General features: G+C 34.6%; 1 protein-coding gene across 1 annotated transcript; it reads left to right on the top strand.

Annotated features, from left to right (window-relative positions):
* The first annotated feature begins 31,283 nt into the window (after positions 1–31,283).
* Positions 31,284–92,179, top strand: LOC129230542 (A disintegrin and metalloproteinase with thrombospondin motifs like). Its single transcript, XM_054864946.1, has 14 exons — positions 31,284–31,295; positions 31,534–31,597; positions 51,599–51,816; positions 61,011–61,097; positions 66,003–66,222; positions 67,491–67,681; positions 70,685–70,756; positions 75,080–75,287; positions 77,748–77,874; positions 79,851–80,015; positions 82,009–82,135; positions 82,852–82,956; positions 87,578–87,842; positions 89,584–92,179. Exons 1-14 carry the CDS (start codon positions 31,284–31,286, stop codon positions 89,724–89,726), a joined length of 2,004 nt encoding a protein of 667 aa, XP_054720921.1. The 3' UTR covers positions 89,727–92,179.
* The last annotated feature ends 52,000 nt before the right edge of the window (positions 92,180–144,179 follow it).

The following is a 144,179-nucleotide window of genomic DNA, read 5'->3' as shown; positions in this document are numbered from 1 at the left end:
TAAAGTTAACTTGGTAAATTAAAAGAATGTCAAATTAGCAATTATTGAGTGACAATAAAAATTGTGCGTATAAAAATACGGAGAATGTGCTATAAATATTTAAGAACAGGGTTACAATTGAAGCTTTTAAAATTATTGAAACGTGTTGCAGTTGTCAGACGTGTCAGCTATTTTTGTAAGTAATGTTTTGGCTGTTTTTAAAACTTTTTATCCGACAACCATGATATGAGGGATAAAAATAAAATACACGAAGTGTCTAAGTTCTCGGATTAGAATTTCTTGCCACAGCGAACCCTTAATCCGAACTCTATTAAACCGGACTTCGCTTGATCCGGATCCAATTAAATGTACTACGTACTGTATAAATCAAAAGGCGAGTTAACAATGCAATAATGTATTAGTAATAAATATAATACACATAAAAGATTGTATGTTTGTAAGACGTATGCTTTATTTTTGTAATGTAATTTTGTAATTTTCTCTTGTGCAATTTTATACTTAATAGTGTTATATCATAATCCGTTGAATTTAAAATTTCCTGCTTCCAAAAGTTTGTTCATGTACATTGGCTCAATTTATGTTTTTTTCCCCCCTTTTTGACAAAATTTATGAGACAAGAAATTTAATTTTAGCTTCGTTAAATTAAGTGGCTATAAAAGTTTCTCAGTAGCTTCAATCTAAATTCTTTATGCTACATTCTCAATTCTGACGATTTCTTTTCTTCCCTTCTTTGATTCTTCTTTATAAAAAAAATTAATTCATTCTTAAAATAGAATTGTCAATGCTATTATATTTGCTCCAATGGAAAATGGCGAACTCAAAAACTACAGTCTGAAATAATCTTCATATATAATCTAGGTAATTCTAATGCAAATGATGTACTTTGTGGAATTTTTATCTCTTATTTTAAATACGAAAATGTTTTGTTGACGATATTTTTAGATTTTATCTTTAAATTTCGTCTATAATAATAGTTCTATGTTTTCTAATGATAAGGAAACGCGTAATAATGACTTTTTCTATTTTTTATGGGCATAATCAGAGTTATTAATTTTTATGGGGTATCACATATTATACACACAAAAGAAATAACAATTCCTGGATAAAAGCAGGAAGTAGTGACCTTACGGCTAACATATAATTCTTTTGATACTTCAAGACCCTGAAAGTTTGTAATCAAAAAATCTAGAATTTGATTATTCTGAAGCTTCAAAAGTTTTCCAAATTACGTTCAAGTAACATCTTTTTTGGAGGTATCCACAGCTCTTGGTTTAAATACTCCTCGCGCGGATTGTTAGCAATCAGAAATTGGCTCAACGCTCTTTTGTGAGAAGGGAGAAAGTCGTTCTATTATGTATAGTACGGTAAAGTGGGACTACTTGGACCCGAAATTTTATACAGTTGCGAGTTTTACACTGGATGTTCTGTTAAACCCATAATGTGAACTGATAACCTTGTTTTTACCACTTTTCAGACGTTCTGCTACCATCTAAAACCTTTTTTGAACAACAATTTTAACTCTTTATGTATATATTTTTCTATTTTTAAAAATTGGGTTCAAATAGCCCCGCGCTGAGGCTACTTGGTCTCACTCAGCAAATCCATTGGAAAAAGCTATAAAACAGGTGGTGGTATCAAGAAGGACCAATTATTTTGAAAAATAAACTCAAAACGTACATTCTAGTGAGCAAACTATTTATATAAATTACAAATTATTTATATAAATTACAAATTATTTATATAAATTACAAATTATTTATATAAATTAATATAAAATCAATGTAATACATAAAAACATATTTTTAGGCAAACCTAATTTCTCAAGTAGAAATAAAATCTAGCTAGAGCTAAAACCATTTGAAATGCTCATTATTTAAACATTAAAAAGAATGAAAACTTCTAAATTTAATGGCTTGAGTGGATTTATTTTCTCTGATATTATTTAATACCTGCTCTTCCTAGCTACTAAATACTACAGGATGCCCAGGCTTGTTTTGTGAACGATCTTTTAATTTCCTTTTTATGGTGGATGTACTTAAGTCAAAATGGGCTGATGCCACTCTCTAAGACATTTCTCCGGAATTAGTTGAATCTGGACACAATTGTAATTTTTCCTCTTTAATAATGCGCATATTTCCTACTTCAAAGGGTTCCCTTTTACTTTCGGACCCTTTTCATCCCCAGATCTGAAAGTTATCGGATATAAATAGTAACTAACCTCTTTATTTTAAAAGATGACAAACCTTACTTACCATAATTTAGTGCTGAAATGTGGTTTGGGGCTGTTTGAACGCTGGGTTCAAGTAGCCCCATTTTAAGGCAACCAGTGCACTTTTATTAACTTATATTGATTACTGTGTTAATTATACAGCTATGACCTTAAAACACTGTTATTTTACTAAGAAATAGAACCGTAAACATAAAACTATCTTGACCTTGATGATATCAGATGTTTCCATGAACTTACATGTGAAAGTTTGCAGACACAAAAAACAACTGTTTAGAGAACTTGCAATCATAACCTCAATCAGAAAAAGGTTGGAATAGCAGAAACTTTGTTTCATGCTCCAACCTCTACTTAGTACTGATACCTGTCATGGAGAAAGTATTTTAAGTCTATACATTGAATTATATAGGACCAGGACGGATTTTAAACACATTTTTCTCATAGGTGCAAGTAACCCCACTTTACGGTACACTTTATCTTAAAAATATTTAATAAAGATATTGTTTTCAACAAAGCCTAAAGCTAAAGAATTTCAAAAAAAAAAAATCCAAATAACCCAAAATCTATTTTGCAAACTCAAGATTTTGGGTAGAGGGAAAACCCCAAGATCTGGTAGCTCTTGTTTTAAATATCCCTCGCGTGGATTGTTAGCAATCAGAAATTGGCTCTTTTGTTAGAAAATCGGTCACTTATGCATTTTTAAAATTGTTAATGTGCGTATCATTTTTATCAGTACCCAAAACCAAACAATTTCAAAAAAATTCCAGAGATCAAAGACTTTGTATTGAAAATCCAAGCTCTTTATAAAAAAACACCCAAGCTCTGATAGCTCTTGGTTTAAATACCCGTCGCGCGGATTGTTAGCAATCAGAAATTGACTCTTTTTCGCAACGCTCTTTTGTGAAAAAATCAGTCACTCATATTATACGTTTTATACTTAAAATATTTCATAAATATATCATTTTTACCAACTTCCAAAATCCAAGAATGTCAAACAAAATCCCAGAAATCAAATTCTTCTAATAAAAACCCAAGCTCTTGGGGGAAATAACTCAAGCTCTGACAACTCTTGGCTTAAATACCCCTCGCACAGATTGTTAGCAATCAGAAATTGGCTGTTTTTCGCAACGCTCTTTTGTAAGAAAATCAGTCACTCATGTTATACGTTTTATCTTCAAAATATTTATTAAACATATCATTTCCATCAATTTCCATCAACCCCGAAAATCTAAGATCTTCTAGCAAAATACCAGAAATCAATGTCTTCTATTGAAAACCCAAGTTCTTGGAGGAAATAACTGAAGCTCTGGCAGTTCTTGGTTTAAATACCCCTCGCGCGGATTGTTAGCAATCAGAAATTGGCTCTTTTTCGCAACGCTTTGTGAGAAAATCGGTCACTCATTTTATAAGTTTTGTCTTCAAAATATTTATTAAACATATCATTTCCGTCGACTCCCAAAATCCAAGATCTTCAAGCAAAATGCTAGAAATCAATGTCTTCTATTGAAAACCCAAGTTCTTGGAGGAAATAACTGAAGCCCTGGCAGCTCTTGGTTTAAATACCCCTCACGCGTATTGTTAGCAATCAGTAATTGGCTCTTTTTCGCAACACTCTTTTGTGAGAAAATCAGGCACTCATATTATTACGTTTTATCTTCAAAATATTTATTAAACACATCATTTCCATCAACCCCCAAAATCCAAGATCTTCAAACAAAATCCCAGAAATCAATGTCTTCTATCGAAAACCCAAGTTCTTGGAGGAAATAACTCAAGCTCTGGCAGCTCTTGGTTTAAATACCCCTCGCACGGATTGTTAGCGATCAGAAATTGGCTCTCTTTCGCAACGCTCTTTTGTGAGAAAATCAGTCACTCATTTTATACGTTTTATCTTCAAAGTATTTATTAAACATAACATTTCCATCAACCCCCAAAATCCAAGATCTTCGAACAAAATCCCAGAAATCAATGTCTTCTAGCGAAAACCCCTAGTTCCCTAAGTTCTTGGAGGAAATAACTCAAGCTCTGGCAGCTCTTGGTTTAAATACTCCTCGCGCGTATTGTTAGCAATCAGAAATTGGCTCTTTTTCGCAACGCTCTTTTGTGAATGCGGAGAAAGTCGGTCAGTCATGTAATAATGCCCTCGCCGGCCGATAAAGAGAGAAAAGTTGGGCCACTTTCGTCGTACCCCTGTGTCGGCATTACCTATTTCTCGGTTCGGCTCCGATGGTTTTCCTTTCCTTCGGATTTGTGCTTTCAACCGGTTCACAGAGTGTGTGAGTGAATACTACGAACAGAGAGAGCGACATTCGGACTACTTTACTCACATTCTGAGGATGGGATCTAATAAGAAGAAATTCAGCGGTGATTGATCTGTGATTTGCCAAATGGAGTTACTCCCGAGGATTAATAAGAGGTAATGTTTCAAGTCAGTGATATTTTTAACGCCCCTATAACCGTATTTTCACTCTTTTTTTTTTTTTTTTTGAATAAATTCATTATTGCGGATTCATTATTGCCCATTGATGGCGGAACCGAATTTTAAAAATATAAACTTTTTTTTTTCTTTTACTTTTTGTCACAGGTTAAAAGGTTAAATTAAAACAAAATCAAAATGGTCACATGTTTTCTTTTTCTTCCATCCTCCATCTACTCCTTCAAAATTAATTTTTTATGAATATGAACACTATTATGATCTTCGCTAATTTCATATATTTTACTCTTCCAAAACACACTTAACTCCTCTAAAACATGTCAAGGAGTATTTTCATCGTACTCCCGAGAATTCATAGGAGGTAATGTTTCTCGTCGGAAAATGAGGGGATGGGGGAGCCGAATTTTAAAATATTGCGTACCTCTTTTTTTTTTTTTTTTACTTTTTTGTCACACAATTAAAAGGTTAAACAAAAACAATCAAAATGGTCACATATTCCTTTTCTTCCATCCTCCATCTAATCCTATAAAACTAATTTTTTATGGATTTGAGCACTATTATGATCGTTGATAATTTCATATATTTTACTCTTCCAAAACACAATTAACTCCTCTAAAACATGACAAGGAGTATTTTCATCGTACTCCCGAGAATTCATAGGAGGTCTCTTGTCAGTGATATTTTAACACCCCGTGCTAGCGTATTTTCACTTTTTTTTTTGAATAAAAATTCATCATTGCTCAAAAGGGGGGGGGGATGGGGGAACCGAAATTTTAAAATATTGCGTTTTTTTTTTTAACTTTTTTTCACACAATAAAAGGTTAAATAAAAACAAAATCAAAATGGTCACATATTTTCTTTCTCTTCCATCCTTCATCTAATCCTTTTAAAAAAAATTTTTATGAATTTGAGCACTATTATGACCTTTGCTAATTTCATATATTTTATTACTCTTTCAAAACACACTTAACTCCTCTAAAACATGACAAAGAGTATTTTCATCGTACTCCCAAGAATTTATAGGAGGTAGTGTTTCTTGATACTTTAACACCCCGTGCTAGCGTAATTTCACTCTTGTTTTTTTTTTTTTTTTTTTTTTTTTTTTTTTTTTTTTAATAATAATAATTCACTGTTATAGAAAATGAGGAGGGGGTCGAATTTTGAAGATATTGCATGTGAATGTTTTCTTTTTAGTCAAACAAAGGTTAGATAAAATCAAAATAGTACACATATTTTCTTTCCCTTCCATCCTCCATCTAATACTTTAAAAGCTAGATTTTTACGGAATAGAGCACTATTAATTATGATCCTTACCGATTTCAAATATTTTACTTCTTTCAAAAAAATTTCACTTCTCTAAAAAAACAACGAGGAGTCTTTGCACGATATTCAAACGGAATTACTCCCAAGAATTAATGAGAGCAAAGTTCCAGTTAACATTTTCAGACGAAACATTTAAATTAAACCGTGATTTTGTTACGTTTGAAAAAGCAAAACTTATCCGCATATATATAATAGCTAATAATTGAGTAACCTACGAGTTTCAACAATGAAATTCGCGCTACTTCATGATAATTTGATAATATGCTTTGGGGGGACTTTATCGTGACAAGGCTGAACTCGATCCGGTAACTTAACTGTTTTATTGGTAAGACTGTCATTTTAGGGGAATAAAGAAACGAAAAAATGGTCAACAATGAACGCTTTCTACTGGAATTTAGGGTTCATCCACTGGAGTTAATGTTACAATTTCAACTATCAAAGTATCACTAAACAGGCAGTGACTTTGTTCAAATGTAGAAGCAATTTTCATTCGTCATACCTTGACGGGCGACTTTCTAGTTTATAATATTGATAATCAACCATAAAAAAAATTTAAACGTGTGTCGAACGAAAGTATTTATATTCAGTAAGTTACCGCCCTATACACAGGGCTAAGGCAGAAATACATGAAATACACCTCCAGCTCAGTCAATTCCAGCCAAGGACTGCAATTTCGTGCTTATTAGCACTCATCAGCCCGGCATATGAATGACTGAGCTGGAGGTGGAAAACCAATTAAGGAAGCCAAGAGTACCAAACCCCAGTCACTCCTATGCCGGGATGAGTGCTAATAAGCACGAAACTGCAGTCCTCGGCTGGAATTGACTGAGCTGGCGGTGTATTTCAAGAAAGTATTTATGTTATCGACCCTCAATAATTCAAAAGTAGATTTCTTTTCCGAAAATACTGTCAAAAATTAATATAACTAATGTTTTTTTTTTCTAAACCTTCAAGTAAGGATAATAATACTGAACAGCAATGTTAAATAATTTTATGAATGTCACAAATTAAAACGCTTTTGTTTTTGAACATCTAAAAATATTATAAGTAAGTAAAATTAACAACATAAACCGGTAACATGAAATATTTTGTTGATCTTGTGAACTTAAAATTCATACTGAATACTGACGAAAAAGAATTGGTTTCAATCATCTTACAAAAATACTCAATAAAACCATTTATAGCAACTAGTATTTTTAATGATGTTACATAAAATAAAACAAGAATAATATCGATTTAAAACAATGAATACTTTTCTGATATTACAAAGAAAAACGAGCTGATGTGTGCATCACATGACTTCCATTTACTCCAATTTAAGGGGGTCCGGGACACATTTTGAAATTTTTTTTATTATATACTTTTGAGTTTTGAAATTTTTTGCACTGATTCACCATTTATTTAATAAGCAAAATCATAACATAAATATGAAAAAAAATTTTATTTAAATTTAATTCGTTTTTTTTTTAAAAAGAGAAATGGGGTTGCTTTAAATTGCTATAACTCAAAATATTCTTGATCAATTTTCAATTTTTTTAAAATAAATTACGCACAAATATCTAAGCTTTAATTTTTATTCGGCGATTTTAAAAATATTGATTCAATAAAAAATAAAAAATATTTCAAGAAAAATTTCGAAAAATTCGAAGATACTTTTTTTTTTTACAAAATCATAATTTTTGCAGTAAACGTTTTTTTCAAATTCGCCGAATAAAATTTAAAGTAAACTGTTTGAAAAAGATATGCTCCAAGTTTCATTACTTTATCTTTATCGGTTCCTGACTTATAAGAGTTTGAATGCAAGAAATCGGGAAAAATTGCATCATGGAGAAAAACGCGTTTCAAGTTTTAAAGTTAAGTACACATTAGTTAGGTGCATGCAACAAAAATGATCATATCTTTCGTTCTATTTAAGATAGAAACAAGATTCAAACGTCCTTTTAATCAGAAAAAAACAGAGTAATTTCTCACATGATAAAAAAAAATTGCAAAATTTGACGATTTTTGTGTCCCGGACCCCCTTAATGTCATTCCCCATTAGTGGCAATTTTAATGTGATTCAATAGTCCTCTCTAAATACACCAACAGTGGTAAAATTGAAACTAAATTTAAAAAAAAAAAAATTTGCCAAATTTGTCGCCAATTTGGCGACAAACTTGGCGACCAAAACACTGGCGATATATCGCCAAGTGTCCGACAAATTGTAACACAACTTGTATTTACATCGAAATTAACAATGGTTTCCCCCCAAAAAGAGACCAAAGACCCCCTTAGGAAGATCCGAATGCAACCAAAGGGGAAGGTGCACAACTAGACTCCACTAGGAGTCTACGTGCCAAATTTCAACTTTCTAGGACATACCGTTTTTGAGTTATGCGAGATACATACACACTACGCACATACATACGTACATACGGACGTCACGAGAAAATTCGTTGTAATTAACTCGGGGGTCGTCAAAATGGATATTTCGGGTGTCTGTACGTTCCTAGGCATATATGCACGTCTGGTCGAGTCCAAAAAGGAAACTCAATATTCATTCGGGGGTGAGTAAAATGGAAATTAAGGTCGATTTTTCAGTGAAAATATTTTCGCGAATACAATACTTCCTTTTTTGTAAAAGGAAGTAAAAAACTGATAATATCAACAGGCAACAGTTAATATTTTAAGCTGACCTTAAGCACAAAATAGTAGTGCTGATAAATAGCGTTCAATATTTCTGTGTCTTATAGGAGAAAACTACTGATACAATGAACCGGTATGAATTAATGCTTTGCTAAACACTAAATTACTAATCCTACACAGAATGACCAGTGTTTTGCACAGCTTCAGGATAATGATACTATCCTAAAGGGTTAACATAAAAGAATATCCCAGTTTTAAAATATTTTATTTCATAAACTATTACACTTAGCACTATAAATGATACATAAAGATAAAGATAAACTGTGGAAGTTTTTTTTCATTCACAAATGTTGAATGTGTGCGCCTTTTGTAACGCGAACACATTTATAACATACATTTTGAAGTGTTACTCTGTCAAAATGTAATGCTACACACATGCGATCGTTTAGTTCTTGCAATGTTATAGGCAATGGTGGTGTATAAACAGTCTTTGACGAAACCAAGAATTTTTTTTTTAAACAAAACAAGAAAAAAAATTAAAAATTAATTTGAATTTTGACATTTGGAATTAAAATTATGTTTTTCGCAATCATGAGTGCGTGTGTCTGTATGTAGGCGTGTGTGTTTGTGTCTGTGTGTGTCTGTGTGCAGGCATGATTGCGTGTATATGTGTAGAGGTATGTGTATGTATGCGTGTGTGTGCGTGCGTGTGTCTGTGTGTAGTTGTGTATGTGTGTGTGTAGGTGTGTATGTAGGTATGTGTATGTATGTGTGTGTATGTTGATTATGGACGCAACCTTAAGACGGTTTTCGCTAGAGGAGCAGCATCGTAAGGCCGGTCGACGATGGTGCTGCAGAAAGAGGCGGGGGGGGGGGGGAATTAAATCATAGGATCATCAAAACCATCAAGTGATAACAATAAGCAATGTGATTGCTCAAAAAACACACATATGGTTAGGTTTTGGGATCTGGCCGGTATCGCAGAAAGGGTAAATCACCATCACCTGTAAGGCCAATCCAGCGTTGCGGAACGTCAGTGGCACAGCAAAGTGTGTCCCCCCCCCCCCCCGAGATCTTGGTTTTTACGTTGTTGCCAATCCTAATACAGCAGTTAATACACGTGTAAGGACTGTTGTGACCAAAAAACCCTTACGGAAGGAATTTCTGGCGGAACGTGCACGTTTAAGTAGTTACGTACGTTCAAAAAAACTTTGACAGTTTATCTTTATTTTTATGTATCATGTAATGTGGTAAGTGTAATAGTTTATGAAATAAAAATTTTTAAAACCGGGATATTCTTTTATACTAACTCTGTATTATAAATACAATTTGAAAGTACAGTTATTTTTATTTGCAACCACTGCTACAATGAATCGCATGTAAAAAAGACCAAACCCGTTTACAATATTTTGCAAAACAACCTCTACCAATCGTGGAAACAGTTGTAATAATATTTGCATGTTAAAGGAATTAAAACTAGTGCTCGTATTTTCTATGTAAATTAAGTAAAATATTCCTCGGTGATAGTTCATCAACAGATATCAATATGTGTTGTTGAAATATGTCGCTTTGAATTTGATAAAATGTATGGGAAAAACCGAAGCATTATATTGGATAGGAACCTCATTTAGACATGCAAAACGCTTCTGAAATTTAGTTTAGAAATTCAGGAATATGTATAAGCAAGTGCTTTCAGAATTTTTCGCAAAATATGGTGCTAAAGACCTGTTAAAGGTACATCTAATTTTGCTTTAGCCCTAGCTTCGGGGAGTTAACTTACTGTTCAATGCCAACTCATTGCTTGAATTCCATTACAATGAAATTCCCGCCACAACCAACAAAATTTGCTGTTTCTTGAACTTCATTGTAACGGAATTTCATTCTTCATTCCTTTTTATGCATTTTTAAAGAAAACTAAGTCTAGAAAATCTCAAAAACTACCACACAACGCTTAAATTTAAAAAAGCGAAAAATTTTTGTGTCTGAAGTATTGAAAAGTTCCAGATGAAAAACTTATCATCAATTTGACATGTACAGTCTGACCACCGATGAGATGGAAAGGCAAACATCCGGTTTACAGTTGGAAACGGACGCGTCTATAAGTTTTAAGCGATTCCAGCTTTTACAGATGTATGTTAGCATATGTATTACGTAGAGTCACTTTGAAATTAACTGAGCACGCGCATCAAATTTGTACTTTTCCTCCTCATTCAGATAGACTCGTCTTAACTGGGCGCTTGCCAATTCCATATCATCCGTGGACAGACTGTACCACCTTATGATAATTCCTCCTTAGTTTTAACAGTTATAATCAAAATATTAATGTACCTTTAAGAAATCGTGGATTAATACAAATACAAATGCAAAAGTGACGACCAGCAACAGGCTCTGGGCCCAGTTAGGCTGGTCCCAGTCAATTAACAATCCCCAGTGAAGATCAATGGCCCTCTTAAAACTATCTACTCCCTTGCTCATTACCACCTCTTCCGATAAGCTGTTCCAAGGTTCCACTACCAGGGGCGGCAAATAGGGGGGGCAAGAGGGGGTGGTTGCGCCCTCAAATTTTTCTGTAAGAAAAATTAAAAAAATGATTAAATTCAATTTAGATAACTTAGAAAATCATTTGCCTGCATTTTCAGAACAGAAAAAACTGATGGAGAATAATTGTTTGCCTTAACTAAAAAGAAATCTCTTCATATAGGTTAAATATTTCAAAATTGTGTACTCTACGTAATGATGGTGCATCTTGTATGAGATTCCCATACAGTGTTGAAACTGCGCAATTTTTACGCGTAAACTCCATGTCAATTTCCATAAATTTTCTTGCTCATATTATAACTCAATGTTTAGCTAGTAAGTGTTCATTGATCCCTTGTATTAGAAACACGTTTTAGCTATTCGATGTATTATATGCTTTCTTAGAAACTCTTTGTAAATAGTATATACTCTTTTCGAAGAACATCCAACATCAAAAAGTACTTTCATATCAACAAATATATCTTGAGGCTCATTACTTGACAATCTCTGAGTGACACACGATGGAATTCAAAAGGAATTACTGGAGAATTACTGGAAAGCGACCTGTGTTTGCATTTTTGTTCACTTTATTTAAGCTGCGGAGCGTGTTTTGAATAATGCTGCACTCTATCACAAAAGTTTCAATCCGCTAATCTTAATTTTTGGATTGACAATTGAAACTCTTGGTAATTTTTGCACTAATGCATGCTTGAACCAAGGGTGAAACTTTGTGACAGAGCTTTCCATAAGTTTTTACTGTATGCCAATGTAAAATAGGTGACAAAAGTTAAATGAAGTTTTAGTCGAAATATTAAATCAATATTTTAAATAAAATGATCAATTCAGTTTCGCAAGAAATTGAGGCAGGATTTGATGAGATACATTTATCATTGTTCTTCAGCTCAATATTATGTAAATCAGTTATAGAAAACGAAAAAGAAAATATCACACTTATAAGAAAAATTTATAGCATGAGGGAAGAGGAATTGTTTTGCGAATTGCAACTATACTTTTTAATGACGCAAAATAAATACTATCCCCATTTTAAAAGTTTTCCTGGTCATTTTAAAGAGAGAAATTTGAAGGAAATGTGTTTTTTAACAATTTCTTGCTCCCAATCAAGGACGCCCATATGGGTGGGGAGTGGGAGCTCAAGCCCTCCTTCCCCTTGAAATTAGAACTTCCTTGCTTTTAGTAAATTTTTTAGTACTCGACCCCCCAAACGAAATGCTGAAATGCCGCCCCGTCCACTACCCTGCTAAAATAATAATTTTTCCTAATATCCATGTCAGCCTGAGATTTAAATAACTTTAAACAATGACCCCTTGTCCTGTTTTCGGTGCTAAAGTTCAGCCCCGTAACATCTTTCATTTTAATAAATTTAAACAACTGAATCATGTCCCCTCGGTCCCTTCTTTGAACAAGACTGTACATTTTTAGTACTAAGCAATCGACACACCACATCCTATTCCCACGATGGGAAATATAAATACCTTTCATCGGATTAAGTAATCTTAATCGAAATGTATTCCATCAATTTATGTTTGTGTTTCATTCCCGTCCCTCTGGGCAAGATACAGTAAGGAAAGGAATCACTGTCGCTTGTTCTTACAACTTTCCTCGTCAATTTGCCGACCTTCCAGTCTAGCTGTGAGCGCTGCATGGTCAGTCGAGGTAATCGCTCTGTAACAATCACTTGTCGAAAATACAACAAGCTATTTTGGAAAATGTAAAAAGGTGTCGCACTTTGAGAAGCTCTTTCTACATCGCAGGTTACTGACCGCCTAACAAGCTTGTTTCTATTGTTTGAGATGTAAAATTTTTAAGGGTTGGAGGGAGTAAGAGTCGTCTTGCTGCGGGTGTTTCAAAATTTCTCAAATGCTGAGAAAATGAATCTGTGTCTTTATTAAGGACTATTTTTTTTTTTACTTTCTCCGTCATTAATCCCTGCGCTTTACTTCCGGGTTTTAATGAGGACGTTTCCAAAATTTTAAAAGTATTTTTCTTCTGAAAGAGCATGCTTAAAAAACATAGGATCTGACCATTTTTTGATAAATTTGTTTGCTTTTAATATTTTTAAAAAATTACTTAAATCGGTGCGCTTTCATTGTTTCCGGCTTCTGCCGATGACATCCCAAATGATGAAATGCCATTCAGTATTGCCATTCATAGTGCAAAATATTTAATTCGCATCTTTACTCACGTGTATTGGCAACGATATGATTGATAGCAAGAGCAGAGCGCAATATTTAATTCGCGGCTTGATTATCATAACGTGGAAACGTAGTAGAAAGATGCGGCAAAGTGCATCATTTGTGACGTCATCAAGACCACGCCTTGTTTGAAAAATCGGATATTTTAAAAAATTAATCAAAAAAAAAAAACTGTTGGGAAAATAAAAGTATTTTCTGGGTCCATTGTTTTCTTTTTTTTCTCATTCTATTCATTTCAATGACTAAAAGAAGTACTTTTGACTGAAGGGAACCACCCTATTGTTATCAATAGCAATGAAAAGTAATATTAATTTTAAAGTTGTCATACTTCTGCTTTTTGATTGTTTCTAAAAAAAATCCCTAAAAATAAAACAGAGAATATATATGTGTATATATGTGAGTGTGTATGTATGTATGTTCCCTATAAAAATCCACAGTTTACGTCGAATCTCGACAAAATTTGGCAGGGAGGGCACCCGAGAAGAACGTGCGGGAGGTTTTCGAGCGCCAAAAAAGTACCGAACCGATCGAATTTATATTTTAGGACCCGAAAGTGGCATTAAATGGTTCTTTCTACCCGGTATACGTAACCGATTCGCTTGATTCAAGTCCCATTCGAAAGCCCACGAAAAATACCCCTAATGTTGATTTTCTGCCTTCGAATTAAAAAAAACAAAAAACATTCTGTAAAATCACCGGGGGAATAAGTATAAAGCATTTTTAAGCCTACTGGAACAACAAAATCCAATCGGAAATTTATCGTTTGCCAACAAGTTTAATTTAAATTAGCGTGAATAAACACATTGAGAAGAAAGGTCTGTTGAGATTTTTCTATGATTTAAGCTTAATTGTTGAACACGCGTCACTTGACATAACTTTTATTTTCGAGGTTAACCGTTCGAAGCCGGGCAACGCAGCTAATTATTAATAAATTTGACAAATTAATTTCGTGTCTGAACTTAAGCAAGCATATATTTGTGGGCGTTTTTAAAAGCTTTTTTTTTCTCCATACTTGTTCAAAAATGAGTTTAAATTCGAGCATACAAATCAGCAACATTGAAAAAAGGTTAACTGTAAATATGAAGTTAACACCTTTTTTTTTTTTCAAAACGGAATAAATAGCAAGCAAATATGTTTCAAATTAAATTTCAAAAAGTCACATCTCAAATAAATTTCAAAACGCAAAAACTTTACAGTAAAATATGAAAAATATTTTTTAAATATAAATACTGTTTCTATAACACTAAAATTCGCACTAAAAAATATGAAATAAAATAGGTAAATGATTTCTTGATTAAAACAATAAAAATTGCATTTGATCTTAATATCTTTATGTTTAGGGTAATTCTAAATCAGTCAATAAAACTTAAAATTTGCGAGAAAAAGAAGTAGACGTTATACAGTTTTTTACGGATAACTTTTACTATACCGAATCTATTTTTTCCCTGAATTTTTAATTTAAAATTGAGAAGCTGCTTTAGAATTAACCTGAACGTGGAAACATTAAGATGAACTACAATGTTTTAGTGTTTTAGTCAAGAAATTATATACTTAATTTACTTTTTAGTGCAAATCAAGTATATAGAAAAAAATCTGTATACAGTGGACGCTGGTTAATTGAATCAACAGCTTTAATGAATCAAATTGTCAAAAACAGAACAAAATCCAGCTGTATTGAAGTAGCCGCTTTATTGTATCAGTCTCTTTATGGAATCAAAACTGTTTACAACAAACGTGATTCGTGTAGCGGCGGCCACTATTAAAAAAATTACGGTTTTTTTTTTTTTTTTTTTTTTTTTTTTTTTTTTTTTTTTTAACTGAAGCTTAAAGAGTATTACATGAATGTTAAATAAATTGACACCGTACTATTTGCTAAAAATGTTTTTCAAAAATACTTTGCTCCACTGAATTCCTCCTTTCTGAATGTGGTCCATTAGCAAGAACGCCCACATAGGGGGGCAAGGGGGCTCAAGACCCCCCTTAGAAATTAGATTTTCCTTGCTTTTAGTACTTTTTTCTTTGCAAAAATAAGAACATTTCTTCTCCAGCCATTAATGAATGATTTATTAAAAATGTCAAACTTTAATAACTCTAATCTACTGAAATCGGTGTCCATGGGGAAAATATCCTGCTAAACCATAGGGAAAGTATTTGAACCCACCTTAAAATTTTTCATATGGGCGCCCATGTCCATTATGCGGTCTTTTTATTCAACAAAATGTTAAGGGGCACGGGAGAACAGAGAACAAGGGTTTCGGGTTAACCCTTGTTTTCAGGACAAACTTTCCATATTGATATGTTAACATATAATCTGCGTTAAAGAGGTCTAAATTTGCTAGCAACTTAGTTTAACCGCTTGACCTGGTCTCATATCCAATGGGAATTGTCTTAAATCCAGAATTTTGTCCAGATCCGTGACCCTCAAGGTCATGCTGTTTGGTAGTAAGAGGAATTGAGTTCAAAAACAAAAACTCTCTTAAAGAAAAATAACTTTTGGTCTTTCCCCTAATGCGACGTGAAGTGAAAAGAACTCTATCGACCTATTACTGAAATTAATGAATCGGCAGAAACAAAACAACTCAAATTCACTTTCGTCAAAAGAAAATATAATTTGTCTTAACGGCATCTATTGTTTCATTTTATATTACTTTATTGTTTTAAATGGAGTTTTTTCAATCTAAAGTAATTTAAAATACATTGAAAGAAAATAAAGTACTAGATTGAATGATTTAAGAGGCAATTGTTTCAATGATGACTTATTTCCGTTTCGAAAAAATAAACTGATGCAAAGAGAAATAAGCCCTAAAAGTTCTTGATGAAAGTAATGATAAACTCTCAAAATAAATTGTTATGGCTGAGTACTACTCTGCCTTGGGCAGGTACAGGGCACTATAACTGCAATTTTTTTCATTTTTCATTTTTAAATGCATTTTTGCTATCTATTTCATGTTAGTTTTACTGTACACTAGTGGTACCCGCACGGATTTGCCCGTAATAGAAAAATTAAAAGATCCTTTGGTTCACCTGTATCTTTACAAATAATTTATGGTGAATTTTCTCGCCAATTGGTTTGTACCCATGTTACGGTTCCACGTTATGATAATTTCGTATCTCGCCAATTGACTTGTGCCCATGTTACGGTTCCTTGTTATGATAATTTCGTAATTTACTCGTCCATCTTACGATAATTTTGCTCTTAAAATTGTAATAGAGAAAGAACCACATCGAATTTTCGCAAAATCGCTTCGAGGTGCACTTCCGCATGCTACAAACAAACTTTGTGCCAAATTTCATGAAAATCGGCTGAACGGTCTTGGCGCTATGCGTGTCACAGAGATCCTGACAGACAGACAGAGATCCGACAGAGATCCTGACATACAGAGAGACTTTTAGCTTTATTATTAGTAAAGAAAAGATTTCATGAAAATCGGCCGAACGGTCTAGGCGCTATGCTTGTCACAGAAATCCTGACATACAGACAGAAATCCGGACAGAGATCCCGACTGACAGAGAGACTTTCAGCTTTATTATTAGTAAAGATAAAGATAAAGAAGCTCGCTTATTTGGTTTCCGCTGAATAAAACGTCTCATTCCAACATTTCCCTTTTGTTAGTATTGAAAACAAAACGCGTTTCATCAAATGACTCGAAAACTCATTTCTCCAGATACTGCTTACGAAGGTACAACTAGGTAACTAAAAATTTGGCAAAATGGAATATTTCACTTTTGTTGAAACTTTTTGTTTGAAATAAGACATAAAAAGTTCTAATTGAGTAAAATTTAGAAATAATAATTTAGTAACATAAGACTGAAGAGAACATTTTTGAGTTATTTGTAACAAATCAATTCATTCCCTGGGTCCTTTTCTTTGTAAAACGTTGACGTATATAGTTAACTATTCATGATTCATAAATATTCTTAATTGTTGTAATAACAAGCGCGAATTATTTATTTGTGCCCAAACAAAATTTCACCGAATGGAAGATTTTGTAAAAGAACGTAAAAGAATGGTAAAAATAAATTTGGATTTGAAATGAAGTCTGCAACCATTTATCTAGAAACGTTTCTATCTAATATTTTTCTTATTTGAACAGATTTGCAATATAAATCATTTCGAGTCTTTTATAATTTGAAATAATTGCCTTCCAATGGCTTTGCAGTTTGAAAACTGAAATACTTACCGATTTCAGGTAAAGTCTTCTGGACTGACGATCATGTTCTATGTTTACTACATCACATAGTTTCAATTTTGCATGAGCTACGCTACCTCGTTATTTCATGGAATAACTGATCGTGTCCGTTAAAGTGTAAAACTATCTTGTATTTATGTATATTTACATATATATATATATATATATATATACATATATATATATATATATATATATATATATATATATATATATATATATATATATATATATATATATATATATATATATATATATATGTATATATATAAGCTCGATTGTTGTTGAACACGCGTCATTTGACATAACTTCTATTTTCGAGGTAGACCGTGCAAATCCGGACGACGCTGCTAGTATCATAATATTCACTTCAGACAATTATTCATCGCCTGCTTTTAAGTAGGAAGTCTAATTTTTTTCTCGTGGTAGCACAGTTCTTGATAGGATGTCATGTGAAGCGTGAAGTCTTATCTGTCAAGCAAACAATTAAATGAATGTGTAATCCTACAGAAACTCTAAAGATCGAGTTTGACTTTCACGGTCAAGAACTGGGGACAAAACCTGTCAGAACAACAGAAAAAGGAAAAATATTCGTTATACAACAGAAAGGATCTTGAGTTTCCGTATGTCCTACAAATTTCGAATGGGACATTTTCACTAACCGATATTGAAAATTTGTTATATATTGCGAACATAATATACATAGAAAACTCCAACTATCAGTGGAATAATCCAAAAAGTGACAAAACTAACAGAAAAATAAGTTTAAATCTATTTTATTAATTTTGATACTTGCAACTTCAATAGCAGTGTTTTTTTTTAAGTTGCTGTTTCTGTATATAAAGCTTATTTGTATGAACTATTTATTTTTTTTTTCAAATTAAGTAATTATTTTAAGACTTTTTTTTCGTTTTAAATGCTTTTTTGTTATTTATAACAGTTTTTAACTAACCATCTTTACTTTAAAAAAAATCTTTTAAATGTAAAGCCCATCGTCATCTTTTTCAACACTATTTCAATGTAATTTTCTTTTCTTCAAATGTCCATCAGTCCATTTCGTTGGCTAAACCTTTCGTAAATGATACATGAGGTGCTTGAGAAGAACAAGACTAAATAATTTAAGAGAAAAAAAACAGGAACAAAAACAGATTAACTTTTTATCATTTTTCTCCAAAGTTTTTCAATTGTTTCTGCAATTTATAGGTTTTTGTTCAATGTTCTTCAAGGCTTGTGTCAATTTTTATAGTTTTTCTTTTTTCTTTTCTTTCTTTCTTTTTTTTTTTTTTTTTTTTTTTTGATAACTAGCAAAGTCTGCAAAACAAAACTTTTAACATTTTTTTTATCTTCAAAATTTTGATCTAACAGATAGATCTTCATATTTTCAAAGGTAAATTCAATTGAGTTTCTGAATTTACATGTGAATTTGTAAGTCCCCTTTACTGCCCTTATATCGTAAGGGCCCCAGGCAGTTTGTGACATGGTAAATGGTTTGCAACTGTCTATTGTAGTTATCTCCATAGAATAACTATTTCCCACTTTTTGGCTTTTAAAGCCTAAACATGTGTATTTATTTTCATTGCAAATTTGATCTAAATAACTTTCTATTCTACAATTTGTCCAAAGATTTCCGGTCCAATTTAAACTGATGATAGTACACAAAAAGTTCGAAAAAATAGGAGAACAGAAATTTCTCTTATCAAAGAGGCAGAAGACGCGCTATAAGCCATCATAGAGCTAAGAAGTAAAATAATAGCTCATCATATATTTATGTTCTTTCAGCTAAAATTGTTGCGAAAAAAATCTGTTCGTTTTTGTTTTCATTCGAACGAAAGCCTATAAACATTTAAAAACATGTCAAAACTATAATTTAGCAAATTTTCAATAGTAGCCGCTCTTATTGTCTTCATGTGTTTCTTTTTAATAGCTACTTTATGTTCAACAAAAAATATAATTATTTTAAAGACCAGCATTGCAATTTTTTACTATTCCTTTAACGCCATTTTTAGCCTACTTTCCCAGTAAAAGTCAGAGAAAGAAGAAAAAAGCATGAAAGAAGGCTTAATGCATCTTAAAAATATCGCGAAAAACAAAAAAAAAAGTCAAAAATAAATAAAATAATTAAATAAATATCGAAAATTTAAAAATTGGAAAGTAGGGTATTGAGATGGGGAAAATGTCTGTCGGTCTGTCTGTCTGTCGGTCTGTCTGTCTGTCGGTCTGTCTGTCGGTCTGTCTGTCTGTCCCCCCCCCCCCCTAATAACTTTTGAATGAATAGTCCGATTCGAACAAACCTTTTTTTGTTCGAAAGATCTCGGCGAGGACACCTCATTCCCATATTTCACTTTTTGATTTGAACTATTTTTTGTTCAATTTTGAACAGTTCAAAAAAACTTAACATTAGCGCCTACGGGGAAATTCAAGGCAATTGCGAACTGTGAGGCGAATTTGCTTCAAACAAACTTTGTAGGAGAAATCTTCTGATGAAAAACTTGGATAAAAAATATCTTTTTGATTTGAACAATTTTCCGTTCAATTTTGAACAGTTCAAATCCCTTAACATTAGCGCCTACGGGGAAACTGAAAGTCAATGTAGACTCCGTACTTGAAAGCGGATTTACTTAAATCAAATTTTGTTGGTAATAGCTCTTGACGCCAAACTCCAGACTTCGACTCCGAAAATTTGGGGGCACTTGACTCCGACTCCGACTCCTGTGCCCGACAATTAATTGGACTCCGACTCTGACTTCGTAGCTTTGGCAAAAATTTATACACGGAGGACAAATGACTGACTCCGATTCTTAGATATTCGACTCCGACTCCTTTACCCTAAAAATGAGATTGACTCCGACTCCGACTCCGCCACTATGGTTTTGACTCTGAAATTATTGTTGATCTGACTTTTTTTTTATTTTTACGCTAAAGTTTTAATTTATGTATTACTTTTCGGCGAATAGACTCGAAGTCATTAATGTTTCTACACAAAGATTGCAGCGCAGACGATTTTTTTTTTTTTTGACAATGAAAATTATTTTTTTAAGTTGACATTTTATTGTTTTTATTTATTTTGGTAATTGCATTAATTCATTTAAAAAATTGTTTTTGGCAACAGGGGAAAAAAGAAACGATTTTTTTTTTTTTTTTGATATGATGTATTTATTTTAATAAACTTATTAATTTTAATTATTATTTTTTCGTTTTGAAAGCTGTTAAAGAATTTCTTTAATGGAAAAAAGTGTATAAGCTGCTTTGTTTAAAAGGTGCTGCTATTTTTTTTTTTTTTTTAAGATGATTGAGGAATATTTTATTCCTAGAAATCAGCTTAAAATATTAAAAAAATATTTTTGAAACAATTTGCGATTTCAGCAAGAAGTAGTATGGGTATATGGGAAAGTAGGCTCGTTTAGTTCTAGACAGAACTTCTTGTTCACTTCCTACAAAGCTGTATTATTCCAGAAGAAATGAAAAATGCGAATGATTCTTTTTGAATCCGCCTGAAGCACACCTGTATGATTTGATTGGCATAGCTTAGAAGAGCAAGTGCACTAGAAATTCCAAGGACTACTTGAATGTGTCTCGTACTTCTATCCCAGTGTTCATCAAGCTATTCTTCAAACTTAGAAGTCATGCAGTTGTTATTTTTAAAATCTCTTGACCCGTTTAAAATCAGGCCAAGTTCACAAAATTAGAGAACAATAGAAACGACTCTGATTTTTCGAGAAGCACCAACTTTTTTATTCAGACTATGCTTTTGTTAAGGAGCCTGAGATGCCACCAATAGCAACTCTATTGGAAAAAACCAAGTTAAAATTGAATTGCAAAAACCGATGAGTCAAATATAAGTGTTGCACCAGATGATTCTCCTCTATGTCTCCCAGACTATCGTTTGCAATGCAAGGATTTGAACTCGGTGGTTTACAACTACAAATCTCATCGTTACATCAGTGTTACTGATTTGGAATTCTCTAAAATTCTTCAGTAGTCTTTTAGTCAATAGACACTCTGTCTCATTTTCGTCCACACTTCAGTTGAGATAGTTCGTTGAATTATAATGCCTTGATTTTTCTAATTCCTACTTTTCAGGCTTCGTTGGCCAGTCAGTAGGACCAGCCCATTTAGTTTTTCCAGCTTTGGGGGTGGGTATTTTTCGTGTTTAGTTTTGTTAACACAAATAAGTGGCCACATAGTGTAAAAAAAATCGTTTTAATGCGCCAACGTACTGTTGTGGTACAAATCCTATATATTGTTAAGCAAAAGTTGCTGGTACCGTGACAGCCATCTACCATTGCTTTAAATTTCACAAGGTGCTGTTTCTAACAGTGCTGTGAATATAATAGCTCAGGGGCTCCCAAAATGGGTGACGCAAGGAGAGGCGAGGGGTTCTTCAAGGTGTCAACGGCATCAATATATATACTGCCGTGGGAAGGAAAACGGCAGTATCTGCAGAAATGAATTTTAAGATATTTGAAGAAAAGCGTTTTGGATTCAGTACTAACGAAGTACTAACGATAGGGAAATATTGGAATTTTTTCACGCTTTTGTTTCGCGCTGGCGGAAACCAAATAAACAATTGGTATAATAATGCTGACGTACAATAGATGATAAAAATGCAACAAAAAATTGAAATGAAAAAAATTACTGACCTTTTCCTGCCCACGGCAGTGTAACATAATAGAGATATGATGCCATGAGAGAATTCTAATTCTTGAAAGAGTGCTACAAATTGAAACATTTTGGGAACCTCTGTATAACACATTGCTGTGCATTAACCATAAAAAAAAGCTCTAACTGTCGCTTCCGTTACATAAGGCAATATCAATATTGTTGAGACATAAACTCGTTAAATAATTAATACAGAACATCCCTGATTTTGACATCTTCTTTAACTGCTGTTCGAAGCATTTAGTCTGAACATAAAGTAATATTTCTTTTATAAAATGGACTGTAATTTTACTTTTCCCAGAAACTTACCTCTCGAATTAATAAAATAAATGGATGTGTCAGCTAAAAGTATAAATTCTGCTTCCATACAAAAAGACACACCCTGTATTTCAAGAGTTATGACCAAAAAAACTAGTGCTCTTTTTACTTCCGAAACGAGCTGATGTGTGCCTCACATGACTTCCTTTTACTCCAATTTAATGTCATTTCCCCATTATTGGAAATTTTAATATTCAATTGTTTACTCTCTAAATATCACCAACAGTGGCCAAATTGAAAAGACTGGCGATATATCGCCAAGTGTCCGACAAATTATAACACCACTTGAGTTTAAATCAAAATTAACAATGATTCCCCCCCCCCCCAAAAAAAAGCGGCAAAAGAGCCCCTTAGGAACATTCGAATGCAACCAAAACGGAAGGTGGATAACTAGGCCTCACTAGGAGTCTTCGTACCAAATTTCAACTTTCTAGGACCTACCGTTTTTGAGTTATGCGAGATACATACACACATACGCAAACACGCACATACAGACGTCACGAGAATATTCGTTGTAATTAACTCGGGGGCCGCCAAAACGGATGTTTCGGGTGTCTGTAGGTTCCTAGGCATATATCCACCTGTGGTCGGGTCAAAAAAAAAAAACTCAACATTCATTCGGGGGTGAGAAAAATGGAAATTAAGGCCAATTTTTGAGTGAATTTTTTTTCTTTGCGAATACAATACTTCCCTTTTTTGTAAAAGGAAGTAAAAAAACTTTCAACCATCAACGCATTGGGAGAAAAAACAACAAAATAGTCAACACAGTAAATATTTGAAACACCCCAACTTTTTCAAGTTTCCTGGTGGTGGACGCCCTTTAGCAGTTAGTTGACTTTCATGGTCAAAGAGAGCTGCTCGCTTTTCCTCCGTTCAAGAGAAGAAGAGGACCTTGGCCGGAAAGGGGACGAGGCCACTTCCGCAACCCATTATCTTATTGATGGAGAAGCAGCCAATTTGGATATTAATGGACAAACAGGTGGTCGTCTGAATTAACGCCTGTCAGCGCGGTTTCTGGCAAAACTGTAATTCTTAATCACACTAATATTGTTTTTATTGAGTTAAGAAGAAGAAAAAATGGACGGTGATTAACAATTGTCAATCCTCAGATTCATAGTTAATTTCATTGCAACAAAAAATTGGGAGGAACCTTTTTGTAAATTACAGTGCGACCTTTTCTTTTTTTTCTATACTTAATGACTTTTAGTAACTTTCATTAACTGAGACTTAAAATCTAGTGAAGCAGATATTTTCTGAGGTAGTGAGTGGAAAAGTTGGGCATTACAATTAGTCTCCATAGCGCATTCTAATTTGTTGTTGTAAATATTTACATGCCTAAAACAAATATATGTCACCAAGCATACTTCAACAAGATCAAAGACCAAAAAACCACTAAACATATTGAATATATACAAACTGATCCCTCCAAAGACGCAGAAATTTTATTTCTTTTAGAGTAAGTCGAGGTATGACGCCCAATTTAAACATAAACCTTTTTTATTTTTATGTTAACGAAAAATAAAAGATAATACCTTTTGCCTCTATTAATGTACATCCAGATACTGTGAAAAATCTACAAATTAAAAAAATAAATAAATAAAAATAAAATTTAATATTCCAAATTAAAAAAGAAACAAAGTTTCAGCTTTGAGGCACATTACCTTGGTAGTTGGCAATTCGCCCCGCTCCATCAGGTTAAATGACCCACTTGAAGTAACACAACCAAACTTGTTATAATTTGCAAAAAATATCTAAAATTAACTAAATTAGTACAAATCAATACAAATAATAACATGAGACACAAAATGAAAAATCAAAATCATTTTTATTCTAGCGGAATAAAAATATAAAAGGTTTCAAACTGGGTTAAAAAGTCCCACTCTTACCTTTCACTTAGCTATAAAGCTGTAATTGACTCTAAAAATTCGCTTAAAATGGCTTTAGTGTATGCGTAAACATTTTTATACACAAATAATCTTGAAAAAGTAGACACAGGCGCACTCTCTTGTTGAAATTGTGAAATACAGTTACTGAGACGCTTTACCTGGCTGGGCGGAATACCTCGACTTTACCGTTTATTGATGGCATTTCTTGGTTAAGATGTTGATCTCATTGTGTGTGGGGGAGGGGGGGTTCATTTCCTCTTGTTATTTCCTGACATACACACCAAAGTATGCACTTATTTATTTATTCAACTTTAGTTTATACTTAAATTTTTAAATGTTACTACCATTAACGCCTTGAATATCTAATCAATTCTTCATTTATTTTTATTTATTTTTTATTTATTTATTTATTTATTTTTATTTATTTTTTATTTTTTAAAATTTTTTTTTATAATTTTTTTTTTAATTTATTTATTTATTTTTTTTTTTCAATTCAGGAGTATTTTATGAACAGCAATCTTAGTCTCATGATACACGATCGGTTTCAAAAATTTTTTCAAAAAAAAAAAAACAATTTCAACCAAATACATATTTTCAACGGAAAAGGCTAAGAAAAAATGTTGATTAGTTTATTTCCCGTCGTTACTTCCTGGCATACACACAAAGTATACATTTTTTTGTTTATTTATTTAACTTTAATGTGTATGTACTTAAGTTAACTTTCTAAAATTTACTACCATTAGCGCATTGAATATCTGTTAAATTCTTCGGGGTTTTTTTTCCAATTCAGAAAAATTTTATAAACAGCGATCTTGGTCTCATGACGCACGTGCGGTTTGAACAATTTATTTCAAAACGATAATCGATTTCAACCAAATAGATCTTCTCAGCAGGAAAGGCTGGGCAAGTGGCGACCTTTTGATCCAACATACTACTCGGAAGTGAAGCCACCAGCCCAGCTCTTAACACATTTTCCCTCTGGAAGATCAACTAGTGACTGCTGCATTATGCAACTTCAGTTGTGGGTTAACGGGACAGAAGGGCTTTATTTTCATTACATTTTACAATGTTTCCTATTCCTCGGCTAACTGCAGCAAGAGGACGTGATAAATAACATCCAACAGGTGCTGTCAGGCTTCAAAGCTTCCAGAATATTTTCATTCTTTGTAATGAGAAGTGAAAGTTATTTTTATTGCTTTTTGAGAGGCAATGGCTGTTGTAGCTAAGAACTTGACTTTTTCAATTAAAAGAGCTCATAAATCTTTCGGGAAATAATTCAATATACATCACATTTCCTTCCTTCCACGCATGTTTTATGTTGAGTATATTGTCATACTCTACAGTAGATAATGACATTCAGTGTGGAATTGAGTTTGCGGAAATAACTGTATTTCATTTTTCCGAGCATGGCATTGTTTTCGGAGCGTTTATCGATGCGAAAAGGCTGATGAGATTAAATGTTACTGAAAACGTTTTGAAATACAAATGATTTTGAATCGTTTCACACCTTGAGTTGTTGTCCAAAGTAACACATATTTCTTTTCTTTTCTTCTCTTTTTTTTTGAAGTGAAGTGAAGTGAAACTGTTTTTGCGAAGTTCTTAAAATTCTGATTGGCAACCTTTTTGTGTGACGGAAGTAACGTCGTTGTTTTTTGATTGCCGCCAAAAACGATGAAAAATAATGGTAATTATAAAGCTAGTTTTGTTAATAAATTTAAGAAATTAATTTCAAAAATGAAGCATAAATTTGGATTTTGGGCAGTTTAAGCTTTTCAAATAGGAGAGAGTGTTGTACCTTGGGACCCTTTTCATTTTATAATTTTTAACGTCAAGTATTTGAATCAAATTTAAAATCTAAATGTCACATTAAAAATACCGCAACATATTTCTATGCAATGTTTTTTTTTAATTTAGACATTTTAAAAATAAAATGCTGCCAGCTATTTAAAGTAAGAGTTTCAAGTTGTGCCAAGGTGCAACATCAAATTGTACCTTGGGACACATCCTGTTGCACTATGGGATAGTCTTCATGATTAAGGAAACAGCCATATATTTAAATCAATTTTGCACCAAAAAAGAAAAAGTAATTTTTTTTCATGGTAATGAATTAAATTATGAATAATGAATGATGAATCAATAAATTATTATCTAACATTAAGTGTGTTTAAAAACCTAAGTAAGATTAGAGTATTGTTCCATGTTCCTCAAAATATCTTAGTTATTGAGAACCATGCATATGTCCTAAGGTACAATATGTTAAGCTGTCTCAAGGTACAACCACCACAGGATTTAAGAAAAACCAAAATGGTGGTCAATCTAGATGCACTATCATTATTTTCTCATAACCAAAATATTTAAAGTACTTCTCTTTTATTACAAAATAAAATTCAGTTTATTAGTTTTGCAAATACAAATACAAAAAATTAAGTAAAAATGAAGAAAATATTTACTTTGGAGTCATTAAATTTTTTTCTTCTTCACAAAATCGTCAGTTTTTCTCATGCGATGCTGATTTTTACTATGGCACCCTTTAGTGGTGACTATTAGAGGTCACAAAAACACGGCTGCTAAAAATAGACTCTTAGAAATTCTCAGTGTCCCAAGGTACAACACTGTCCACTAATGCAGGTTTTCCGAGATTTCTTTCATCCAAGTCGAGTCAGTTTGAAAGCATAATCCACGTTGCTAAATTTCAACCTTGAAATTAGTTCTTTATTTTTTTTAATAAAATTAACTTTCAATTATTTTTAGTTGTTTTAAGCAACAAAAAAAGACGGCTATAATTAAAATATACAATTCTTTTGCGAATATGCCGAAACTCCAAAAGAACAAGTGGGTGGCGTGAGAAAAAACGCGCTGGTGAAATGACAGTCCAGAATATATAAAAAAAAAGAAAAGCTGAAATTTTCACTTTTGCCGTATCTTTAACAACACTTTTTTTTTTCATGTAGTGTAAATGAAAGGAGAAACCATTCTACAAACGGTACGTGTAGCAATTTCAGACTCATTTCAATATTCGTTGAAAACTAAATACGTATATCAACACTGCAAACTCCGAGCTAGCGTGAGCTAGAGATTTTATTTTCAACTCTGTACACATTAATATTTCGAAATTTATGTGGCCGAGCGCAAAATTGTTGAAATGACAGAAAACTTCCGTAGATAAAATTTTATATTAATTTTATGTAGCAAACTATTTTCAACGGATGTGTTCTGTACTTTCCATGACTTTGAACAACCAGCATTTTTTTTCCATATTTTTTTCGCAAAACATTTTTTCCCTCAGTATTTTTTTGGCTTTTTTTTGTGCGCGTGTGTGTGTGTGTGTGTGTTTAAGTTCCGTATTTTTTATAACTTAACACAATAAATCCAGCTGCAATATTCTTTCTGAATTCTGAGGCAGTGAGTATTGTTTTGTGATCTCTTGGCTGTTATATCACATTTTTTACAATGATTACAGGAGCTGTTTAAAGAAAGATGTCGCTAATTCATTTTAAAAAATATCTTTCGATCTTTAATGTATCTTAATTTTTTTTTATTTTATGTATTTATTTATTTATTTACAGTTGTAATTTTTTTTTTTCAGATTTTTACTTTAAGTAGAGTATTTTTTATTGTAATTTTTTTTATCTTTTTAAAAGTTTGTAAAAAAGTTATGAATCATTTGAAACACTTTTTGTTCAAGCTCAAGGAGGCAGATGAAAGACCATTTTCGGTTAAAATATGGTCACCGAAATGTCGCGGGACATAGTGTCGCGGCCAAAATATCGCCGGTCCAAAATGTCGCCCATCTAAACTGTCGCTGGTCCGACATTTTGTCCGTATCCTGAAAGAATACCTGAAGTGATAGAGAACAAAGAGTATGAAATTCAAAGAGCGCGGTTGTGTAGATTTAAAAAGAAAAAGTAAAGCTATGGGGTCGTTTCCAAAATTTTAAAAGTATTTTTTTCTGAAAGAACATGCTTAAAAATATAGGATCAGACCATTTTTTTAATAATTTGTTTATGTTTAATATTTTTAAAACATTACTTTAACCGGTGCGTTTTCATTGTTTACGCTCTTGCAGATGACATCACAAATGATGAAATGCCATTCACTGCTGCCATTCACAGAGCAAAATATTCGATCCGCATCTTTACTCAAGTGTATTGGCAACGATATGGTTGATTGCAAGTGTAGAGCGCAATATTTAATTCGCTGCTTGATTATTATAACGTGGAAACGCGGTAGAAAGATGCGCCAAAGTGCATCGTTTGTGACGGCATAAAGACCAGCCTTGTTTGAAAAATCGGACATTTAAAAAAAAAATAATTAAAAAATAACCGTTGGAAAAATTAACGTTTTTTCTGGCTCCATTTTTTTTCTGTTAATTCTATCAATTTCAGTTACTAAAAGTAGCACTTTTGACTAAAGGAAACAACCCCATTGCATACTAATAAAGAAAGTGACAGTGACACAGAAAAAGAGAAGTTGGGGATGACCCTCCCCCCCCCAGGCGTTTATGCATATGAAAAGCGCTGTAATGATCCAAAAAAACCCTTTAAAAAGGCATTTTTGATCAAAAAATCCACTTCAGAATGCATTTTAGGTCAAAAAAAAAAAAAAAACTCTAGAAGGTATTTTTGATCTAAAAACCCCCTCCAGAAGGTATTTCTGGCTGCGCTAGTGGAAAGTGATATCGACATGCGAAACTCTTTTCATAGTGACGAAAATAAAGCATATTTAACGACATAAAGAAGTTATCTAACAAGCAAAGCAATAATTTACTTATTTAAAGTTGGAAAGAAGGGCAATATGTGATTATTAATGACATTATTGCTGACATTTGAGTGTTAGCTCCTTAAGTTTATACTTTTTGATTTATATGCCTTTTTTTTTCCTTACCACTTTCAAATACACTAAACATAAATAATAATGCTTTTCACTTTGAAAAGAAATTTAATGTTTTTGTTGGCGTCTGACTAATTTGCAATAACACTGCAACACCAATATTTTAATTACTAATAACACTAACGAAATGTAATTGTTAAAGAAATATAACTACTATATAAAATTGCCTTAGAATCAATAGAGAACATTTTTAAAACGACATTTCAGTTCACTGACAACAATTGCAAGAAAGACAGTTTTACAGCAATAGTTAACTAAAATCTCGCCAGTTGTTTGTTGCTTATACACGAAGTGTCGCCAAGTCACCTAACTGACACAGGATTTGACATCTTATTTTGGATCCTAATTTGACGATGTATCTATCACCAGGCTGTTGCCAATTTAAGACGTCACCGTTGGTTCCATTCGTTTCATTACTTTCGTTTTACCTTCATCGAGCACAAAAAGAAAAAAAGAAAAAAAAGAGGTTAACTTCAGAAATGAATTGTGTTACTTTATAGATTCTTTTGCTATAAAAATTTTCTATCCATTAATGAGACGTCAAAAATGAGGAACTACGAGGAGTGAAATTCACAAGTTTTAATCTTCAGAAATTTTAATCTGCTTCGTTAGAAAGTCTGTTTTGTGCAAAATAACATTGCTTTCTGATTTTTTTTTCATATATCATTAAATTATTTTTCTCTTACAGGCATCACAGCTGGCCTATAGTGAACTACATTCCTGGAGTCTACCTCCAACAACGAGCTGAAGATGTGGAAAATATTCTTCTTCTGCTGCACCCACCTTTTTGTAAACAACTACTATGTCCAGGCTAGACTCCAAAAACAACATCCTCCAGTAAGAATTCCATTTAGTTTCTTACATTAAATTTATGTGTACAACCTACTTGAGTTGCTTTAATGTCCAACAACAGTGGAAAATCTCTATCAAGCTGGGAAGTTGTCATAATTCAAAAAGCTGGGAAGTGTCAAAGCATATTTTGACTGACCTATTTTGTTCAAACATCAAAACGGGGAAATTTCTCTAATCGCCATTGGCAAGTAAAGACAAATTTATTATTCGTCAATATTTTTTTATTGCCACATTTGTTTAAACCTTATAAAGTAATTGAACAACAAATTAGCTTTTAAATAGCTACTATAGCACAAAAATCATCCCAGACAAAAAGGATGGCCTGGACCTAAATTTTTGAAGGAGAAGGCAGGTGATTCTCAATTTACTAAATAAAACTCCAAATCTTACCTAATGATAAAGTAAAACCACAGTTCACAAGTCTCTACATCTATTCAAAAGTTACATTGGCAGCTTGAAAAAGAAGAGGGTAAGGGGCATCAATATTGCCATACTGTCCCCGAAGTTGCCAAAACGTCACACAATATTTGCCGAATAAAATAAGATTATAAGAGGGCACAGTGACCTTTATCCTAGTGATGTCTTATAGGGTCTCCCTTTATGGTGGGAACATTTGTATCGTATGGAATAGAAGATCAAAGCCTTTTACCATCGTCTACAACGTTTTTGGATCTCAAATTCTGAACCTTTCAATTGCTGATAGGGAGAGTGGGGACCGGATAGGCGAACGATAATAACATTGTTAGTCTCCACTTTTTTTATTTAGTACTCATATGGCGAGTGCTATCTTTATCTTTAATTTTATTCATTCCTAAAAAACTAATGAATGAACATTGACATGGTTTAATGACATTCGGTCTGAGTTTCAATTCCAAGTATCTAACATTAAATACTACTCCACTTTTCAACCCCTTAGAATACAACATCTAAAAGCTACCACTTATTTTTGTAGGAAATGTTGCTTACTGTTGAAGTGAAGATTTTTAAGGAACAATTCTAATCATGCCTAACATAGCTTAGGCAGTTTTCTGAAGTGTAGTGATGCAAAACGCTTTGCATTCCTGTCAAATCGCGATGTGAAAATCTAAGCAGTATTTGTTACCATCATGAATGAACGGAGTATATATAAGGATAATATTCATATCAAAAATGGATACTTTTGTATTTACCTCATGCAATCGCCAAACAAGTCGCCAAAGATCTCAAGTTACATGTCAGCACTTAATCACCAAGCTATTACAGACTTAAAAGTCCATAAGAAGAACAAATCTGCAGTCTCTGGATGTCATAAACGGACTGTCGGTGTATTGCAAGCAGTATATTAATACTTTATTTGTTACTTACGTTTTTTCAGTTCCAGCAAAAAACTGTCCTGAAAATTATTCCTTTTTTGTTTCAGATCCATAAACGCATGGACTCCACTCTCTTAAAACAGACATTCCATGTCGAGTCACATGATCAAGGTGAGTTATTTCATATTTTCACCATCACTAATTTTTAATAAAACATGTTTAACTTAGTGTGGTGCGGCATTTGAATAAAAGGAAAGCACTTTTATGCGTCACTATACGCTAGAGTCAAAATATTTGCATATTTTTAAACTAGGGGAATGTGGGGAAAAGTGAAATAGCAGGGTAAAATAAAAAGGTAAAATATTTTCAGATTACAGCATCAACTATCTAACAATATTTCAACTCTTAAACATATCATCGGCACTACGCTGAAATAACGAATGTGAAAATTGGCACTTTTCAGGAGAGCCAATACCAAATATATTTTCCACCTGACTCGTTATTTTTTTCAAAATGTTTTCCTTTTTATAGATAACTTTAAGAGTTAAAAAAAATATCGTTTGAAGTAGTTTCAACCAGTAGCCCTTTTTGAATACTACGGCAAACATCGAATTTGAAAAACCGGATTTTTCACATTCGTTAGTTCAGCATGGTGCCAACGATAAAGTAGAATACAGTCAAAAATGAATAGCCCTAAAGACAAAGGCCTACAATTGTATAATAAAGTCATTTTGAAAATTTGATATACATATTTTAATATTTTGTGATTTTTTAAAATTATTTTTTATAATAAAATGATACTGCTTTCGTAATTAACATTAAAAGAATGAATTGAGATCTACTGGTGTCCAGAACACTTATTTAATTAAATTTAAGCATGTTTTGTTTTAATTGTTTAATACAATTTGTTAAATACAAGCGGAGCAAATTGAAATAATTTATTACGTTTACTTATTCACTAGTTTATTCAATCACTTATGTATTCATCAGTAAATAATTGATTTGCTTTCCTTCATTTGTTAATTCATTTATTTACTTATTCATTTTTATTTCCGTATTTACTCACTCTTTTATTCAATCTTTTTTTTTCTCCTATAGTAGCCAATTTATTTATTTGTTTATTCATTTGTTGTTTCATTATTTATTCATTTATTCATTCATTCTTTTATTTACTCATTCATTTGATCGAAAATATTTTTCAGTATTCAAATAGAAAATATTTATTAGAAAAATATTTTGTTTTTCACTTTGACCCATGAAGTGAAAAATTGCCCTTTTTTTAAAGTACAAATTTACTGCCAAAAGAGAAAAATAATGTTTCAATGCAAGTTTGATTTTAAAACACATTGTTCTTTCTTTGTACACAGTAATGTGCAAAACAAATTTCCAATTTGTTCATTTTTAAAAAGGTAAATGATGCTAACCACAATCGAACCCGCTTAATGGAATAGCCATTTTGCCACGAAAAAATATTCTAATGAGCGGGATATTCCATTAACCGGGATCAAAATAACGCATTACATTGGTTTGGTACATTGAAAATGTATTACAATAAGCGGGATATTCTATTAACCGATATTCTAATAAGCGGGCTCGACTGTATTTTTCTTTGCCCCACTTATGCTTTTCGATACTCTGGATTATGTTACATTTCGGAAACTGCTCTAGAGTGAGAAGAAAAAGGATGTAAGTGGACATTTTCAAGTTTTGAGTAAAACGCGTTCAAAGATAAGGTCCTAGGTAGACTTTTATTGATTTTTTTTCTAATTCATGCTACACAGCAGCACCTACCAGAGTTACTAGTACTATCTCTAGCCCCAGAGGAGAGGTTCTCCTACTATTAGTACTGGTTATCTCTAAATTTTTAATTTTCCACTCACATCCCCTTGCTTCTCACTGCCTCAAATGATATCACACTTTTGTCAACAAATTTGGGCACCTTTGTCATCAAGTGTCCCACTTCAACTCACTTCTTCCAATCCCTTTGTCACACTTTTCTCCCCTCCCCTCCCTCATTCTATTGTCACATGTCACACTATTTTTTTTTTATAAATATATGGCTATAGAACAACGTGTTATGGCACACTTCTTGTTAGCCCTCCCTCCTCCTTGTCACAAATTGTCGCAATTTCTCGATCTCCCCCCCCCCCCCCCCATCTTTCATCGAAACGTGAGAGCACTTGCGGACGTCCCCTAAACACATTGCTAATGTGATTTTCGTCTGAGCCGAAGCAAGAGCAGAATATACATATATTAAAATGCGTGTTTCTTTTTCTGGTCACGTGGCTAGAAACTTATAAACAGGAAGAAAGGTCAAAAAAATCCTCAGTTATACATAAATGCAATATCCATCTTAACTTTTACCTCATACTTGCGATGATTTGTCACTATACGTTCCTAAAATTATCCCTCCAAGATGCATGCGATCTTTTTTTCCAACTATTAACTCTCTTCGCCGATCAAAACTTCTTCAAAAACAAATAAATCATTAATATATTTTACTATCAATTCACCTTCACTTGGTTCCTCACTTACATAGCTCTTAAATGGGTTAATTTATGATCCCTGAATCACGATTTTTCTCAACTTATATGGAGCTAAGGACGTCACAGCTATAAATCAAACAAATCTGGCGTTTAACAAGACAATATCTAACACCGAGTTCTTACGTTTCCGTAGCTTGAAAGGATTAATTTCGTTCCTGACCAAGGACAGTAAAATACGAACTGCTAGGAGGATATTGTACGGAAAACATTCGTATTAGGCTCGTAAATGTAGTAATGCTAGGTAATGAAAGTTAGTAAATGGATAAATTGGGCTTACATGATAGCCGATATGGGATGGATAGCCTTGGAGAATGGATGCCTATCATCAACAGCTGCGGTTTATGTTATATTGAAAAAGAAAAACGCACTTGCAGTGAAACAAGCTATATTTATTATCTAATCTGCCTGTATTATATTTCCATTTGTCAATAAATTATCTTTATCGATCTTGCATTAAAATATGTATTATTTTCCCGGATATATTTATTACTATCCTTGAAACTCGCAAACGTTTTCGAAGTTTTCGGTTGTTTTTCAATTCTTATGTCCAATTGCAGATGTGTGTTTGATTTCATTCAGAAATCAAAACATTTTTGCAATTTGCTGAAATGGGTCTTTGACTCCTGCCAAACATTTGGCGTACGAGCTTCCAAACCGAATCATTCTCAACTTATTTTTAGTTTGAACACTCAATTGTGGCTCGAATTTCACTAAGAAAACTCATGCACTTTGTAAACAATACAAGTAGTTATTTTTTTAAAAGACTGTATCATACTGCCGTGGGCAGGTGAGTTGCAGTCACTGCATAAATGAGTTTTCGAGTTATTTGATGAAACGCGTTTTGGATTCCATACTGACAATAGAGAAATGTCGTATTTAGACTTTTTCTCGCTTTTTTTCTCAGCGGAAACCAAATAAGAAAGCTTATACAATACATCAAACGTACAATAGATGACAAAAATGCAAACAGATGCAAAATTTGAAGTTACTGCTCTTTACTTGCCCAAGGCAGAGCAATTTTCCTTGCTTAATATTACGATTAAGCACAGAAAAGATGAACTTGCTTTTACTGCATTATTTTCATTTTTATTGCATCTTATGGATTAAATCATAATAGTGTAAATGGAAGGGTTCTCCATCCTACGGCCCGCGCGCCACATCCAGCCCCTGAGCATATTTCTCCCGGCCCAAGGGAAGCTTAGAAACTGAAAACACATTTTTTTTTTTTTTTTTTGAGCAATCACGATTGTTTATTGTTCTCACTTGATGGTTTTGATGTTCTATGATTTTATTTTCCCCCTGCCTCCCTCTGCAGCCCCACCGTCGCGTTGACCGGCCTCACGATGCTACTCCTCTAGCGAAAACAGTCTCCAGGTTGAGTCACTTACTTGCCTACACTTACACATACACCTACACACTCAAACACATACACCTACACAAACATACACCTACACACACGCATACATACAGACACACAAAAACATACACACACCTACACATACACACATCTAGCACGCATACACCCCCCCCCACAAAAACACACATACACACAACTACCCCCCACACACAAATACACATACCCTCCACGCACAAACAAACATACCCCACATACAAACACACACGCCTACATACACGCACACACACACTCGTCATTGCGAAAAAACATAATTTGAGTTCCAGATGTCAAAGTTTTTTTTTTTTTTAATTTTATGATGTATTTCTATTTAAGAACGAAAACTTTTGAAAGGAAACTAAACCAAGAAAATCTCAAAAATCACTACTACGCATGATCGTAGCCAGAGGGGTTAAGAAAGGGGCAACTGCCTCTCCCTAGAAGAGAGTCTTAACTTTTTCTTTCCTCTCTAAATCGCCAAAAATAATTTAAAATTGCATTTTTGAGACTTCCATTTCAAAAAAATTCTGGAGGATAGCCGTTTTTTCCTTCATTTGATCGAAAATATCCTTAAATGGTGTTTTGGTGAGTTTAGTTTCAAACGATTTCCGGGTAGAGAGTCCGAGATAACCCTTTCCAAACGTCTCAACATATAGAGCTTTTAACTTCATTACATTTACTTTAACTAACATTTTTAAACTTCAATATCAAAAAATTTTCTGGAACAGGTCCTGAATTCTGAACATTCATCTAACATCATCAAAGATGTCCTGAAATGTGTTTCCAGGACTTCATTCCCAAAAAGTTTTAGGCGAGAGGATATGAGACTTCCATATTTCCTTAACATCACAAATCACCAAAGATAATCTAAAATTGCGTTTTCAAAACTAATTTTCAAGGAAGAAAAACTTTTGACTTTACTAAAGATAACCTAAACTTGACTTTATTTATGAAAAATAATTTGGGGGAGATAATTGTAACCTCTCTTTCCCTTAATTTGACTGCAATTGCCTGAAAATGCGAATTTTAATGTGAATTTTGAACATTTCTCCTGAAATGGATGCTAAACCTTGTCTTCGATTATTTATAACACCACCAGAAATTGATTAAAACTGCGCTTTCCAGACTTCAATTTAGAAACACTTCCGAGGGATATGGCTCGATCCTTTCAACTACCTCCTTCATCTTATTCAAAGACAGCATAAAACGTTTTAGGACTTATAACTTATGGTATCGATATTTTCTTCAAAGCAAATATATTTTAGAAGTTCACTCATTTCTTTTTTTTTAACAAACTTTAGTAAAGGAAATTGAAGCAAGATGGGTAAGGGCGGTAGCAGCAAGTTATTGCCCATTCTCGAAAACTGGCCCTGTGCGAAGGGGCAGCTAAAACCACCATCTTTTTGTACCTTGGCTTGCCTGTCCCTAACGTGAATCCTGAAATGTTTTTTGTTTAGTGTATGAAACTGCAAATTTATCAGAGATCAAATCTCATTGCCATCGGTTCGATCCATATCGGTTCGGTATCCATATCGAACTCATTGGTTCGATATGGATACCTTTCATAGCATTATGCAATCGAATGGTCATTTTTCTGTTGTGAAAGGGGCCATATCGAACCTTTCACAATAATATTTGATCTCTATCCAGTAAGCACTTTCATACACCAATTTAAAATACATTTGACTACAGCACTCTCTGGATTTTCAAACTAGTATTTTTGAAAACCGGTGCATAAAATATTCCAGAGCACTGGTGCAACAGACAGCTTGTGTTCACTTTTCTACAAGTAGTTATCAAAATAATGGAAACATTCTATGACAAGTGCGTTGGGAATCGCTACTCTGCCATAAATGTTCAGTTGATAAAGGTGCCTTCTGACTCTAATCACTCACACTGGTGAATCCAGATGGTGATTGAGTTCTCTGGTCATTTTTGCTGATATTGTTCGTTCACTTTTTAGACATTACAATCCTCTTCAATACCGTCGGTTTCTTTTACTAAGTTTCTCTTTCCGTCTACTATTTTGCTTTTGCCGAATTTGTCTTACCACGCTGAGTGTATGCTGTCATGACTTTAGATACTGTACCTCTAAAAACACCAAAAAGTTGAAATGTTTCAGTTACACTTGCTCCAGCTAGATGCGCTCCAACAATTTGGCCTCTTTTAAAATTTGAGAGGTCCGATATTTCACACGCTTGAAAAAAATTCAAGACGTCCAGAACTTCAGTTAATCCACCATATACTACAAAAATATGTACATTGCTATTTATACTTTTTAAAAAAAAGAAAAGAAAAATTAATTTGAATTTTGACATCTTGAATTCAAATTATGTTTTTCGCAATCACGAGTGTGTGTATGTAGGCGTGTGTGTTTGTGTATGGGGGTATGTGTGTTTGTGTCTGTGTGCTGGCATAAGTGTGTGGGTAGTTGTGTGTATGAATGTGTGTGTGGGGGGGTATGTGCATGTGTGTGTAGGCATATGTGTTTGTGTCTGTGTGCAGGCATGAATGTGTGGGTAGTTGTGTGTATGTGTGTGTGCATGTTGTGGTGTGTGTATGTGTAGGTGTCTGTATGTATGGATGAATGTGTGAATAGATGTGTGTATGTATGTGTGTATGTTTTTGTGTGTGTATGTGTAGGTGTCTGTATATATACGTGTGTGTATGTGTATGTGTGCGTAGGTGTAAGTGTGTAGGTGTATGTGTGTGTATGTGTTTGTGTGTGTGTAGTTGTGTATGTATGCGCGTGTGTGTAGGACATGGACGTAACCTGGAGACGGGTTTCGCTATAGGAGCAGCATCGTGAGGACCCGGTCGACGGTGATGCTGCAGAGGGTGGCGGTGGGAAAATAAAATCAAAGGACATCAAAACAGTCAAGTGAGAACAATAAGCAATCGTGATTGCTCAAAAAAAACAAAAAAAAACAGATATCTAGTTTTATTCTTTATTACGTACGAAGTACATTCAAAAATGTCACTTTTATTCACAGGTGTTTCCATTATTTTTATAACTACCTGTATCTCGCACGGTTTTGCTGTTGTGTCATTTCAAGGGGAGTATTTCTCAAACACCCTGTATTTGAACTAGTTGGAATGCACTTGAAGAAACTTTCTCCCATCATAAATTGGTCTGTTAAGTAGTCGTGATGAATGAGCTGTAGTTGGGACAAACCTAACCTGGCAGCGTCGTAACGCTGTGATTAGAATCTGCGTAGCCTTCATATTCCTCCGGGTAAAATTTGCCCCTACTATATAGTAAAACCATCCACATTAGTAATTGTTTAGAAATATAAATCTATTTGTATAGTGGTTTTGATGAGTGAAACCATTAACAGCAATAAATGCTAAGAAAAGGAAATGTATCTGTTTAGTGGTCATGATTAATGAGTTAGTGAAATCATAATGAGCATAAAATGTAAAGAGAAGTAAATTTATTTGTTTAATGGTTTTGATCACTGAACTATTGAAACCATTAACAGCAGTAAATGATAAGAAAAGAGAATATATCTGCTTAGAGGTCAAGATGAATGGGTTACTGGAATCATAATGTGCATAAAATATTAAGAGAAGTAAATTTATTTGTTTAGTGGTTATGTTGACTGAATTAGTGAAACCATTAACAGCAGTAAATGTTAAGAACAGAAAATATATCTGTTTGATGGTCATGATGAATGAGTTAGTGAAACCATAATGAGCATAAAATGTTTTGAGAAATAAATTCATTTATTTAATGGTTGTGATGACTGAACTAGTAAAACTATTAACAGCAATAAATGTTGTTAAAAGGGAATATATCTGCTTAGAGGTCATGATGAATGGGTTGGTGAAATCATAATGAGCATAAAATGTTAAGAGAATTGGATTAATCTGTTTACTAATATTCATTATGAGTATTAAAGAATTAGTGAAACCATCAAGAGTAGTAAATGTTAGGAGAAGTATATTTATCGGTGTCGTGGTCATGATAAATTGTGTAGTGAGTATTAATGATTTGACATTAGTGTAACATAAACATAACAAGATCAGCAAATGCTAAGAGAAGTAGATTTATTTCTTTAGTTATGGTTATGATAAATGAGCTGGTGAAACGCTTCTCAGCAGTAAGTATTAAAAGAAATTAATTTATCTGTTATTGGTCATGATAAATGAGCTAGTGAAACCATCAAGTTTAGTAATTGTTAAGAAATGAAGATTTATGTTTGTAGGTTGTAATAAATGAGCTAGTGAAACGATTAATAGGAGTAAATATCAAAAGAAGTAACTTAAAGTTTTGTGGATATGATGAATGAGTTCATTTAAGAGAAGTGCATTTATATTTTTAAGAAAAGTACATTTATTTAATGAGTGGTCATGATAAATTAGCTAGTAAAGCCATCAAGATCAATAATTGTCAAGATGTGTAGGTTTATTTGTTTATTGTTAGGATAAATGAGCAAGTGAATGATAAAGAGCGGTGTTAAAAAAAAGTAAATTTATATGTTTAGTAGTCTTTACAGTGGTTATGATAAATGAACTAGTGAAACTATTAATAGTAGCAAATGTTTAACAAAAGTAGTTTTATCTGTTAAGTTGACAATGAGAGAGCCAGTGATGCCATCAAGAGCGGTATAAATTTTAAAAGAAGTAGATTTATCAGTTCATTGGTTGTGATAATGGAACTAGTAAAACCATCAAGAGCAGAAATTGTTAATTGTAATTGTAATTCATAAGTTAGTTTATCTGTTTAGTCGTTAAGATGAACTAGTAAAATCAATAACACCAGTAAAGTAAATTACCAGTAACACCAGTAGTAAGAGAAGTAGATTTTGTCTGCTTAAAGGTCATGATGAATACGTTAGCGAAACCGTGAAGAGCAATAAATAATAAGAGAAGAAATTACAATAATTTAAGTCAAAGAATAAGAATTACAATAATCAGTTATTATTTTCGACATTATAAAATATATCCAAGTATCTGAAATTACTAAAGAGTTTAAATAAATATATGATTTTAATTTTGTTAATTTTTAACAAGATGCTGTACAGTACAAGTTTCAACGAACGCCCAAAACGTTTAGTTCTTTTACTTATTTTTCATCCAAATATCCTCATTAAATGAAGCATCTTCTTTCTAAATCGTAATTAAATTAAAGTTTTTTTTTTAATGATTGCCCTACACCGCCTTGTTTCAACACTTAATCGCAACGCTTCGTTGAAACAATAAATATTAGCTTCAGCGGCCTAAAATCATCGAACCGTGGTTAATGAGTCGAACATGGGGAAAACACTCTCTTTTGTGATGTGATAAAGATTTAACTAAGAGATAAAAGGTTTTGGAATTAAGTTCGTGTGTTTATGCGATATTACGTGTATAATTGAAAGAAAGAAAAAAATCTGTACTATAAATGCTCCATGTTTTACAACTTCCAGTTTAACGACCCTATACTGGGCTATGCAACTAGAGAAGATGGGTTCCTTTAAACAATAAGATTTCATAGACAACTCCTGTTGTCGATCAATCTTTTGCTAACAGGAGCCCTTCGTCAACAAATTCTAACTGATTGACCGATTCTTCAACACTTAGTCTGTGAGACATCATTTCAGCGACAAATATTTTGTCGATTGTTGAAAACTGAGTCATAATCAGATTGCAGACTTTCGGCTCAAAGAATAATAATTACCTAGTCCATCTATAATCAGGGCCGCAGAGAGCCAAGGCGGGCCCGTTGTCAGTTGCCCTCTTCGGGTCCCTCCCGCCTCCTAGAAAAAGAAAGGAAAGAAAAGAAAAGAAGGGAAAAAGAAGAAAAAGGGGGGTGAAAAGAAAAAATCAAACCAGGATTAATAGAAAACAATTAATTCTATTTGAAGTGCCATAGAGTAAAATTTTCTTAATCTTTACGTTTTCTCTTATTCGGAGTTTTTCTCCCCTTTCTCTTTCTTCTTTTTTTTTCTTTCCTTCTTTTCTTTCTATTTTTTGTCAGTGTCGCCCTCCCCCCCCCCAACGCCCGGACCCCTAGTTTCCAACTGGGCTGACATAGCCTCTCGTCGGGCCAGTCTATTGATGATACTTGAAAGATGACGTAGTGTGCAGGGACTCCCCGAACTTAAATTTGTGGAAGGTCAGAAATTCTGAATTTGCAGAATGGAACTCCAAGTTTTACCGAATCGAGCTCCAATTTCGCCGAATAATGATAATTTTGCCGAATAGAAATCAAATTTTTCCGAATCGTCAGACAAAATTTGCCGAGTAAGAAAAACATTGGAAGGTCACAGTCACCTCCAGTAACCTTCCATCTGGGTGCCCCTGGTAGTGCGTGGGACAGATATATACCTCAATTACACGCCCATAGCGACTTCGTCACTTTATGCTTAGTTGACTGTTAATTTCACGAGCAATGTATTTAGTCACTAGATCCTTTTACCATCAGGCATACTTGAAGGATTAATTACATAATCGGCATAAATCTTAGGTTATTAAATTTACAGGCGGATATAAGTTTGGCCAAAGAATAATACCAGCTGGAAGTAATATGAGCAAGATTTTACTCTTTTAACTAATAGTTTAATTTTGTGCACAGATAATTCTGTCCAGAATAACATCATTTTGGCATCGGGTGATTTCATTTACGTATACTGAAAAAAATTATGCGAACATATTGTAACGGATTCGGTGCGACTTCCACTTTCTTGAAATGAAGACACAGTTCTTGATAAAAACACAGGAAATTTATTTACACTATATACAGGAAAGATCTTCAACAACTGCTAAATTATTCATCAGCAATAAAGCAATTATCACACAACACCGTAAACTCAACGTTTACACACGTATTTACTTCCAAATACGAAAACAACACAGCGAAATGCCTCGCTATAAACAGAGCAAAGAAATGCTCTCAGTTCGAAATATCAATCGAAACTCAACTGTTTATCCATCGCTAACGGCTTAAATACACCGAAAAGAAATTTCTCAAATATTCCACACGCTTCTGTAAAGTAGTAGACCGTTATCAATGAAAAGAAAGAAAATAGGGGTCGTATACTTTAGCCGAATGAAAAAGGGGTTGTATATTCATTACGGGAAACTATTTACAGGTTACGTTCCTACAATAATTACTATTTACAGGATTTGTAACAATATGTTCATTCTTACAAATGATTAATAAATCAGTTCTGAAAATAAATGTGTCGACATCCATTTAAGTAGTCATTGTATTTGAGCAGATAACTTGAAATTGCTTGTATTTATCAGAAATATAATGCTTTAAGGGTTATCCGCATGCAGAAGCAATAGCCGTTCTAGTTGGCTAAGTTAAAGCTAATTCTCTTTTAGGCTAAGTTAAAGCTAAGTAAAGAAATGCTTGCAGAAAATGTCTAAAATTGAACTATGGTGAAAAGACAAAAAAATGAAAAAGTTTTGCGAGGGAAATGGTGTCTAATGTTTTATCAACCTCTCTTGATTAGAAGCCTTCAGAACTTTCAATTTTTTCTGTCCTTGAGGAAATAGGGACTTTAACTTTATCAACAGTTTTTCGTGGGCAACCATACCAAGCCAGTCGTTTCGGCGATCCCTCCGTGTATTTAAGAAACATAATGAAATTAGGAATTTTTGCACGAATTTTGTTGTTTTTTTCCTTATAAAAAACATTGAACACAGCCCTTAGATCCCAGGCCCCTCTGGAAATTTTTGAAATGACGAGCATGCCTCCTACCTAGAGCTAGTTCTAAAATATGTTACACGGTTCGATAGTTACATTTCAGAAATTCTAAAGACAGTGAATCAGATGATAAAATCTTCTCTAAAGCGTTCTAAATCTTCAAACAAAAGCAAAATGTATAAAAGATCAGATTAAAAATTTACCTAATAGTGAGAAATTTTGCAATGAATGGAATATTCTCTTAATAGTGATTTTTTAAACAAGAAATCACTTGAAACACGTTTTTGATCACTGACTAAAATACTCATTTTGATAAGGTTCACAATACACATGATTATTATGATATCAATAAGGTGCTAAAATACACATTTTCATTCCTACTTTCATTAAGTAAAAACGACAACTTGCTTTTATGGGATCCAGGGTCGCGGCCATTTATTGTCCTGTCATGTACCCCATTCTTTTATTTCGCTGACATAGACCCCCTGAAGACTAGAATGGACACCTGAAGGCCCTTGGCGACCACTTTGAGAACCACTGTGTTGCACGTGAAATACACCGCCAGCTCAGTCATTTCCAGCCGAGGAATGCAGTTTCGTGCTTATTAGCACTCATCAGCCCGGCATAGGAAAGTGACTGTGCTGGAGATGGAAAACCTCTTAAGGAAGCCAAGAGCGCGAAACAAAACTGGTAGCTAATATATAATTAGCAGACCAGACGAGTGACCGAAGCAATGGTTCGGTTCATCTCGAAAATTGAAAGCGAGGCAAGGTTTATTCAGTAAGTTACCGCCCATTAGGGTAGCATAAGCACGAAACTGCAGTACTCGGCTGGAAATGACTGAGCTGGCGGTGTATTTCACGTATTTTTGCTTTAGCCCTAGCTAATGGGCGGTAACTTACTGAATATACCTTGCCTCGCGTTCAATTTTCGAGTTGAACCGAACCACTGCTTCGGTCACTCGTCTGGTCTGCTAATTATATATTAGCTACCAGTTTGTTTCGCACTCTTGGCTTCCTTAAGAGGTTTTCCATCTCCAGCTCAGTCACTTTCCTATGCCGGGCTGATGAGTGCTAATAAGCACGAAACTGCAGTCCTCGGCTGGAAATGACTGAGCTGGTGGTGTATTTCACGTATTTTTGCTTTAGCCTTGGCTAATGGGCGGTAACTTACTGAATACACTGGGTTGTAGCTAAATTGCTAATATTAAACTGACCGTACTACTTGTCTGCTAATATGCTGAAGTTAATACAAAACCCTTCCAATTTATTCATCATTTGAGGCAGTGAGAAGTAAAGGCATGTAAGTGCAAGAATAAAATGTTTACAGATAACCATTGCAATTAATAGGAGAATATCTGTTTTGTTTTGTGGCAAGATATAGTACTAGAACCCCTGGTAGGAAGCTGAAATACAGCATTAGTTTGAGAAAAAAAATGCCTGCCTAAGATCTAAACTTTAAACACGTTTCACTCAAAACTTTAAAACTTCCTCTTACATCTCTTTGCTTCTAACTGCATCATTTATGGTCAAAATCCACTCACACCCTTCACCTCTTTCAAAAACTGTACTTCACTTAATTTTCCCGTTTAAAGGGAACTTTCACTTTCGTTCCTGAAGTTCGTTCGTCTCGGAACACTTCTTTCCGTTTAATTCCACCCACTCGTGCTTATCCTTCGCTTTCCCCTTTAAAAAAGCTCGTCACGAGTTGTCGCTCATTCAGGCGGTTAGACGGTTCCACAACAACCATTAACGAACAAGAAAATGTGAACCAGAGCGAGAGAGGAACTCATTGGAAATTGTGGGCATTAATTAAAAAGTGACTTATTTGCTTTAAATGGAGGTAGAATAAGTGAGGGGAGGGTAATGACTCAGAAAACATGTATTATGTCCACGTTTATGCTTAATAAGTAAACAAATGCAGTTTAACTGAAATAATGCTGCAAACATGTAGATTAGGATATCGTTCTGCTGATAGCATTTGATCATTGAGTATTTTCAGAATGAAAGATACTAAAAGTAAGTTTTTTTGCACGACATGTAATATACCAGACAGCCCAGTTATCACCTCCCGAGATTGCAACTTCGTTCTTATTAGAACTCATCAGTCAGAATCAATGGATAACTGGGCTGGAGGCAGATGTTATCTCATTGAAGCAGAGGGTGCCAACAAACTCGTAGATGAAGTTAAATTCATCTCCCCAGCGAGTATCCGCATCATGGTATGGTTTGACTTGTGAATTGAAAGCAAGCTTGGGTATAAAGCAGTAAGTTCCCACCCCTAAGCCAGGGCTAAGGCAGAACTGCAATCGAACTGCATCATGCTGCGGACACTCGCTGGTTGGATAAATTTACTTTATCCGCCTCCAGCTCGGTTATTCATTAATTTAGACTGATGGGTTCTAATAAGGACGAAACTGCAGTTTATGGATGTGATAACCGGTCTTTCTGGTATATTGCATGTAGTTCTGGCTGAGGGACGGTAACTTACAGATAAGTTGCACGAATTGAAAAACTTCAATTATAAGTTCTTTTTTTCAAACAGAAGAATTATACACATTAGTTTTTGTTTTTTTTAATTAAAGCAATAGCTCTGAGACATGAATTCATTGGTCAATGTATGCCATAAAAACATAACAAAAGAAAATTAAAAAGATCGCATATTGGCCCTTGTTGCAATACAAAGTCAACGATAACAAGAATCATCTTGTCTATTGACTCTCATCAGAACTCTGATATACTAGTACCTGCATCAGATTGGCTAATATCTATTGGTTCTCATCAGATCTCTGGCATACTAGTAGTACCTGCTAGAACACAATACAGTTTCCAGACAATGTGAGGCACAGTAGTAGCGTTTTTTATCCAATAAAACTTCCTCAGCACATATAATGCCGTTGTGATTATCAAGGGTACCAACTCTTAAAGATGTTCAAACACTTATGACCTGTAGCAAGCTTAAAGGCAGAAACACCTGTTCTTCTTTGAGTTGCACTGAATGAATCTCGGAAAAAATTCCGCCATTGGATGATTGGATCTATAGTTGCCACAGCGGAAATGTGCAAAAAAAAAAAAAAAATACGCCAAAAATTCCTGCTTCTACTGTAGATCATTAAGTCAAACCGGGGCACACCGCGCGGAGGCGCCATATTTTACGTCGCATCTAGTTGACAACGCAAAAATTTCAGACAGTACTAAAAAATTCTGTAAAAAAAGAACTCTCTTTCAACTTTCTTCATGTACCCGATGCAAACTATTTATTAATTCTAAACAGATCTCGGTACATACCTGTCAAGGAGAAATTATTATCTTAATATAATGCAGAATGTTTGAAAAAGTTGCGTCAATGTTTAAAAATTTTTTACATAATGCATTATCTCAATGAAACTACTTCAATAGAAGAACTATCGTAAACGCCCGTCAAAACAAACTACCAATTTTACCGCAAACGCCTTGAGAAATTCCTTGAACAAGAAGATGAGTCGCCATAAACACCAACTAATTTCGTCGCAAGAAGATACAACATGTGATTATAAACACCCAGCAATTGAAAACAAATTCGCGGTCAATTCTCCGCATCTGTTATTATAAAAAGGGGAAGTGAAGGAAGCTGACAACTCATCTTATGAATAAACAAGATTTCTCCACCCAGTGATTAGCATACAGCCACTGAATAAGATTCCTTAACCCGAAAGCCAAGGTCCCAAGACTTGCCATTTGTTCTCTTGCGGAGGTCAAGGGCTAAAAAGAGGCGTTACAGCCAATAAAAGATTTAAATTGTTGCTTGCTTTTTCCGGTATATGTGTCTTCCTCGCATCCAAATGATAGCAGGTTGAAAAAATGATGGAAGGCTTTGATCTGTGGTGAAGTCTTACATGCTCAATTTAGGTCATGTAGATTCAACGTTGGGTGAAATATTATCATCGAGGAGGAAATATTTTGCATTTTTGAGGGAATGGTTTAGCATTTTTTGTTTGGTTCTGTCAATCACAAAATCGCATTGTTTGTTTTTAGCATATGCCATAAGATACATGTGTGCTGATCATTTAAAAAAAAAATGAAGGCTTTTACGCCTACGCACGGGGTCGCGGTGTAGCATAGCTAGCTGAGTTTTTAATAGGAGAGGAAGAACAATCAAATGTGTTCTAAAATCGGTATTGTCTGCACATTTGATAAACAATTAACAATTGAAATTAAATTTTTATTTTTACAGGCTGTTTCAACACCAGGTTCACACACAGCCAAACTTCTAGGCGTGTTTAAAGGGCAGAAATAACATGAAAGAGGGAGAGGTTTCCTGAGTGTGTGAAATTTTTTTCTACGGTGATTAATTCTATTGTTATATGAATTACTTCATCTTTCAAAATTTCGAGCCCCAAGTAACACATTTCGAGCGTTTGAGACCTGCCGAGAATATTTGGGAGTATCCCATTGGTGTTGAGAGCGGCTGCGACAACGAATGTGACCTTGAAATGATATATCCGGTTAAATATAGGATGATACTAAACTGCTAAGAAAACGGCATTCAATAAAGAAGAATTTCGAAACTCACTCTGAAATAAACATGCAGTTCGGGCGTTTATGTGGAAAACTGTATTTGGTAACAATGGATCTCTGATAATCTATCGAAATGAAATATGCTTTCCAGTAAGCAGATTTATAAAATCCAACAATTATTAAAACAGCAGACAGCAGAATGACAGCTTCTGAAAATAAGTACTAATTCATGTAGTATCACTGAACATTTTCTGACTTATTTAAAAATCACCTCATGGAAAGACATAGGCAATATTGAATCGATGTACGGGATGATCATTATGTAATTTTCGATTTCAAAACGCTTTGCTTTTAGAACGGCTGGATAATGACTTGATATCTCACTAGAACAATCGTGAGACCCTGAGAATTTGTTAGGTGTAGAAAAATAGTTCCACAATTCATCGATAGACACGGAAATGTCGTTGGCCAAAAAGATACAATAGATTCCAAGCGTTTTCTACCACTTCAATGAAAAAAGCGAAGACAGTTAAAAGAGTGTAGCTTGATGTAACAAGTAATGCTTTATAGAGCAAGAGCCTGTTAGCGTCAGACCTACGTCATAGTGTAAAGGCCCAAATATTTCTGCATAAGCACATCACAGAAGGTAAGAAAGGTTCGCTATAATTTAAGCTGAGTGGCGCAGGCTATGGCAGGAAACAGCTAACAAATGTGCGTCAAAAACTAAACATGATTGAGTCATTCCATGTCAAATGACCAGGTCGTTTCCACCCGAGCATCTCCGACTTGAATGAAATTTTATAGAGGTGCAGACATGCCTTTGAAAATAACCTATACAAATTTTAAGAGACGAGGGGTCACTCAGGACCTCGAGCGAGTTCTCCCGGGTTAAGTCATTCAGTCCAGTAGTTTTTAAAGCAGAACGTTTTGGAATTGAAACTTTGATAATAAACACCCTGCATCTATACATATAATAAAATAAGATGTCTGTGTGTGTGTGTGTGTGTGTGTGGCGCGCATCCCGGGAAAACGGTAAGGCCTAGGAGGATGAAATTTGGTATACAGGTGTAGTTTTTGCTGAAGTTGTGCACCTCGGGCTTCGATTTTTGATATTTTAATTAGAAAAAAAGTTATTTAATGTTTTATGTGATTTTTAGCACTTTTTAGTACTTTTAACCTCACAGACCCCGAACCAATCGCGCCAGACAAATATTTTTGGTACTATAGTGTCGGAAATTTAATTTTAAATATGATGAACAAAAAAATTTTGAAGATAGAGCAATTTTTGTATTTTTTATGAATTTTTGAAAAAACCTTTAATTTGCATGTTTTTCTGGGTTTTATTTTTTTCTAATATCATCCTGCGAGAAGTATCAAAGCCTCATTTCTGAAATTTAAGTTGGTAATAGTAAAAACATTTCGCCCTCTTCAGAAGAAAAAAGTTCTTAAAAATACGCAATAGGTTTTTTTTACCATTTTTTTAATGCTGAACACATTATGTCCTTTCACGCATCAGTCGAAAAAAGCGTTCTTCAATCTTTTATGCCTGTGACGTCACTACTTGGGTTTCGATTCGATATTTACGATGGAATCTTAATCGCAAGCAATGTTAATATTTTTTTTTTTTTACTATATAGCTTACTTCTACATTTTCTGACGTGATGACCACGTGTTTTTTCGGCAGCGCTTGCTTTTTTTCTTTCCTTTTTTTTTTTTTGTTTTATTTAGGGATTGCATTTATTTCTTTTTCCATCCCCTCCCCCCAAGCTGAACCTTCCGCTGTATCTATATTACGTTACATTTCATAGTTGTGCGCATTAATTCAATAAAAAGAGCGAGATTTTTTTTATCTTTGTCAAACGCTACTTTTTGCACACTACGGGGAATTTGAGCTTTTTTTTTTTTTTTTTTGCTCTACTTAAATAAAAAAAGCGTTTTTTTTGAGTGTTCTTTGTTTTTATTAGGAAATGGGTGAGGAGGTCAAAATAAATAGAGATGGATAAGAAATTGTAGAGATAGATTGTAAAGGTAGATAGCCGCCAAAGGCGGCAATCTTGGCGTAAAAATGTGAATGGCACAAAAAAAGATAGAGATGGATTGATTAATACTGCTGCCAAATTTATTTAAACAACCGCCGAAGGCGGCAAACTTGAAGTAAAAAGGTAAATGACAAGTTAGCCAAACAGCCGCCGTAGGTGGCTGCTTGCACATTGGATGTCAATGCCCCCCTCCCTCCCCCACATACACCATGACTTTGAAAAAACAATGCTTTCACATAAAAGTGGAAGTGCATTTTGTTATTTTTCGACCAAATTTGCATGAAGAGTACGTCGTTTGTGTCTCCCCTCCCCCTCCTTTAGAAATATTCCAAACGACGAAACTGGAGACAGATCTAGAAAATATTTTATTCAAATTATTAATGATATGGATAGATATAGATTGATTGACACCGCCACGAAATTTATTTAAGCAGCCGCCGAAGGCGGCTCCCCTGGCGTAAAAAGGCGAATGGCGTAAAAAGGCGGACCAGCTGGTCGCCGCAGGCGGCTAGTATTCAATAAAGTAACTACAAAATTAAAGTTTTAAAGTGAATTTTAGTGACATGAGACTATACAAACTGAAGTGGAATAAGTAACACATGATAATATTTCAATTCCCTGAAATGTACTAAAGCTTCAGCTAATTAGTAACAAAACTTTCTATTGTGACTTTAAATTGGTGCAAGGGCTTGCCCTACTTTTTATGGAGCAGATTTTCTTTTAGTAAACTAGTGTTCTGTAAGTGAGTTATAATTTTGTAGAAAAATATACGCATTCGCTAGATTATTTGGAAGATTTTTAATCCAGCTTGAAATTGAATGCTTCTAATGTAGAACAAATTTTGCATACCTGTTATTGTAGGTTTGACCTTCAGCAGTAATTAATATGAAATGAAACAATTAAAAGGTAACGGTACGGTTTAAAAGGTACAAAAGGTACGGTTACCGAAATATTTTTAGTCATTCCGATCACAATCAATGCATCTACCACCAATTTTGTCATCACATTCTCTCCAAGTAAATCGCCCAATCCATTTCCATTGTGAATAGTTTCTTCATTTCTGCCGGTCAGTTTCTTAACAATTGTTTTCCCTTTGTTTTACTTGCACCTTGTCATTGCTCTGGATTCCTAAAGGATTTCTAAATAAGACTTCATGTCTCCAATATAGCTGTGCATTCTTTTGTTTCTTCAGTGGAAACTAATCTACTACTTATCACCATTTGAAAAATTCACTTTTTTAGTAGATGAATTTCGTTTTCTCCGTAAGATCATTTTTTTATTTTACGAAGAAAGTTGTTCTTAGGTATTTGCAATATACGAATTTGCAGTATACCGATTTGCAATATACCATTTGCAATATACTAGCTCGATTTTAAAAACTAATCGTCAAGGAATCATGTCCGTCTAATCAGAAACTAGAGACCTGGCTCTTGGGGGAGGGGGGGACGGCTCGGAGTAGATGTTTGGTTTTAAATATTTGATGGGGTTATGGAGTAGAGTGGGCCTGGTGACAAACTGACAAAATGCCCTCCTAGTGCTCTCACCGCTTATTTTTTGGGAAAAAGCACATTAATGGAATTTCTAACTAAAGTTGAGTCAAATGCGTGTGTTTCGAGGCAAAAACTTTAAGTTTCAAAATAAAAATTAAACTAATATAGCTCAAGGGCCTCAACGAGTTAACGTGCACCAGAAGTTACCTCGTGATGTTTCAAGGGGTGCAGGGGACTTCGGATGTAAATCTACTTTTACAGATACCTTCTAAAAGTAATGCACCCTTCATGTCAACCCGTTCACGTTCCCATTACAAATCGATCCCTACTGAAAGGGATGGAGCTGAGCTTTGCCGGCTCTCTGTCTGGACTAAAAAAACTGAGCAGTCTTCAGGCCCCACCAAAACTTAAAACCACTTTTATGGTAGCCAAAGAAGACTCTTGGTTATCTAGAACAAATTACCTGGTATTGAATTTGTTTTATGATGTTATACATCGAGCAATTTAGTTTTCTTGATAAGCATAAGCCGCAATATTCCTTAATTAATCAAACTTCACTTTTTTTCCAGTGCCACAATATGAACTAATACATGTGAGAACACTAACGAAGCGCAGTGCTCCAACAGACGAAGAAGTGCGGCACGTGCACCTTTCTGCCTTTGGGAGGGATGTCCAGCTTCATCTGCAGCGCAATGACGAGTTTGACGACAGACTAAAGTCTATGAAGATGTATTTGGCTGAAAGCACTAGGAATGGAATCCAGTACAAAGAGATGCCGCAGCAGGAGGTAAGACTTAAAGGCTCATGTTTTGAAGATCACTGAACTCATGTGACAATTTTAGATATGATGGCGCAGAAATTTCGGACTGCGCAAGAGGCAAGATGATAATACTTACGTATATTTTCAGTTGCAACTGACTTGTATTCAGTCCTGAAACATGTCATTATATAGCTATTAGTACGATTCATCTGAATAAAACTTTCAGTGGGATCTGTGGGTGTTGTGTATTCGCTAATAGTAGAATATAATCAAACAGAAAACGAAATAAACTTATCAAAATTACGAAATGGTTTACTTGAAATGGAAAACTTACCTGTGACTAAAATTAACTCCGTTGGTAAAATTTTATTCATCCTTGAAACGTGTCATTCTGTAGCTGTTATTTAATTTCATCTGAATAAATATTTCTATGAGTATCTAAGAGTATAATGTTTTCGCTAACAGTATAAAAGAATCAAACAGATAACAAAATAAACAAAACTGAAATTACAGAATGTCTTACTTAAAATGAAACCTTACCTGAGATTCAAATTAATTGAAGGGCTACGGGGAAGAACGATCAAAGTCCATTTTTCTATTAAAAAAACTCTGGTTAACCTATGGGAACACATAGATTATTACAGACAGTATTCAAGACAAATATTATTCAGGAAAGAATCATCATTGTGAGTGAGTTTTAACAGGAGGAATGAGGCTAATTTGGAAACGATTCGAGATTTCAAGTTCAAAAACGTTATGAGAGAAATTTGAGCATGGTGGACTATGATCATCCTTCTCCGTGGCCTTTCAATCGCACTGGTTAAATTTTATTCAGCCGTAAAACCTATAGCTGTTATATACGATTGATCTGAACAAAATTTTCTGTGGTGTCTATGAGTGTAATGTCTCTCTAACAGATGCAAAAAGAAAAAAGAAAAAAAATTAAATTTATTGAAATGACACAAGGGTTTACTTGAAAAGGAACCCTTTTACCTTTAGTACGAATTGATTACGTTGGTTAAATTTTATGCACTTGTTGTCACCTGGCTTTATGACACCTCCTTTTCCTGTATAATATTCACAACAGATTGGAATGTATGGAATTACATAGAAATTCTCAATTACCATTGATGAGTTCCAAATCGTCTTGCGCGAGCATTGAAATATAACAAGACCGACACTTTCGTTCTCAAATTAGTAGACAAGGAGTAGTACACTGAAAACCAAACTCAACATAATTTTCAATTATGATGACACATAATTTAAAACTTCAAAGACACGGTAAATGCAGAAATGTAACGCTTACTATTTAAGGGCGCTTTAAGACACGGTTTCAACCCTTTAAGACACGGAGCTGTATTGTAATATTTCGTGAAAATCAAAGTTTTTTCAAGTGAGGGTATTTATGCGAATTGTTTCTCTCTCCACCAAACACGTAGTTTGTCCGATTTTACCCTTAATACAATCTTTGGGAGAATGTTTGGTCTTAATAAGTGGATTGTGAAAGATCCGATCACTGAGTTGTGTTAGCATTTTTTTTTTTTTTTTTTTTAGAATTTTAGTTTCGAAAAATTATTGAAGGAAAGTCACTGAGCGGATTTCTTTCCTTAACTACCTGAAAAGCTTACAATAGCGTCAAAGGATTGATATTTCGCAAAATACCTGGCAGAAGGCCCCCAAATCTTTTCGCCTAACATCATCAAAGATCTAAAATAGCCTTTTTTGAAACCTCAATTCCGAAAAAGTTTCTAGGAGAGAGATTAGAACTCCATTTTTTCCCCCTTATTGGCGTCAAAGATGGTCTACAGTTCCGTTTTAGAACTTCAATTTGGAAAAATTGCCGATGCAGGGTCCCTCAAGGGGGGAATGGGGCGATCACCCCGCCCTTGTATCCGTCCTTACTGCACCTTGTCTGTGCATAGATTTGCTATGGTATTGTGCCGTGTCTGAAGGGTACACGTCTGAAGGGGATAATACAAAATGAACTTCAGTCTGCAGACATTCATTCCACATGGCTAAGGGGGCTCGAATGCGAAATGAAGATATGGATGCCTTAGTTGCCATATCTATTAACTGATGATTTTTTAAAAAATCATCATTTCTGCTTTAATAGTGCTTAATCAATGCTTAGCATGTGAATTTATATTAAAATTTTGGTTCAGTATATTTCTGACCATGTGATGGCAGAAAATGTAACTCGAGGTACTATTAACTCCTATGGATAACACCATCTTTTTCATCACTTTTCTCTACTTTTTTGTTTTGTGGAGTTAATCGATTTGGCAAGTGAAGCATCCATATATCATGTTAGACGATGAGCAAGTAACTCTCAGAGATTTTTTACTTCAACAGACATTCTTAATTACATTGTCTTGTAACTTATTCACCATTATTTCATTCTTCCCCGTTGTAGCAAACATGTCAGCAAAATCATTAACCGTCTGCAAAGTCGTCATTTGACTAATGCAAACGACAGTGAAACTCTGCTCAGCGACAGGCAAACTAACCTGGAGTCATCGATCGTTTACGGTTCGCGTAATCGAATCTAGAAAACCTATTGGATGCCAATTCAGCATGACCTCCACTTGCTGTCTGAACTTATCTGTCCTTGTGTTGTGATATTAATCATTATCATTTGGAAGGTTGTGCTTTCTTGCAATTTGCATTGGATAAAATGAGTTGAATGGCACTAGGAGATATAGCTACATCTGGCAATTTTTGGAAAAGCTTATTGTTGTTCCTTTACAGTTTGCTATCACAGTGGTTCCAAAGGAATAGCCACGCACTCAAGAATTTTGAACAAGGTGATTTACGACTGTCTCTCTTTCCCACGCCACAATCCTCTCCTCCCCATTGAGATTTCATTGCTTAGGTAAACCATGATCCTTCCTAAAAAGCTCCAACGGTACCTCGTGTGCAAACTTTACTTCTATGGAAGAAATTTGTGAAACTGTCCTTAAAGTTCTATTAAACTGGTAAACCACAAAGTGATAGATACTCAAAACTCTGGGGCGATATTGATATTGCATACTTCATTTTATTTTTCTAGAACAACAAGAATGATAAACGTGATCACCCGTGCTAAATGCAAAAGTCGTACCTGCAACTGAGTTCAAAATGAGAAATTGCCGTTTAAAGTTGTGTATTTGATACAGATGCAACTTTTTCAGAATTTTTGCCCAAATGTTTCCCCATTCACAAACCACCATAAAACATTCTATTTAGGTAAAATATGTGACAAAGGATCACCTGGTGACCGTAAATCAATTTTGATAAAAAGTGCAGATACATCTTTTGTGCTTAGCATGGCAGAAATAGCTTGTCTTCATAAATATTTTTTTTTCTTATTCCTATCTATTTGACTAAAATACAAGAGTTAAATCCGAACATTTTTTGGTGAATTTCGGATCAACCCAATGGCAAGTTGAAATACGCAATACTATGTCAAATCAAAGTCACTGCAAATTTTCAGTTACTTTTTGAACACGTGCTCTTTTCCCCTTTTTTAGATCACTTTGAAGAACACGTTTTGGAGTCGTTTTCGAAACATTTCTGAGAACACTATTCAGAAAACTTATTCGGTTCAGCACACTTTTTAAACTCTTTTGGGGGTTCCTTTGGGAATATTTTTTGAGAACTGAACACATTTCTCCTCTTTGTAGTACACTTACAGTACACTTTTTTCAGCACTTATAGAACACTCCTTCAGGGGTGCCCATCCCCCCCAAGCTCAATGGCGCAAGTTCCCCCCCCAAAAATTTTCTCGCTTTCGAATCGGGTTAAATATAGCAGTTTTTGGAGTGTTTAATTTCCAGTTAAACCAGGGGGGGAGGGGGGGTAGCGCTAACAAATAGCATTTAAACTGAAATATTGTTGGATTGTTGACCTGCCTTGCCTTCCAAATTTTACAACGTGCACCGTGAGTAAACAAGTTTTGGGTACCCCTGAATTTTGCTACACTTTTTTTTTTTTTCAAACGTATGAACAATTACAGGAAGAGTGGATTCAATTTTCTTGCTTGTGATGGAGTCATTCCTAGATGTATACAATATGAATCTATAAAATATGAATCTTATTTTATCGTCACTTTGATAAGGGGTTCGGGTGTTTCTCCTCTGGAAAAGTTTCAATATAGTAGTTTTAAAGCCACAGTTTTAGACGATCTCTGGTGATGTTTGGGGGATAAAAGGTTTGGTGTGCCCTTCCCGGTAATTTTTCAGTATTGAAACTTTTAAAGCGCAATTGTAGATAGTATAATGTTGTGTGAAAGTGGGCTTTTCCTTTGTTTTCAAAATTGTAGTTCTAAAAACACAGTTTTAGACTATCTGTGGTAATGTTAGGGAAAGAAGAGATCCTAGGGCTTGCCCCAGGAAAATTTTCAAAATTAAAGTCTTAAAAACGCTACCTATGGTTGGGGGAAAAGCAGTTTTCTGAAATTGAAGCTCTAAAATCGCAATTGTAGCCGACCTTTGTGACGTTAAGAAAACGAGTTTTCGGAAGCTCTCCCGGAATTTTCTCGAAATTGAAGCCCTGAAAACCAAATTTAACACAATTTTTTAATAATGTTGACGAGAGTGGGGGGGGGGGGGAGGGAGAGAGGCGCTCCTCTTAAATTTTCGAACTTGTAGCTTTAAGAACGCAGTTTTGATAGATCTGGATAATGTTAGTGGAAGGTGAATTTCGGCACCATTCTCTCGGCAATTTTTTGAAATTGATACTCCAATAACGCAATTCTAGGCTTGTCTTTGATCATGTTTAGGAAAGAGGAGGCAATTCAGGGGCTCCCCCAACCCAAAACTTTCAGTGATGTTGGTTTTTGCTGATGGAGGTAGAACAGTCTACTCTTAAGGTGTTTAAATTATGTTTCGTAACTCATATTTACTTTCTTCTATATCTGATATGTGTAGAAGAATATTTGATTCATTAAAATTCTCGAGTTCTGATTTTCGATGTGTGCTAAATAGCTGAATCAATTTTTAAGGATTTCCGAAACATATCTGTCACGGTGTGTCTGATCCATCTTTTTTGGATATGCAACTTTAATTTTGGAAAACTTCCAGGAGAGCGCCCCACACTGTAGCGCCAGAATAACACCCTCTTTATCATCAAGAGTCATCTAAAACTGCGTTTGTCGAACTGCAATTTTGAAAAATTTATAGGAGGGAGCCCCCCTCCTATAAATTTTTCAAAATTGCAGTTCGACAAACGCAGTTTTAGATGACTCTTGATGATAAAGAGGGTGTTATTCTGGCGCTACAGTGTGGGGCGCTCTCCTGGAAGTTTTCCAAAATTAAAGTTGCATATCCAAAAAAGATGGATCAGACACACCGTGACAGATATGTTTCGGAAATCCTTAAAAATTGATTCAGCTATTTAGCACACATCGAAAATCAGAACTCGAGAATTTTAATGAATCAAATATTCTTCTACACATATCAGATATAGAAGAAAGTAAATATGAGTTACGAAACATAATTTAAACACCTTAAGAGTAGACTGTTCTACCTCCATCAGCAAAAACCAACATCACTGAAAGTTTTAATAAAAATCATCTACTGATAAATTGAAACAATGAGTTTAAAAATGGTAGAGAAGAAGGGAGTAAAGTGAAATGAGAAAAATTCTTCAAGCTTAAGCTCTTTAACGAAGAAAATATATTGTCAAATTGGAGGGATAAAAAATATGTTATTCGCAAACTTCAAAACTAATTCTTAACGATTGTCGAGGTGCAAATGAATTAATGGAAGACTAGAGCATACTGGTCTGAATTGTTACAAACAATTAAACATTTTTAACCTCTCTCTCTCTCATCATTTTTACACACGCATTCATCATGCAGAATTGAGCTACTTCTGGAAAATTTATAAAAAACTGAAAAGAAATCAAATTGTCTGATCCAGCTTTGAAACGGACACTAACTCCATGGCGTCTATGATGTTCCCTTCATTGAAAAAGAGACACGGTCATTAAATTTTGGAAAGAGTACCAGAGCCGTCGCTAGGTCAAAAAAAAAACTGGGAGGGGAGGGAGGTAGGGTTTTGGCGGCCCGTTAATTGTTTCAAACGCATGTTCCAATATGCAGAGAGAGAAGATTTAGCTTCTGGTTTAGCAGGGATAGTTATATTACTAGAATTTAGTACTAGCAATATAAATTTAACCGTAAGGATAATATTCAGTCAGAATTAGGAGGTGTCGGAGGGCTACCTTCTTGCATTATTTCGAAATTGAAGACATAAAAACGCAGTTTTAGACTATATTTTAAGTTTGGGAGGAAGGGGGAGGGAAGGTCCAGGATAGCCTCTCCCGATAATGTTTCCAAATTTAAATTCTCAACACAATCGTACGTTATATTTAATTATGTTCAGAAGAGGGGGTCTGGGGCTCACCCCCGGGAATTTTCGAGATTGTTAGTTGAAAAACAGTTTTAGACGACCTATGGTGATGTTAAGGGAGGAGGAGACTCGGTCATCGTTCTATGATTTTTCAAAATGCAAACTTCAAGCACGCATTCCCAATTGTGAACTATTTGTGATTGTGATATGTAAAGAGGGGTCTGGGGGCTCTCCCCCGGGAAAAATCTGAAAATTTTCGTTTGAAAAATGTGGTTTGAGATGATCTATGGTGATATTAAGGGGAAGAGTAATGCTCCCCCCCCCCCCCGAAATTTTTTGAAATTTTGAAGCCTGAAAAACGCGATTGTAGACTTTTTTTTTTTTTTTTTGTTAAAATTTAGTGCACCGCCAGTTTCTTGAAATTAAAGCTCCGAAAACGTAATTTAAGCCAACCTTCGATGAAAGGGGGAAGGGGGAGTTTTGAAGGGGCTCGAGACCAGAAATGTTTCGTAATTGAAGCACTTAAAGCGAGATTTAAGACATTTTTCGATGATGTTGGCGAGAGATAGAGAGGGGAGGGGGCATTCTCTCGAAAAACTTTCGATCTGTTGAAACCGCAGTTTTAGAAGAGTTGGAGGAGTAGAAGGTTTTGGAGATCTCCCCCGAAAATTTCTCTGAATTGAAGCCTTAACAATGAAATTTTTGAGGATCTTCGATAATATTTGGAGAACGACAGTTTCGGGACACCTCAGGGAGTTTTTTTAAAATTGAAGTCCAAAAGACGAAATTTATTCGACCTTGAATGATGATGAATGATTAATTGAGAGGGCGTTTCTCGGAAGTTACGTTTGGAGCACTCTCACAGCTTTTTGAAATTGCAGTCCTAAATACTTAGGTGTAGGCCATCTTTAATGACTTTAGGGTAAGGGATGGGGTTTGAGAACATTTTCCCGGGATTTTTTCAAAACCTAAGTTTTAAAAACTCACTCTCCAACATATTGTAGTAATATTTTTTTTCTCCAATTTTCCTTTGCCAAAGACGATTATTTGCTTGGATTTTCCATAATAAAGTTTTCAATTTCCCGCACAATATTTTTGTTTTCTTGCAATACAAGCATTTGCGGCCTTAGAAAAAGGACTTAACATTTTGAACGGATGTGGTAATTTTCTGCTCTACACCACTTCATTTTATTTTAAATCTGCCACCTGCATCTCTTGATCAAACTTTGATTTACTTACGATTTTTACATTCAAACATTTAGAACTTGTGGTATGAGTATTCATTATACTGAAATAATTTGAATCTCTCTTTGCATTTAACTGTTATTTTTTTCACTATCTCTCTATTTCAAATTTATTTCGGCGACCAATACATTTTTCTCCACTTAGCAATGATTTTCAGGACAACATTTTTCATCAAAAAAAAAAAAAAAAAGAAAAAAAAAAGGTTATACATATGGGAATGTTTCGGCGACCCCTATCCTATGGGCTGTCCTATTTATTTATGTATTTTTTTTTAAACTGCAGAACCATGGTTTTGTATAACCAGGGCCGCCGAGAGACAAGGCGTGCAACATGTTAATTTGTTCGTCTGTCCTCCCTCCCATCATTCAAATTTTACTCTATACACAATGTTTTTAATTCGAGCCGAGTCCATAGTTTCCGACTTGGCAGACATACGCACTCTGCGGCCTAGTGAAGAGTGTACTGTACTGAATACTTTTTTTTTTTGTGTTAATAAAAATGTTTGAAGTGTACATTTCCGCGGCCCTTACTTAGATACTCTTGATAAAAGAGAATCATTGATGTTCCTAAATTGTATTTTAAGATTACATTTTCAACTCAAATTTGAAAGAAAAAATACTCTTTGTCACTATTATTTCACTTGTTCATTTATAATTACTATTTTTATTTTTTAAAACAACGAAGAGTTTTCCTTTTTCTTCGTTAGTTGCATTGCTAAAATGAAATTGGCGGCCACACTTCTGAAAAATGGGGAGGGGGGGGCTTGCTACGGCAACGGCCCTGAAAAATACCCGGAAAAAGTATTATTAATGCTTTTATTTCTTGTTGAATGAGTTTAAATATTTTTTCTTTCCAAAATTCAAAATTTTCATGTTCTAAATAAAAAAAACCTTATGGAAAAAAATCCCCCCCAAAAATTTTGATGGCGCAACTTGCGCCATAGTCCCCCCCTGTGGGCACCCCTGCACTCCTTTGATTATACCAGTAGTTTTTTTGCTGTTAATTTTACAGAAATCTCGCGGAGAAGCTGTCAACCATCATCAGTCAACGATCAGTCTTCGATCAGAGCAGGCTATCCATTTTGACGGCAATCGTGGCACCAACCAACAGTGACTCATTGCAAAAAAAATTCTATTAATATCATACATAGAGATTTTTTAACGGAGCATATTCAAAACACATTTTTAATGCACAATCTCAGCATAATGACGCAGTCAAGTTAGGTTTGTCCTAAATAGAGCCGCTATATAGATAGGCCGGCGCATCAGCTTAAGTTTAGCCATTTTGAATCGGATTTTTCATTGTTGCGGAGCTAGGATTACCAGAGAAAAGTTTCGCGTTTTGTCAAATTCACCAAAAAAAAAAAAAACATTTTATTTAATAAATAATTCACACGCCGCTAATAATTGTTCTCAGTGAAAACTCAACAAACGCGAAAACTTGCCAGAAAAGACAACCACTCAAACACGCGCTCCGATCCAAAATGGCTGAACTTAAGCTGATGCGTCGGCTCGTATATATAGGGGCCTTAGTCCTAACTATAGGTGGATTATTTCTCATTCCTGAAACATTAACCAAGAAAACTCTTTGATTGGTGTAAAAGATTTTTAGCCTACTGTTATTGAGATTTGCTTTCTTCCACAGGATGATGATCCAGGAACAACATACCATGACCTGGAGCAAATGGCAGCTGTGACGATACGCCATGGAGCTGATGGAAAATTACAAATGGCAAGTTGGCTGTAGATTTTGGTTAAATTGAATATTATTATTATTTGCTACAATATATCCTTCTAGTCAAATACAGGAGACAAGGTGGAGCACAAATGATGGATCTCATTTTAAAAAACTATATTTTCGAAGTTATGTACTGCACGTATTAGGGCCATTCCACGAAAATGTCAACCCTTTGTCCCGCACGTGATAGTTCACATATTTCATTAACAAGAAGTTTTGTCTAGAACTAGACGAGCCTACTTTCCCGTATACCCATACTACTTTCTAGTACCTGATCAATGTTCTCAAAAATAGCTAAAATCGCATATTGTTTCAAACATATTTTTCCAATATTTTAAGCTACTTTCTAGGAATAAAATATTCCTCACTCATCTAAAAAAATTAGATGCGTAAAAAAAGAAAGAAAAAACAAAAAACGAACAAATAAAATAGCAGCACCTTTTAAACAAAGTAGCTAATACACTTTTTTCCATTTAAAAAAAATTCTTCAACAGCTTTCAAAACGAAAAAATAATAATTAAAATTAATAAGCTCATTAAAATAAATACATAAAAAAAATCGTTTTTTTCCCCCTGTTGCCAAAAATAATTTTTTTAATGAATTAATGCACTTACCAAGATAAATAAAAACAATAAAATGTCAACGTAAAGAAATACTTTTCATTGTCAAAAAAAAAAAAGAAAGAAAAATCGTCTGCGCATATTTTTATGTAGAAACATAAATGATTTCGAGTTTATTCACCGAAAACTGAATACCTAAATAAAATCTTTAGCGTTAAAATAAAAACAAATCACATCAACAATAATTATTTCACAGTTAAAACCATAGCATCGGAGTCGGAGTGAATCTCATTTTGGGATAAAGGAGTCGGCGACGAATATCCAAGAATCGGAGTCAGTCATTTGTCCGTGTATAAATTTTTGCCAAAGTTACGAAGTCATAGTCGAAGTCGAGGAGTCGGAGTCCGATTAATTGTCGGGCACAGGAGTCGGATTTGGAGTCAGGTGCCCCTAAATTCTCGGAGTCGGAGTCTGGAGTTTGGCGTCAAGAGCTATTTCCAACAAAATATGTTTGAAGTAAATCCGCCTTCAAGTACGAAATCTACATTGACTTTCAGTTTCCCCGTAGGCGCTAATGTTAAGGGATTTGAACTGTTCAAAATTGAACAGGAAATTGTTCAAATCAAAAATATATTTTATATACAAGTTTTTCATCAAAAGCTTTTTCCTACAAAGTTTGTTTGAAGCAAATTCGCCTCACAGTTCGGAATTGTCTTGAATTTCCCCGTAGGAGCTAATGTTAAGTTTTTTTGAACTGTTCAAAATTGAACAAAAAATAATTCAAATCAAAAAGTCAAACATGGGAATGAGGTGTCTTTGCCGAGATCTTTCGAACAAAAAAAAGTTTGTTCGGATCGGACTATTCATTCAAAAGTTATTAGGGGGGACAGACAGACAGACCGACAGACATTTTCCCCCATCTCAATACCCTACTTTCCAATTTTTAAATTTTCGATATTTATTTAATTATTTTATTTATTTTTGACTTTTTTTTGTTTTTCGGGATATTTTTAAGATGCATTAAGCCTTTTTTCATGCTTTTTTTTTCTTTTTCTGACTTTTTCTGGGAAAGTAGGCTAAAAAGTAATAATTTTTAAAGGTAAAGTTAATAACTAAATTTTTTGAAAAAGAAATCACATAAAAATTAGTACGTTGTTAAGCATAAAAAATTTGCTCATTAATATTTTACAGTATTATTTTTAATGAAATATAAGAGGCGTCATGTGTGGGACAAACAGACCGTTTTCCGTGAAATGACCCATTACAAAAAGTGATAAATGAATGTAAAGAGAAATATACCAACGCTTTTTTTAAGTTGCAAATGATCGATGTGTGACCCTTTTGTTACGCAACAAGCGTCTAATATGTTGCCGAGTTCGTTCCACATTCCATGCGATTTCTTTTTGGGGGCTATGTCAAAGACACTACTTATCCACTCCCGATGCCGGAAACACTACAAAGATTTAAAGAATGCATTTGCTCAGTATTACGAACCATTGGCAGTGTGATGTTCTGAAATGTGTGGAATGAACTGGATTACAGGTTAGATGTTGTTGTGTAACAAATGGCTCCGTCATTGAGCCTTTGTAAGTGAACATTTTGCACAATGTGCTCACACATTTCACATTCGTGTAGTTGAACTTAATTCAGAAAAAATGGTATATTTATCTTTAAATTCATGCATCATTTATTGCAATATGTGCAATAGTTTTATAGATACGTTTTTTTTTTTTAATCAGGTCCATCATTTTTGCTCACCCTGCGCCAGGGGTGCCCACCTGGGTGGGGGTCATGGCGCAGACTGCGCCATTGAAACTTTTAGGGGGTTGTTTTGAGGGGTATTTTTTACTTTGGGGGGGGGCTCATGATTTGGAGGGAGGTCTTTACAACATTTAGGGGGTGGGCACCCCTGCTCTCCACCCCAAATTGAGGTCCTAAAACCGCAGTTATACGCCACCTCTTTTTACGTTAGAGAAAGGAATGAGTTTTTGAAGCCTTTGTACTGGAATTCAGGATACGTTGTGAGGGGAAAGTACTAAAAATCAATCATTCTTCCCCTTAAAAATGTCTGGTCCTCCCTTGGTACACAACTGTGGAAATCAGGCATAAAACCGCTTACTCTGTTCTACAAATTCTACTAAAGGGTGGGAAGTTCAAAAAGAGTTTAAACACAAAAATTTAAAAGTGAACTGAAGTTGGAATTTTTTTAGTCAGTTGAAAACAACATTATAAAAGAGTTTGCAACGACAAAAAAAAAAAAAAAATCGCGTAAAAATCGCTGAGAGAAAATAACAGGTTTGTTGGGAAAAAAAGGTTTTCTCTATTTCAGTTTTGTGAAAAAAGGAAGTATTCTTCAGTAGGCTAATCACAATGCTACTTTCTGTCTCTCATGATTCTATGCAGCAGACCATGCCTACATGTCCGTCATTCAGGAAATCAAGGTGTGTCAATTGATATCTCCCCCCCCCCCCCACCGGTTGGGAAAAAGGAAAATTTTACTAAATTTTCGAAGTGGGCTTGGTTTTGTTGTTTTCTAATAAAATTTTATACAGCATCACCCTTCCCCACCCCCCACCCCTGGAAAAATTCGAAATGATGGGAACGGCATGCATGATGTAATTTTTTCACTTAATTTTTTTTTTTTTTTTCACTTTCAACACTTTTCTCATAGTGTTAGTGTTGTGTTAACAGTTATCTGAAAAAAAGAGCTCTTTTGCTTTCATTCTTCATTTACGTACGTATAGGAAAATAATAATGGTTGGAAATAGTAGTAGTTTTATGGCTTTAAGCCATTACGACCAATCGAATAGAATTTAAATCCAAACGATCGACCAGAAGCAATTCATACCAGCATTTCACATCATAAAACCGATTTATTGCGAATATTTTAGCAACCATTTTAGAAATCTCTTCATTAGTTTAACTAAAAAAAAGTTGGAAAAAATTCCACGTGATGCTCATTCGTGTTGCATATTGGAGAAGTAGTGTTTTGCTGATACCGGAATTTACTAAGCTTGTGACATCTCTGAATACACAGTAGGTTACATTATCTCTTTTGCCTCGTACGGTTGATTTAGAAGAAAAAAATGTATCTGAAGAATAAATAACAGAAAAAAATTCCAATAAGACTAGTGCAAGCTAGTAGGGGTACCCACCCCTTAAGAGCAAGGGCGCACCCACCCCCTAAATATCGCAAAGATCCCCCCCCCCAAAAAAAGCAAAAGTCCCCCCCCCCCCAAAAAAAAGCAAGAGCCTTCCCCCTCAAAAAAGGAAAAATACCCTTCAAGACAACCCCCACTAAAAACTTTAATGGCGCAGTCTGCGCTATGACACCCCCCCCCCCCGCTCTAGGTGGGCATCCCTGCATGCTAGGTTAGTTTTGGAGGTTAATTTAATTTTCAGAGAAGGAGGGAGAAAGAAAAAAGAGACAAGATATTTGTACATATGCACTAGCCTCCGTCGACCTTGAAGAAATATTTAACTTATTCACACAATGCAATTGGTTGCAATATAAATTTTAGTGTTCTTAGTACGAGTACGCAATACAATTAATTTTAACTATCATGCATGAAAAATAAGTTACCACCCTTAAGCTAGGAATAAGGCGTAACAAGAGTAAAATACGGACACCCCGTTATGCCATACACAGACTGAAGTTTCGTCCTTATTTTTGAATAGTCAATACCTGAACTGGAGGCAGATGTTCTCTCATTAAAGCTGAGAATGCCAACAAACTGGCAGCTAAAGTAAATTTAACTATGGCCCCACTAGATGGCGCAGACCCTTTACGGGCCTTAACAGTTTATGACTTTTCTACGTTAAACCGATGCAACTATGATCTGCTCTTGAAATTCTCCAAAAATGCGAGACTTGATATGCCACCCATTTTGACCGCAAGAGGCGCTGAACTTAATCCTGTGTATTCACCAGTCAGTGGCAACGTTAATGGAAAACAGGGATTTTCTGTAGCGCCCTCTTTGTTGTTATGAGTTTCAGCTATTGTTACGGCGTATAAGAATTAAGTGCGGCCATGATTTAACTCACCAGCGAGAGACCGTCGATTGGAAATTGCCTATATTGAAGGCAAAGCTTGGGTATCAAGCAGTAAGTTAACAGCTCTTAAGCTGAGACAGTACTACATGCAATATGTCTAACGGTTAAACTAGGCTTGTGAGAAAATTTGAACGTGACCTCTTCTCTTAAGTAATTTAGCCAAATTACAATTATTTAATATTTAAATCCCATCAAAGGGTAACACTTATATAAACAGAATATAGCTATTAAGCATTAGCGATCGAATCATGCGATCATAATCTTATGTGTCACGAATCTTTTGCAGGAAGGAACGATCGGCAATGACTTGGTGGTGAAACCCGTGCCTACGGCCATCCTGGTGCCCGAAGATGGATTCGTGGATGACGAGATGTTCTTGGATGAAGACGAGAGCTACGAGAGGAGTAGAAATCGATCTTCCATTCCCTACGGGAGGACTGCATCCCGGGGAGACGCCCACGTCGTTTATAGAGGACAGAGGTCAAACGATTCTCAAAGCGATTTCTGTAAGATGGTTTATCATTCGGTGAATGCATGTTGAGTGTGGGATGGTTACTTGATGCAAGCGTTCTGATACGTAAGAGTGATTTATTTTACGAGTGATGATTATTAATCGTTCTGCAACATTTGACAAATTACTGTCTCGGAAAAGTTTTTGAGTCACAACTCAGGTGAAGAGCTAAACTCGCCAATGCTACTTTGCAACATAAACACATATCATTTTAAACCTGGTTGAATATTATTTGTTCGGTGTACCTCCCCTCTCTCCTCCAGGGGCGTGAACAGAAATTTTGGGACCCGTCACAAATGACACTTTACGGGGCCTGTACTACACTGTATACCCGTATATTTCACCCCTCATTTTACAATGGGCCCCCTTCAAAATTGGACCCGGGCCGACAGGTGTTCCTTCTCCCCATCCCGTTCACGCCCCTGCTCTCCTCTTTTCTCCTAACTCTCTCCTTACTTCACGATTTCCTCTAGCAACTTGAATCTATCGTTGCTTCAAAGCAACAGTAGGATTTTCTAAGTGCAATACTCTCCAACCTTTTTCTACCCGAGGGCCGCACCTCATATTACAATCATTTCCGCGAGCCAAAACACAAGTAAAATTTCAGAATAGTTCTTTATATTCTAAATAACATGGGAAAATGTGGAAAGGGAAAAATATATATATAAACCAATAATCGGTGTTATCATTATATTACTTCATGCTTATTTTTTTAATGCATCTGTTTTTCAGAAGCCAATTTCTGGATATTTGTTTCATTTTCACTAAACGTGCTTTTAAATATCTAACATTGAACAAAACAACAAGCTCCCCTCCCCTTGACACATGTCACAATTTTTCATGAGTTCATTGTTGGAAAAAAGTGTAATGTCACACTTCTTGCTACCCCCTCATTCCCTCTTGTAACAAACTTACATTTTCACAACCCCCCCCCCTCCCTCCCTCCCTCATTCAAAGCGTGATATTATTTGTCGACGGCCCTTTAAATAGTATACTTGAAAATAATTGATTAAAACACAAAAGTAAAAACAATAATTTTAATCAGTGCTTGGAACACAGTATGAATGAGATAAAACTGGTCGATTGCCTTCCAGGTAGTTCATCCCTTCGTTTCATAAACATTGAGAAACGGTTGTTAACGTTGGGACAACCATTTTAAAACGTTTATGAAACGTTTAAATGTTATGTGTGCTGCCTGGATTGTATTCCACGAGTGAGTTTATTCTCACACTCTTGACTGCAGTCATCTCTTTCTTATTCCAGTGCCTCTCGATGGGGTCCATGGCCATTTCGGAGCTGAGAGTCGTTCATACAGGGGTCGGCGTCCTCGCCGAGCTGCCACCCCCGCCTCAGTTTGGCCGGAAATTCTGTTGCTCGTCGACTACGGGAGTTTTGTCTTGCATGGGCTTAGCAGCAGGCAAATAAAAAGGTACTTCGTCAGCTTTTGGAACGGGGTGAGTGGAATATCAAAATTTACGTACATTCTGTCGTTTAAAATACGGTAGAGCCCCTTTAATCTGAACATGAACTAATCCGAACGTCGCCAAAATGCAATACATGTACACATACTTGCCTACTCTACTGTTTTAACGAGAGACTCCCGTTTTTTGCATCCACCTCCCGATTTCCCGTTTTTTTTTTTTTTTTTTTTTTTTTTTTTTTTGCGATTTTCTCGCGTTTTTGCAGTTTTTTGAGTCAATCATTAAAAAGTTTCACTTTCCACATTGCATGTCCAACGAAGCACGTGCTTTGCCGAAAATCGCAGCAGATTTCAATCCTTTTGCATCTTTAAAATATTTTAACTATTTTGAAAGTTTGAAGTTATTTTAACAACTATACCTACTTATTTTACATTTTATTTTCATCATATATTAATTTATTTATTTATTTATTTTTCTTTATTTTTTTTTTATTTTTTTTTCGGATTCTAGCAGTTAAATTTTTTTTATCTACTCTTTTGGTAGAGACTGGAGAATGTACGAAACGTTAAGCAAATTCACTCATTGTTTGGTTTCTCCTTTGCAGTACATTTCTCTTGCTGCTACCAATTAGCTTAAATCTGTCAAAAAAAAATCCCCATTTCACTTTAAATTTAGCATTTATGTTATTTAAAAGCATAATTTAATAATTCTGTTGCGAATATAAGTCGCTGGTGAATCATCTATCTACCTCTGGAGGAATCTCCTGTTTTTTTTTCCTCGAAGGTTCGCAATTATGTGTACACAAATATGAGACTTCGCAGCCAAAAAAATTCATTTCGTCTTTGGTTGCAAAGAGAATGAATGACTTTTTGAAATGGTCGTACAACTTTGACTAATTAGTACTTTATGTTCAATTACACAGTACTGTACTGTATTGCATGTTTATTGATATAATTTTTTTCTTCTATCTGTTTATATTCTATGTTTACTACTAATTAATTAAACACTAGTTTACACTGCAAAGCGTTTCTCACTTTTATGCAATACATTAGCGGTACCGCACAGCTTTGCACGTAGTAGAATGTTAAAAGGTCATTTGGTTCGCCTGTATTTATAATAATGGATGATAAATTTCCCGCCAATATGTTATGGTAATTTGCTCGTCCACGTTAGGGTAATTTGTTTGTCCACGTTTTGGTAATTTACTCGTCCATGTTGTGGTAATTCGCTCTGTAAAATGGGTTTAAAATCGGAATAGAAGAAGAACAAAATCAAATTTTTGAAAAATCGCTTCGAGGTGCTCACCCCTATGCTACGAACTAATTCTGTGCCAGATTTCATGAAAATTGGCAGAACGGTCTAGGCGCTATGCGCGTAACAGACATCCAGATTTCCAGACATACAGCCTTTCAGCTTCATTATTAGTAAAGATTAAGATTGTAGCAGTTGATGCACAGAAGAGATAAAAAGCATATGTTCTTTAATCCGAATGATTTGATAATTCGAACTTTCCGGGCTGAATTAGATCGGGTTAAAGAGGTTCTATTGTACTTCGTGCCTGACGGGTACATCACTAACTGCTATTTTTTAACTCATAGCCCAGTCAATAAATGCCAAAAATGACCAAATGTCGGAGCAAATTAGGGACAAGCTGAATTTTTGTCGGGTGTTCACTGTTCATTTTGTCAGGTGGAAGAAACATCGATGTTTCCAAACATCGATGTTTTAAAACATCTGTCTTTTTATCGATGTATGACATACATTTTTGAATATACTACAATATGTTAAGCAATACAAAAGAATACATACCCGACGAATATATTGAAAATACTGAACATCAAATCATGAATATAATTTAATAAAAATAATTTCGCAACATCTTGGTATTATAGTATTACAGTAGGACAAAAATTGATAATGAGACAAGCACCGATTAATACAAACTAGTTATAGTCATAAGAAAATATTTTCAAACTGAATAAACTAAAAGTAAATTTACATCAAAAAAGAATCTAGGAAAAAATGTTTCATAGCACTTACCGTCAGTTGAATGATGAGAAAAAGTTGTGCTAATTATTTTAAAAATACAAAATTAGTTCTCGCAATTATTTTTAAGAGCAAGAATACTGTTAGTTAATAATTAAACACAAATTGTAAGCAATAGGGGGATGACTAGTTGGGGAAAGTCTATAAGTAACCCCGAATAACGAATAGGATTTTTCTTCAGATTAAGAACTGGAGCCTTGAAATAGACTGCAAGTTCAGGCACCAGACTACCAGTGTCAGGTTCTTTCAATAGCTTTGACCTCTTCCTCACTCTCTAGTTAATCTTCTACTATTTTGTAGTGATCTTACCAAAAATCATCCTCTACACAGAAAAATTGATCTTATAAAATGGGTTCAAAGAATGATTTTTTTTTTTTTTTTTTTTTTTGCCATTCCATAAGTAAACTTAATTACCTAGAGTGAAAGTTGGAGCAAATTTTATGATAATTTTCAATTAAAATGCAAAAACATCAACATCGAAACCAAAACATCGATAGTCCAAAAACATCGAAAGTAAAACATCGATATTTTAACAAAAACATCGATGTTTTCAAAACATTGAAATCGATGTCCCACCCCTAATTCTCAAGATTCAAATACTATTGCATTAGTTTCTGATGAACATGATATGCGTTGAGATTTTCAATGCATTACTTGAAAGAAATGTCCAGGATTTTCATCATTTAAATGTGCTTCGGAAATACAATGAAACCTGCGTATGACGATACTGTCTATAACGACAACCTGTCTATAACTTTTTTTTTTTTTTTTTTTGCCCCAGCAAAATGTCTGCATGAATACTGAAACTGTCTATTATGATATATTTTTTAGGTCCCAACAGTATTGTTGTAGACAGGTTTTACTGTAATTCGTTTGGATTAGTTCGATTTAGGTTTTATTGTAAATTTCTATCGTAAAAATATTCCTTCTAAATGTTTTCCAACATCATTTGAAGTTATTTTCCACTCATTCACTGCATTTATTTTTCAGGTAGATCTCAGATACAAGGCACTTTCAAACCCCAAAATCAGGATTAGCTTGGCAGGAATTATTGTTGCGAAGGTTTGTAGAAACTCTGCTTTTAAGAATTAGTACTAAGTTAGTGCAAACTACTGATAACAGATGGCAGCACTACAGAAAATCAAAATATTTTCGGATTTCTTTCCTTTTTCTTTCTTTTTTTTTTTTTTTTTTTATTGCCATAAATACGAAATGGTGATTTCTTAAAAGTTCTCCCAGCACTTTGTCTCAATAGGCTGTTAATTCTTGTGTTACAAGTTTAGGCAGAAAATTAACAGTACTATCAAGCAGTAGATTAGATTCATACTAAATGCGCTACGAATAGCTATTATTGGAGAAAAGAGTCTAAAAGCATTAGCTATTTTGTTCTTCTAAGTGCAATCTACAGCAAAATCAAAATTGCCCCCAAAATTCTTTATATTATTAATTAATGCTGCCATTTTTCACAAAGCTTTCGCCATTATTATATATGATTTTATTCGAAATCAAATTATTATTGATAATTTAGTTTTAACACTACATTACAGATGGCAGCACTTCAGACATTTAACGTACTAAATCCCCCGTTCCCCATCTTTGGGTGGGTCGCGACCAGGGTTGCCAGATTTAAGAACAGTAAATACGGGACAGTCTTCTAGAAGTAAAAAGGGGGGGGGGGGTATTTTTGAGGTTGCAGGCAAAAACTGGGTATTTTTAAGGGGTGATTTCCGACGTTGAATGTGGCTTCATGATGAATCTATAAAATTCAATCGTAACCAAGCATCAAACCTTACAAAATGTCGCCGATCAAAGTATGAAAATCGTTTTCATTGTGATTGACGACGCACACGCATGGATATATTTCCAACATTAGTCAATGAGTGAAGAGGAAGCAATCATTCGGCTCCTGATGGTCTGCCGCCAAAACAAAAACCAAATTAAAACGAAAATAATTTTTGCGTTTGCTGCCACAAGATTTTCTTATTGCTCTTTATTTCACATTTTTTGTTTTACTTTATTTTTTCCCCTTAACATAATAATGTCTCGTTTTGTAAAATATTGTTATTAGCTAGAATACGGGACTTAAACCGTCCCGTATGGAAGTTCCCCGGGACGCGGGACAATTTTTTAAAATACGGGACTGTCCCTTGAAATCCGGGACGTCTGGCAACCCTGGTCGCGACTGCATTTCTGGGGCGCTTCGAAGTTAAATTTTAGAGGGCTTAAGTTCTCAATTCGCCGAATAGAACGCCAAATTTCGCCGAATGATGATATTTTTGTGGAATGGAACTCCAAATTTTGCCGGATAGAGCTCTAAATTTGACTGAGTGATAAATATTCTGTCGAATGGAACTCCAAATTTTGCCGGATAGAGCTCCAAATTTCACTTTACGATAGTAATTCTGCCAAATGGAAATCCATATTTTGCCGGATAGAGCTCCAAAGTTCACTAAATGATATAATTCTGCCGAATGGAAATTCAAATTTTGATGAATAAAACTGCAAATATTGCCGAATGATGATAATTTTGCTGAATAAGGAAATTTTTGGGAGGTCAGAGTGGCCTCCCATCGGAGCGCCCCTGAGTATTTCTTATGTGTTCTCAACGACATTTTTTTAGCTTATAAAGTAAACAGAATCATTCCCACTATAAGACCCAGGGTTCATACTCTATTTGGATAAAAAAATTAAATGACTTTTCCAAGACTTTTTCATGACTTCAATGAAAATTTCCATAACCTCGTTACACGAAGAGAATAGCACTATTTAATCTCAAACTTGGTAATATTTGGAAATGAGCATTAGCAAAATGTCTATATGAATGCCACAGCCTCATTGAAGCACTTACTCGTAATGGAAAAAATATAAGTGCACACTTAAAAAACTATTCTTATTTGTCTTCATCATATAAATTTTCGTAAAGTAAAAATGCAGTGAAACAAATATGATGATGCTTAAATGTTTTTTTTTTTTTTAAACAGGCAGAATGATATGGAACTTGACAAAGGTTGAATGATTCATCACTAAGTTTCAATAAATTTGCTTCAAAAGTTTCCTTTTAGTGTCAACAGTGCCTTTAATCATCCACGTAACTTGACAGTATTTTGGTTCTTTAAAGTAAAGCCACATAGTTTAGTTCTTTATGTTTCTAAACCAGATCTTTTTTGAAAAAAAACATTCAGTAATGAATCAATCTTCTGCTTCAAAAGTAAATTTGTTTTGTTTACAAATTGGCATATTTTCAAATGTATATAAATTAATAGATTCAGAAATTCCAGAACACTTGTAATTCCCGACATTGAACGTAGTAGTGGGTCGCATGAATTAGTTTTGCGTGCCGTATGTTGGGCACTACTGTTTTAGAGCATTAGAATTCCTCTTTTTCTGTATTCTATCGCCTGACTTATAGATCTTTATTTTCTAAAACTTTCAACAAATTAAGATAAACTCTGATAAATTTAATAATAAAGTCCTTACGAGTGATGGAATCGAATCGAACTTGCATGCAATTGAATTGCTTTTTTTGAGTGGGCGTGGCGAAACTAAGAACGTGAAATTTTGCTACTACAGAATATGAAACATAAGAAGTGTTGAAAATAACAAAAAAATCAAAATAAGTGATGTCCAGGCAGTAAAATCACATCGCAAAAAATGGCAAGCGGCTGCGACAGAAGTGAATGCAATGAGATTTAAAAATTCAGATTTGATTTTTGAAACGTTCTGTTTTCCACTTTCAATAGCTTTTATGTGCTATACTGTTAAATCACTCAAGATTTCTAATGCTCCTTTCGCTGCTGTTCCTTTCTCTTTGTCCAGGATATTTTTCCATGACTTGAAAAAAAATTCCATGACTTTCAATGAAAATTTCAATTTTCCATGACTTTTCCAGGTCTGAAATTCTGTTAATTTTTTTTCCATGACTTTCCAGGATTTCCATGACCCGTACGAACCCTGAAGACCATTCCATTCAAAAAAATTGTAGCATCCTTTGAATTTTCCTTTCTGACGATGTTGATCGCGGTTAATTTTATAAATAAAATTATGTTGTTTAAATTTTTGTTAAAATTCCTGTTTTCATAGTAGTTAATTGTATTATGGGGTCATGAAGTAAATAGTACTGGTTTTCAATAATATGGTACTTACCACAAATGTATGGTAAATAGGAAAATGAATTGAGTGCAAGAGTTTTGAACGTGTTTATATTAAAATTATCTTGTAACATTCAATGCAAAACATCAATTGTACAAAAATCTTTTCATCTTTCTTATTTTACTTTTTGAGCTGAATTTAATGGTATACTTCAATTCCTAAAATATATTTCGATGATTTCATTTATTTATTTATAATATTTTTTTTACATGGTAACTGACTGCCAATAATGAAACTAGCATACCAATCCATTACCATGATGAATTACCATGATACCAATTTGAAATTTTTTTAAAGATAATCCAAAATGTATTTTAAAAATTCAACTATACCAGTAATTTAGCTTAAAAAATATAATAAGCTAGAGGAAAAGATGTTTTACATAATGTACATTTTGCATTGAATGTTACAAAATACGTACTGTTTCGCTTTGAGAATGTCATCTCAGTCAGTTACCCATGGAACCATTGGCAGTTCGTACGGGGGAGAGACAAGGAGGCGAGCTCCCCCCTCACTTTCAAAAGTAAAGGGGCTTTGCTCCTCCATTTTTCTAGTTTAAAACTAACGATCGATCGAAAGATCATAAAATGTATCGATTTATATGTTTAAAGAAAGAAGAATTCACTTAACAAGTGTGTGTCTTATAATTTTCTCATGCCATTATTTCGCAAAAAATTAAAATAGAGCTTTAAATTGGAACAAAGGAGACTACTGTAGCCCTCCATTTCGTTCTTTGAGGTAGCGTTCCGAATTTTTTTGGAGGTCATTCAATCAATAATGACGTTAAACTTCGATTCATAAAAACAAAATTCAGCTGCAGGGGCATCGCCAACCTAAATTGCATCCCCCCCTCTCTCTCAGCTCCTTTCATCCCCCAGGGCCCGATTGAGATATTGAGGAGCCCTAGGTAAAATACTTTTTGGGGGGCCCCTGTATTCAAACTTGATAACTTTAGTCGTTGGTTGAAACCATTTTAGCAATAGACTAAAGTAATTTCAGCCATTTGGAGGCCCCAAAATATCGGGAGTCCTAGGCCACGGCCTAGTTGGCCTATTTAGTAATCAAGCCCCGATCTCCCTACTTTTTTGGTGCACCAGCTGCATGTGCGTGGAGCTGCCGCTAAATGTTTTTAAAATCCGTGGCACCTTCATTTTCCCGGTTTATGATTCCTAGAAACTTGGCGATTCTTATCATTTTAGTTAGTAAAAAAACTGTTTTTTCTTCCTTTCTATTTAGAGCAAAGATGCCACTCCATACCTGGAGCGAAATCGCCTGCCGAGCCCGAACCGCGACGCCATGGACGCTGCAGCTGCTTTGACGGACATGGGTAAATACCTCTACCTGGAAGACAGGTTGCCGGCCTACGACATGGCAGTGGTCATGACGAAACTGGACATGTGTCGGAAACAGGTGGGAGCCGGAAGATGCAGCAGGGGCACCGCAGGTCAGACAATAGACGAAAAAAATTTATATATTTATAGGCACAACCAGAATACTCATCTGGAGATATTTTTTTTTATGTATGTTAAACAGTAAGCTACCGCCCGAAAGCCAGAGCTAAGTCAGAACTACGTACAACAAATCAACAGTCCGGTCATGACATCCAGAGACTGCAGTTTCGTCCTTGCTATGAACTCTTCAGTCTGGAATAGTCAACAACCGAGCTGGAGCCAGATGTTCTCTCGTTGATGTCGCTTAATGGAATAGGCAATTTGCTACGAAAAATTATTCTAATAAGCGGGATATTCCATTATCTGGGATAAAAATAACACGCATCAACGGTGTAGTACACTGAAATTTTACTATATTAAGCGGGATATTCTTTTATCCGATATTCCAATACGCGGGCTCAACTGTACATAGATACATACTCTTGGGTTTTAATATTTAAGATCATTCAAGTTTGTTATTGCTTTTAAAAGGTTTTGCTCATGTTACTCAACATGCAAATCTTTCATCACTTGCACGATCGGTTAGGATTTGGGCTTGTGGGTAAAGGCACATGGTATACTGATAGAACTCATTCTATCAGACGTAGAAAAAATGACTCTATAGTTTGGTACCAAATTTTTAAATATGATTTCACTGCAAAAACCGCGAAAAACCTTTAAGAGGTTTTTAATTTATGTCTTCGTTAATTAATGTCATCCAAAGACGCAACCTAGCTTAGAACACTCTCGGTCAACTCTCATTTCGAACAAAAAAAAGTTTTTCGAAATCAGTCCATCCGTTTAGGTGCTGGAGTGCCACAGACAGATACATAGATACACAGACACGTCAAACTTAACCCCCGACTCAGAAAAGAAGGGGGTTATAATCAACTAGTATATTGTGGCCATCACGAAACTTTCTTCTATATCTTTCTTATAATTCTGATCCCTCCCCATGCTTAACGAGGAAGCAATATTCCCAACGAAAACAAAATTACACATGCCAAAACTTGATGACCATCCCAATTCCTGATTTATCTCAAAAACAAAGCAAAGAATGAAAATTGAAAATTATTTTAAAAGCCTTGCTTAAAATAATTACAAACATTTATCTGTTAACAAACACAAGATGGCAACAGTTAAAAATTTTAAATCATTGAGATAATATTTCGGATCATTTCCATGCAATTAAAAGCACGAGCTGAACGCAGACGACAGTCTGTTACGATTTATCTTTCTTATTGTTGCAATTAAAAAACTATTTTTATTCACACAAATAAAAAATTAGCATCCCATGGAGCGATCGGCACCAAAATTGAACCAACGCCTGTTTTCATATGAATTCACATTTTTTCCAAATTTCATCCAGAACGTAGCATTAGTTCTTGAGATATAGCACTCACAATGAAAAAAATAACGTTCGATTGCGCCACCCCCATTTCAGCTGTTGACACCAAAATAGAATCAGCTCTTATACCTTTTAAGATCGACTTGTCGATAAATTTTTGTTTGATTCCGTTCATTATTTCTTGAGATACAGCAGTCACAATTGACAACAAAAAAATGTTCTATAGCTCAACCTCCATTTAAGCTATTGACACCAAAATTGAATCAGCACCTTTACCTGTTACGGGCAACATATGGACCAAATTTTGTTTGATTCCACAGTTACTTCCTGGGAAATAGCAGGCACGCATAGCTCAAAAAAAAAAAAAACGTCCCATTTCTCTACTCTCCTTAGAAAATTCGCGCCAAAAACCAATGGGCACAAGTTCACATAGGAGCACATATGTGTACCAAATTTCGTTCGATTTCATGTGGTAGTTTTTGCTGTAAAGCGGCCACAAAAAACTGGTCACACACACACGGACACACACACACACAAAAATGGTCGAAATGGACTCAGCACACCTCAAAACGTTCGAATCCTTCAAAATTCGAAATCCGAAAATTTGCACGAATCCAATACCTTCTTCTATATATTATGTATAGAAGAAAGTAAAAAAGATCTTGATTTCCCTTCATAGAAGTATTAGAAAATCGCCCGTCAAGGTATGACGGGTAAAAATTGCTTCTACATTTGAACAAAGCAATTGCCTGTTTCGTGATACTTTTATAGTTAAATTTAAACACTAATTGAAAGTGGAAAAACCTTAAACTCCATTAGATAGCGCTTATTGTTGACCACTTTTCCGTTTCTTCATCTCCTAAGAGGACAGTCTTACCAGTAAAACAGTTAAGTTACAGATCTAGTTCAGCCTTGTCAAAATAAAGCATTTCCTTGCATGTCAAATATTACCAAAAAATATCATCAAATTATCATGCTATGGTGGCAGTTTTATTGTTGATGACGTCAGGAGCGTTACTCGATCAGTGTAAGGCCCTTACATAATATAAATCAGTGAATTGGCAATTATATATATATATGAGGGTTTTGTTACGTTCTAATTTTAAATTAACTCTTGCTTCAACAGGTTTCGCTTACGTGGGCGGTGCTTGTGTTGTGAACAAACGTCTGGAGAAAGTAAACAGTGTCGCAATCATCGAAGACAGCGGAGGTTTCAGCGGAATCATTGTTGCAGCGCATGAAGTTGGGCATTTGTGAGTATACTGAAGCCACTAAGAAGCAAGCGTTATTTTGAGTTTTGTTTTGTATGATTTTCAAAAACAATATTTTAAAAGAAAAAAAAGTGTAATTTTCTAAGTAATTCGCATTGACGACAAAGGGGTCCCAGGGGTACCCATGCCACCCCATTTTCCCAAGTTCAATGGTGCAATTCCCCCCCCCCCTTTTCACAACCCTCTTTTCTTTTTTTTCTTTTTTAGCTTTTTTTGTTTATTATTTTTCAAATATTTTTTTATTTATTTACTTATTTTTTAAATATTTTTTAGTTATTTATTTTTAATTTTATTTTTTTTCCTAGAAAAGTTCTGTGCTACGCCAATGACATGCCACATACACAAACACACACACACACAAACTAGATAAATAAATGAAATAAAATATAAACAAAATAAAATAAGATAATTTAAATTAAAAATAAATCAGTTTAAAAAAAACCCCAAAAACTTTGATGGCGCAAATTGCACCATAATCCCCCCCCCCCCCTGTGGGTACCCCTGCCGATGTCATACTAAGAAAAACGAACTCTTACTGTGACGACACAGTAGGTCATGCGGGTCTGATCGGTAAGGCTTGTCACCGAAAACTTCCGGGTTCGATCCTAGCCGGTCGGAGGTTCACCGTCTTCATTAATGGTAACTGGAGGGCGTTAGATGTGCTCGTGGTAACAAAGTCTTCAAAGTGAAACGATATCTCTGGGGGTGGTGGACAAGGGATTGTTCGGCTTCTGGTCTGGATCAGAAAAATAGAGCTGTCTTCAGGGTGGTAAAACCATGAATAGTGATAGGTATAGAGACCCTGGAGTGAAAAGTGAAGGAAAAAAAATGTGACGAGATACAGCAGTTAATGTAAATTACTTTTAGTTTTTTTTTCTTTCCCCACCACCTTTTTTTACGGTGTCGTAAAAAAGTCTTGAACCTATAAAGTATGATGGCGCAAACTGCATATTCACACGACAATTTTCTGCTTTTCTATGAGTTTTTAAAATGTGTCAATGACTTTTCGGAGACCTTGTACTTCCCTTAGACTTAAAAATATCTGAATTGCACAACAGGGTTCGTGATTTGTTTTTATTTATTTATTTATTTATTTATTTTTAATCAAAAAAGTCGGGTTTTTTCTATTCCAATCGGATTTTTTTTTAATTTAAGTCAGATTTTTCTTTTAAACTTTTTTTTAAATATTCAAAAACTTGTAGTTATTAATTACTTAACACTTGTAAACATAATATATTTCATACAATATGAATCCATTCGGATTACTTTTAAAACTAAGATAAGTTCTCTACTTATTCAATACATATTTAAGATTAAAAAGTACGTTATAATACTTAGATAAAAAGTTATTTTGTTTTATGCTTTGCTTAAAAATAAGATTTTCATCATCATGTACGTTTCAGTGTAAAAGAATATGTTGAGTAATTACTTTTCTTAACTATATTAATCATTGTATTAGAAAAACTAAATTTTTATTTAGTTCTTTACTGAATTGAACTGTAAATTTGGAGTAAATACAATATTGCAAGAATGAAAATCTGTTTCTCACAGAGAAAGAGAGATCTATGTAGTTTTGCCCGTTGAAGTTAAAGATTGTATCATGCAGTGTAAATTTAGAGCAACACATTCTAAAAATGGAAAATTAATTTATAAAAAAAATAACTGATTTTAATTCATGGTTTTGTTTAAAAAATCACTTGATTCAAATCAATTAATTTAAATCAATGATTTTTTTTTTTTTTTTTTTAACGATTTGATTTTAAATCAACGAACCCTGTTGCACAAACATTTTTAAAACTATACACGATCGAATGTGCAAGCCACATATCTTGGTAGACATTTTTCCCATCCACCAAAAACTTAAATCAATCTTTGGAAATAAATTTTAAAAAGAACAAATCTTAACGAATACCTCCAATCAACTTTACAATTAACATGCTTCATATGATGTTTGTTAGACTTGGCTGTGTCCATGATGGTTCGCCCCCTCCGAGTTACCTAGGGGGCCCTGGAGCAAGTCACTGTCCCTGGGAAGATGGCTTCATCATGAGCGATCTCAGACACACGGACAGAGGATTCCGGTGGTCTACATGTTCTTTGCAACAGTTTAAGCACTTCCTAAGGTAAGATTTTATATTTAAACGCACGAAACTACTGACAATCAGTGCTAATGATTACTCGGTCGTTTTCCTTACGTTGACCCTTTCCTTAAAAACATTTTCTCTTGCACACAAATCCCATTTCTAAGGTAATCATGTTTTTTTTTGTGTGTGTGTGTGTATTTTTATTTGTTTATTTATTATTTCTGTACAGCTCCCAACTGTGTACGTACTGTCCACTTCCGACAAGTTGAGCTATGACCTTAAGAATGTTCATTTCTTTTAAGAGAGAGCAATCAGTAAGAAGAGGAATTGTTAGGCGCAGAGTTGGGCTATACCATCGCCACCGTTTTATTGGCGAGAAAATCCTGTACCGCTTGCTACTTCTTACATTGAGACGGTAAATTGTAGAAAAAGACTTTTATTCATGAAACCCAGATCCCAAGTCACGTGATAAATTTTAAAGCAAAGCATTGGAAGAAATCAGGTTTCTTTCGCTTGTTTCACGCAAAATGTGCCAACCATTCGTCGTTGTTGAGTCACGTGACTTGAGGTCCTTGGGTCAGCTTTTGCTAAGCCAATGATTGGAGACATGATCCTCCATTTTAATTCCTACTCTAAGACTTCTTACCTGAATACAGTCCAACCACGGATTGCATGGAATTTTCAAACGTACATATAAGACGAAACAATGTAAATAAAGGGGAAAAGTAAAAATTTGATGCGCGTATTCCGCTCATTTGAATGAGACTCTGCTTCTGCAAAAGCTGACATCGGTAAAAAATAATAGATTCGTCCATTTACGGCTGTAAAACGGATGTTTGTCTTTCCATACAATCCGTGGTCAGACAGTAGTAATATTGTTCGCCAAAAGGGGCAATAACACTGCAAATTAAATCCGCAAGTTCTTAAACCGTTTTTTTTTTTTTTTTTTTCCCCCATCTAATTTGTCGGGCAGCGGAGCTCAATTTGCCACAGGTGGACAGTATGGATTTTAAAACATTTAAAAGTTTGTTGCAAGTTAAATCCTCTAAGGAATGATACTTAGGTTCTAAAATACCTAATTTTTTTTTCTTTTAAGAGCATCGCAGTGTTGTCACAGTTGCCATTTTTTATAGGAGTGTTTTTCTTTTCAAAATATTTCTCTTGCAGCATCTCTGTCTTCTAAAATCAACACTACCGCCTCACTAACCACTACTACTCAAGTTAAATAAAACTATTTATTTTATAGTTTTTTAATCCATCTTAATAAGACATTTAATTCTCGCACATCTTACATCCCAGAATTCACTTCTTGAGGGATGATGCATTGATGAAGAGGAGTATTTTAACTCGAAAACATGTATGCACTTTGTTTTGGAAGTTTTACACGTTCTTTCTCCCACATTGAATATTTGCATAAGAATTACTAAGTGGTAATTACATTCGTAGCTGCCAAGGCTGCTAGATTAACCGTCTTTGGGTGAATCCCCAAAAGTGCACCGCCTGGGCTTCACACCTTCTTGCCAAATGCGGCGGTACATTGATTAGTGAGCAGTACATTAATTTTCAGCTCGGCGCGCCTCTAGAACCATTCCATTCCCAATCTGCCGCGTGTGCCTCCACTTTAACTTCTTTTTTTTTTTTTTATTATCGATACCTGATTCGGTCGTTAACTGTAATGGCGTTCGGAAGTTAGATTAATATAGATAACTAGATTGATGGATATATTGATTGATAAATGCTTTTTAATAGTATAAAATATTTACTTCGATCCAATAATTGATGACAATTTAAACTTCAAATTGAATTTTATTCACTGTATCATTATATTTAGTTATTATTATTAACATCAATAATTATGTTATCATCATCTTCATAATTTTTATTATCACTTTGAATAGTGATAGTTTTATTTTTAAGATATTTTTTTAGGTTGATAATATAGTGCCATTTGGACAAGTATTTTTTTCACAGATGTATTTTGGGTAGTTACATTTGTTAGTCATTGTTTTTAATTTCCTTTTCTCATTCACAGTGGTGAGACTGCTTCTTGCCTGTACAATTATCCTGATGATAACAAACTACTAGCAAGAGAATTGCCTGGTACTATGTTGACGTTGGATGAACAGTGTGAAAGGGACCGGGGCACGCAAGCATGCTTCGTAAGTAATTCTCAAAATCATTATTGTTAAATTTCGTTTATTTTCAGCTGTTTTCAGTATCAAAAAGTGAAATCTCTCTGTAACTCTCGACAAGCCCGTTTATTTTCAGCTGTTTGCAGTATCAAAAAGTGAAATCTCTGGGTAACTCTCGACAAACCCGTTTATTTTCAGCTGTTTGCAGTACCAAAAAGTGAAATCTCTGAGTAACTCTCGAGAAGCCCTCAAGGTTAGCTCTCAAAATCAGTATTGTTAAACTTTGTTTATTTCCTGAAACAGTGAAATCTCTGAGAACTCTCGAGAAGTTCTCAAGATTAGCTCTCGAAGTAATTCAGGACTATTTTTCAGGTTACTGAGATAAGGTCCTAGGAAGACTTTCATTGAAATTTTTTTCTAAATCACGCTGTACAGCAGCACCTACCAGGGAAACTAGTACTATTTCTTGCTCCAAGACAAAGGAGAGGTTCACCTACCATTTGAACTGGTTACCTCCAAAATTTTAATTTTGCCACCTACTTCCCTTTGCTTCTCACTTCCTCATATGCGCTATTTGTTCATCATAATTGTTTTCTAAAAATATTTATTTTATTAAAATCATCAAAACCGGTGACCCGTCGTCTAACGAACCCTTACCTGACTGCCCCTGTATAATTCATATATTATAGAGAGAAAAAACTTATTTTTAGAATACATAAAACTCTTTTTATCTTCCCTTGCAGAAGGACAGCCGTGTCTGTGCGCAGCTCTTCTGCTACGACAACGATTCTGGATACTGTGTGTCTTTCAGACCAGCTGCTGAAGGATCTTCTTGTGGGGATGGACAGGTCAGTAGCAAGGCATTTCAATGTACATTTAGCTTCGAAATCAATTCTAAAGTTAATATTGAACAAACAATTTTTTCATAAGTAGGCTAAAAGAGGTATATAGGCGATCGAATTGAATTCTCGTTAGTGCAAACTAAACGTTTCCCTGGAGAACATTCTACAATGGTACAGCAACTCCAGTATTTAAGCAGTAAGCAGCATTACCAGTTGCACACGAGTTTCATCGCAGATTTTCAGTAAAAAAAAACTTTCCGTTGTGTTTATATTTATTCAAGTTTTATTTAAAGACTGGAAAATTGCCCGTCAAGGTATGACGGGTGGATATTGCTTCTACATTTGAACTAAGCCATTGCCTGTTTGGTGATATTTTGATAGTTCAAATTGTAACCCTAAACTTCAGTAGGTAACGTTCATTGTTGACCATTCTTTCGTTTCTTCATTCTCCTGAAATGAGTCTTACCAGTAAAACAGTTAAGTTACCGGATCGAGTTCAGCCTTGTCGCAATAAAGTATTTCCCTGCATATTAAACATTGCCAAAACATATCAGTCGAGTTTCATGGTTGAAACACGCGGGTTACTCGATCATCGGCTATTATATATAAGAGGATGTAATTAAGATTAAAAATAGGATTAAGTATGATTATAATATAGCATTAATGTATGGAGAAGAGTTGGGATACTTGAACCCTCAGGAGACTTGTTCCTTCTCAAGGACCTCGACGCTGCTATAACGTACATTTTAATGCTGGCAACCTTACAGAACATTACATTAATAAGCAGTTCGCAATAATAAATGTTTGACTTGTATTTAAAACACTTGTAAGCGCACTTTTTCCTCCTGGATCAAGTCACCTGCAGACCGAGATCAACGTACAAAAGCACAAACTTCATCAAAAATATAAAAAAAACGACTTCATCCTTCTGCCTAATTTTGGTTTTTCTTAAAAATATTTCATTATAATAAATAAATTTAAAAAACGGCACAGCATTTTTATGGGAAAAAGGCTGCTCTGAATGTACAATGTGAGAGCGTTTAGTTCTCTTGATTCAAAGAAAAGTTATAAGCTCCAACAAAAAAGGAAATCAACAATTCCTAATCTCCCCAATTTACATTTCTGGGGAAACACCGCGTCGATTGTTTATCACTATGCATGCATCCCCAGAAATCTATAAAGATACATTAATGCTACATAAATGGAATACCTATAAGAGGTGCGACATCGATGGTAGAACATCGATGTTTCAAAACATCGATGTTAGAAATTAAAACATCGATGGTATTGATACATCGATCTAAAAACATCGATCTTTTTCATCAATGTATAACATACATTTTTGAATATACTACACTAATTTAAGCAATACAAAAGAATACGTACTCGACGAATATATTGAAAATACTGAACTTCAAATCATGAATATAATTTAATAAGAATATTTTCGCAACATCTTGGTATTATAATAGGACAAAAATGGATACTAAGACAAGCACCAATTAACAAAACTAGTCATAGTAATAGGGAAATATTTTCAAACTGAATGAAACTAAAAGTAAATTTACATCAAAAAGGAATCTAAGAAAAAATGTATCATAGCACTTACCTTCAGTTGAATGATGAGAAAAAGTTGTGCTCATTATTTTAAAAATACAAAATTAATTCTAACAATTATTTTTAAGAGCAAGAAATATGTGTTGTACTGTTAGTTAATAATTAAACACAAATTGTAAGTAATAGAGGGACGATTTGTTGGTGGAAGTCGATAAGTAACCCCGAATATTGGTGTTGACAGTTTTGAGAAAAAGAAGTTTGTTTACTTTGTCCCCCAGAAGTGCATTTATCTTTTCGCAGACTATCCCACCTGTCAGAGAAACATCTCTTTCCAATGGAACAGAAGTTGCCATCACTATTAAATACTTTAAAGCAACTCTTACTAGCTCTGAATTTTTAAAGTTATAATTTTCACTGTAGTAACGTATAGGATTTTCTTTTAATTTAAGAACAGGAGCCTTGAAATAGACTGCACGTTCTCGCACCAGACTGCCAGTGTCAGGTTCTTCCAATAGCTTTGACCACTTCCTCATTCTCTAGTTAATCTTCTATTATTTTGTAGTGATCTTTCCAAAAATCATCCTCAACACAGACAAATTGATCTTCTAAAATGGGTGCAAAAAAATGATTTTTTTTTTTTTTTTGGCAACTCCATAAGTAAACTTAATTACCAAGCGAGAAAACTGGAGCAAATTTTGTGATAATTTTCAATTAAAATGCAAAAACATCAACATCGAAAAAACATCGAAACCAAAAACATCGAAAGTAAAACATCGATGTTTCCAAAACATCGACATCGATGTCGCACCCCTCTACTTAATTTCATTTTTGACATTATTATATCTGTGATTGTAACTTAAATAAATATAAATAATACGGGATGGGGAGTTTCTTCATTGACGATCTGCAATGCTTTCAAGATTTTTTGAAAAAAAAGTTACGACGTGAATTTTTTTTTTTCGTTACATGGGGCTCATAGGAATGAGGTCAGTACTTGGCCATAAAGTCATTGCTGCAGTGGCCTTTTTTCCGTAAAGCCATTGCTGCAATGGCCTTCTTCCGTTGAATAACGCGGAACTATGTCCGTGACTCATGGGGGATGTTCGTGGCACAGAAATGAAAAGAAAAAAAAGAACCCACATGTGGTGGTTATGGAAATGAACATCATGTTACTATTTTTTGGGGTGATACAGGATTTGTCCGGAAAGTAATAGGACTGAGTCGATTAAAAAAAAAAAATTGTTAAGCCAATTGTTACAATTCTTTAAAAACTTTAAAAATAGGCTCCTTCTGCGTCGTTGCAGCGCTGCCAGCTCGATTTCCAAGCATTGAAGGCGTCACGGTAGGCATTCTCCGGAATAGCCTTGAGAGCCGCGGTGCATGCTGCTTGGACCCCCTCTGTCGGCTCAAAATGCTTGCCTCTCATCGGCCTTTTCAGGCAAGGAAACAAAAAAATGCCCGGGGGGGCCACATCTGGGCTGCAGGGCGGCAACGGAAGCATTGGGATGCCGGCCTTGGTCAGGTAGCTGTTCGTCGTCAGTGAGCACTTTTGGGACCAACTTCGCGCACACATTGAGCATGTTCAAATGCACCGTCACAAAACCGTGAACCACAGATTTTGGTAAATTTAACATTTGGGCAATTAAACGAATACTTAGTCGACGCTCTCAGTTCAAAACTTTGCGCACACAAGTCACATTGTTCCTGTTTGTCGAAGTCGAAGGTCTTCCAGCGCGGTCTTCATCGGCGACCTCTTCCCGGCCTGCCAAAAAGACCTGGTGCCACCGAAACACACCACTTCTTGCTAAAGCAACATCTGGGTAAGCCTGCATGATCATATCAAACGTCTCTGTCGTAGATTTACCGAGTTTAACACAGAATTTAATCGCGCACCTCTGCTCTAACGAACGCTGCATTTTCGGCTTGCACCACTCACAGAAACACGTCGCGCGAAAATGCCTGTCTTGACTCTCCAGGTTCTCGGAGACAATCGACTAGCCGCTCGTTCGTTAGCTAGGAATGCCCTCTACCGAATCCAACCTGCGCGTGCACGCTCCGAAGTACAGTCGCGGCGGAAAAAAATCAGCCCTATTACTTCCCAGACAAACCCTGTATTCCTCCAACATATTGCACTACACTGAATTTCTTCCCAATCTTTTCACTTGTCATCAGGTAAAACAGCCTGTCATCTACAGCTAAGCTTACTACAGCAAGTAAAGATTTTATTTTTATTTATTATTAAGGGGCAGTTCACATATGATGACTAATTTATCAAAAGGGAACATATCCGTTTTTCAAAAATGTTCAGGAGGTGGGAAAAACGAATTAGGGTAACAGAAAAATAGTTTTATCATTTTTTCCGGGTACGGAATTGAGCACAAAAGCATTACAGATTATGGCCCAGAGTAAGAAGTTTTTATACATAAAAACAAGGAGATATTGCCATCTTAATTTTGGATATGTACCCTTTTGAAGAAAAACCGCAATGTTAAGAGTTCCAATTTCGCCGAAACCCTAATATTTCACCACCTCACGTCAAAAATATCGAAGTACTTGTACTTAAAACTAATGGTTTGGATTTTGAACATGTGTTCTTTTGAATCAAAATGTTTTCATACAGCAGATACATTCAGGATATGTCCCCTTTTGTTCGAAATGACAATAGTAGAGGACGGATTTGTTACCTTTTGATCAAAAAGTCAAACATTACCCTTAAATAAACCAGTATGTATTTGCTCCGTTTAGACTTCTTAAGAGTAAGGGGATTCATTTCAAGTCGTCTAAAAAGATAATGAAAATGCCATAAAATGAATTTTCTAAAAAGGGGATTTGTTCCCTTTTGATAAATTACTCATTACATCACGTGAAAGGGGAGGGAGGAGGTAACAAAAAGTGTGACACATATTTTTATAAAAATATGCTTATGAAAACAACGTAACATGTTGCAAGAGAAGAGGGAAAGGTGATATGTGGCACTTTGCAACACAAGGGGCTGAGAGTGAAATTTTTTGAAAAAAAGTATGACATTATTTATATATGGACAGCCCCTAAATATATTTTTCACCCACAGGTATGTAAGAATGGCAAATGCGTAGTGGACAACGAAAACATCATCCCCGATTACACACATGTGACGCGTTCCATTGCAAATCGAATCGACAAACCAGCTTCCAAGTCTACCACAAGTCGTCCGGTAAACTCTGTCATTCAGAAACCAGGCAGATTAAATAGAAGACCGCAACATCGGCAAAACTTCATCAAGAGAAACAGTGCTGCGCCTGCTACGAAAGAACCACCTGTTTTTGAAAGTACTGAGAAAATTGAAGTCGAAAAAGGTAATTTCAAGCACATCTGAATTCCCTGTCTAAGCTTCGAGCAGTTGAAGAAATGAAAGTTTTAGATGAAGGCATTTAAGAGAAATGTTTAGGGGTGCAAATATTTAAACGTATCGCGTCAATTTAAAGGGTGTTTTTTTAGTGGTATAGAACTTTAAGTTGGCAACACTGTTTGATATGTGTGCCATTTTGATAGCTGTCACTTGTTTTGTGTTCAGCTCGGTTTGCCATTTCATCATGAATAGACAACCATTCGGTGCAACATGCCATACAGCACGCGTCACAATTGATTTATTGAAAGAAACGTTCGGTGAACGAATAATTTCGCGTAATGGACCCGTGAATTGGCCTGCAAGATCATGCGATTTAACACCGCTGGACTACTTTCTGTGGGGCTATGTGAAGTCCCTGGTCGACACCGATAAGTCACAGACGATTGACGTCTTGGAAGAGAACATTCGCCACCTTATTACTGACGTACGGCCTCTATTGCTGCTAAAAGTAAGAAAATTGGACTTTCCTATTAGACTTTCTCCGAGCCAGCAGAGGTGGCCATATGCCAGAATCATATTTTAATAAAAAATGGCAAAGAATCATCTTTCGAATAAGGCAACATTCATGGCAATTAACAACATTTAACTGTTGTTTATTTGAACCTAAAGTTCTCTACCACTAAAAAAAACACCCTTTATAAGCAAAAAATAGACACGTACTTGAGTTGTACTAACTTAAAAATTGTAACTTTTGAACATTGAGTATTTTTCGATATTAAAGAGTAATCAAGTATTTGAGCTCTAAGCTCAAGTTGGCTGGTTTAAAGCCCTAGAACGTAATTTAAGTAGCAACACGTCAGCTATCTTGTGGCTAAAAGATATTTTCTTCTTATGTCTGCTATGGTGGAATAGTATGTTTTGCTTCCTGATTGTGGATTAACAGGGAGTTAATAAGAAACCACGATCAAGAAGCAAAACTCGCTTATTAACCATAGAAGACATAAGAAGAAATAATCGTTTAGCCCCAAGGTGCCAGACAGGTCGCTACTTATTCTACGATTCAAAACTTTAGGCTGGTTGAGAGCAAGCACTGAGAATCGGGTGTAAGCTTTCGCATTTCAGAGCAAATTCCTTCGCAATCCGTTTTCGGTAAGTACCTCCTGGTACAAAAGCTTCATTTCCACCTTTCTGACAGACTCTAGCCGACCTTAAATTGCTTTAAAATGTTATAGCGATTACAAGAATTTATTTGCGAGGATTGTTGAAGATAATTTAATAACAACAACAGCCGATTTTTCCAACCATTCCCTGAAATCAAATGCTGGTTGGACATCCTAATTATGAAACAATGTAATTTTTTGTTGACGTTGGCTTTTATAATGCAATTGGGATCGATGAGGTCTTTCATCGTATATACCTTTGTATGTCTTTAGTTCCTAGTCTCTCTCCGACCAATGTTCAATTAATTTTAGCTGCTAATTGGTTTGGAATGTTTAACCTTAGTTCCAATGAGGAACATCTGCCTCCAGCTCCGGTATTGATTATCCAAGACTGACGAGTCCATAACAAGGCAGATACTGCAGTCTCTGGATGTCATAACCGGGGTGTCGGTATTTTGCATGTAATTCGGCCTCAACCCCGGCTTATGAACGGTAAATTACTGCTAATGACATAATAGTAGTTTCATATTTTTACAGCTGATAATGGATCTGAATCTTTACTTTAACCTGCATCTCTTTCTCTTCCAGCGTGCGAAGACGCCGTGGAAAAGTTGGCTGGTGGCCTTACTTGCCAAGAATTTCTGGAACGCTATGGTGATCGATACTGCAGGCATAATTACATGACGAGGAACTGTTGTCACTCCCACCAAATTGTTTGTGCCAATCGATAAAAGATTCTTACTCAATTCTTATTCAATTCCTATGAACATGAATTCACTGCCAGGACCTGAGGTACTTCGGTGTCCTCAGTGATTCTTTACGTGCCAGATGGCGTCATTTTGTGCTGAGTTTCGCACAATTCTTCCTCAGCAGGATTCATCCAGGTGAAGCTCAAAACCTGGATTGAAAATTCATACAAACATTCTTTCCATTCATTTCCAAAGAATAAAAAGTTTCGCAAGGAATCTTTTTGACTTTCACTAAAAGTGAGAACAAAACACCCATTTCATGTTGTCAAGTTCCAAATAGCCAGAATTTAATACGTTCGTCGAATTATATCAAAATCTTTTATTTCTCTCAAAATAATTCATAATTTCATAACTATATTTTGTTGACACAGTTTATGACTGTTATATACATCTTGCTTTTTGTTGGATAACTTGTTTTCAAGATATATTAACTTCGAAAAATGGCTATCTCATTCCAATAAAGAACAGTTCAGAAAAAGTAAGTAGAATTGGCCAATCTTAGCATTTTTGCTCATAACTTTTCAATATTATAATAATGAAAAAAATGCAATGAAATTTGTTAATACTTATAAGCAAAATAAAAGCCATTGCCTGTGATGATTCTAGCGTTCGAATTACCTTCTTCAACGCTACACAGCAACAAAAACCACTCAATGAAAGTATGCAAAACTACCACTTTTGTTCATGCAAGAGTATTATAATAAGAAGATTTAAGATGGGTATCACATACTTTATATAGAAGTGTTACAAAAATAGAGATATTAAAGTGGCTAGTATTTTCGCGCATTATAGATAATTTTAACGAGAAGATTCCAATGGCAGTCATGAACATAATACAATATGAGCAATTATGAAACTCATACGAAAATAGAGTCATTCAAATTAAGAGGGAAAGAAAAGGAAACACTCCTCAATTTAGAGTTTCACCAAAAATTTTCATTGAATGACAAAATCAACAAGAAAAGCAACGCAATGAAATCAGCTAATGCTTGCCTTTTGCTCATGATTGAAAATCATACAGAGAAGATTGAAGATGAATAGCTTATACTTTGCAACAACAGTGTCACAAAAAAAGAGATATCTGAGTGGTTAGCGCTTGTATTTTCATCCATTAAAGATTATTTTAACAAAAAGACTCCAATGGCATTCATGAACTTAGTACTTTATCAGCAATCATAAAACTCACAAAAAATTGATTCATCCGAATTAAAAGAGAAACAAAAGGAGGATATCCTCAATTCTGAGCTTGACAATAAATTTCCATCAGTTGCCAAAATAAGGCCCAAAAAAGTACGCAATGAAATCAACTAATGCTTGCACTTTTGCTCATGAATGAACATCATAATGAGAATATTCAAGACCAGGTAGCTCATACTTGGTAATAATGGTATCGCAAAAAATAGAAACTGAAGACTTTAGTGATTTTATTTTCATCCATTAAAAACATTTTTAATGAGAAGATTACAATGGCATTCGTGAACATATTATCCTATCAGCAATCACGGAACTCCTTGCAAAATTAATTCATCCGAATTAGGAGGGGAGCAAAAGGAAGACCTTTGTAATTTAGAGATGCTCATGAACGAAAATTATAAAGAGATGATTCAATATAAGATTTCATGTATTTCTGGCTCATACTTTTCAATAATAATATGACAAAAAAAAGAGGTACCGAAGACTTTAGTGCTTGTATTTTCACCCACTAAAAACATTTTAATGAGAAGAGTTCAATGCACTCATGAACATAATACCCTGTCAGCAATCATGGAACTCATTAAAAATTAGTAAAGTACCAAAAGGAAAATATCCTCCATTCTGAGTTTGACAATATATTTTCATCAGTGATTATTTTCGTGAGTTTGTTTTTAAATGGTTCAAAAACATCGTCATAGCTGCTTCTTTATTTAAAGAGGATTTCTCTGTTTTGTCAAAAGACAGGTCATAAATCCTAAAGCCATCTTCAAAATCTATGGTGCCAGTAATGCTATCGTGGCTTGTGTCAAGATTGTTACAAACTCATAATTTGGTAAAAAGTGTTAGGCTTTCACTTCGTGTAAATGTGGAATTAAGAGCTGCTGTAAATTGCGCTTTTTGCTTTTAATCATGTGGTTTTTAAATCATCCCTTCATTATATTTTTTTGAATGTCTACTTAAATAAACCCTCATTTGTACTGTAAATAATTTATGACAATTTGCTATTGGAAATGTACCAACAATAATTACTGCAGTTAACAGTTTTACTCCAAAACTCAGATCAAATTTTGAAAATATGAAAAAAGCAGTCTGTTCATAAATGTGGTCAACAGCCGCATAATATTTAACAATGTTTATTAGAGATAAAATGCAAAAGATTCGAATTTATGTTTTTCATGCAATAAACGATTTTGTCGGCGAAATGGAAAACTTTGTATAGTTAATTTATGAAAAGCTTGACTTTTAAAGCAGAATGTCATTTTTTGATAAAATAAAATTTGTTATTTAAATGTATACCAGTGATTCTGTGCTTTCTTGAATCCCTTAAAAAACTCCTGTAAGCAACACCTGAAATCTAGCCTGTACTAAAAAAAATGTTCAACAAATATAGCCCTAGCAGTAATTGTTATCTTATGATGGAGGTTGGATCTATATTAACAGAAACTTCAGTAGAACAGATTCACTCTCAACTTACGCTATTATTTCAAAGGAAAAAAATAGCATACGTGTCATTATTAAAAGCAAATAAATATATTCATACAAAATCTCCCTAATTAAGAGAAAATAGTGCCCTAAAACCTAAAAAAAATATTTTTTCAGTTTTTATATATTCAAATCAAGAGCTTTTAAGCGACACCGAATTTGAATTTCTATGTAAAAAGTAACTCAATTTAAATATTAATGGGGTAGGAATGTATTGAAATGTACGTGCATTTATACTTTTAAACGCGATTTTCTTAGAACGTCAATTTCAAAAACTTATTTTCCTTTTTCTAGAAAATTACTTCACCACATTTCATTTATATGTTCATAATACTATACTAAAAGTGAAATTTTTGCTTTGTGGGAGTCACTTATTTCAAAACAGCAGTTTTTAAGCACTTTTATTATACGTGGCCTGATTGTCACGGAAAAATCTGAGGTCTGTTTTTGCTTATATCTCAGCAGCTAGACCACTTAGAAACTTCAGGATTTCTTTAAATGATTTGCTGATTCTTAAGGTACAACTTAAAGCTAAAAAAATTAATTATAAAATAAAATTATTATTTCGGTTAGGATGGAAAACAGCAAATTTCATGTAATTTCCCCATTGAATGTTTAAATATAAAACCCATTGTTAAATTTTGTTGCTTTACAACAGCAATAATAATAGTAATCATAATAAAAATTTTAAATCAAGGCTTCTGAGGAGCAAGCATGAAATGTATTCCCTATCATTGCTTTCTTAGGATTTTCATCTTCATCTATGCCAATAATAGAAAACTGGGCTAAGTAAAGACACAGATTTGAATCTTTATCACAAGTAACTTGTTTGTTGTGAAATATGAATTAGTAAAAATGACAACAACGTGCATAAAGTAAAAATAAAGTAGTAAAATAGAGTTAAAAACTCAGCAAACAGCTGTTTCGGGGCTGTCATATGCAAGTCCCTTCATCAGTGCAAAAAAGAAAAACGAAGAGTTCACACAATGTAGACCGAACGATAAAATGCGAAACGGTTTTATTTTTGAAGATAAAATTATAAATTTTAGGTTTTTTAAAAAAGTTGCTTTCCTCTCCTATCAAAGGATCTTACAATTTAAAAATCGAAAAGTATTACCGCATTTTTTTGAAAATAAAAATTTAAAAAAAAAATGCTAATTCTTAAATTAGCTACCAGTTTGTTTAGCACTCTTGGCTTCCTTAAGAGGTTTTCCACATCCAGCTCAGTCACTTCCTATGCCGGGCTGATGAGTACCAATAAGCACGAAACTGCAGTCCTCGGCTGGCATGATTGAGCTGGCGGTGTATTTCACGTATGTTACAAGTGAGTTTAAAGAGTTATTAATTAATCTTTTTCTTTCTTTCTTTTTTTTTTTTTTGGTATGCGTAAGTTATTTACTTATATTTGATCTTATTACTGTTATGATTATTACTATTATTATTTTGGCATATATGTTTATATACTGAACTACTTGATTAACAAATCTGAAGATCAAGCAAAGGATCCATTAATACTTTTTATTTTTTCCTGTTTGATATTTAATCACAAAATTAATAATAAAATTACAACGAAAAAAAAAAAAGATGACATAAGAAAAAGAATTTTAAAATGCACGTGAAAAAAATGTCAAAAATGTGAGAAAAGAAAAAAATAAATAAATAAAAAATTTAAGACAGACTAAGAACATGGAGAAAGTGCCTGAATCAGAGAAACTTGAAATGTTTGCATATTCATTACCAGAGCATTATAATTCCCAAATTTTGCTATATTAAGTGTCGCCAAACAAAATTAAAGATTATTTTCTGTCCTAAAACAGAAAGAAACACAAGATTAAAAACTAGTGAACAATATTACTTTTTACAGATGGCGTTCGCTTAAATCAGTTTGGACGCAACTAGATTGATATTTTTGAGTGGGCGTGACAAGAAGACGAACTTACAAGTCCTCATATTCAGAAAATAAAAGATAAGAAAGGTTGAAAGTAATGATCAACACAAAATTTTTCAAGTCAAAGGAACATAATCACATAAAAAAGTAAAACGATCGAGTTTTTCAAAAGCGGATGCAATCGGATTTTGAAATGCACAAAAAATTGGGACCAAGTCAAAAAAAATAGTAAAAACAAGATCCAAATGCATAAACTTGATATTTTTCAAAAACTGCTGAATTTACCAAAGGAACTGCAGTATTAAATGCAAAATTGCACTTTTGGTGCAAGTTTGTCCGATTTTGACGCAGAAAAATCCGTTTGGCGGTCTTTTGGAGCAGTTTGGCGCGGGAACGCAATTGGCACATCCCTGAAAGAAGAGGTTAAACGTTTCCTCTATGGTTTGGTGGCGGAATTCTAAGATATTGGGATTCAGAAATTGGAGCACTGTCTATAAAAATGTGTAGAAAAAGATGGCGATTATGTAGAAAAATAGACGAAAATTTCATCTTTCCAACGATTTAAATTTCTATGAGAATAAATCGACGGTATTCTATTCGTAAAACTGACGGGAACCTTATGTTTGGATCGACCCTCGTGTGATAAAACTCGCATTGAAACATTTTAATTTTTGGCAATAAATTTGTTCCTTCCAAGAGGGTGGGGGGATTTTTTTTTTTCTTCCCTGATATGATATAACTTTTTCTGACTGAAATAGGCAGTAAAAGTATTATCAAATATGTGACGCTAAAAACTAAAGGGTGTTTTTTTTTAGAGGTAGAGAACTTCAGGTTCAAATAAAACACAGTTAAATGTTGTTTATTGCCATGAATGTTGATTTATTCGAAAGATGATTCTTTGCCATTTCTATTTAAATATGATTTCTGGCATATGGCCACCTCGGCTGGCTCGGAGAAAGTCCAATTTTCTCACTTTTTGCAGCAATAGAGGCCGTATGTCAGTGATTAGGTGGCGAATGTTTCTTCCATGGCGTCAATCGTCTGAGGCTTATCGGTGTTTAACAGAGACTTCACATAGCCCCACAAAAAGTAGTCCAGCGGTGTTAAATCGCATGATCTTGCAGGCCAATTCACGGGTCCATTACGCGAAATTATTCGTTCACCGATCGTTTCTTTTAATAAATCAATTGTGACACGCGCTGTGTGGCATGTTGCACCGCCTTGTTGTCTATTCATGATGAAATGGCTAACCAAACTGAACACAAAACAAGAGACAGCTATTAAAATAGCACACATATCAAACAGTGTTGCCAACTTAAGGGGTCTAAGGTCTCTTAACCTTCAAAATTTTCAATTTTCTGGAAAAAATATATGTTATGCATAATTTAATTCTGAACAATTTGATACCTTATTTACAACCATACGCAAAAAACTTTTCAAGTTATCGTGAAAATGCGTAAACTTTCCCCATAGAGAATTATGTTTACAGCAGTTGTTTAAGCCTCTTTTTCTCAAGTGCCGGTTTCTCGTTTTGCGCGCATGATATCTTCGAAAGTTTCTTATGTATTTCCGTGAAACTTTTCATGCGTGTTTGTCTGGCTTATTTTTATGATCTGAACCTAAATTTTAACTAAAAATAAAAGTTAATATTAAAAAAAATAAATATTTTCCCCCAAAATTTTGACATTAACTTATAAAATTTCAAAAACGAATTAAATAATTAAAAAAAAAAACAAATAAATTTAGGTTCAGATTATAAAAATAAACCGGAAAAGCATGCACAAAAAGTTTTACGGAAATATATAAGAAATTTTTTGAGATATCATGCGCGCAAAATGAGAAACCCGAGAAAAAGAGGCTTAAACAGCTGCTCTTAACATAAATCTAAATGGGGAAAGTATACGCATTTTCACGATAACTTGAAAAGTTTTTTGCGTATGGTAATAAATAAGGTATCAAATTGTTCAGAATTAAATTATGCATAACATATATTTTTTCCAGAAAATTGAAAATTTTGAAGGTTAAGAGACCTTAGACCCCTTAAAGTTCTATACCTCTAAAAAAACACCCTTTATTTCACAATTTCACGTTGCCCCACATTACTCAACTACTTTAGCCCCTCCAAACATTTATTCAAAGATTTACCACTGATGAGAAGCTTTAGCAATTAGAAATGAAGTGCGATCATTCGCAAAATTAGAAGTTTACTCCATTTTCTCAAAATGGAGTGAACTTCCTCATATTACAACTGGATGAAACATACTGATATGAAAAATGCAGCGTACCATAAAATAACTTTATTTGTAAATCACCAATACATTTACAAAAACCAATTTTTGGAAATATTTTATTTTAAAAAGTATATATCTAAATGAAATTTTCCGTTCGAAATTCAAACCTATGTACAATCATATAAATAAATTTTAATCAAATAAAGGGTACTGTAATACATAATAAACATACAATGTACTAAATACACAAATATCGAGATTAATTATGAAAAAGTTTAAAAACAAATAAATATTTGTACTAAATTTTCGTAATTTGATCTAATTCATTCACGAAGTTGACATCATCATCAGAAATATGATATAATTTTATGTAACACGTCAGTACAAGTACGAATAAAAACAATTTCTATTCGTAATTAATGCCAGTGTAAAAACTGAGTACAATGATAAAAAGACAAACTTATTCCACCAATGTTGATTTGAAGTTTTTTCGGAAACTTTTATAACTGTTACAAAAAATTAACCGATGTTTGTTCAGAAAAAATAATAATAACAAGCGGAAAAATCACCGCTGAAAACGGATGCAAATATTTAAACCTCAGTGAGACTTCTAAGAAATCGGATAATGGGGTGGTTTCCTTCAGTCAAAAGTACTACTTTTAGTCATTGAAATGGATAGAATGAGCAAAAAAAAAAAAAAAAAAATTAAAATGAAAAAATAACGTGGATACGGAAAATACTTTCATTTTCTCAACAGTTTTTTTTTTTTTTTTTTTTTAAAGGTCCGATTTTTCAAACAAGGCGTGGTCTTTATGGCGTCACAAATGATGCACTTTGCCGCATCTTTCTACTACGTTTCCACGCTATGATAATCAAACAGCGACTTAAAATTGCGCTCTATGCTTGTTACCAACCATATCGTTGCCAATACACGTGAGTAAAGATGCGAATTAAATATTTTGGACCGTGAATGGCAACACTGAATGGCATTTCATCATTTGTAATATCATCGGTAGAAGCGTTAAACGGTGAATGAGCACCGATTTAATTAATTTTTTAAAAATATTAAACTTAAAGAAATCATTTAAAAAATGGTCAGATTCTATGTTTAAAAACATAGAATCTGACTATGTTTAATAACATGCTTAGAAGCATGTTATTTCCAAAAAAAATACTTTTAAAATTTTGGGAACGACCCCATTGTTTATCTAAACGTTATTATATTGGATTTATTTTTAACGACTCCAGTTAATTTGACGAAAAAATTGCAAAAATAATAATTTAAAATCGTATACGATTGCAAAATGAATACTTAACAACAAGTTACTTGGTAGTAAAAAATAATAAAATTCAAACACAATAACAAGTAAAATCAAGTGAAAACGACAACTGAGCTCATGTTAGCTCCATTTCTGTCAGTTATTTATACCTGAACACTTACTATGCATATTTCTCTTAAATTTAAATATGTAGTTACCATTTGTATCAATTTGTAAAAAACATCACCTGCACAAAATAAAAATTTTACAAGAATGTTTTGCTGTTGCAACATTTTTTTTCCAGAGAACAAACAATTACAAAAGTTGGAGGTACATCCTAAAAATGATCTGTACATTTAAAATTTAAAAATTACTAATGTGTAATTATGTTTAAAACATCGCAAAAATATAAATACTTCAATTTTTGGCAGAGATCATAAAACAAAGAGAAACCCAATACAGGCAAATATAAGCAAAAAAAAAACTTTCGAGAAAATTCAAAAGTAACAGATAATATATAGTAAAATAAATATAAATTGACTATATTCATGATTTTATTATGAAATATGTACTACATATGTAAAAACAAAATGTTTGAGATCATTTTTTTTTCAATGATGCAATAAATATATAAGAGCTATGAAAATGTTTTGTACTTTTAGATGTTTCAAAATATTTAAACTTTTAAAATAAATAATGGCTTCTGATTTAGGCAAGAAAAATATTCTCTCAGTCACAAAACATAGCAGTAGATGGCGCCACATTTTACTAAGTTTTTTTTTTTTTTTTTAAACGGATGCTTCCGAGTTATTTTTAAAAAAATATATATATAAATTTAAAAAATGCGCTAAAAAGTTAGAAAATAGTGAACAGCAACGTTGAAAACACAAAGACTACCAAAAGATTTTTGGAAACTTTAAGATACTTTAACGTAGTTGTTTAAACGATTTTTACCCTTACTCTTTTCTTCCGTTTTCTAATTTCTTTAACTTTCAAGATTTTGGGAAGGCAAAATTTCTGGTTGATATATTCATTTGTTTCATTAATTCCCAACCCCTTTGCAATAGGGGAATACAAAATAATAATATTAACAATACATTTTAATCAATGCTAAAAAAAAAAAAAAATGAACCGTACGCGTCACATTAATACTTAAGGGGTTACAGTACCTCAAAAATGATCAAACTATCAAAAAAAAATTTTATTCCTTATTTTAAAACTAAAAACTGGTCCACACACAGGGGAAAAGCTTCGTTGCTTTGGTTCAAATATTTAAAAAGTTGTGAGAGGTTTTAGGTCGTGCTCGCGATGTGTTCTTATGCAAAAGAAAAACTTGAAATTGCTTTTTCTTGATTTTTTTTTTTTTTTTTTTTTTTTTTTTTTTTTTGTGTGTGTGTGTGTTTTCATGTCTTTAGAATCCCTAAGGATTTTTTTCTATTGATGATACTGCTTTAAAGTAATACTTTTTGCAATTGGGATGATATATTTAACAAAACTGTGCATTGGATAAGTATTTTATAAATTACTGAAATATTTAGAGCATGTTTTACCTTTAAAAACCAATTTTTTTTAAAATTACGTTCTTTTACATAATTAATCACAGAAAATTTTTTAATAAACACATAAGCAAAAGAATGCACAGATTTTTATAGATATTTATTGTGATCGTTTAACAAAAAAAAAAGGTTAATTAGTGCAAAAACAAAAAAACCTTAAGGATTTTAAAAAATTGAAAATTTCCTAAATTTTTGGAATTTTTAAAAACAGTAGGCATTACTTTAAAATTTTGAAAATAAATTATTGACTACGAAATAAGTATGTATGTTATAGTTCAAAAAAAAAAAAAAAAGAAATTTACTTAAACTTAAAAAAAAAATGTCTGAAAGGTAATGTGACCCCTTAAATCATTGCAATACCGAAACAAATAGTTAAAACAAAGCAGTAATTTATAATGTACTATTACACTATTTTTAAAGTTACAGATAATAAATATAAATTAATACACAGGAATTCAATTAAAAGCAGGTGCCGCCACTTGTGAGTAAGAGACCAATGCTTCGACTTTTTAACCTGTAATAGAAAATAAATTACTTTAAAATCATATTGTTTTTGTAAATAAAAAAATAATAATATTTAGATATTGCAATTAAACATTTCATTTTCAATATCAAACAACATTTCATTCGCAATAAATTTTAACAGCTAATGAGATTAAAATTTAGCTGGGGGAGCCCATAAGATGCCCCCCCCCCGAAAAAAAAATTCAAACAAATGTTAAAATAACATATAACAACATATATAACAATATGGTGTTTTGTAAGAACATCCCCTCCCTCCATTTAGATAATCTATTGCAACAAAAATCATTAGAATACACATGAAATCAAATTTGATAGACAATATAAATGTTTCAAAAAATGCATTTGGTAAAACCCCCTCCCAAACAAAAGTCTGGTTACAGCCCTGTGCGTGTAAAATGAGAATCAAACGGGGCAATAAATTTTGTCCTAAATATTCAAACCAGGGGCGGATACAACATCTGGTTTTGAAAGAGGGGTCATTATCGGAAAGGGAGGGTTTGAAGTGGTGCAATTTTGCTCTCAAATAAGGAGTCTGGGTTTTTTTAGAAGCATAAGTTCTCTAAATGCAGCTTTCGGAAATATTTGGCCCCCCCCCCCCTCCCCCCACGTCCGGGCCTGATCCAACCTGAACAGTAACTGAGATTTCACGCTCTTTTTTTCATCCTCATACTTTTTTAGCCAATAATCGAGTAACGCTCCTGAAGTCACCAACAATGAAACTCACGCCACGGCATGATAATTTGATAATATGTTTTGGTAATGTGTTTTAACATGCAGGGAAAGGCTTTATTGTGACAAGGCTGAACTGGATTCGGTCATTTAACTGTTTTACTGGTAAGACTGTCATTTCAGGGGAATGAAGGAAGGAAAAAGTGGTCGCAAATAAACGCTATCTACTGGAGTTTAAGGTTCATCCACTGGAGTTTGAAAATTTCAAACATAAAAATACCAAACAGGCAAAGGCTTCGTTCAAATGCAGAAGTAATTTTCATCCGTCATATCTTGACGGGTGATTTTCTTGTTCGTTTACGATTGTGAAAAATGACATTAAAAAAGTTTTTTTTTTTTTTTTTTTTTTTTTTTTTGAGCAATCACGATTGCTTATTGTTCTCATTTGACTGTTTTTGGCGTCTTTTGATTTTTCCCACCGCCACCCTCCGCACCATCACCGTCCACGGGCTCCTCACGATGCTGCTCCTATAGCGAAAGCCGTCTCTAGGTTGCATCCATGTCTTGCACACTCACGCATACATACACAACTACACACACACACACACATGCACACACACACACAAACACCTACACACATACACAAACACATACACACATGCATACATACAGCAACAGACACCCACACATACACACACAAAAATATACACACGCATACACACAACTACCCACACATTCATGCCTGCACACCGACACAAACACATATGCCTGCACACACATACACATACCCCCCTCCCTACACTCACACACATTCATACACACAACTACCCACACTTATGCCGGCACACAGACACAAACACACATACACATAACCCCTACACACATACACATAACCCCTACACACATACACATAACCCCTACAAGCAAACACATACCCCCACACACAAACACACACGCCTACATACACACACTCGTGATTGCGAAAAACATAATTTAAATTCAAGATGGCAAAATTCAAATTAATTTTTCTTCATTTTTTTTCTTTTCTTCATCAAAAATGGGACAAATCCCTGTTTTTTAAAAATTATATGCGGCCAGTTACTGGTTAGGTCAGTTTATATTTAAAAAAAAGAAAGAAAATATATAAAAAAGAAGACCTTAATTACGGTGCGACGTTGCGCACGAAAAAAAAAAAGCTTCAGGTTCCGACATGCGTGTAAATGGGAATCAATCGGAGCAATAAAAATAGTACCAAAATTTCAATCTTAACAGCTAATGAGATTTCACGCACTATTATTTTTTCTTCTTTCTTTTATGGTTGTCGAAAATGATAATACGTAGACTGACGACCCCTCGCACTGAAGAAGATCGAAATGATAAAATTAATAACAGAAGACGCAGAAGAAAAAAAAAGCGTTTTCGAACAGAGAAAGTGCTCGCCCGGGTTTGAACAAAACGCGCTATTAGCTTAAAGCTCGGTGATTGGTGGAAATAGCGATGTCAAGGTCATCCTGCAACGCCCCTTTCTTGGCACACTCGTTGCCATCGTAAGAAAACTTGATTGGAAAAACGATGCCGTTCGTTTGTAATTAATTCTCGAGCGTTCTTTTTTTGTTATATAAATTTCGTTTGATCGTTAAGGGGTTTACTGGAAGAAAGAATCAAGAAAATGATTGTCGATAAATTTTGCGGTTGATGGTCCTTGAGTGTTTTCTGTATAAAAAGAGAGTTAGAAAAAACACCTGAAAATCTTAGTGATTTACGGTTATTGTCGCAATAATTTTATTTTTGAATCAATATTAACTCGCGGACTGTTTGTACCCCGCAAGTATAATGATTTAATGGTATGTCATTTGAAAAAATTGCTTTATTAAAATAAATGGCATGGATAGTTAAATACGAAAAAAGTGATATTTATGTCTCAAGCTGTGGGTATTAGTTTTACTTTCGCTTTTCTAACGCAAGATTTACATCAACAACACATATTTCGTTTTTTTTTTTTTTTTTTAGCAATCACGATTGATTATTGTTCTTACTTGACTGTTTTTGGCGTCTTTTGATTTTTCCCACCGCCACCCTCCGCACCATCACCGTCAACGGGCTCCTCACGATGCTGCTCCTATAGCGAAAGCCGTCTCAAGGTTGCATACATACACAACTACACACACACATACACACATACACAAACACATACACACACGCATACATACAGACACCTACACACACACACAAAAACATACACACAACTACCCACACAGTCATGCCTGCACACAGACACATATGCCTGCACACACATACACATACTCCCCCCCCCCCCCACATTCATACACACTTATGCCAGTACACAGACACAAACACACATGCCTACACACACGCATACATACCCCCTACACACAAACCCCCCCCCCACACACACAAACACAGCTACATACACACACTCGTGATTGCGAAAAACATAATTTGAATTCAAGATGTCAAAATTCAATTTTTTTGAGCAATCACGATTGCTTAATGTTCTTATTTGACCGTTTTTGGTGTCCGTGCCTTTTTCAACTTGGACCAGAATCCTTTGCAGCACCACCGCTCACCGTCCTCTGCTGGCGGCGCGGCGCGGCTGTTCTGGTTTTGAGCTACCCGCTTCTCCTGGTCGGAGGCGTCCATGTCCTACACACACGCACGTTCACACACATACACACACACACGACTTCACACACATACACACACACCTACGTGCATACACACAGGTCTTCGCACACACACAACTATGCACAAGTAACCGCCCTGGAGGAGAGGCAGACTCGGGGGGGGGGGACAGGAGCCGTTTCTAGAAACAATAACTCCAATGAGTAGGGTCCTGTTTCAGTTCGTGATTGCGAAAAACATAATTTGAATTCAAAATATCAGAATTCAAATTTTTTTTTTTTTTTTTTGAGCAATCACGATTGCTTATTGCTTTCACTTGACTGTCCTTGACGTTATGGTTCCTTTTTCATCTTGGACCAGGCCTGCAGCACCACCGTCCACCGGCGGCGGCGCGGCTGGTCCTGAGCACTGTCCACCAGAATCCACTTTTGCTGGGCGGTGGCGTCCATGTCCTACACACTCCCCTACGCGCGCACGCCTTTACACACATACACACGCCTACGTGCACACACGTAAGCCTACACACACAACTATACACACGTAACCACCCAGGAGGAGGGACATGGTTGGGGGGGGGAGCCGTTTCTAGAAACAATAACTCTAATCAGTAGGGGGCTTGTCGCAACTCGTGATTGCGAAAAACATAATTTGAATTCAAAGTTTCGGAATTCAAATTAGAACAGATTTGATTATATATATATATATATATATATATATATATATATATATATATTGAGCAATCACGATTGCTTATTGTTCTCATTTGACAGTCCTTGACGTTACGGTTCCTTTTTCAGCTTGGACCAGGGCTGCAGCACCACCGTCCACCGGCGGCGGCGCGGCTGATCCTGACCACTGTCCACCGGAATCCACTTTTGCTGGGCGGTGGCGTCCATGTCCTACGCACGCATGGTCATATACACTCCCCTACGTGCGCACGCCTTTACACACGCCTACGTGCACACACGTAAGCCTACACACACACACACAACTATGCATACGTAACCACCAGGAGGAGGAACATGCTTGGGGGGGGGAGACATTTCTAGAAACAATAACTCTAATCAGTAGGGTCTTGTCGCAACTTGTGATTGCGAAAAACATAATTTGAATTCAAAGTTTTGGAATTCAAATTAGAGTTAATTGGGGAAAGTGGGTCACAGGTTTTCTTTTTTTTTTTTGAGCAATCTCATTGCTTATTGTTCTCATTTGACTGTTTTGAATTCCTATGGTTTTATTTTTCCTCCGTCTCCCTCTGCAGCACCACCGTCGACCGGCCTCACGGTGCTGCTCTTCTTGCGAAAATCGTCTCCAGGTTGCGTCCATATCCTACACACATACATACGCATACATACACAACTACACACACACACATACATACACAATTACACACACACATACACACACCTAAACAAATATACCCACACACACCTAAAAGCGCACTTACACACACATCTACACACACACACACACACACTTGTGATTGCGAAAAACATAATTTGATTCCAGATGTAACAAATTCAAATTAATTTTCTTGTTTTCTTTTCTTCTTTTTTTTTTCTCTCACCAATGTAACCGGTTTTCATAACAGTAAAGACTGAACAATACTGCAAAAGAAAAATAAAAAGAATAAATAGCTGGTGAGTCAAGTTCATTAAATTATCTGATTTTGCTCTCTTATTCTAAATTAAAAGTGGAGCCGTGCTCGATGCGGAATTGTAATCAAATATAATTTATCAAATACAGTCAAAAATTGTTAAAATTAACTTCAAAGGGATCTTTAAAATTCATTCATCTTTACCGTAGTTCGTCTAGTCTGGAAAACAATAAATAGGATTGTGTGTGCAAATACAATAGGACGGGGATCGCAAATGCGGTTCGTATTAACAGCAGTTCGCTTTGAACGGGCTTGAATTCACGAGGTTCGACTGTATAATGAGTCGGTTCGGTCTGAATGTGCGCGCAGTTTGAGCAAGAGGTGAAAAAATTAATGACAGAATTTGACAAATATATCTGTTTTTTCCCGTAAATTGATAAGATCAACAACAAAAAAAAAGTTATTCCAAGAAGAAAAAAAAGCTAAAGAAAAAAATCAATTTTAGGTAGAGCTGAATTCGCACGGGACCTGCCGAGAACCCAGCTCCTCTACTTCTCTTTAAGTTCATGCACATTTTACAAGAATTTACATGGGAGCTCACGGGGACCCAGCTCCTTTACTTCTTTTTTATTTCATACACATTTTACAAGAATTTGCATGGGAGCTCAAGGGAACAAAGCTCCTCTACGTATCTTTAATTTCATACACATTTTCACCAAGAGTGCCTATATGCAAAATTTTAAAGGTGGTGGGTTCAGATATTTTCCCCATGGGTTTAGTATTACATTTTCTCCATAGAAAACGATTTCAGTACTGATTAGAGTTATTAAAATTTGACTTTTTTAATAACTTATTCATTAATTGTTGGAGAAGAAATGTTTTTACATTTTTGCAAAGAAAAAAGTACTAAAAGCAAGGGTTCAAATTTCAAAGAGAGGGCTTGAGCCCCCACATGCTCCCCCCCCCCATATGGGCACCCTTGATTTTCACATATTAAAAAAAATAAAACTATTTAAGCAGTAAAAAAAGCGCTGAAGACTACAGGACTACCGCATTTCTTTTGTCAGAAATAAAGCCTGGGTTACAAAACTTTTTCTAGTTGCAATATATACAAAACTTTTTCAAGTTCTAATATTTGATAGAAAAGAATTGGTTTAATAAAAGAAAAACATATGATGCATCCTTAAGATACTATGGGTCCCGTTTTGAACGGGACTATCAAGTTTTCAGGAAGCCTGTCCCGTTGTGCCCGTGCTTTTAGCAGCGGGACACTGAAATATCCCGTTTTCGAAAGAAACAGACACGAACACAAGGAATGCGCAGTTGGGGGGATATTGTTTAAACATTCCAATACCAATAATTAAAATCATGCGAACTTTCGCATTGTTGCTGATATATTTTATATTTGCCCAGCTTAACGTACCTGAACAAATATTGTTTTCACTTTTGAATAATTTGCGGACGATCGAAAAAGCATAAGTTGATAAGTAGTTCTTGAAACCCTGTACGGTGTAAAAATTAACTATGATTACACTGCCAAAAATTTTATTCTTACTTAAAATCAGTATCTAGTGCACTCAAACTAATTTGTGCGTTAAAAAATATAATACTGTTTCAATTCTTAAATTTTAACTTTTGTTCTTTTCTGCAAATAAACACGAACTAAAAAATATGCGACTTTTTTAAAAACATAACCCCAAAAATAGCCATTCACTTTTATGCAAAAAATCAGAAACTTTAAGGGAAAACTTTGATACAGCTACAGTAATATGGCACTTATCTACCGAGAAGGCTCCTAGAGCATTTTAGCAAATATGACCGAAGCAAGGCAAAATTGCAAGCAAATACCAAACAGCTATCTGTCTACACGATTCTTGCACAACTCTAATATCCAGACCTCATTTCACCCTCGTTTGGGGCTCAGTAAATCTGAAAGGCCCGTAACAGAGCTGAAGCCATAAACACTTCCCAAAGAAATCTCTACACTGGTAGCTAAAAATATTTTCCACAACAGTGACAAGCATTCGTCTGTGTCCGTGTGTGTACGTATTCGTGCATACTTGCGACATTGACCAAAAACATCGACGTTTGAAAACATCGTTGTTAAAACGTTGATGGTATTAATGCATCGAGGGGAAAAAAAAAACTTGAAATATGCTTTTATGGTAGAAATGAATGTGGAAGTTATAATTATCAATTCATCAGTCGGCAATATAAGTGAGAAAACAAGAGAAAGAAAGAAAAATAAAATGAACAAACTTCGCACAAAAATGAATACATCTGTTACTACAAGGTTAAATCTAGCGAGTTAAGAAAAATTTTTCCTCAAACTGACAAGTTTTCTATTAAAACCATTTATTGATAAGTAAAAGAAACAGACAATCTTGGTTTTGTGGAATTATCCAAAGTTTCATTGGAAAACCCTGAATTGTGATAACCGAACCATCTTGATTTAGTTGCTGAGGGTTTTTGAACCTCTTATTTGTTTGGGAATTATCCAATTGCAACACAAGATTTTTTTTTTCTTTCCCTCTTAATGCTGGCATAAACTTAAATTTTTGTTTAGTTTTGAAGGAATAAAAATTTTAGCTTCATGCTGATAGCACCTCTCAGTCCCATATTTCACTTTTGGATTTGAACATTTTTCGTTCAATTTTAAACAGTTGAAACTGCCTAACATTAGCGCCAACAAGGAATTTTAAGGCAAATATAAATCTCGAACTTGAAGGCGAATTTGCTTTAAACAAAATTTGTTGGAACAATAAAAAAAAATGTGTAGAAAAGATTTTTTTTTTTTCCTTTTTGAATTGGTATTTTTTGAGTAGTTACAATTTTTTTTTTTTTTTTTTGAAAATTAACGACAAAGCGAAAAAACATGTTTTGGCACCTAAAAATGCAATACTGAGTAGATTCTGAATAAATTCTCAATTTTCAGTTTCAAGAAATAGAAACAAAAAAGCTATCGATACAAATCAAAACACAGTACTTCAAAAACTTAACATTGACAAAAGTTACAGAAAAATATGACTCAATCAAAATGAAATAAATTCAAAGCGCAAATGTTTTTACTAGAGCTGTTGAACAGGTGGGAAAATAATGACCTCCTACTCCGAGAATTTTAGGGCCTTTGACTCCGACTCCTGTACCTCAAAATCAGTCTGACTCCCACTCCGTAGCAGCTCTTGGCAGAAATACAGACTGAAGGAAAATGATCGACTCTGACTCTGAATTTTTAAGTTCCCGATTTCAACCCCTTCACTCCAAAACTAGGTCGACTCCAAAACTCCGTTTCGCAGCCCTTTCTTTTACTGAGAAATAATGATTGTCAAGATAATTTGTTTTTATGTTCATTTTAACGTCTTAAAATTTACTTACATTATTTTGACAACGTAAATTGAAAGAAAATTCGGAGTGCACAAGATTTTTATCAGAAAAAAGAGCTGTGTAGTCAATTTTGACGAAAATTATTTATTTGAGAGGACATTTTAATATTCATTTATTAATTTTGCCAACAGGAGAAAATAAAATCCGAGAGGCTTTATTTTACCCAAAAGAAAGGGCACCAACCGAATTTTTTAATAAAATGTATTTATTTTGATGTATTTTAAATTTTTTACTTTTTTTTTAACGATGAAGAATTTTTTTTACAGAAAAAAACATGTTAGCTGAATTATTTAAAAGGTGCTACCATTCTTTTGTTCGTTTATTTATTTTTTACGTTATCTAGTTCATCAGATGAGAGACGAATGTGATTTTAAAAATAATACTCAAATAAAACGATGTATCTAAATTGCAAACGGGAAAAAATAGTAAGTTTAGAAATTTTAAAGTGTGCTTTTTGGATTAAGAAATTCAATCTTGAAATACTGATTTCATCGAGCTCAAAAAAAAAAAAAAAAAAAAAAAACGTCTGAAATATTTCAAGACATACAAATGCAAAGGCTTGCGACACAAAAAATACATATGAGCTTAACCACTTAACAGTTCTTTCATCATAAAAAACCCAAACCAAGTATTTTATCATCAACTGAATTCAAATCAGCAATCAAAACTGCATTAAGCAATACATTTATTAATTCATGATAACTTTCAACTGCGGCGAAAAAAAAAAATCATTTTTACTTGGAAGTTGGCTTTTTTCCGAAGAAGGAGCTAAACCGGAAAAAGCGATCTACAAGAGATAACATGGGGGGGGGGGGGGGGAGAGAGCATGCATTTTTTAAATTCTTATTTCGTTTCGCCATCGCAAGAAAAGTCGTGTAACGACTTTTTAAACACAACTATAAAAAATCACACGGAGAAATTTCAGATTCACTTTCTGATCCGAAATCAGATCCATATTTTTTATGTTGAGTGCCACTTTTTGTCACCCATTCTTCTGTTATTAAAAATAAAACAGGGAAGGTATATTCGCATCGAATATAGGTTGAAGTTACCGAATATGACAGTACTGCCTAATATGGGATACCTATGTACAATGAAACCTGTGTAAGTTGACCACTTGCGGTGCATTACTTAGTGCTCAACTTAAGCAGGTGGTCAACTTTTAGAGGTTGAATCAGGCCCGACGAGAGGCCATATGAGCTTAGTCGGAAACTAGGGGTCCGAGCCTTGGGTGGGGAGGGAGGAGCCGGCGACACGGACGCAAAAAAAAATAAATAAATAAATAAATAAATAAATAAGAAAAGAAAAAAAGAAGAGGAGGAAAGAAAAAAATGTGGGGGGAGGGGGACTCCGAATAAGAGAAAACGTAAAGATTTAAGTAAAATTTACTCTTTTAGTATTAACTGTTGTGGCACTTAAAATAGAGTAAATTGTTTTCTAGTATGTTAGTTTCATTTTTTTTCTAATCCCCCCCCCAGTCCCTTTTTTTCTAACTTTTCTTTTTTGGGGGGGGGGAGCGGGAGGGGCCCGCTGACATAACTGACTAGGGGCCCGCCTTGGCTCTCTGCGGCCCTGGATTGAATTATATGATAAGATCTAATTCTGTGCCTGAAAATAGCGATCAACTTAGACAGGTAGTAACTTACAAGGGTGGTCAACTTTACAAATTATACTGTATTTTTTATTCGGATCTCCGGTAACGCGCTTTTTTTTTAAACTAAGTCCCTTCAAAATTTGCATTTTTATGCATAAAATATAAAAATATGTATGTGTATAATAAATGTACACAGTTTACGTTGGAAATTATAGTTAATAAAGTTATAATTAGCAAATTACTTTTAGAATGATAAATCTCAAAACAAGGTTCAAGAAAACGTTCTACTTCGAAATAAATTAGTTTCTTTACGATTTTTGTTTTTCAATTTTTTGAGCAACACACTTTCAAACAGACTTTTCTTTACTGAATTAGGAAGTACGTAATTTCCAAAACGAACGAGCGGTCAATCTAATTACTTCAGAAAAAACATTACTGAAAGTTGAACGATGGAATAGTGGAGTGAGGTTTTAAAAATACGTCATACTCGTGGAAATAGTAGGATGAGCACAGAGTTGCTACAGTAATGGATTGTATGTCCGGATTAATTGGGACCAAAGGAAATCCGGATAAACAAAAATACCAGGAAAAGCAAAACTCAGTCTTAAATAAGAAGACTCAAACTTGATTGCAGCAAAACTCACTGCTTTGTAACAAAACTACGTAGTACGGTTTCTTACAAAAACTTGATCATTTATAGTTCAGCTATAGGTAGTCAGTGGCATCAGATTGACTTTCCAAAAATACGACATGTTGTTTGCTAAATTAGTATCATACTTAATTGTAAGTTCTATGCAAGAATTGTGCGTTTAATCAAAACAAAAACCGAATATTAGGCGAATTTATAGTTTTGTTCTTGCAATCATAATAACTAAAAATTATTTACGTAAATATATATTTTTTTAACTCAACAAATTTGTTCTTCATAAACCTGAAATCCGGATAAACAGGAGCCGGACAAACGAGGTTCTACTGTATTGTTTCATGTACGATTTTTAATACAACTATTCATATGAGTCTAATAATATGGCACTGCGCTTCACCAAAATATCTCTGTATAACTATCTTCTTTACAGACCTCGGCAAGTGACGGTGAAACTTCAAGAGCTTGTCATTGCCCTCGTTACATCTGTTCTATGGTTTTTCTCTTCTCTTCTCGTTACTCCTTTACATCTAAAAAAGCAGCAACGTTTTCTAAAAATTTGATCCCGATAGACCGAAGATCCGGTTAACCGGGTTTGGATAAACGAGGCTACTACTGCATTTGTCACCTGCAGGAATCGCGGAATATGTCGGGAAAAGTTTAAAAAAAAGGTTTAAAAAATGTCTTGAAGAAGTTTTTTCTTTTTTTTTTTTTAATGAGTAGCGAACTTTTGGTTGTTTCTTAACACTGAACTATAGTGACTGAACCGTACTTACTTTCGAACGTTTAATTCTAAAAAAAAGGAGCAGTATTGTATCGACGCAACGAGGATCTGCGGGACCTGTTGAGCGTGGTATCACGTGATTCCGCAGCATCCCCTCTTGCCGGGTCGTCAGCAGATGAAAGTGATGATGAAGAGGCAGAGAGTCTCTTGTCCGTCCGGCGGTATTCTAAAAGAACAAAAGAGATAAGCTTTTACAACAGTTTAAAAAGCAAGATTGGAATATTTTCGATAACAAATACTTTTGCTGTCAAAATAATTTCAAAAATAGAATTTTAGAATGTTTCGATTAGCTGAATTGAAGATTCTATCTTGTTCCGTAAAGATGAAAAGAGTAAAAACTGAGGCTTATTTTTTCAAGGATTTATGAAGAAAAAATTCTCTAGCTTTTCTTTTAAAAGATAAATTTTTCTGAAATGAGAGAATATATTTTCATTGGCAGTATTCCAATATTGAATGTCACATTACGCAAAATATTATGATTTTTTGAACATTATTTGAGACAAAGATGGGCATAAACCAACGTCCCATGAAAAGCCCCCGAGGGTGAGTTAAATAATAATAATAATTTAAAACAGGTGAGAGGGAGAGAAAGCATGTGCTCCCTGTCTTTTTCGCCTACAGAAGTATTATAATAAAATAACTGCGAGGGTTCGTACTCAATTCAAGAAGGAGTTTTGAAGGAGTAAAATGAGATTTTGAAGGAGTACTAATGGGCTGTCCTTAAATGATGTCGCACTTTTTTTCAACATGTTTGACCCCCTTCCCTTTGTCACAAAGTGTGTAACACTTTATCTTACTCCTCCTCTTGTCACATGTTATATTTTTTAAAAACATATTGTTATAACAACTGCGCGATGTTACTTTTCGTCACCGTCTCTCTTCCCCTTGTCACATTTTCATGAACCCGTCTCCCCCCCTCAAGGCATGACATCACTTGTGGATGATTCATTTTACAATATCATAACTGTGAATTGCTAAACAATTGTTTTTTTAACACAATCACTTAATATAATACATCTGCTTATGTATTTTAAAATATTTTAATAATAATTAGACAAAATGACTTTTGCAGCTGAGAGTGGGGTGGAGGGAAAAGCAATAATCAAAACTTGAAAAAATAGCCAAGCACAATTTAAGCATGTTTTAATTCACTTATGAAATGTTTTAGTCTTCTAATAAAACTTTCATCTTCAACTTTTATGACTTAACTATTATCAATTTGTAAATCACATCTTTCTGAAAAAAAATGCACAAAATTACTACATTAAAATCACCCTTTTGGCTCTTGTGACAAAGTTAAGTTGTCAACCGAAGTATTTCAAGCTAGTGTCATAGAGCAAGACTATGTAGTCTTGAACTAAGAAAGATGAAGTTTAGAAGGAGTTCAAACCCAATTGAAGGAGTTTGAAGGGCATTTCAAAAAAATGTCCTAAATGAAGGAGTATTAGAGGAGTTTTAAAGGAGCGTACGAACCCTGACTGCAAGCAAGGAAAACTAATCATTAGTAGCGGTTGTTATTTTACACGCTATATGACATAATAATCAAAACGTTCCGCCGCTTTTAGTTGAACAATTATAAAAGTGAAAAGAAATTTAAAATGCAAACTCATTCAACTTTCTTTTCGATAAAATACAGAATTTTCACATGTTCGAGTCCCCCCCCCCTCCCTGCTTTCCAGAGATTTAGATATCAAATTTAACGGACATAATTTGTTTAAACCACACGGAACATATGAGAAAACACTCAGCTTTCTAATCAAGTACAATTAAAGAGAAAATGAATAAATACGCTTGTACTAAACGGTAAAAGTAAATTAAACATTATAAATTCCTAAATTTACAAAAAAAAAAAAAAAAATGCATACATGTTTTGGGAGTTACAAGAAACGCATTTTACCATTCAAAAGAAGAAACTAACGGATGAAAAAGACATCCTTTTGTTAAACATCTACACAACGTTGTTAAGGTAGGGGAACACGGGGCAAAGTGAAAGGTGAAATATTTATTTTGCTTTTAGCTCCACCTATCTGGTATTATTTTAAGTAAGTAGTACCATGTAGTCTATTCCAGTCAAGAACAAAATACCGCCGAAGGTTAAAGCAGACTGATAATAGACAATTTTCAAAAATTGATACATATATTGTAATATTTTGTCGTAAGTCAAAAATTATTTTTGTTACTATAAAATGATAAAGTTCTTATTATTAACATTTTAAATATTAATTGAGGCCTACTAATATTCAATACAGTATTAATTTAGTTAATATAAGCTTATTTGTATTTTAAACAAATTGTACAATTTGTCAAGTACATGCGGGGCAAAGTGAAATAGTTTGTTTCATTTACTCGCTCATTTGCACTTTATTTCCGGATTTAAACTTTGGTTTTTAATTGTGATATATTTGAATATAAGCAACCATTACCAATCATAATATGAAACATCAATTTTCTATTGAACAACTTTAACTTGAAAAATAATGATTTGTACGTGTTGTGGGTGTGATCCAGGGTTGCCAGACGTCCCGGATTTCAAGGGACAGTCCCGTATTTTGTAAAATTGTCCCGCGTCCCGGGGAACTTCCATACGGGACGGCTAATGTCCCGTATTCTTGCTGATAACAATATTTTACAGAAAGAGGCATTATTTTAAGGGAAAAAATAATGGGCAATAAGAAAATCATGTGGCAACAAACGCAAAAATTATTTTCTTTTTGATTTCGTTTGTATTTTGGCAGCAGACCATGAGGAATTGAATGGTTACTTCTTTGCTCATTGACTAATGTTGGAAGTATATCTCTGCGCCTGCGTGGTCAATCACAATGAAAATGATTTTTATAATTTGATAGGCGACATTTCGTGAAGTTTAATGCTTTATTGCGATTGAATTTTTCATATTTATCACGAAAAAACGTGTTACAAATACCCCCCCCCCCCCCCTTTTACTCCTAGAGGCCAGTCCCGTATTTATTGTTCTTAATTCTGGCAACCCTGGTGTGACCGCACTTTCTGCAAAGTTTTCTTGTACTTACAAGTAATGATTTGTACATGTTGCGGGTATGATGTACTTTCTACAAAGTTTTCTTGTATTTAAAGGTAATAATATGTTGCGGGCGTTACGGTCACACCCGCAACGCGTACAAATCACAACTTTTTAAAGACAAGAAAACTTTGCAGAAAGTGAAGTTGATGATTCATACTATGAAGCACAATGGTTCCTTATCTTAGCATACATAAAAAAATTAATTTTATCCTAATGGATTAAGCACAGTTCATCACTCGACGTTTAAATCCGGCTATCACAAATTTGCCATTTCATCTGCGCTTGCGCGCGGACTTAGCTGATTTCAAAAATCTTGCTAAAATTAGTTACAAACATTTTAAGTTTGGTAATAAATATGAGATAGCAACAGATAAAAATTAGAAATCACAAAGTTTTCTTTGATTTAGTTTTGGGCCTCGGTAATGATTGAATTTTGCGTCTTAATTATTAATGGATTCGGTGTCAGATTTGTCTGTCCCTTTTCAGGACCAAATTTTTAACCTCAGGAGAGCGTACTAGAATTGTAGCATCACTTCTAATACAAAGCCGAACTCTCAACCTAAATAAAAATGCATAATACTAAGTTGTTTACACCTAACGTAAAATATCCGAAAAGACGGATTTTTGTACTAATATTCGAATCATTTTTGAGGTACACAACATGTTTTACATTTATGTTAAATAGATATTTCCAAACTAATAAATATTGAAATGTCATTTTTCTCTTCTCATATCCGTAGTTTCATATAATATATCACGAAATCGCTGTGAAAATATTCTCATCGCATTCATTAATTTGGTGGGACTATCGCTCAGCCTAAATATAAACAAGCAACACGAAATCTTAAAACAGAAAGCCCAAAAAGCCTAGTCCGCGCGCAAGCGCAGTTGAAATGGCAAATTTGTGATAACCGGGATTTAACGTCTAGTTAGTTCATCAACGACATTCTTAAAATCACACAACCAGTACGAATTCTTGTTAAAAACTCACACGTCGTATTTTTCTCAACCAACAGAATCTAATTCTAAAGTAAATAGCACAAAAAACGAAACCTGCACTCCGAAGAATAAAAATATCAAGAAAAATTTTAAACATAGATTTATGTTTCTGACGAGCGTTTTAATCTCCTTCATGGGGGGAAGGGGGGCAGTTCCAGCAAGAGAGAGATCCTTTACTTTGCAACGTCCTTGTTTATGGTCCATAAAAACCGTTCTTCCAGCGGCGAGGGAAAGATGTCGTAAAAATGACATCAGTTCTTTCATCTGTACGAGAGTTTCTGATCTCGGGTTTTTTTTTTTTTTTTTTGGAGATTCGGACAGATGTGGACGAATTCCTCTCTCTGACTCATTGTTGTTGGACTGCGATGTCCTTCAACGCTGGATTTAAGATGTTTGTCGACATCTAGAAATCTACGTTGGAGGAAGAACGGTTGCCATTTGAGGCCTGCAAGGGAAAGTCGACGTAGGATACGCTGAACTCTGATTTTTTTTGTTTTTTTTTAGAGGCCGAAGGAAATAGGATTTTTTTTCTAGAGATCTGATAAAGTAAGAAAAATGCTCAGAATAAGCAATAGGAATTTTGCTAAGAACTGTGATTGCCAGGGTTCGAAAAACCCCGAGTGACTAAGACGAATCTTGCAGAAACCATGATGCACTGAATTTTCCTTTTATTGCCATTCAGCTGAAAACGGTGATGGGGTGGTTTCCTTCAGTAAAAAGTACTATTTTTAGTCATTGAAATGGATAGAATGAGCAGAAACAATTACATGGACCCAGAAAATACTTTGATTTTCCCAACAGTTTTTTTAATTACTTTTTTAAAATGTCCGATTTTTCAAACAAGGCGTGGTCTTTATGACGTCACAAATGATGCAATTTGGCGCATCTTTCTACTACGTTTCCACGTTATGATGATCAAGCAGCGAATTAAAATTGCGCTCTACGCTTGCTATCAACCATCGTTTGCCAATACACGTGAGTAAAGATGCGAATTAAATATATTGGACCGTGAATGGCAACACTGAATGGCATTTCATCATTTGTGATGTCATCGGCAGAAGCGTTAAACGATGAAAGCGCACCGATTTAAGTAATGTTTTAAAAATATTAAACTTAAAGAAATTATTTAAAAAATGATTAGATTCTATGTTTTTGAGCATGCTCTTTCAGAAAAAAAATAATTTTAAAATTTTGGAAACGACCCCATTTTGTCTCGCGCGTGACGCCTAATATATTTCATTAAAAATTATAATTTAAAAGGGTAATGATAAAAATTTTATTGCTTAACCAATTACAAACGTGATTCCTTCAGCAAAACATTTCATCACTTCTTTTTTAAATGATTACTTTTTAATGAAATATATGAACCGTCACGTGCGGGACAAAGTGACTACTTTTTCGAATAATTGCCAAATACGTATTTTTTTTTTTTTTTTTCAAAGGTTTAAGCTATTGTTTCTCAACAAATGAGGTATGTTTCCTTTACTTTGGAATGTTAGCTTTCAAAACTTACAACTTGTTTCGTTACTGCTTTATTAATAGGACAAAAGTATTAAGTAATGCATACAGCGAACTACAAGAGGTTGACTACGGATGTCCCACACAAGACGCCATGCAAATAAATTTTAAATAACAAAATATTTGGTAAAAATATAACTGTGTCAGGAGTATTTTTGCATAGAATGTAAAAAATTAAAAATTAGCTTACTCCTGTTTAATTAAAATATTAAAATATATAACAAAAAGGTGGTGAAATGATCCGCGTCGGACTGTCCCGTACGTGACGGTGGAATGGCCTAGTAGCGGATTTACTGGTTTGGGGGACCGTCACCATGCACTTTAGGGGCCCCTTTGTCTTTCACAGAATATGTGAAACATTTATCGTGATTATTTTTGAATCCTCTTCAGGGCCCCTCGCAATTGTGACATGGTAAATCCGCTACTGCTCCAAAGATTTTTTTAATTCTTCCCGGTATCTGGTCATTGCAAAATCAGAAAAAAATGCTTAACAATGCTTAGTAGGCAGGGCTTAATTTGTGTGTGAGATCAGTGTCTTTTTCTCCACTTCAATTTTACGTGAATTTACGTCTTAGACGGAATTAACAGAAATTGTTTAGAAGACACCATGGGACAGTCGTATTTCTTTTGCAGAAATCAAGTCTTGTTTGTGGGTATAATCCGCGCTTCATACTAATGAAAGCTTTAAAGGTAATAAAAAAAGGGGGGGGGCAATAAAAGAGTGAGAGGAAAAAGTTTGCCTTTGCGTGGAAAGCTACCTGAGGAAACCAACGTATCTATACCAAGCTGCAAAAAATATTGCGAACACTTGTGACATTATTAACATTTTTTTAAATGAATATTTTAATTTTACAGTAAATAAATGGATTTTTTTTTTAAATTGAAACTAAGAAAAAAAAAATCTACTCGCATTTTTGCGTTTTCGACATTTATAATTCATATTAATGCATTTCCCGAAAACTAATTTGTAAATTGTTCATACTAATGCAATACATTCAAGCTTAAAATATTGATTGTTTTTAGAGCTGCAGTTTTAAATGGACTCACATACTCATTTATTTTCGCAAAAAGGAGTAAATTTACAAGGTGTGACCTTTTTGCAATTTTTGGAAATTCCACAGAACCTAAGAAACGAACTTGAAATTAGAAGCCAGTAAAATTTCTTTGATAAACTTTCGTTTGATTTTAATCTGTCAGTAAACCAAAATGAATTTCGGAATCTGCGTAACGATCAGTGTTCGAAAATATCATGATATTTTAATATATCGGATATTTTGATATATATATCCGATATTTTCAATCAGCAGAAACCAAAGTCTTTAAAATAGTAAATGCATCTCCAAATCACTCTGTATTTTCGTATATTATTATTACAAATGTAGACTTAAAATTTCTTTCATTTTTTATATGTGATGCTTCAATTTATATTTTTATCAATTTTAATGGAGTTAATTTAGCATTAGCTGTTTTACTCATTTTTCTTCTGTTCGCTACTGTTATAGTTATATGATTTAAAAATAAAAAATACATTAGTCTGTGAACAGTCATTAGACATTTTTTTTTCTGACCAACGTTTAATATTTAATCAGGCACTTTTAATATGAAATTAAACTGTTACATTACTAAAATTTTATGATTATAAAATAAAAAGGAACATTATTTTACTTTGTTATATTAATGATAAATTAGTACATAATAAAAATATAATACATAATTTTTTGTTATTTTTAATAATGAACAATATTAGTATGACTAATTTTGTTTTTATATTGAAAATACCATAGTTCAAAAAAATAAATATCGAAAATATTAAAATATCATGATATTTTCAAAATAAATATCAGATATATATCATGATATATATCCACTGATATATATCGGCGAACCTTGGTAACGATCGAATAAATTCAAACGAAACTGCGCGGAAGGTCACTTAAAGGCCTTGTAGTATGCGTCACAGATTCCGCTAATTTGATGTAAATAATTATTTCAAGTGAGGGACACAAATTAACAAATCATAAATATTTGGGGAAAAAACTGATTCACAAACAAGCCGAAAATTTAAATAAGCAATATTAACCAGGTATGCAGAATTATTTAAAATTAAAAAATATTTTTATAAGCAGAAAAAAAAATCAGATGAGAAGGAGAATGAATAATGAATAATCCAAAATGGCTCCTGATTCAAGGAGACAAATGATGACAGATGATGGTTATCGGTTGAGCACATGGGCGCCCATATGTAAAATTGTAAGGGGGGGGGGGCTCAGATATTTTAATCATGGTTTAGCACGATATTTTCCCCATGGAAGCTGATTTCAGGCCAGATTAGAGTCATTAAAATTTGACATTTTTAATAACTTATTCATTAATGGCTGGAGAAGAAATGTTTTTACATTTTTGCACAGAAAAAACTACTAAAAGGAAGGAAGTTCTAATTTCTAAGGGGGGCTCAAGTCCCCCCCCCCCCTTGCCCTCCTATATGGGCGCCCTTGGTTGGGCAGAAAAAACAAGGGTGTGCATAGAAATTTTGGGGCCCGTCACAAATGATTTTTGCCTGCCCCTCTCCATATTGTTTACCCTACATCGTAACATATAGTTCACCCCTCATTTTAAAATCTCGAGCTCTCTTCAAGCTCGGGCCCCGCCAACAGGTGTCTCTCCCCCCCCCCCTCCCCGCCCCCCACTCCGTGCACGGCCCTGAGAAGAAAAACTAATTCCTATATCAAGCTGATATCAAGATTTAAGTGAACCAGGTAACAGATTTCAACAGTGACCAGGGGTGCCCACAGGAAGAGGATTATGGCGCAAGTTGCGCTATCAAAATTTTTGGGGGGTTTAAAAATTTTTTTTAATTTATTTAAATTTATTTATCGATTTATTTTTAAGTCAAATCATTTTTTAGTTTATTTTTTCTGTTTATATTTTATTTCATTTATTTATTTAGTTGGCGTGTGTGTTATTGGTGTAGCATAGAACTTTTCTAATAAAATATTAATAGTAACAAAAAATAAATAAATAAATAAGATATTTTAAAGAATAAATGAATTAAAAAATATTTTTTAAAAATAAATAAACAAAAACTATTTTTTAAAAATAAATAAACAAAAACTATTTTTTAAAAATAAATAAAGTAAAAAAGAGAGCTAAAAAAATAAAAAAGAAAAAGAGAGTTGAGAAAAATTTGGGGGGGGGGGGGGATTTCAGCCATTGAACTTGGGAAGGGCACCCCTGACAGTGACTAAACATGATAGTCGAATTCAAACCAAATTTCTGGTTCAAATAAAAAAACACCATCACGACTGCAAATACTCATCCCCCGAACTAACACAAATTTACAGGTAAGAATGCCACAAAATTCAATGCACAACTAAAAACGGAAGAAAAAAAATGACATGTCTCCCAAGAACGGTGAAAGCAGAAACACCCACAAATAAATTTATAACGCCGCATGGGCCCACATCATAAACCATTCCACCAAACAGTTGTAAAGAGCTTCGTGTAATTGTTCCATTTCTCGACTCTTATCCACCCCGCCGAAGGTCGTTTATGAAAGATCGCATAAATTTTATCGAGTATAAATTCAGATGAGATCCGTGGCTTATTGCGGCACAATCGGGCACAGCTGAAGTTGGGTGAAAATGGCCCTCGCTCAATGTATTTATGGATCGTAAAGAAATGGCATTTTCCACGCGAAGGAGAGATGACTCTTTTCTCATAAAGAAGGGTCTTCTGAGGAGGGTTGACCTTTGTCCATCGGCTTTTAGAAGGTTCCCATGCACTCGGTTGCAGGGCTAATAACGTAAATCTGCGTTGTCGTGTGTGGGAAAGAGGAAATTTTTAGCCATATGGCAGTGATTTTATCTGTGAGCATGAGTTCTGGAATTTATTTATTTTTCAACGGCAACGATATTCCTTGAAAAGTCGATGTTTCCGTTTTGGTGTTGCAGTAGAACGTCTTAAATACGTAATTAGGACCAGAGGTACATGGGATTTTCAAATTGTTCGGATTTTCAGAAATAACCAAGAAAATGTCGTTTTTTCTTTCATTATTTGCATTAGTGCGTGTACCATGAAAATGTGCTTCATTAGTCATGGGCTCAATCGAGAACTTTTAATGATCAAGTACTTCTGATAATCGAGAGCTCGAGCGGTTGCATTCCAGATTTAGCCATGGAAGGGCTAGATCTCAAATATCGAAATCGAGAACTCAAGCAGTCCATCGCTTGAGAACTCAAACTGTGTTAATCGAGAACTCGAGCTGTGATAATCAAGAACTCGAGATCTGAAAATCGAGAACTAGAGATCTGAAAATCGAGAATTCGTGATATTCGAGTTTTCGGATGATCTTGAACGATCGATTGATTCGATTATGCATGGCACTTAGTAGCAGGGTTGGCAAAAACCCGGGGTTTTTTAAAAAAGCCCATGGACCCAGGGTTTTTTTGGGTTTTTTTAAATAAAACCCAAAAAAACCCAACTAAAGCTGGTTTTTTTTTAAAGAAATGTGGTTTTTTTTGTCTTTTTTTAGGGGAAAGGTGGGGTACTCATAACATATTGTAGCATAAGTATATGGACAAAGCACAAAAATTGTCTTGATAAAAAAAGCTGGAAAATTCAGCGTTTTCTGAAGAAAAGTAAAAAAGACGACGCAACCCAAGAATGGTGAAGTTTCAGATTTTTTTAGTTTCCATGATTACCAACAGTTAAGGCAAAGTTACTTCTTGAGTGATAAAATTTATTGTTTATTTGTTCGTTTTTAATTTCGACATTTTTTTTTGTATTTTACTTTATTGTATTTCATTTTGTTAAGCAAAACTACTGTAAAACCTCAAGTAGTTCAAATCCCTTTTTATTGAATTCCAGCTTAATCAAGACATTTCTTTGAATTTTATGTGGCCTGTTTTTCTATTTCTGTGTACAGAGTAAGAAATATTAAACTTTTTCGTAAGATAATGAAAATACTGTACATCCTATTCCGTTTTCTGTCCGACCATTTGTAAAACCTGTTAATTTCTAAAAAATATACCTCGTTTATTCGAGTTTTGTGACGTGTTGGTTTGCAGAAAATAATTCACATGAGAGCCTTTTAGCTAAAGTAGTATCCTTTGTAAAATCTGCAAATATTGAGAAAATCTGACGTGACAGGACTTAGTCAAGATAATTTGAGTTTCTTATTGACCAGTTGAAGGAAAAAAGTTAAATATATTTATTTAAAATCTTTGAAGCATTTTTTAATGCCCTTAAGTTAAGAAATACTATTAAAGTTAAAAATTCATTTTTTATGTCCATTGCCTATTGTGAAGAAGAAATAAAAAAGAAGTTTAAATTGTAAAAATATTTAAATTAATTATTTTTTAAAAAAAGTTCTCAGAAAATTTTAAAAAACCCAAAAGTGGGCTAAATAATGGGTTTTTTTAAACGGGTTTTTTCAAAAAAACCCATTGGGTCCAATCCGGCCAACCCTGCTTAGTAGTCTGACCACGGATTGTATGGAAAGACAAACATCCGTTTTACAGCCAAAAATGAACAAATCTATTATTTTTAGCGATGTCAGCTTTTGCAGAAGCAGAGTCTCATTCAAATAAGCGGAATACACGCATCAAATTTTTACTTTTCCCCCTCATTCAGATAGATTCGTCTCATCTGGACGTTTGAAAATTCCATACAATCCGTGGTTGGACAGTACTAGACATCCTAAGAGATACTTCCCAGTCTTAATTTTATTGCATGGTTCTAAAACAATGTTCCTACCAACTTGCATACCCATCAGTAACGGAGGCGGAACCCATTGCGTCGTACATGTCACAAAGGTTAAAAAAAAAATATTTTTTCTCTCCTATTAAATATTCTTTAACTTTCTTCTAAACAGCACAAATCAAATTCTTGAAACTATTATTTAAAATAACAGAATTCTTTAAAAAATACTAAGCACTTATAATGCACTCAAAAGGACAAAATAACTTTTCTGAGTCAGAAAGGACATTTTAAATATTCCTGTAGTTTTCAATTATTCCAAGAAAATGACTCCGCAAACGAAGAAAAGTGCGGCTCAAGTCATGTAGAGAATTTCTTATCATTACCTGGCTTTTATAAATTTCAGTGTTGAAACGTGTATATTTTTCTGGGAAAGTTTGGTTTGAAATAACTTGAGTCACACTTTTCTTCGTTTGCGGAGTCATTTTCTTGGAATAATTGAAAACTACAGGAATTCTTAAAATGTCCTTTCTGACTCAGAAAAGTTATTTTGTCTTTTTGAGTGCATTATAAAAAGTGCTTAGTATTTTTTTTTAAAAATCTGTTATTTTATTCTTTTTAATGTAAATGCATTCTAGAAATAGAATAATGTTACCATCACGAAACTTCACCTTATTTCTTCACATAAATGCTCCGTACTAAATGGAAATAAACCAATATACGTGCCTAAAACTTTGAGCAATTGGCACAAAAATGAATCCTTGTTCCTCTCTAGGATTCATTTGTGTGCTAATTTAATTGAAACCATTTGAATGTTAAAGGTTTCCCGAACTAATTTATGTTTCAAAACATACAAGTTACTTGAAATACACCGCCAGCACAGTCATTAAATCCGAGGACTGCAGTTTCGTGCTTATTAGCACTCATCTTCCCGGAATAGGAAAGTAACTGAGCTGGAGGTGGAAAACCTCTTAAGGAAGGGTGTAACTTACTGAAAATACAAGTTACTTGTGGTAAAGGTCCTAGCCCCATTATCGATTAATTTCATTGATGAGAGCATTTCATGTTTGCTCCAGAGAAGCCTTGATTCAAAATTTTCATTATGATTACTATTAACATTACTGTTGCAAGGCAACAAAATTTGTAACAAGGGTTTTATATTTAAATAAACATTTAATGGGGAAATTACGTGAAATTTGTTGTTTTTCATCCTAACCGAAATAATAGTTTTATTTTAGAATTTTCATTTTTCAGCGTTCAGTTGTACCTTAAGACTAAGCAAATCATTTAGTGAAATTCCGAAATCTCTAAGTGGTCTAGTTGCTGAGATATAAGCAAAACCAGACCTCAGATTTCTCCGTGACAATCAGGCCAAGTATAATAAAAGTGCTTAAAAAACACACAGCATATTTGAAAAAAATCACTTTTGTTTCCGATAGGTCAGTGTGAGATTATCCAGTGAAACCTCGATTTTACGTTTCTCAACGGACTGGGTCAAAAAAAAAACTTAAAATACGGGAAATACATAGTAGCAAAATTGATGATTGGACAGGATGAATAAACATTCAATGCGGGGAAAACGTAGATCCCCTGGGATGTAAAATCGGGGTTTTACTATTTCACTGGCTTAAGATTCAGAGATACATAAAATCACGATTCGTTCAATAATTCTTTGATAGAATCGGTAATTAACAGTACGGGGCCTAAAAAACATTAAAAAAATACTTTGCGGTACCTTTAAGGTATTGAAATTAGCATTGGGCCAAGCATAAGAAAAATAAATGTCGACTTACCGGGGTAGTTGAGTTATCCGAGTGTCGAGTTACCGAAGTTTTAAATTATTACTTTATTTATTTTATTTTTTATTTTCTTTTTTTATGTTTTAAAAAATGGCAATTTTGCAATGCAGTTTCCAAATTTGTCAAATCACTAGACCAAATTTGTTGAATAAGGAAAATTTTAGGAGGATAGTAACCTCCCATTTGGGTACTCCTGTACCCCTGCTTAGACTGAGCCAGCTAACTCTATGACAGGTGACTTTTCAGGACACAATTATAACACTCTAGGTTTATAGAGCATGGTGTAGTTAAGCGTATTTTACTGCAACAAAATGCTCTATTTGTGGGTAATATTTGGCGTTACCTGTTTTTTCAACCTGATGCAAATTGAAGTAATAAACAAGCAGGGGTGTCCCGATGGGAGGTCACTACGACCTCCCAAAAATGTCCTTAATTGGCGAACTTTGCTGACGCTTCGGCAAATTTGTACACTATTGCAGCATTGAGATTATTTTTAAAAGTTTTTTAAAATTATTTTTCAGTTTCTTCTCATTAGGTGCGTGATCGTATAAATTCATTCGGTAGGACTGGAATTTTATTCGGCAAGTTGTGAATTTTCGCCCTTTCGAAACTGCTAATTCGGGTGACTTCGTCAAGAAAAACGAGCTGATGTGCGCATCACATGACTTCCTTTTACTCCAATGAATGCCATTTTCCCATTATTGGCAATTTTAATGTGATTCAATAGTTTACTCTCTAAATATCACCAACAGTGGCTAAATCGATACTAGATTTTTTTTTTTAAAAAACATTTAAAAATCACCAAATTTGCCGCCAACTTGGCGACAAAACTTGGCGACCGAAAGACTGGCGATATATCGCCAAGTGTCCGCCAAATTATAACACCACTTGAGTTCACATCGAAATTAACAATGATTTCCCTCCAAAAAGGGGCAAAAGACCCCCTTAGAAACACCCGAATGCAACCAAAAGGGAAGGTGCACAACTAGACCCCACTAGGAGTTCACGTACCAAATTTAAACTTTCTAGGACATACCGTTTTTGAGTTATGCGAGATACATACACACATACATTCGTACATACAGACGTCACACGAAAACTCGTTGTAGTTAACTCGGGGATCGTCAAAATGGATATTTCGGGTGTCTGTACGTTCCTACGCATATATCCACGCGTGGTTGAGTCGAAAAAAAAAAAAAAACCAACATTCATTCGGGGGTGAGCAAAATAGAAATTAAGGCCGATTTTTTAGTGAAAATTTTTTCGCGAATACAATACTTCCTTTTTTTTTGTAAAAGGAAGTAAAAAAAAAAAACTTGTTTGTGACAACATGTGGCGTTCTTAGATCATCGTTAATGACTTACTTAATGTGGCGTTAGCTGTTGTAAGTCAAAGGCATCGGTATTCTGATCACAAACTAAAGTCTTCACACGTGTAGCTCAACCCCTCCTCTCCCAAATTACGCGATTACGGAGTTAGCGGAGCGAGAAATTTCATAGAGAAAAAAACTTATCACTAATCAAATCTTTTGTACCTGGTATTTAACTTTTCGTTTGTCGCGTGCACCACACAGGTGTATCCCCATTACACTTTACTCTCCTTCAATTGACGGTTTGGGCGGCGTAGTTTCATGCGACACAACTTCATAAATTCCACTTATTGTATATCTGTTGTACAAAAAAAAGGCATCAATTTTTTATTTAAACTTGCTGAATTTAACTTTGCTTTCGAAAAGTTGGACAACCTCATAGGTAGGTGCAAGGTGCAACGCAACTAACAATGTCAGAAAGAAGGGCCAGATACGGATTTACGTTTGGGGCCCCTCGCAGTGCATTCTTGGGAGCCCTATAAACAAAGTAAAACATTTATCGTGTGCCTTTATAAATCCTCTACGGGGCCCCTGTGGTCCCTCGGTGATTAAGTATGCGAAAAATAAGTGCGACGAAATTTATGGACAGCTACTAAATGATTGAGGATTAAAAAAAGTATTGGTACAAAAGTCAATATTTTATATCTTTACGTGCATGATGTTCCAATAAACTGATAAGCCAGAACGAGCAGTTTCACAAACGTGAACAATTTTTAATTAGAAAAAAAATATAGAGAGCTTTGCTTTTAATCAAAGCAATAAATCTTGCTTCTTCTATTAACGGAGTAATTTTTTCTCGCTCTAAAAGCTTCAATCCGCTCGGAGAACAAAAACACTTAAATAGAAGGACACGTTATCTCTTCTCTAAAACTTTCTTCACAATTTTTACGGAGCGCTAACCTTGACTGTAACTGTAAGAGGGTCAATAAATGCTCTTCTTCCGGCAATGTCAAGGAGAACAACTACCCCTAGGGGCTGAAATGGGAATCATGTAATTATTGGAACATTAGCCACCTCAATACCCACCTCTACATTAGAGAATTCTTTTCTGCGAATTAAAAGCGATTACGAATTCTGAGTACTGGCCTATAATGGTAGGGTAGATGAGTCGTATTTTGTAAGAGAAGTGTTCGGGCCATTTTCGCAACGCTTGTTCGGGTTGGGGAAATGTCAGCATCGAGATGATATGACTTGATACAGTCTACAGGGACCGATTTACACACCTGGGTGCCACGGGACACTGAAAAATATGGTGCCCCCCCCCCCCCACACACACACACAAAAAAAAAAACATGAAGGTAATTTTTGGATATTATTTTGTTAGAAAGAAAACTTTAAAATATCGATTTCATACGAAAAAAACAAAGAAATCATTTAACATAAATCTAAAATAAATTCCTGATTTTCATGTAAGAAAATTTTTTACAGTCGCAGATGGAGAATCTATGATGGTTGAGGTAAATCATAACGTGCTTTCTGTGTTTCTTTGTTTTCTCCTTTGTTTTTTTGTAGTAAATTCATCTAAAACGTCCTTATAACCAAGTTTTGCAGTCAAACTTCCTTCTATTGATAATAGAGCTAATGAAGATAATTTAACAACAGAAATGAGAGTACGTAAAGGACAATTAGTTCTCTTCAATAACGAAAATGATTGTTCTCTACTACAATTGGAGATTGGCAAAGTCAAAAACAATTTTATGGATTTTTTAAAACTTTTCGGTGATTAAACTTTCTTTTCCGATGATTGAACTAATATGAATAAATTCATAAGAAAAAGATTCCTCCAAATTACAGGAGTAAGATTTTTAAAGATCTTTTGCACTTCGTCGAATATTTTGCTTGTAGGATTCAAACAAGCAAGAAAATTTCTTTAATATGCCATCATAGGCTGACATTCTGAATTTTAGTTTTGTAATCAAATTATCACAGATTACATAAAAACAGGAAACCTTGAAACTTTGCTTAGAGTCTAATAAGACTTCTTCACATTGTCCACCATAAAACTGTTTTAGAGTTTTTTTTTTTTTTTTTTCTGTCTTTTTGCACTCTGTCTTTTTGCTCAAAAAAAAAATTATGACAGAAATTTGGTGCCCCCTTTCCTAAGGTACCCCGGGCCCGGACCCCGAATGCCCTGCCGTAAATCAGTCCCTGACAGTATATTTAACTTTACATCTACAGGGGCGTCCCGAAGTGAAAATTTTGGGAGGGCGAAAAATCTCAATGTGTCGCATGAAACCCCAAATTTTCCCGAAACGTCAAACAAAATTTGCCGAATGATGATAATGTTGCCGAATGGAACTCCAAAATTTGTCGAAAGATGGTAATTTTGTCGAATTGACAGACAAAATTTGCCGAAAAAGGAAATTTTTGGGAGGTCACAGTGGCCTCCCATCAGGGCGCCAATTGACATCCATGCGTGGAAACGTAATACGGTCGAGTCTCGACTTACGCGAGGGATACGTCCCAAGATCCCTCGCGTAAGTCAAAATTCGCGTTGTGGAAAAGGGTATGTATATACATTTTTTGTAAACATACCTAGCTATTGTGGGCATTTGTAAACACCTCTAAAACTGTTTTAAACTATTTTTGACTATGTATTGTCATTTCTTACATAAAGAAGAGAATTAGTACTGTATTTTTAAAAAGTCTGTATTATTCAACAAAAAAAAGGTACGGTACGTACAGTATGTAGTAATAATAAAGTGCAACACTAGATTGCCGTGTGCAGGTAAACGGCAGTATCTGTCGACATGAGTTTTCGAAATATTTGAAGAAACGCATTTTGGATTCCATACTCTAAATAGGAAATTGTCGGAATTCGGCGTTTTTTTTTTCTTTCTTTTTTTAGCGGAAACCAAATAAGCAAGCTTGTACAGTTAAGCTAACGTGCAATAGAAAACAAAAATGCAAAGAAAATCAAAAAACTGCATTTACTGCCCTTTACCTGCCCACGGCAGTGTAAGAGTACCTGCTGTGCAGCAGATACAGTAGTTATATTTATAATCTAGTGGTACCCACACGGCTTTGCCCGTAGTAAAAAATTAAAAGGTCATTTGGTTCGCCTGTATATTTACAAATAATGGATGATGAATTTCTCGCCAATTTGCTCTATTCATTTTGTTACGGTTCCACATTATGATAATTTTGTAATTTACTCGTCCATCTTATGATAATTTTGCTCGGGAAAATGTTTTTAAAATTGGAATAGAAAAAGAACAAAATGGAATTTTCGAAAAATCGCTTCAAGGTGCACACCCCCTTGCTATAAACTAATTCTGTGCCGAATTTCATGAAAATCGGCAGAACGGTCTAGGCGCTATGCGCGTCACAGAGATCCTGACAGACAGACAGAGAGAGATCCAGTCAGATAGACTTTCAGTTTTATTATTAGTAAAGATTAAAGTATGAAGACGATAATGATTTATTTTCAATGCGAAACTTTTTTCGCGTAGTGGACGAGGAATTCGCGTTAGCTCTAAAATTTGTTTCTCGTGAAAAACTCGCGTAATAGTCATTTCAAGTAAGTCGAATCGCATTGTAGCGGGAGTCGACTGTACCAGTTTTGGGTCCTTTTTCTAAAATGAAATTCAAAGTATTTTTTAAGAGTTTTAAACTACGGGGCTGGCTGTAACTGATGTAACACTTTATTCATCACATTTGATCCTCCACTCATCCCTTTGTCACTAAGTGTCACATTTCACCTTATATCTAGAACCCCTATAACTGGAGAGGCCGACGCATCCGCCATTTTGGAGCAAGAGTACAACAGGGAAAGCTAACTTTATTGGCAATCATTCGCCAAACAGGGAACGAGAGAGTCGGAGAGCGCGAGACTAACGGAGAGCGAAGGTGAACATTGGCGAAATTTTGGAAACAGTTGGCGTCGTTTCCAGGCTGCCAGTCAGTCGCGGGCTATTATTTATCCATTTCTTTTTTATTTCTGCATCTGCTGGAAATCTGAAGAGCTGAAATCTGTTTTTGGAGCTGTTTACACAATTAACAGGCGAACAACCACCCATTTCACTCAATTTAACACAAGCTAAAGAAATGTAAACATCAGCAGCAATGCTATCGCTACGAAGCACTGGATCAAGTTTGCTCCAAAATGGCGGATGCGTCGGCTCCTCCACTATAGGGGCCTAATATATCATCCCCTCCCCCTGTCACATGCCACGGTTATAGCACGAGTTCCCAAGCTGGGTGCAGTCTTAGGGGCGAGGGGTGTCGCGAAGTGTCCATAGTATCAATAATATGCATATACAGTGCTGGCCAAATTATTAGACTAAGACTGTTTTTAAAGCAAAGTCTTTATTGATTACATAACTATAGACACATTAACGAACAGTGAAATAATTATCCAGTATTTAGTAAGCATTCCCTTGTTCTTGATGAGCATTTTAAGTCTTTTTGGCATACTTTTCACAAGGTTTACACCATTTCGTAGCTTTTAAAAAAGGATGTAAAAAATTGTTTATACTCACTATTATATATGCTCACATACTCATAATTACTTAAAACTAACTTTAAATATAACAGAACACACTAATAAAAAGAACTAGTGATCTAGTGAACTGTTTAAGCTGATTGAGGTTACGTTCCTGGTAGGTAGATAAACAAAGAACATAAACAAAGCAGACAGTGCTGCGCCACTTGCAAACATTAAATTTTGCTAAAATAACGTAATAATCAGTGTACAGTATGTACTGTACTTTAACAGTAAAATAAATAGTATTTTAGTACAAATAGTGTACAAAAAACAAACTCTTTAGTCTAATAATTTGGCCATCACTGTAATAGAGATAGACTGGGGTGCTGTGTGTTAATTCAAATTCTTTGAAGGATACTGCGAATCGGAAAAGTTTAGGTACCCCTGTGCCAGGGTGCAAACATTTTTGTTTCTCATAACGGCTTTTATTTCAATCAAAATGTGTAATGTCACACTTCGTTTCTCCCTCCCTCCCACTTGTCACAGACTTTCATGAACCCATTCCCTCTCAAAGCGTGACATCATTTGAGGCAGTGAGAAAAAAAAGGGATGTAAAGTCCAAAACTAAACATTTGAAGAAGACAACCAGTACAAATGGAAGGTGGACATCTCCTCTGTCTTGGGGCAAGAGATAGTTCTGGTAGCCCTGGAAGTTCTGCTGTACAGCATGATTTAGATAAAAAAAATTCTAATGAAAGCCAGGATTTGAACTTTAAACGCGACTTACTCGGAAACTTTAAATAGTCCACTTACATCCCTTTGCTCCTCACTGCCTTATTTGTTGACTACCCATAAGCTATTAATTAATTTGTAATGATACCTTGTTGACTCGTGCATGAGAAGTTTCTTCCGATTTCATAATCCTCTGATATAGCTACCACCAGCGATAATTTTGACACTTCCACACGCGTATTTTCACGCATGGAAAATCGGAAATATACAGTCGACTCCCGCTACAACGCGATCCGACTTACGCGAAATGGCTATAACGCGATTTTTTCACGAGTAACGAATTTTAGAGCTAATTAGAATTTTTTCGGAATGAAGTATCGGCTTCGTTATTGGCTGCTAAATATGGATTTCTTAAGTGTTATTACATCCCTTTAAGCATCCTTGACAGCGAAAGTTCCCACAGCAAATTAGTCTACGCATCGCGTTGTTAGTGCATCAAATAACCACTCGGCATTTTTCATTTTTTTATTTTTTTCATTCTAAATATGAAAGTTGATAGAAATATAATGGCACCTTTGAGGCACCTTCATCTAAAGTTTGTGAAGATGGGAAGAAAAAGAAAGTTTCTGACTAAAAAAAAAATAACAAGGCTAAGATTCTCGATATGCTTGACAAACATCGACAGTAGCGCGACGATAAATATGAGTGAATCTTCCATACGTACCATTAAAAGTCAAAACAAAAAGATATCCTTAAAATTTCAGAACTTAGTTTCAACATTGAAGCTTGCAGAGCAGTCTATCAATGTAAATATTATGAAAATGGAAGCTGCTCTTGTATTGTGAATTAAAGACATCAGGAAGAGGGGCTGTTGCAATAAATTGAAAATTTATAAAAGAAAAAGCAAAGCAACCGTATTTAAAAATGTATTACATAAGAATAACGATGGAGCATAAACAATCATTATCTTCATTTTTTTAACTCATAAATATTGTTACTGTATCTACCGTACATTATTATTATTATAGTGCAACATTTTATTATTACTACATAATGTACGTACCATGTTGTTTTATTTCCCTCCCATCGATCATTCATTTTGTGCATCTTAAATTATTTCAAGTTGAATAAAACAGTTTTATATTTTTAAATACAATAAAAGTTCCGTTCTTTAAGTAAGAAACTGTTGTATAGTTGAGGAATGCTTTAAAGCAGTTACGGGGGTGTTTATAAGTGTCTAAAAGAATTTAGTATGCTTCTAAAAAAATTGTATGCATATATTTTTTCCACAACGCGAAATTTCGACATACGCGAGTAGTCTTGGAACGCATCCCTCGCGTAAGTCGGGACTCGACTGTACATCAAAAATTTAGTCAAGCGCATTTCTACGCTTTGTATCGTACATAAAAATTAAGAATCGTGGAAAATGAAGGAAAAAGAAATTTAAATTTCTGTACGCACGCATGCGCTTTTCGGACGCTTGACCGTTTACTAATTTCGCCTCGGTTGCCCATGGAACCGGTTTTTCGTTGCTTACGTTCGACGAGCACGACCGGTAGCGACCGGTTGGTTAATCACGTGACAGCAATGACGTCAGCGGTTACTAACCGGTTGTTCACGAACCAATGCTTCATCGAACGCTTTCGGTTGATCACCGGTTACCTGCGCAGACATGACGCAGACGAATAACACGCAGGTGAAAAATGCATATAATTGGTCAAAAATGTCACGTGGTTCCATCAACCAATCAACCAGCTAGAGTTGCGGTCGACCGGTTCATCAACCGGTGAAGCTCATAGAACGACATCGGAAGCAACCAGTTAAACGGTAGCTCTCAAGAACGCTGGCGGTTAGCAACGGCTACTCACCGGTCGACCGGGTAGTGTACCTAGTTAAAATACTACATCTGTGGGTTTTACCTTACAGGTTAGAAAAGTTGAGCTCTTGTGTGCTCCCATGAAAATTAATCCCTGATTTAGATGAGTCAAATTGCATGGTTATTAACAACATTAACATAACTTATTTCATGATGCTAAATTATGACTAAAATGAATATGTAAAACTTGAAGTATCATCCACATGCTATTTTTCGTTTTACTCTTCGCTTTCTTGTCATTCTTTTCTAAATCTTCGAAGCAACAAATTTTTAACTTTGACAGTCATAATAATACTACTTTTTATCCAATGGTATCACATAAATCTTTGTTACTTCGGTCCTAATTCCAAGATACATTCAAAAACCTTGTACAGTGGACGCCGGTAAATTGCATCAGTGGTTAATTGAATCAGGCGCTTTAATGAATCAAACCGTCAAAAACAGGACAAAATCCAGCTTTATTAAATACGTCGCTTTATGGAATAAAAACTGTTTAGAACAAACGTGATTCATATAGGCGGCAGCCGATGTATCTTCTATAAGGAATTTAATTTTTCTCTTTTTTCATTTCTTTCGTGAACATTCTTCCAAGAGCTTCCACGGAAACTCCGAGTTTTGATGATAAATGAACATGAGCGCCCTTTCAGTTAATAATCCTGAACATCTGCATGGAATGATACAAAGTATTTCTTCAGCTAATACCGCCATCAGGAGTGGTAATCTAACAGGCGGCGATGTGGCTCGAATAGGCGAGCGAGTTCCGCAGGGGTCGCAAAGGTCGCCAAAGGGTCATTCCACGTCAAATCAACCACAAAAATGGGATTTTAACACCCACCGTCTCGGAATTTGATAAAACTTGGTATACTTCATCCCTTTATGGTTATAAGCAACCCCCTAATTTTTTTTCTTTCAATATCAATTCGTTTTGATTTTATAGCCTTTTGAAATTCAGCGATTTTGCATTTTTTATCATTTTTGAGACACTCAAACTGAGAAGATGTTGTTTATTAAAAAAATTGTTTCTTGGTAAGTAATGCTATAATCTTTCTGAAAATTTTTGCATAAAATGTAAAGACTTTGAACATGTTGATAAAAAATATCTTAATAGTTTTAGCTTACATAAGAAATTTTTAAAAAATTAGAAAAGTGAAAATTTTAAATTTTTTTTGTCAAAAAAAGGTGCTGACATAATTCTGAATTTCAACAAGAGAGTCAGCTTTAAAAATCATAATTTTTTTAAAAAATGATCATGAATATGTATTCTAACTTATCCAATAAAAAACATTAGGGGACTTTAAGGGATTCTGCCCCCCCCCCCCCATTCTGAAAAATAAAAGCAGGAAACATCATACAGACAATCTCTTGAATATTCTTAAAAACAGAATTGTCAGCAATTACGACAAAAATTCAAATATACAGTGTGTTGAACATTGGACTCAAATGTAAAAAAAATCTAAGCTTCTTTTTCATTTGAAATAACTTAAAATATGGGGTAGTTCCACCCCAAATCTACCGTAAAAATGGGATTTTAACATGTACCACCTCAGATTTTGATGAAACTTGGTATACTTCCTTATTTTGTGGTAAAAAGCAACCCCTTAGTTTTTTTTCTTTCAATCTCAATGTATTTTGATATTATAGACTTATCAATTTTTTGATTTTGCATTTTTTGTCGTTTTTAAGACATTCAAACTGAACTGTTGTTTAATGGGAAAAAATTGTTTCTTAGCAACTAATAAACTTACCTTTTTGGAAATTTTCATAAAAAATGCTAAGATTTTGAATATTTTTATTAAAAATATTATAATAATCTTGGTTTATACTAAGAATTTTTAAAAAATTGGAAAAAGAAAAATTGATTTTTTTTTTTTGGTGAAAAAAGCCATTGTCAAATTTTTAACATCAGGGTCAGTTTTAAAAATCATGTTTAACAATGAAAAATGATCATGAGTCCTAACTTCCCCTATGAAAAAAGTTATGGGTCTTTTAGGGATTCTGCCCCCCCCCCTCTTCAGAAAAAACGAAAGCATCAGAGAAAAGCTCTTCTATGTCTTTGAAAACAGAGTTCCCAACAACTATTTTTTAAAAAATATATATATAAAGTGTGTTTAATATTGAAGTCAGACATATAAATTTAATATTTAAGCTTTTTTTTAAATTTGAAATAGTTAAAAATTGTTTGAAATATAGACATTCTGAAAATAAGATATCATGAAATTCAAAAGTTACAGACAATAATATCTGCATACAAATTACTGCATTTTAGTTAAGACAACGAAAAACAAAAATTAACTCTTAACACCAATTTATAATCATGCAGTTTCTAGCACTTTCAGGATCCCCCCCCCCTCCCACCTAAACCCTTATGTTTAAGAAAAATTGCTATATTGGAACTATTTTGTAGTAAGTTACCGTCCTAATTCTCCTGGCTTGCTAATTCTGTATTAGCTACCAGTTTGTTTGGCTCTCTTGGCTCCCTTAAGAGATTTTTTGCCTCCAGCTCATGCGATTCCTATTCCGGGCTGATGAGTGCTAAAAAGCACGAAACTGCAGTCCTCGGATGGAATAACTGAGCTGGCGGTGTATTTTAAGTATAGTGGAACTGCTTTTCATTTTAGTGTTACTGCTGTACAGCAACAAATTCATCCTTTTCATTTCTTGAAAATAGTTAACACCCCTTAAAAGTTAATAGCTTGATTGCTTAGTAATAATATGTTCTAAATAAAGTAAATTACCTTCCCCCCTCCCTTCATAGCAAATGAGGAAATAAATTGCATCTCTCATATTCAATGGATTTTTGTATATATTTTAATGAGAATAAGAAACTAAATTAGTATTTGCAAGGGAAAAAAACAATATTTGTCCGGATTCCCCTCCCCCCCAACATAACTTGCAACATAACTGCTTTTGGGAGTGTACACTAGTGCATTGCAATTAAGTGCAATAAATAGAATAGAGAAAAGAAATTAATATAAAATGTGCTAATTCAAACTACAACGGAACCTCCATAACTCAACAAACCAAGGAAACATGAAAAAATTTCGACTTAAGTGGATGTCAACTTACTGGGATTCTAAAATTTTAATTCCTAAAGAGTTTCTGTGTGTACAACTTACTTACTGATGCTTAATATTCACATTATGAAAACTAATTCCAGTAAAGGAATTTTCTATTCTTTTCGTTTTCTTTCTTTGAAAAGTATATAGTAAAATCAATAATATATTTGAATATATTGTGAAGCATAAATACATAATTGTTGAAAAGAGATAAAAGCTTCTTGTTAGTCATGTCTGTTAAAGATAAAAAGTCCTGCTCACACTTATTTAGAATACAGGTATAATTGTGCCTTCTTTCTCTACAGTTTGGTATATTTTATCCTATCCTTTTAGAATTGCACTAACAGCACAGAGTGGTTGCTTACTCCCCTGGATAAAAGATAGAATTCTCTAAAAGAGATTTCCTAAAACTCTGAGAAAAAGTTAATATGAAAGAATGTTGGTAGCAAAAATTGAACTAGAATAGCAATTGGGTGTGGACTGATAGGGGGTTCTCGCAAATGTGTGTCAAGCTAGATAGATTTTCAGTCATTGAATTTGGCATTGGGCCAACCCTAAGAAAAATAAATGTCCAGTTACAGGGGTTATCAGTGCGTCCAGTTACTGAAGTTTCACTGTATTTAAACAGGAATATTTAGAGTAGAATGTTTATAAATCATTTGTATAAAATAAAAAGTGGCTTTAAACAACATACCGCAATTCAGGGGCGGATACAGAAAAATCCTTTGGAGGGGGCACGGGAAATTGAACTTTTCTGGGCTAATCTGTTTGATAAGCGGAAAACAAATCCATGTTTCAGTTTGATATTGCATTAGATTAATGAAACAAGTTAAAAGCTCTGCGAACTAGAAGTGTCTAGCTTCGAATTTGTCTTTTAGTCTGTTCTTTGCACAGTTGGTTAGAGAAATCATTACTGGACAGATATCAAATTTTTACTTGTATTTGGCCTAGATCTGATTACACACAACACAATAATTAGAATGACATACATATTTTCTAATCTTCTTAGTAGGAAAACAGACATAAGGTAGAAGGAATTTAAGAACTATGAGCTGGTATTTATAGGATTTGTGATACTTTGTATTAATTGCCTAGTTATAAATTAGAATTAGATGATTTCTCTTTTAATTTCTATGTTGTCTTAATGCATACTAAACAATAATTTTTAGTATGCATAAATTGTTGTAGGAAAATTTCGAATTTCGCGATAACCTGTTTTTATTGTTTGTTATTAATTTATTTAATTAACTACTTTCAATTCAAAAAACTCTTGAGCATTAAAATGTTTAAATTTGGGTTCAAACACCAATGTATGTCATTATTCAAATTTTTTTTGATGCTATTAGTAATTAGCTAAGTTTGTAAGATTGTGATTGATTTTTTTTCTTTTATAAAAATAAGGGGGGCAAGGGGGCAGAATCCCTCAAAGTCCCCTAAAGATTCTCATTTTATATGTTAGCACACATGTTACTGATCATTTAAAAAAATATATAAATTATTTTAACTTAGACCCTCATGCCAAAAAATTAAAATTTTGAAAATCATTTTTTTTATTGAAAAAATTTTAAAATTTTCAGTTTGTTAATTTTTTTTAATTGCTGAATATAAATTCAGATCTTTGATATATTTTTTTCTAAAATGCTTGAAGTCTTAATGTATAATGTGAAAATTTTCAAAAACTTTTTATCTTTAGTTGTTGAGAAATAATTTTTTTTGCAAACAGCTGCAGTTCATTCTGAGAGAACTGTGAATGACAACTAACGCAAAATCTCAAAACTTTGAAGGGTCATAAAATAAAAACAATTTTAAATAGAGAAGAAATACTTTAGGAGGTTACATAGGACTATGAAACATAGAAGTATACAAAGTTTCATTGAAATCTGAGATGGTGGGTGTTGGGGTGTGGTTGAACTGACATGGAATGACCCCAAAGCAAGTGACACACAGCTCTACCCTTCACAAGTCATTAATCATGGGGCACGATGGTGAAATTGGGCGCAACCTAGACTGCGCATTTCGCGATTTCAATGAGGCGAATTGTTTTGATTGTCCTAATTAACGGAAGAGACGAGCAAGCGACACTACGCTCAATTTCTATCGTTTTTCTTACATACGCCACCGCCGCCGCCCAGTGAGTTGATTGGTTAAAGAAATCAGCCACTTACCGTCATCATAAATTCTACAACGGTATCAAGTGTACTTGGAATCAATTGAAATACTGTTGGATAAAAAAGAAAGGAATAGCCATACTGCGCGGATACCGGAGAGTCAGCGATACTGAAATAAATCCGGTTACATGGGTGAAATAACCAAGACTTCATTTGCATTGAAACATTTGCATTCAACTGCTTCAGCACTCTTAGTCGATTTCATTAGAATTTCACATTTTGGAAGAAATTTAGGCTATTAGTGTAAAAATAAGTTTTGGAAACCAAAGGGCTTCGGGAAGAAGCACCCCCCCCCCCTACTTTCTACTCGTGTGAGTCAAGTTTAACTGAAGATTTATGATGAATAACTCAGGGGTGCCCCCCCCCCAACACCGCGAATTCCCCCCTCAAATAAAAGGAAAATATGCCTTAAAACACCCCCTTCCCCCTAAAAATTTCAATGGTGCAGTCTGCACCACGACTCTTCCCCCCCCCCCCCCCCCCCAGGTAGGCACTCCTGAATAAATGAAACTGTGTGCAGGCTCAATTCTGAATTTTGAATATTCTTACGTTTTCCAGGGGTATTCTTGATATTAAATTCGTGCTGCAGAGTGCATTTGGCTATTAACTACTAAATTTGGCAAAATTTGATGTTATGAAATTTTAAGTCAAGTTCATGCGGCAGTCAACACCCAAGCTTCCTCAATGGATCCTGTAGTGGTGCTGCATAAGGCCCCTATAGTGGAGGAGCCGACGCATCCGCCATTTTGGAGCAAACTTGATCCAGTGCTTCGTAGCGTAGCATTGCTGCTGATGTTTACATTTCTTTAGCATATGATAAATTGAGTCAAATGGGTGGTTGTTCAGCTATTAATTGTGTAAACAGCTCCAAAAAAAGGATTTCAATTCTTCAGATTTCTAGCAGATGCAGAAAAAAAAAGAAATGGATAAATAATAGCCAGCGAAGTGACTGGCAGCCTGGAAACGACGCCAACTGTTTCCAAAATTTCGCCAATGTTCACCTTCGCTCTCCGACTCTTTCGTTCCCTGTTTGGCGAATGATTGCCAATAAAGGTAGCTTTCCCTGTTGTACGCTTGCTCCAAAATGGCGGATGCGTCGGCCTCTCCAGTTATAGGGGTTCTAGTGCTGTAAGCGTCGAAGTAGAGCGTCGTGTATGATCTTTCGATGGTTGCGGTATGATGCAAGAAACCAAAAGAAGGAATCGAGTCGCAGACGGAAGCACATCGCACACCGCGCGTGCCCATGCGCACAACTTTTAGGTACTGCGATACTATAACCATAGAACAGCATAAACACAGATGCTGCGATATCCAAAAGCGACACGAGTTTTTTTATACAACAGTTTTACATAAAGCTACATTGCAGTAAATAATTCATCGAATAAACCGTAATCCGTAATGGATTCCTTCAAAATAATCACTTATTTTCAAAACCCGATGTAACAAAAAGTATTATAGCACTTACAAAGGTGATTTATAGACAGGGCCCGGACTAAGGTATGGGGCATGAGTTCAGAGCACCATCATTTGGGGGGCACCAAATCTGTAGCTAATTTTTCTTTTCAAATGGAGCAATTTCAAATTGCATCGAAGAAAAAGCAACTATTAAGATTCACCGAAAAATTGACTTAAAATTATAAATTTCACAAATCTCAAAGCCACTCCAGACTTAACATATTTTACTGCATTAGATATCTTTGGTATTTATGTCCTATTGTAACCAGGCAAAAGTTTGACAACATCTCATATTGTTATGGTTGCAGTTAATACTTAAGTATCAAAATATTTTTTCAATGGATAGTATCGTGTAGCTCTGATAAGTTGAGCAGTGACTTTGACAATGTTTGCCACTTTTTGGGGTGGTAAGGAAGGGTAATTGACGCTGAGTTGAATTGGGTTACTTTCGTAATAGTGTTGTAAAAGTACTACAACTCAAATTCGCACCAATAAAAAGTCTTCCGAACTCCGCAAAAAGTAAACATTTTCAAGGTCATAGCTCAAATTGTCAGAACCCCACTACAGTCAAGGGAGACCTAGAGTGGGGTAGTCAACTAGTTGGGGCACCAAATCAAGTTCGTGCCCAGTACCCTCAAAAGTCTTAGTCGGGCCCCGTTGATAGACCAAACTAATCACAAACTATTCAAGTTCTATGTTCACTCTAAATTCGCTATGTGTGTCCCCTTGTTTGACACTTGACACACGTCAAGTCTGCAGCTAGATTTCATTCCACACATTTTGTAGCGTGATCACGACGAGGTCCCAGTCAAAGTTTCAGGAGTTAGCACCATATGACTTCTTTCTTCGAGGACAAATTGAGGACATTTTTCACTTACTCCAGCTACCAAAAAACGATAGAGCTGAAAAAACGGACTAGTAGGCATTGATGAACCGTGACGTGATCACGCTTTAAAATGGGTGGAATGAGTTGAACTATCACCTGGACGAGTGTTGTGTGACCAAGGGGGCACACATAGGACATTTGTAGAATAAGCGAAAAACTAAAATAGTTTATTGTTTCTTTCCTTCATCAATTATATTTATAAGTATTATTCTTTTCAATAAATTGGGATTTGAAAATGAATGATTCTTTTGTAGTATCCTTGCATGGTAAACTCGGTCAAGTGATGCCTCCCACAGCTCGGGAGCCTTGCTGGGATATAAGGCTCCATCTCACCGAGCCAAGAAACAAAAAGTAAATTATGTTATCCAAGGAAAAGTAGTGTTTTAGAACAAAAGGATTGAAAAAAAAAAAACTGAAACTTCGTCAACATGATTCCGATTTTGAAAGGAAAGAAAAAAATATTGAATTTTTGACATCTTGAGTTAAAATTATGCTTTTCGCAATCCCGCGTGTGTTATGGTGTAGGATATGGACACCGAATAAACGAGGTTCTACAGTACTCGTTCATATTTTGTAGTTTATCTTTCACTTCTAAAATGTGTGACAACATATTACAGCTTTGATTTTCTCAAAACTTCACGCAACACATAACGATACAGGATTTTACAGCGTAAAGAATGGCATGACGTTATTATAAAAAATAAAGAAACATTGTAGCATTTAGCGTCATTACTTTAACAAGTCAAGAGGAATTATATTATATATATTACCCCCCCCCCCCCTCGAAACCTTTTGACCCGCATGTTTGGATTCTTAGACACTTCAGTAGAATGCCAAAGATGGGGAGAGAATTTTTACGTTTTTTAACAATCCAAAAAGGAAAAAAAAGGCACATTTGGTTCAAAAAAAAAAAGCTAACGAGGCCTCTTTCAAATTCCAATACTTTTAAGCGTCGCGTTGGCTATATTACAAGTTTTTTTTTTTTTTTTGACAGAGCCCCAAGCTCTTAAAACGAACACTCGCGTGGCTCCCTATTCCCCAAGGTTAAGGTCGGTAAGGGCCCCTTAATGTGGGCCCCATTCTGCTACAGATATCAAGCAGACTCCTCAGCACTATTTTTTTTCCTCCTTCTTCCTTTTTCTTTCGTTCGTGCGATCCCCCCCCCCCCTCCTCTTACTAGTGGCAAAGACACTCAGAGCAACTGGGTCGAAGAGAGAAAAAGACAGATTGTCAAAAAAGAGAAGAAAAAAAAACGTTCTGAGTGGTACGTCGAACTGTGCTAGAACGGACTTCTTCCCCCCTCCTGTAGTAAAAAAATAATGTGCAATCGAGAATATTTATTGCACGTTTGCAGGGCAGAGTTGCCCAATCATTTGTCAAAAGGAGGCCCCCGTGTTACAGAGACTGTGCAGACACCACAGCTATTAATTTTCAGTTTTGACTCTTTTTCTTAGTGTGCGCATTTAACAATTTTGCTGGCAAAGAGCTGAAGAGGCGTTCCGCTGCAAAAGTTTATAGGGAAGTTTTAGTTCTTTATTTATATCCCTTCTGAAAGTTAAATCCTGTCAAGTACAAGATAAAAGTTCTAATTTTGCATTATGTAAAAGCATTAATGACTTTTCGCAAAAATGAAGTTCACGGTGATTTTGAGTCGGAGTCTGACTGATTTTGGGGTTAAAGGAGTCTGTGTCGTTCGAAAATATGTCGACTCTGGGTTTTTTACTTCTTTAATTTTCACTGATTCTTCTTGCATTTAAAAAAAAACTGGCTACCTATTAATTCGATTACATGTTACTAATAAGAAAATGTTTGTCATTGCGGCCACCAGCTGGCTTGATTGTTTATCGAGCTTTCTGTAACAGTTACTACGCCGTCTCTTAGTTTGCTTATTTTTTAACTTTATTTAAGTGATAGCATCTGTCAGCAAACAGTTTTGTTGCCTAACATTTCCAAAGTAATCACTTTCAAATAAAAATAATAATATATTTTTTACATCAATCTCAGTTATAAAATAGTAAAAGGAATGTATGAATCGCTTGACGCTTGAGTAAGTCAGGAAACTTCTGAGGGTGCTTGGAAAATTCAAATAAGTTTTGGCTTGGGTCGAAAGCGCAAATTCAAAAGATCCGATAAAAAATATATATATATATATATATATATATATATATATATATATATATATATATATATATATATATATATATATATATATATATATATATATATATTTTTAATCTAAAGACTTTATTTAAGAAAGCTTGGTTATCACTAAAAAGTTCAAAACAAAAGCAGTACATGATTTCTTGGTTACAACACTCAATAATTGTAGTTAATCCTAAAATCTTCTTATTAAGGTTAATTCTAAAGCTGCCAATAAAACTAAAATTGAAAATTGAGCCAAGAAATGTACCTATAGTAAAAGCTATTCGTACAAAGCTGTATACGGCCGCATTTGGGGTAAAATTTGCTCCAGGCGTACATGTACCCGACCTCTCCCCGCAATATAGTGCAATATTTTCGTTGAAATTTTTAAAATGAAATTTAAGCTATAGGGGGATATTATTGGGGATTTTTTTCAGAATTAAAGTATTTCAATTTTAATAAACTCTGAGATTAAGTTGAGGTGGTAACCACCAGATGGGTGTCCCCAGGGAGGGGGGAGGATCGCCCCCTGTCAAAAAAAGATTGACTAAGTAAAAAAAAAAAAAAAAAAATCCTTCAAGCTACAGCTTTCAAAAATTGAAAGCACAGGATTTGATCAACATCTGTTAGTTAAACATTAAAGGGGAGCAAATTAATCCCTTCAATTTTTTCAACGGGATTTTTAAGTAATCTCACTTTAGAAATCGCAACTATTGGATAATTTGATTTTCAAATTAAATTTCTAACGTTGTATTCATCTTAGGCTTACAATACAATACAATGCGAAAATTTCATAAGGAAGGGGGATTTGGAAAAAAAAATAAATAAATAATAAAAAAGCCGGAGTCGGACGTTTCAAAATCCAGGAGTCGGAGTCTGAGTCGGCAATTTTTCTTCCGACTCCGCAGCCCTGGTTGTCAGCCCAAAATTTTCGGAAACGGCAACAAAAAAATTTCGGATCACAAGCACCCTTAGTATGAACAAAACCGAAACTTGAAAAACTTCCAGGCAAAAAAATATATATATTTCGCAAGGTTTAAATTTTCGCGGTTGCGACTTGCTCGCAAAAATCTCGAAAATTAAGGCTTGGCGAAAATAAATGCTTTTACAGTATGCAGTACGATCGATAACACAGATAATCCAGGTAGCACGGTTAATAAGCAAAACAAATCCTTAAATAAGCACTTACAGTTCTTTTCGACAATAACTATATTTTGTAGCAAAATTAGTTCTTTTTTATGTCTTTCAAACAATTGTAACAAAACATTTTTCACATAATTTCTTGACAAAGATTTGGTCCTGTCTTCTGGTTAACACACCAGGGACGACCCGAACTTAAATTTTTGGGAGGGCTGAAGTTCTCAACTTGCTGAATGGAAATCCAAATTTTGCCAAATGGAGCTCCAAATGTTGCTGAATAGAGCACCAAATTGTGCCGAACAGAACTCCAAATTTCGCTGTGTGATGATAGGTTTGCCGGAAAAAAATCTAAATTTTGCCGAATAAGGAAATTTTTCGGAGGTCACTGTGACCTCTCATCGAGGCGCCCCTATAACAAACATGTGTCGTTTGAATAAAGCATGGTCTCATACAGGGGTGGCCATCCCCCCCAAGTGTTCGAATCCCCCCCCCTCATTTTTTCTCAAACCTCTTTTATTTTATTTTTTATTTTTTAGTTCCCTTTTTTTATTTCATTTATATTTATTATTTTTATTTATTTACTTATTTATTTTAAATTATTATTACTATTATTGTTATTTTATTTGAAAAGTTCTGTACCACGCCAATGACACACACACAAACTAAACAAATAAATGAAATAA

Source organism: Uloborus diversus, chromosome 9, assembly GCF_026930045.1.
Source record: "Uloborus diversus isolate 005 chromosome 9, Udiv.v.3.1, whole genome shotgun sequence".
NCBI lineage: Eukaryota > Metazoa > Arthropoda > Arachnida > Araneae > Uloboridae > Uloborus > Uloborus diversus.
Note: the sequence above shows the minus strand (reverse complement) of the source record. Positions and strands in the feature narration are given on the sequence as shown.

Excerpts from the sequence above, each read along its gene's own strand:
- LOC129230542 (XM_054864946.1), top strand. Across the intron at positions 80,016-82,008 it reads CAGTTTAAGCACTTCCTAAG|TGGTGAGACTGCTTCTTGCC; the intron begins GTAAGATTTTAT and ends TCTCATTCACAG. Across the intron at positions 82,136-82,851 it reads GGGGCACGCAAGCATGCTTC|AAGGACAGCCGTGTCTGTGC; the intron begins GTAAGTAATTCT and ends CTTCCCTTGCAG.